General features: G+C 51.5%; 1 protein-coding gene and 1 long non-coding RNA gene across 2 annotated transcripts; one reads left to right on the top strand and one right to left on the bottom strand.

Moving 5' to 3' along the window:
• Nucleotides 1-9472: 9472 nt before the first annotated feature.
• LOC136383045 (uncharacterized) lies at nt 9473-13242 on the bottom strand. Its single transcript, XR_010747364.1, has 3 exons — nt 13157-13242; nt 9916-10048; nt 9473-9777 (listed from the first exon to the last, which is right to left on the bottom strand). It is a non-coding gene; the product is annotated as an uncharacterized lncRNA (long non-coding RNA).
• Nucleotides 12561-110061, top strand: PLPPR5 (phospholipid phosphatase related 5). Its single transcript, XM_066352543.1, has 6 exons — nt 12561-12837; nt 43398-43530; nt 47666-47916; nt 68268-68444; nt 84972-85106; nt 109284-110061. The coding sequence occupies exons 1-6, from the start codon at nt 12634-12636 to the stop codon at nt 109314-109316; spliced, it is 933 nt and encodes a 310-aa protein (XP_066208640.1). The 5' UTR covers nt 12561-12633; the 3' UTR covers nt 109317-110061.
• The last annotated feature ends 33102 nt before the right edge of the window (nt 110062-143163 follow it).

Raw genomic sequence — 143163 nt, forward strand, 5'->3', positions numbered from 1 at the left:
GATTTATCGATGACAGTCACTCTGACAGGTGTGAGGTGATCATTGTGGCTTTAATTTGCATTTCTCCGATGAGCATCTTTTCATATGTCTATTGGCCATCTGACTGCTCTCTTTGGAGAAGTGTTTATTCAGGTTCTCTGTCCATTCTTTAATTGGATTTTTTTTCCTTTTTGGTGTTGAGGTTTGTTAAGTTCTTTATAGATTTTGGATACAAACCCCTTCTCAGATGGATCATTAGCAAATGCGTTCTCCCCCATTCACGGGTTGGACAGAGCCAGACGCTGATGATACCCCAGCAGACGCTGGTGATGCCCCAGCAGCTACAGGCCTCCTCTGTTTGCAGCTTGGTTTTCCTTTGAGGGGCCTGCGGGGCCGCAGCTGTGTCACCTGTGACGTCCTCAGTGTCACCTGTGAATTCACAGAGGGGATGGGAGCTCTGCCTGAGAAAGTCACGGTGCAAATGGAACTCAGACCTTTCCCTCCTCCGCCAGGGAGAAGGCTTGAGTGTAACCTTGTCAGTATGCTTAACATTTTGACTTTTGTGATTACGTTATTTTAAAAAATGGTGTCTACTTCCTTATTTCCTGTCTGGGTCGCTCGCCGGGGAGTGTCTCTCTCTCCCTCTCTCTCTCTCTCTCCCTCCCTCTCTCTCTCTCCCCCCCTCTCCCTCTTTCTCTCTCCCTCTCTCTCTCTCCTCCTCTCTCTCTCTCCCTCTCTCCTTCCTTCCCTTTCTCTCTCTCCCTCTCTCTCTCTCTCTCTGTCCCCCCTCTCTCTGTCCCCCTCTCTCTCCCTCTCCCCCCCCTCTCTCTCTCCCCCTCTCTCCCTCTCTCTCGCCTCTCTCTCTCTCCCCCCCTCTCTCCCTCTCTCTCTCTACCTCTCTCTCTCTCCCCCCTCTCTCCCTCTCTCTCTCCCTCTCCCCCCTCTCTCTCCCTCTCTCCCCTCTCTCTCCCTCTCTCTCTCTCCCCCCTCTCTCTCTCCCTCTCTCTCTCTCCCTCTCTCTCTCCCTCTCCCCCCTCTCTCCCTCTCTCTCTCTCCCTCTCCCCCCTCTCTCTCCCTCTCTCTCTCTCTCTCTCTCTCTCCCCCCTCTCTCTCTCCCCCTCTCTCCTTCTCTCTCTCTCCTTCCCTCCCCCCCTCTCTCTCCCTCTCTCTTTCTTCCCCTCTCTCTCTCTCTCTTTCTCTCTCCCTCCCCCTCTCTCTCTCTCCCTCTCTCTGTCCTGGTGAATACATGTGAAGTGTGTGCAAACGCTTTCCTCCATTTCCTTCTGCTTTAGTTGTCAGAACACGAAACATCTGCTGCGGTCGGAGCTCAGCATCTCAGGAACCCTTCCTGCAGACTCCGAGTGTCATCAGTGCCATTCAGATGGAGATGCTGCAGGGAGGCAAGACTGCTGACAGATTGGACTTCCCTGAAAATCTGACCCCCAAATTTGATTTATTTAGCATATTTGCATTTTAATGAGGTTTTTATCGGAAAGGATAATCTCGTCACGATGGGCTGTTGTGGAACTGCCCCGGGGGATCCACGGTTTCGGCTCATTGATGTATGTCTTTGGGGGGCGCGGCGTGACCGTGTGCCAGCTGTGCGGGCGCATGTGGATTATGTCTACCTGACATGCACGTCTGCCCACACTGGCAGGACTGAGCCCTGGCACAGGCGTGAACCCTCCAGGTCAAAGTGTGCCTCGGAGTCAGCCTAGTGTCAGGTTAACAATCACCAAGGCAGCTGGGTAGCCCACAATGTACAGCCCTTTTCCACGGGAGGGCATTCCTTCATCGAGTCACACGCCTGAGGTCCGGGGGAAGCTCAGTGTCCCCGGAGCCACAGAAGAGCCACTTGGATGGCCAGCCCCACCTCCCCCCCCCTGTCCCCGGCCTGTCACTATTCTTCAGCGACGCCAGGCCCAAGCCAATCCCGATGGCACTGTTTGGATCCTGTGTGGCACGGGAGTGGGGTCAGTGGGCGGGGCCCGAGGGTGACACTACCTGACAGGACCAGATTCAATTCAGACACTCTCTCCTTCCAGCCTCCCGGCCTCCTTCCCAACTCCATTTTCTAGGCTCCGTGGGCTCAAATCTGGTTTCACTTTTCCCAAGATCTCTTTCTTGCCCTGGCCGGTTGGCTCAGTGGTAGAGCGTCGTCCTGGCGTGCAGAAGTCCTGGGTTCGATTCCCGGCCAGGGCACACAGGAGAAGTGCCCATCTGCTTCTCCACCCCTCCCCCTCTCCTTCCTCTCTGTCTCTCTCTTCCCCTCCCGCAGCCAAGGCTCCATTGGAGCAAAGATGGCCGGGTGCTGGGGATGGCTCCTTGGCCTCTGCCCCAGGCACTAGAGTGGCTCTGGTCGCGGCAGAGCGACGCCCCGGAGGGGCAGAGCATCGCCCCCTGGTGGGCAGAGCGTCGCCCCCTGGTGGGCGTGCCGGGTGGATCCCGGTCGGGCGCATGCGGGAGTCTGTCTGACTGTCTCTCCCCGTTTCCAGCTTCAGAGAAATACAAAAAAAAAAAAAAAAAAAGATCTCTTTCTTGGTTCCCTGGTTCTCTCAGGAACTGGTGCGCTTTCCCTTGACCAGGGCACACGGTGCCCGTTTCTGTGCCAGCCCTTTAGGGAGGGAGCTCTGGCAGCAGGGCCTTATCTACACCCTCCCCAGCGGCCGGAAGCGCGGGTCCTCTTCATACACTGACATGTTCACCGCTAGGATAAAAAAAACGTACATCCCAACTTCAAAAGACTGTTGCAGGTACAGAATCAGTCTCCATTATCCCCAAGAACACTACTTTATCGTCTTTCAGTCACAGGTTAAGTCAGAACTGACACCTTTCCGTGTGGGACCAAAACCTGTCACAAGTTCTATCACCTTCACGTGTCAAAAAACAAAACCAAACCCTAAAAATAATTGAAAGTCTTATTCCTATAGTGACAGCTTTGCTACAATCTTTCCAACCCTGCAAGTATTTCCTTTCTTTTAGAATTTTTCATTGATGTTTTGGTGTGGAGGTGTGTGGATTATAGGACAAGAATAGATTATTCCCACAAAGGTTAGGATGCAGACGGCCCATGTCAACCCAAAGAAGGCCCCTGTGCTATTTTTTAGGGTCACCCTACACGGCCGCTCCTCGGTCCTGGACTGTTCTCTATCCCCCTAGATGCGCCTTTTCAAGGATGACGTATGCATGGAGTCACAGAGGATGTCCTCTTTTGAGACTTGCACCTGTCACTCAGCATAACGCCTCTGAGATTCATCCGAGTTACAGAATTGCATTCCTTTCCATTATTGAGCAGTGTCCTCTCAGACGCATACATCCCAGCTTGTTTATTTAGATACGTAACTGATATATTGATGTTAAACATAATTGGTATTTGGAGAATTGGTACACTGGATTAAAATTCGTACATATGAATGATGCCATGAAGATTTCGTGGGAGCCAGCCAGCTCTGGATTCAAACACTAGTTCGGCTACTGAATTGTGGGCAGGTGGGAAAAGCCTCCCTGAGATTCGGGCATGGCAACGTGGAGGTCACAGGACCTATTTCATAGAATTCGAGAAGTAACTAAAATAGTACCAGAGCCCGTCAAGTGCCAGGCACGTCATAAACAGTTGAATGTGTCTGTCTTCCTTCCCATCTGCCGTCAAGTCAAGGTCAAATAGTACATATTTTTAGAAATGTTTATTCTCCTGATTTTCAGGCATAAAAACTCAAAATATCGACTCAATTCTCATTAGTTTTGTTAGCAGATGGGAGATATAATCTATTGTACTGTGCCTGGCATAGACAGATCTTTGTGGAGCATAAATTCTTTATCAATATATTTTTAAATACAGTACACAACACTAGTCTGCATTGCTTTTGCAATACAAAGTTACCCCCTGATGTGAGCTTCTAGAGGTGGAGAGTTCGGCCAACTTGCTTTTGAGTGGCACTGGCAGGACCAGGGTCCATGTAGTCTGAGGATGGCATGTGGAGGGTGCCTAGTGTATCTGCTCCTTGTTGTGTGGCCATGGCCAGCTGGAGAGGAGGACCCTCTGGGATACAAAAGAGGCTGGGGTCAGTCGGACTGCCCCCGGTGCCCCCCGACGGCACTGATGCCTAAGCATCCTCATCTCACTTGATCCTGGACTCCATTACTCATCCGTAATTGATTTGTTCCAAGTTCTAGAGCATAGCACCTGCCTTGTTTATCAGTCTAAGCAAGAAGAAGCAATTAAATTTCTGACCCAAAGATCAAAAAACAATCAAACAAACTCCCTGCATTTCATTTATTTTATACTTCTGGCTGCACAGCTGGGTGAGATGCCCTTCGGACACCAACCCTGAGTGTCGGAAGTCGCGTTGAGGAGGGTCTGAGTGCAGTTAACTGCCAAGTAAACCAGTCAAGTCACCTGCCGTTGAGTCGGTCTTAACTCACGTTTCCGACTTTTACAACGAGATCGTGCGAATTCACTTGGTCTCAAACTTCATGTTGCAGACTTCAAATGGAAATCTATCACACGTTCAGCAAATGCAATTTCTTATTCCCTAATGTTATAATTTATGAGATAAGGACCTGAATTTTCAGTCAGCAGGCAGATTGATACTGACCTTGTAGAGGGTGATCCTTTATTTATTTATTTATTTATTTATTTATTTATTTATATTTTTCTGAAGCTGGAAATGGGGAGAGACAGTCAGACAGACTCCCGCATGCGCCCGACCAGGATCCACCTGGCACGCCCACCAGGGGTGACGCTCTGCCCACCAGGGGGCGATGCTCTGCCCCTCCGGGGCGTCGCTCTGCCGAGACCAGAGCCACTCTAGCGCCTGGGGCAGAGGCCAAGGAGCCATCCCCAGCGCCCGGGCCATCTTTGCTCCAATGGAGCCTTGGCTGCGGGAGAGGAAGAGAGAGACAAAGAGGAAGGAGAGGGGGAGGGGTGGAGAAGCAGATGGGCACTTCTCCTGTGTGCACTGGCTGGGAATCAAACCCGGGACTTCCACACACTGGGCCGATGCTCCACCACTGAGCCAACCGGCCAGGACCTCATGTTCTATTTTTATTGGGGATCTATAAGAGCCAGAAAAAATTAAAGCAAGTCATCAGTGAGCAGAAAACAAACTTAAGAATTTTATTCTCACCTATTACATTAAGTTGAAGACAGTGTTGCACGTTGAAGCATTAATTATAACAATGACATGGTTGATATAATGAAATATGATTAGTCATACCCAGTTTGATAACAAATGGATAATCAGAAGTGTAAAAACAATATGCAGTGCTGTGTTTCTTTCCCCTAACTTCCTTCCACAGCGGCACAATATATGGATATAAGCCCTTATATAAAGGGTAAGGTGTTCCACTACTTAGTACCTTCTGACAGCAGTTAAGACAATACGTTCTTTCTCTGGTTAACAATTATTTTTCTTGCCTGTCAGGCAGTGGTTCAGTGAATAGAGCATTGGACTGGAACACAGAGGACCCAGGTTTGAAACCCCGAGGTCACTGGCTTGAACGTGGGTTCACCAGCTTGAGCGTGGGGTTGCTGGCTTGAGCGTGGGATCATAGACGTGACCTCATGGTTGCTGGCTTGAAGCCCAAGGCCGCTGGCTTGAGCAAAGGGTCACTCCCTCTGCTGTAGCTCCCTGGTCAAGGCACATATGAGAAGCCATCAATGAATAACTAAGGTGCCCCAACAAAGAAGTGACGCTTCTCATCTCTCTCTCTTCCTATCTGTCTGTCCTTATCTTTCCCTCTCTCTGTCTCTGTCAAAAAAAAAAAAAAAAAGAATTCTTTTCCTTGCTTGTAGTTGTAACCTTGTGGCAGGGTGAGGTGTGGCAGGGGGGACCCAGTCATTTAATAATCTATTTAAATATGATGAAATCTAGGGCAAGGGAACTCAGCCCTCACTACAAATCAGCATGCCGAAAATCATCTGATTCCAACCTAACGGTTGAAAATGGTCCATCTATGAACATGACCTGCCATGAGTGTCTAGTTTCTGCTCTGTCTCTGTTTCCATCCTTGCCCCGTTTGCTGAAGGACAACCAAGCAAATGCTGATCGGCATTCACAGTCTGTGTCGCTGACGAAGGACATGCCGCTGTCATCAGCCTGGTTTGTCCTGTGGGCTCCGTGCCACTGCTAACAGAACTGTTTCTCCGAGTGTGAGCGGGATTGTGACTTTGTTTAGGACGTTCCGCATTTACCACAGCACAGGCAATGACTTTGAGGTGTGTGAAGTTACAAAGCCAGTTCAGCAGGAGTGAGTCATCTACGGGGCGCTGAGGAGTAACGGTCACCATAACCAGCACGTACCGTTGTGAACGGTCCAGGCTTTGTCCCACGTCGCGGGGCGAGGTAGGCAATGTCACCCTCCTTTTATGACACTGCAGGAACAGAGGAGTTATACCGAGTTGGCCAAGATCCCGTAATTAGGAAGTCACAGAGCAAAGATAGAAACTTGAGTTCTGTTGAGTTTTACTTTTTGGGTTCAACCATCATCCTTCCTGACATATAACCCTACATCCTTTTCCTTAAGAATCACTTCAAGTTATTCTCAGGGAACTCGCATATTTTGAAACGTCCCCTGATGTTATGTACCCATGGGTTTATATGTTAGAAACATGTGAGTTTTTAATTTTTATTTTTTATGATTCATCGTATGGTAAAGAACTCAATAGTCACAGATGTGGAAACAGACCAGGCAGTGGTTAACCTGAGTCTTTGTGAGTTGGCACTCCATGGCTGGAGAGAAAACCCAGGACCCACCTAGGGTATTCCGTCCTCCTCATTATAATGTGTTTTATCGTGCAGATTTGCCCAATGCTTTAGCGTTGACCAAGCATTTTATACATGTAAGCCTTTCAGTGTCTTCGCAAAGATTTATGAACCCAGTTTCACAGATGTTCAAACTGAGAGTCGGAGAGCCCAAGTGACGTCTGTAGCCACAGAGTATTGTCAGCATGTCTCAAGTCACGTCCGCTAACTTAGTGATTAAAAATCTCTATTGTAAGAGAGGTGCATTCAGTTGATAACAAACTCGTTAAATTGCCCTGTTCTTTCCCAGGCTGACTTGGTCCCAGTAGCGTCACGCCTGTACCTTCAGCGAACTGTAACTAGGTTCTCGGATAAAGTATGTGCTTTGTAGTATGTGCTTTTTGGTGGCTGTTCTAGCTGGAGATGAGTCCCACTCATCCAGGTCAGAAGCATCTGGCATTTGAGGGAAACGTCCCTTTGCCGCTGCACCTGCGACCCAGATGTACAAATCACTCCACTAGCTGTTTTTCTTCCTGTTTTCCTGAGAAAACAGCTACCCCCCTAAATCAAGTCCTGAAGACCATTCTGAGGAGAGGCACTATGCTATGATGTCAGGACTAGGAGGCCAGAGGGGTGACCCTGGACACTCCCAGCAGTCTTTAGTTTGCCTGTGAAGATGCTGTGTTTTTGAATTTACTATGGACGTGTTTAAGCGCGACACTTCTTGAGTTATCCAGTCCCGTGTCTTATTTCTTATTCGAGTTTCAGGAGGGTTCTCTATATCAAATCGTTCATTCTCCAGATCTAATTCAATAAAAATATATTAAAGTAATGCCTTAAGAAGTTCAATAATTGTTAGAATGAGTTTCCAGATGCCTTTATTCTGAAGCCACAAGCAGTTACCTTGTCTTTTAAAACAAATAAATCTCTTTTTTCAAGTCTATTCCCATGAGATCCTCTACCAAACTATACGTTATTATTTCAAGTTCCTCATTTGGATAGAATCATGTAACTTGGAATTTCCTTAAACACCCCTAGCCCAGGCTTAGCGTTATGAATACAGATTGTTGTTGATTTTGAAAAGAAGTAGCTATTCTTTTGGAAGAGACTTCCCTTGTTTCTCTTACAGAAAGCCTTCCCAATTGTTCATACTTCACCATGTCAGCTATGCAGGAAAAAGACTGTGCTTTCTCTCTGTTTTTGCCTGTGGAGTTGAGAACATTTCAACAAAATGCCTGGGTTAACCTCTGAGTGGCCTGAAACACCTGGAAACCACTGTTTGCAATCCTGTATCTTCTTCGGTCCTTGGAAATGCTCAGCACCTTTGCCAGAGAGATTCTGTGTATACACTAAAGAAGGCCAACTCCTTGGGCCTTAGCAGTCCGTCTCCATCTGGCTCTCGCGATATTCACAGGTTCGGTGTATGCAACCCAACTGGTAATAATCTTGCGGATCCAGAGACATCTCCTATTCCCGTCTTGCAAGCACCTCATATTTTCAAACTTAAAGAAGAAAAATGCATTCACTTATCTTCCCATTTACAGATAGTCAATACTTGATCTTTGCACCTGTAACCAACACAAAGGTCCCCTCCAACCTGACGATTTTTTGTACAGTTGTCTTGTTTGTGGAAGAAAAAGCATAAACCGTATGGACGAGGACTCTTCGCATGCTGGGCCAGCACCTTACTAGCTTTTCCTGAAACATGAGTGTGTGTGTGTGTGTGGGGTGGGGAGATGGTAGGCATTGGACATTGGAATTAAATAATTCCCCCAAGAGGCCCTGGCCGGTTGGCTCAGCGGTAGAGCATCGACCTGGCGTGCGGGCGACCCGGGTTCGATTCCCGGCCAGGGCACATAGGAGAAGCGCCCATTTGCTTCTCCACCCCTCCCCCCTTCCTCTCTGTCTCTCTCTTCCCCTCCCGCAGCCAAGGCTCCATTGGAGCAAAGATGGCCCCGGGCGCTGGGTTGGCTCCTTGGCCGCTGCCCCAGGCGCTAGAGTGGCTCTGGTCGTGGCAGAGCGACGCCCCGGAGGGGCAGAGCATCGCCCCCTGGTGGGCAGAGCTTCGCCCCTGGTGGGCGTGCCGGATGGATCCCGGTCGGGCACATGCGGGAGTCTGTCTGACTGTCTCTCCCCGTTTCCAGCTTCAGAAAAATACAAAAAAAAAAATTAAAAAAATTAAAAAAATTCCCCCAAGATTTGTCTCAGAATTTACCATGGTCCATGCTTCCTGGGTGCAGACACAGGGTGGGATGGAGTGGTTGTTAAGTTGTGCACTTAAAACCATAATATGAATCACCGGAAATGGGAGAATAAAAGAGTTATAAAGGCCACAGTTTTTACCTAGATTATCCAGGGGCTAGGAGCCGAGATGGGCGGCGTTCTGTTGAGCAGCACGGCCGCTATAACCCATTGGAAAGCACAGCGATACACCTAGAATTAAATTGAGAATTTAAACAAGATTCCCACGGATTAAATACAGGTAGCGAGGTTTTTAATCTAGAAACAAAGTTAATTTAAGAATGGAAGCGGGATCCCAAAGGATTCTTTGAAGTTGAAAATACATATTTTGGCAAAGAGTTGGCTTAAATGACTTATAAGAAGATAAAATGGAGAAACACACTGATAAGCACCTTCTTTTCTTTTCTTTTTTTCTTTTTAATTTTTTAATTTTTTTTTTTTTTTTTTTACAGAGACAGAGAGAGAGTCAGAGAGAGGGATAGACAGGGACAGACAGACAGGAACGGAGAGATGAGAAGCATCAATCATTAGTTTCTCGTTGTGCATTGCGACAGTTTAGTTGTTCATTGATTGCTTTCTCATATTGCCTTGACCGCGGGCCTTCAGCAGACCAAGTGACCCCTTGCTTAAGCCAGCGACCTTGGGTCTAAGCTGCTGAGTTTTGCTCAAACCAAATGAGCCCACGCTCAAGCTGGCGACCTTGGGGTCTCCAACCTGGGTCCTTGGCATCCCAGTCCGACGCTCTATCCTCTGTGCCACCGCCTGGTCAGGCCTGATAAGCACCTTCTTTACCTCAGGAACTTATCATGTTCTCCTTCAATGGTCAATACAAGCCCAGAGATAAGAAGAATTAGTTCATTTTGTCCCCAAAGAAGTGCAGGCTCAGAAGGTTAAGGAACCCGCCCGAGGACACAAAGCTCATGCTCTCTCCTCCTTTCTACGAGTAACCAACCTGCTCAGCTCTTCACGGAAGCTTAATTCAATGTCGGCATCTCGATAAGGTGAGCTGAGAGTCAGCACCAACTTCCATTTCAGCGATGGCTCATTAGTCAGCCATGAATCATTCAACAACACTCTCCGGCCATCTGATATGAACAAGTGACAGGGACACTGAGAATTCTGAAGGAAAATAGTTCATCTTATTCCTGTCTTGGATAGCATGCAAAAGAGAAGTCAGAACGCACACAGGTCGACTGCACAATGTGTGCGCCCCCTCAAAACACGGGTGCCCCCAGAATCATTCTTGTAAGCAATCAAAGGAGCAGGAAGTGACTGGGGATGGATGTTAGAATGAGCTGAGTTAAGGCAGGAGAGGCCTATTTTTATATCCAGAAGTTAAATTTCATAGAACTTGAACACGCTCAAGGTGTTCGTTGCACGCCAGGCGTAATTAATCGAGTGTGATGAATCCTCACATCCGCCTTGTAAAGGCGACGACAACTCAAGCAGAGAGAGGTCAGGCACCTTGCCCAGGTTAGCGGAGCTGGCAAGTGGCAGAGGTGGGCTGTGACCTGAGGCAAGTGCCAGAGTGGCTGCCTCACACCGACCGACCTTGCACCTTCCACCTCAGTGCACCGTGTCTATCTAGGGGCGCAAAGTCTGTGATTCCCTAACCCTCGTGTGTGTGAAAAACCCAGCCCTGGTTGTTTCTGCAGGAGTTAAGTTCACTGATCTCTTCAACGGGTCCTTACTGAATACCTACAGTGTGCCATACAGGGCTCCCACTGGGGACAGAGCCATGAACAGGGGCGTCCGGGACCCTGCCCTTTTTTTTTTTTTTTAAGGGAACTGTGCTAGGTACTCAATGCACATTAACAGTGTGCATCACAACGCGCTTTAATCTGGAAAATTATGCATGGTTTCATTAGCTTGATTACATTACCTACATTAGACTCTCCTTATATCCAAAGGTATCCTTAGGAACTACACTTTAAAATTAATTTAAACTCCATTAAGTAGGAAGGTTTGGGGGACCCTGTTTAGAACCAGAGGAGCAGTTTAAACACAGTCTTTGAGTGATTTTCCGAATGGAGCAATAAACCATGTGTCTTTGTAGTAGTCATACCGTCTACACGGCATAGTATTACCACAAATACAGCCGCCCGCTCTGGTCCACGTAGGAACAGGTACTCTCACTGCCCCAAATTGCTTATTATATATGCCGTTCTGTGCCGCTGATCTGGCAAACGCTAAGTCACTGGTTATCTGATGATGTTTGTAATCATGTGGAGGGTAAATTATCCAACATTGAAAAAATTCACACTGTCATTAGAATAGCATCTCCAAACAACCAATCATTTGCCAAATCTAACTGGCCTTTTTATCCCAACAATGTTGCTTTTTCATGAGGACAAAAAGGCCCACTTCCAAAAACCATCAAGCTAAATCCCATTAAAATAAATGAACATTCCAGAAACCGGGAAGGCACTTCTACATTTTAAGAAGGGTAGGACCCCAGGAATATTTTCACACACACCCCCCACCCCTGCCTCACACACATTCACGCTTCCCTACCTGCTCTCTGGAGTGGGGGGGGGGGTGCACTATGTCAGTCTCTAGGACAACCTCCCTGGCCCCCCCACGTCTGCTGCTTAAACTTGTCACACAGGGCAGGGACTCACGGCCTCAGCAAGCCGGCTCTGCCCACAGGTGCGGTTCCACAGCGACTTCCCCGCCCGTGCACATGCGTGTCCACCCACGCAGGGTGCGTTCTGCATGCAGGCGGTGTGCGCCCGCCTTGTCTCCTCGCCCCTGGGGACTCAGGGAACAGCGAGATGAAACCAACAGCCGCCCCCCCCCACCCCCCCGCTGGTGGCTGTCCCCGCTGAGGCCCCAGAATCTGCAATGCTACGTATCACAAGCAGTTAATAACGGGAGACGGAGGGTGAGCAGGAGCATACAGGACCGAGGGAGGCCGGGGCCTCCGTACAAGCGACAGGAGCTGGGATCTCCGCGCTCTCACACACAAAGCCCGGGGCGCTGGAGGGCAGGCAGCCGCTCGGCGTCCCCAGTCCTCCGAGACGCTGTCCCTGCCTGCGCCCGGGAACCTCCGCCGGGCGCGCGTCCCGCGCGGGGCCACGGGGGTTCGGGGGGCGCCGGCTGCAGGGCACCGCGCGGCCGCCGGCAGCGTCTGCGCTCCGAAGACGCGTACACACACCGTCCTCCCCGCCGATGTGCGGGCTTCCTAACCCGCCCAGCGGCGGCCTGGGAGGGGTTTCCCAGCAGCTCCCTCTCTGGCGCCTTCCCTCCCCGCCTCCCGGGTTAGCACCCCCCGCGGGGGGCTCCTCGGGCCCCGCCCGCCCTCCGAGGGGCGCCGGTGTCGGTGCCGGTGCCGCTGTCCCGGCCGCGGCCGCCCGCCCGCTCCGCCGACGCCGCCTCCTCCGGGCGTTCCCGGGGGCCGGACCCCGCGCCGCGGCGCCGCGGCTGCTCTCGCGCCCGGGACTCCCCGCCCTCCCGCGCGACCCCGCGCGCCCGGGCAGGCGGCGCTTGAGGAGGGCAGGGGGCGAGCAGGGGAGCGCGGGGCCCGTCCGGGGGTGGCCGCCTCCGCCGCCGCCCGCGAGCCTCGCCGCGCGGCCCCGCCCGCCGCCCGCGCCCCGCCCGCCGCGCCCCGGCGGCTGCCTCGGCGACCGCAGGCTGCCTGCCCCCGCCGGCCGCGGCGCGCCCTAGCAGCATGCTCTATTTCCAGATGGTGATCATGGCAGGGACGGTGATGCTGGCATACTACTTCGAGTACACCGACACGTTCGCCGTGAACGTGCAGGGCTTCTTCTGCCACGACAGCGCCTACCGCAAGCCCTACCCGGGCCCGGAGGACAGCAGCGCCGTGCCGCCCGCGCTCCTCTACTCGCTGGCCGCCGGGGTCCCCGCGCTCGTGGTAAGCCCGGCGCCCGCGCCCCGCGCTCGGGGTGCAGGCCCCGCCGAGGGTCGGCCGCCGCCGCCCGCGCCTCCCGAGTTTCCTCCAAGTTGCGGGCAGCCCCTTCCCCAGAGGACATCTTCTAGGGCGCGTCAGGGTGGGTGCGGGGGAAGCCCCATCTCCCCCGCGCGCGCGCGCCGCCCCGCACCCCAGCCGCGGCTGCGGTGTCTGGTGACCGAACGGGGGAGGCGACCGGAGGAGGGGGCTGTCGGGGGTGCTGGGTGGGGGTCGGGAGCCTGCGGGGTGCAGGGTGGGCCAGTGGGGTGCCTCTTGACTTCACCTGCTCGGTGGCTTGGCTCCCAGATTGCCACGGGAAGACGAGCGCAGCGGGGCCGGCGCCAGGGACAGGGATCTGTTGCTGGGGTGTGGAGGGGACTCCCGCTTGCCCGGTCCTGACGCCTGTGACCCTGTGACCACCTCCTGCCCAGTCCCTGAAAGTGCTGACGGGACTAAGCTGACCGGGGAACGCGTCTCTAAGAGAATAGAGAACCGCTCCTACAGGAAGAGCCTCAGCTCTGGGCTTGCTGAGAAGCAGGGGCTGTCTCTCAGTTCCAACATGTATCAATATACAAGGGCCGCTCCCCTCCCTGGGCAGTGGGCAGCTAAGTCCCTTCCTCTAAGCCTCCCTGAGAATGCCTGTTGGGCTCATGCCCTGTGTGTGTGTGTGTGTGTGTGTGTGTGTCTCTATGGACACACATGTGCGTGCACAGACATATGTATTTACTGCGGTAATGATCATATTAATAATTTACATATCTGAATAGGATGCCGAGTTGTTAGTAGGAGGACTGATGGTGTTTCTTCAGAAAACATGGTTCCTGTCAGAGAGTTGGAGGTTCCCTTGCCTGCCATACACGGCCTCCCTGCCTCCCTCCCTCCACAGATAACAGATAACAAACAGGAAATTAAAAAATGAGGAGGGAAGTGTTATTTTCAGTGGCCCAGTCTGTAAATCCCGGTAATGAGGGTTGAGAACATCTGCTGTATCTATTAGGTTCGGATATTCACGTGTTCTTTGATGTTAGGGGAAATCATTCCGTCATTTGCGAAATAATGAAAAGTGCCTGACACGCATAATGGAATTCCAGAAACAAAGCCAGGAACTTCTTGCTCTCCTCAGAGTAACTTTGTCCCGGGCACCGTGACGGGCGCCTTCACGTCAGCTCCAGCCCGTGGGTTTGGGGGAGCGGCGGACCTTGCACCCCAAAACGTTTTGTTGCTGACCTGTGTCATCACCCCCAAATCCATGTTTCTGTCATCTCGCCTCCATTTGAAAAGCTGGAAGAGGGTAAAAAAAAAATAGGTTTGTTTTCCCCCCAGAGGCTGGTTCTGCAGATGTTGGGTTCTCAGGCATGTGTTTTCCAAGAGAATAAAGAGCTCAGGGGTTTTTCAAGGTTTTCCTTTATTGTTGTTGCTGTTTGTTTGTTATTTCACAACCCTAGTTTTGTTACCACCACGGTCACTAGCGTCTGTAACTCATCCCTTGGCCAATGCTGGTCCGTGCTCTATTTAAATGAGATAGCACTTTTTTTTTTTTTGTATTTCTCTGAAGCCAGAAATGGGGAGAGACAGTCAGACAGACTCCCGCATGCGCCCGACCTGGATCCACCCGGCACGCCCACCAGGGGGCGACGCTCTGCCCACCAGGGGGCGATGCTCTGCCGCGACCAGAGCCACTCTAGCGCCTGGGACAGAGGCCAAGGAGCCATCCCCAGCGCCCGGGCCATCTGTGCTCCAATGGAGCCTTGGCTGCGGGAGGGGAAGAGAGAGACAGAGAGGAAGGAGGGGGGGTTGGAGAAGCAAATGGGCGCTTCTCCTATGTGCCCTGGCCGGGAATCGAACCCGGACTTCTGCACGCCAGGCTGACGCTCTACCACTGAGCCAACCGGCCAGGGCCGAGATAGCACTTTTCAGACCCTAACTGCCCCTCGGTGATGGCAGGTGCCAGTTACAGGCACTGACAGACGGGACCGAGGATTTTGATTATCTGCCGCCTCGCGGGGACCAAGGAGGGAAAGGCGATCGGGTGGTCATTACCGAATGCCTTCTGTGCTGGGTGGGCTGTGCGTCACCTTTCCAAGAGAGACCCTCGCCAGTGGACATTGAGGACCCTGAGGACCAGGTAGGAAACTATATCGAAGCACCTGAAGATAAAGATGGCAGGCGGGGTGGTGGCGAGCCCACGAGGCTGGGGCCAGATGCCTCGAGGCGTCCACAGGAAGTCAGCCGGGCGGGCCCCAGGGGCGGAGGCGGCTCGCTTCACATGCTTGACTTCTGGGTCTTGTACCAGAGAAAGAATCGGGGAGTCAGCGTGCAGAGGGGGGAAGGCTGGGTTTTGGAGACTCTCTGTTCCCCTTCTGTTCTTGCAGAGAGGTCGGTCTCGCAGTGTGAAACGTTGGGGCCAGGGATGGCAGGCCCGCCTTTCTGTGCCTCTCAAGGGCGCTGGCTTTGCACGGTCACTTGCATGAAGATACTATTATTAATAATAACGGTAGTGCCCTGGCCGGTTGGCTCAGTGGTAGAGCATCGGCCTGGCGTGCGGAAGTCCCGGGTTCGATTCCCGGCCAGGGCACACAGGAGAAGCGCCCATCTGCTTCTCCACCCCTCCCCCTCTCCTTCCTCTCTGTCTCTCTCTTCCCCTCCCACAGCCAAGGCTCCATTGGAGCAAAGATGGCCCGGGCGCTGGGAATGGCTCTGTGGCCTCTGCCCCAGGCACTAGAGTGGCTCTGGTCGCAACATGGCGACGCCCCGGAGAGGCAGAGCATCGCCCCCTGGTGGGCAGAGCGTCTCCCCCTGGTGGGCGTGCCGGGTGGATCCCGGTCGGGCGCATGCGGGAGTCTGTCTGTCTCTCCCCGTTTCCAGCTTCAGAAAAATACAAAATAATAATAATAATAATAACGGTAGTAGCACCATCACTTGTTGAGCTATAGACCTTATACCCATCCAATATCTGCATTATCTCTGACAGCAATGAGTATTATTGTCACCCATCATTTGGGAACAATGAAACCTAGATTAAAGTACATTGACCCTGCCAAACTCCCAAGCCTTCTCCTTTCCTCTTACAACATGCAGATTCAAGTTTACTCATAAATCCCTCTCTCAGCAAGGGCCTCAAACAGCCTCTCTCTCCGTCTCTTACATTTCTTGGGCTCTAACGGTAAAGGTTCTTCATAATATATAGTTTTTAACCTTAACAACTCATTTGTAATGCTTTCATTTTGAAAAGTAGCTCTCCTCATGACTACGAGGTAGGATTTTGTTTCATATTTGCTAAACATATTCATCTAAAAATTGAAAGCAATATTTTTTTTTCAATTTTATCACTTTTATATGGAGGTGACTTGGGGAGCAAATTGGAGTCTAACAAATTTGGATACAGATCCAGGGTCCATCCTGCTGGGAACTCGACTTGCTGGGTAACCTTGAAGAAGCTACTTAAGCTCTTTGAAGCCTCAATTTCCTAAGTCATAGAGTTTTGAGTATTAGGTTAAGTTTACTATATAAACAACACTCTTGGTTCATACTTGATACTCCAGAAGAATCAGTATCTCATTGGCTTTATTAATAAAATAATAACCCGGTGTTTATTGAGTTCTTGTATTGTAAGCATCACATGAGGCAGAGTCGAGGTGAGAAGGACACTTTCAGAAGTAACCACACTGACTGACCCCAAGGACTTTGCAGCCTAATTAGAGAAACGAGCCAGAGGCCATAAAACATAGGTCATCAGAATAGGAGTGTTACTGTATACCCACATAAATATACATGTCTGTTTGTAACACAAAGACCGCTCTGCTGGCTCAGAAGACGGTGGGATCGTTTTTGTTTGGAGGGATGAGGAAAGGCTTCATGAAGAACGTGGTAGCGTTTCAGATGTGACTTGAAGGAGAGGCTGAAACTGGAGTTTGAGTCCAGGCTGTACTCTCGAAATGGCAATTGGTTTGTGCTGTTTGTAAGAGTCGTGTGCGGGGGACACAGCGGGTACATGGCTGACGGGGACAACCTTGGGTCTCGGTGACGAGTCCTGGGATGCCAGGCCGAGAGTTTTCCTCGGTCTGTGGGGAGTTGAGTCATGCAGGGACATTGTCTGATGCATGGTGTTTGAGGACATTTCGGGGACAGTAGCGTAGGACTCTTCTATCATTAAAATATTCATGAGATAATTTTAAAGTCTTTATTCCAAAGTCTATTTCGTCTTGTGTCTTCAGAAAACACCTGTACTGTTTGTCATTTGGGCTCATTTGTATAAAGGTGACAGGGTTCCTAAGTTCTTTGACAACTGGAACCATTCCGTTGGATCTGGGTAGCACTTGTCAAAGCATCACACACAGAACTTAGAGATGGAGATCAGTGGTCTTTGGTTTGCACTGACTTCAAGAACCAGGGTGGTGGGGAGGGAGAGAGTGGTTTCTGCTCTCCACATGGGGATATGGTGGCTCCGTAGATGTTCAAGCCGCCCGGGTGATCTGAAGGAGATCGAGCCAGACCATGCTTTCTCCTAGAGCCAGAACCGAGACCGAGAGCCAGCCCCGAGCAGGGCAGGGCTGGGTCCGAGGGACATCTCTGACGCTGGATGTCGATGTCCCCGGGGAAACTCCCACTGGACCCGGGGAGCTGAGGGATGGAGCTCTTGTCCCAAGGGTGTGGCGTCACCAGGTGTGGCGGAGGTTGGTGATGACAAAAGGGCAGCTTGTATCCAGAGTTCGTCTGGTTAGATCCACAAATCTCAGGCTTTCCCCGGGCCCCTCCCAGCCGAAGCCTTGCCTTGGGGGCTGGAGTATTAGATTAGGAACGTGCTCCTGGGCATGGGGCAGGACGAAAAGCACAGACAGGGGTGTCGGGCAAGCTCCTATCCTGGTTTCTCTCACCCTCTGTCATACGACCTTGGGCAAAACTTTCTTGTCCATACACCGGAGATAAAAAATCTGCCTCTCAAGCGGCAGTGCACATGGAGGGCAGAGTCACAGACTCTGGGGTCAGACTGCTTGGGGTGGAAGCCCAGGTCTGCCTCATTCCAGCCCTGTGAACTTGGGCCTGCCTCTCCGTGCCTCAGTTTCTCCAGATGTAAAATGGAGATCATCTGAGTGTAAGTGTGAAATGGGTTCACATGTCTAAGTGCCGAAGTGGTGCCAGCTGTGCTGTGTGTGTGGCCACTGTGAGTGCCCTCCACTGTGTCCACTAAGGAAGGGCAACCTGTTGAAAGCACCGAGCAAAGTGCTTTTGTTTGTTGGTGGTTTCCACGGCTGATAATATCGCAGGTGGACAGAGGTCACCGAATTCGGTCCACTCACCTACAAAACCGGGGCGATAGAATAGCGAGCCTAGGACAACGCAATCAGAACTCAGTTCCTGGACTCAGGTCTGGGACCCCCACCTTGGAGGATGCCTGCGTTTCTTCATGGGTCCTGCCACCGGCTAGAGCCTCCCAGGCACCCGACACTGCGCACTGTTCGCTGAATGCGTAACTTCATTTAATGACAGGACTTTCTTTAAACGCTGGTGCCGTCTTTCAACCCACTGTGTCAACGAGACACATGATGCTTAGTGAGATGATATGCCATCCGTCATAAAACTCTAAACTCCGTTAATAGAGTTAATTTTCCCAACATACTTACAGAGGAGACTTGAAGAGATTAGGTGACCAATTCTGAGTTCCGCGGTGACGTTGCCGGGGTTATCAACACCTGTGCACTTAGTACTTTTGTTCTATGTCTTTATCCTAACACATGAACGACTCTTTAGAGATTTTTAGCCACGGTGATTCAGTCCCAGGAGAGCCCAGATTTTCTCGAACCTTCTATCCTCAGATGTCAGCGTTCCTGGTTTGCTGGGAAGCTCTGTGTGTAGGTGATGGTACAGGGTGTAGTGGAGGGAATCGTGCTGTTTGTTTCCTGTTAAGCTGGGCATGCCGTGGAGAGGTGGGAGGCAGCAGAAGGGATTCTGGGATTTTTCTGTTCTGTAGCCATGGTCCTTGTCTCTTTGAGAACACACACCAGGCACCTGCACTTTCGGGAAGCCACCCTCGGGGTCCAGACCTGCGGATATGGGGCCCAGGGAGCTGAGGGCCTCTCATTCTGCCGCACGCGTCTTAAATGGGACCTAGGGATCGACGAGGGCACAGCGAACACACCACAGTTTCAGTCAACACTGCATGCATGCACGTATGTATGTATGTATATATGTATGTATGCATGCAGTTTCTCATCAAAGCCACCGGGGCTTTCTGATACTGGCAGAGGTGTCCAAAGTCCCCTAAAAGTTAAGAACTCCTCCTTGAGGGTCTGTGGATCTGTTTAATCTCCCCCTGTGCCTCTTAGGACGCTGCTTTACTTAGGGACTCTCATTCATAGCTCTTCATTCACGTTCTCCTTCCATCCCCCACCCTCGCCACATGTCTTCTTGTCTCTGTTTCCATTTTCCCCTTCCCCTTGGCAAACTGAGAAGGAGATGGTGATCAGAGGAGAGAGCAGAGGCCCAGGACTCTGAAAACCAACAAGCTTCCCCCTCCCTCCTCCTTCTCCTCGTCTCTCTCCCCTCCCTCTCTCTCTCTCTCCTCTCCCCCCACCTGCCCTTTCTTCCCCCTCTCTCCTCCTTCTCCTCATCTCTCTCCCCTCCCTCTCTCTCTCTCCTCTCCCCACACCCTCCCTTTCTTCTCCCTCCCTCCTCCTTCTCCTCGTCTCTCTCTCCCCTCTCTCTCTCTCTCCTCTCCCCCACCCTCCCTTTCTTCTCCCTCCCTCCTCCTTCTCCTCATCTCTCTCCCCTCCCTCTCTCTCTCTCCTCTCCCTCCACCCTCCCTTTCTTCCCCCTCCCTCCTCCTTCTCCTCATCTCTCTCCCCTCCCTCTCTCTCTCTCTCCTCTCCCCCCACCCTCCCTTTCTTCTCCCTCCCTCCTCCTTCTCCTCGTCTCTCTCCCCTCCCTCTCTCTCTCTCTTCTCCCCCCACCCTCCCTTTCTTCCCCCTCCCTCCTCCTTCTCCTCGTCTCTCTCCCCTCCCTCTCTCTCTCTCCTCTTCCCCCACCTGCCCTTTCTTCCCCCCTCTCCTCCTTCTCTTCATCTCTCTCCCCTCCCTCTCTCTCTCTCTCCTCTCCCCCCACCCTCCTTTTCTTCTCCCTCCCTCCTCCTTCTCCTTGTCTCTCTCCCCTCCCTCTCTCTCTCTCTCTCCTCTCCCCCACCCTCCCTTTCTTCTCCCTGTCTCCTCCTTCTCCTCATCTCTCTCCCCTCCCCCCCCCTCTCTCCTCTCCCCCACCCTCCCTTTCTTCTCCCTGTCTCTGGCCTCTCTCCCCACTGCTCAGCCCAAAACGTTGACTGACTTCGTCCTTCCTTTGCGAGCTGTTGTGAGAACCAGGTGGGTGAGAGGTGTGCTTTGGAGACAATCAATCACTTCGTACATCTGAGGATCACGCGGGTCCCCTGGGCGTCGGAGGTGGTCACGACTGTTTGTCGCATGGCTTTGCAAGTGTAACACACTTATTCTGTGGTGAAAAAAAAATGAGATTCTTCTACTTTTCTTTTTCAGAGTTTATTTTAGAAAGAATAGCAACAACCGATAAACTAAAATGTCAACAGTAAGAAATGATCTCCTAACTAATTAAGACAGAGTATTCCTCCAATACCCAATGCTGCTGTTCAAATTATTTCAATATGTTCGGAGTATTGTCAAGATTAGTATAAAGAACCACCCCATTCATTTGAGAGAAGTAATGTTTTTAGGGAACAGTGTTAATGCCATCGTTACATGCAGATTGTATCAGATTAAGTCTTAAATTTGTGCTATGCCTAAAAAGACATTACTTGTAAAAGTTTTGAGTGATGACAAGGAACCTTCGATGTGCTAGATACATACAGTGACCTGGGCTTGTATAATGAGTAAGCCCACTTACTGTCCCTCAGACGGTATGCATGAGGTTATATCTCCGAGAGCGTGATAATTAGCCCAACACCTCATAAGAATTCGATACAAGCATGCGTGAAGTACGCACTCAGTAAGCGAGGGCTATTCTTCTAGCATGGATGCCGGTACTATTTACTGGTTGCTCAGGGTGGAAGGACATTAGGTGTGTTGATCACATGTGTTGAACCAGTGAGAGGAGAACCGTTTCAGCGTTCACACCCACCCTCTCAGAGAGCCAGTGCGGTAACCCCTCTAGGAAACTCACGCCTCTCGCTCCAGTTGGTAAATGACACCGCTAAAATGTGAACCTATTACTTCAAGTCCAATGCTCTGCTGGCTACACAGTACAGTCGCCCACTCGGGTGACCCCTGGCGTGAATGGTGGCATTCCTAAAAGACGGGTGGGGTGGGGTGGGGGGGGGTAGGTGTTAAAGCAGTTGAAAATGTATCAGCACACTCTTTGTAGCATCCACAGGCTTGTTCATGTATAGATACCGTGATGATCAGACACCAGATGGGGAGTTTAAAAATCTGTGTCAGCAGGCGGAACGTCATTGGTCCCTCAGGCCAGCGGAGCAGCCAATAGAACTCGACTTTCCTGGCTCCGCCTCCCCGTCCATTCAGGTAGAGAAGGCGACTCCCGAAGAGAGTTGTGATCTTGACCCAGAGTGAGGACCTGCCCTTTTGACGGACTTCGGGACATCATAAGGCATGTCATTCTGACGGAAGAGAGTTTTAAAATACGTGAAATGAAGGTCTAAATTCAGTGCTCTTTAAGCTATTTCTGAGAATGCCAGTTTCCCCTCAGCAGGCTGGTTCCCTTTATAGTCATATTATGACAGCTGTAGTTTGAGAATCGCTGTCAGTCAACTCACTTTTTTTTTTTTTGTAAAAACAGGATCATAGAGATTTTTCCCCCCCGAGACCAGGTATCTTTAAAACTCTCACTGCAGCCTTTGATGGACATTTCTCAATGAGAGGACGTGTGAGTGAGAACCTGTGTGTCTAATAAATTTGTAATTTTTTGGTGAATACATTTTTCTCTCCTTTGCTTCTAACATCTAGAATGTTCTCTTTCTACCTCAAAAAGAAAAACAAAAAACAAAAAGCCCCCCCAAACCCACAACTTTCTAGAACATTCTTTTAGATCCTTCTAGATCTAGCATCAACTCCTCTGAGCAGATCCGCTCCCCCAGTGGGAACAACTTCGTTCTCCTCTCTGATTTCTTTGTTGTCTTTTCCACAAATTGTGGTTTTAAACCAACCTTGTGCTGTGCTTTATATGTATTTATTTCTATCCACATAACCACCGCCAGACTGGAGGATCTCAGAGGCAGGGTGTTGGAATCTGACTGAAGCCCATTTCAGTGGATACAATTCTTTGGTTATTTTGGGTAGATAAGGTATCCAGACACCAAACTGAAGGTTGGGATGAAAGATTATAGCGACCAAATTCGGCCGAGCCAACTGTTACTGAATAACCATTCATTAAAGTAGGCAAAGTAGTCTACACACCTTGGTTTGCTGCATAGCCAGTGGTTTCAGTGTAGGAAACCCTGTGTGAAAGCTACAGCCAGCTCCATGGGGTCCCCTGTCCTCAGGCTGACAAGCTTTCAGCTGAAATGCATGGCTATCCCCTGGGTCCTTCGAGAACAAGCCATCGGGGTGAAGGTGACTAGCCTCATGTGGTCTTACACCTTGTTCACTCGAGGGTGGAGAGTATCTCCCGACTCCGTGGGCAGCTTGAAAATCTTTTATTGCACCCAGCAGCAATAGTCCATTTTTAGCATCTATCATACTAATTAAAAGTCACTACTTTTATCAATAAAAAAAAAACTTTTTAATATTCACACGCTAATTAAATCAGTTGTTAATTAATATCCAGATAGTGAAGACTTGTAGCAGCCTCTTTGGAGTGGGACCTTTCTGATAAAATGCTAGTGCCTTCCGAGGAGTTTCTCCCTCCCTTTCTTCCTCACGTCTCCTTTCCTTGAGCAAGCACTGGTTGAACACCTGCCGTGTGTAGCTGACCTGGAAAACATAGGTCGAACAGGTTGCCTGACTTGCTCCAAATCCGCAAACCAGGATTGAAGCCAACCTCCCCTTTCTTCAAACCTTCCCAGGCAGGCCTGACCTGTGGTGGCGCAGTGGATAAAGCGTCAACCTGGAAACGCTGAGGTTGCCGGTTCAAAACCCTGGGCTTGCCTGGTCAAGGCACATATGGGAGTTGATGCTTCCTGCTCCTCCCTCTTCTCTCTCTCTCTCTCTCTCTCTCTCCCCTCTCTATAATGAATAAATAAAATCTAAAAAAAAAAAAAAAAAACCTTCCCAGGCAGTGTCAGGAGACAAGAGGCCTGTGAGGTCATCACAGGGCAGTTGAATAGGAACGCAGTCCTGGGGGCTCCTCCCATGGCCCCCATTGGGGCCATTTCCTCTTTAAGGGAGGCAGGACCCTGCTGATGTAACCAGCACCTCTAGCGAACTGTGTATTGTGCTTCTAGTGCGATGACTCCGCCCCCTAAGCGTGCTTTCGGTAGTGCAGCAGAAACTGTCCTTCAGCATAGAGGTTTTTTTTTTTTAAATTGAAATTTCCAAGTTAGCTTTGCCTCAGCCTGCGGTGCGCAGAGGCACTCTGCATGCTGAGAGGCGGCGGGTGACTCCAGGGGTCTCATCAGAGCAGAACGCCATGTTCTCCCCCCCCCCCCCCACACCCCGGGGCCGTCTTGGTTAGAGATAGTGCACCTGGGCCTCATCCGGGACCTCCAGACAGACTCCCAACATCGCCAGCTAAGGAAAAAAAACAATGTCTTTGGGTTGGTGACAATGACTTCTTCCTCCATGTGTGCCTCGGCTGTGTTGGGCTGGGTCAGTCACTAACACAAATGAAGAGACTTAGGCTAAACTACGTGACCTTGTTTGTTCTTTGACCAAGAGACAATTGTTGCCCTTCTCTCTGGCTCCTCGTCACGTGATGACTTGGAGACCCCCTCCGCTTCCCTTGGGCGAAGTCTGAAATACAGATACATGAAGCCCGTGGGCGCCGTATTCAAGCCACGCTGTCCCCTTTCCGGAAGAGAGTCCTGCGCGCACTGCGCGCGCGAGAGAGAACACGCCTCTTTGGAGCCTGGGCGGGTTCGACCTCTGCATTTTCAGAGGAAGGGCTGCAGAGATGACGTGACCTGCCCACGGCCATGCTAATGAGAAACTGTACAAAGAGTTGACATGCCTGGGGACATATATTAACGTATACACCTGGCATCTCGTAAGTGCTTTATATGTATTAATTAATTTAACCCTTACGGCCACTTGGGAGAGGGGCGCTATTGTTATCTCAATTTACAGATAGGAACCCTGAGCGCAGGGCCAGTGAGCAAGAGGGCAGCCGGCCTGGGCAGAAGGGGTCCCCTGTGCTCTTGACCCAGAGACAGTCCTCGTATCCAGGGCCGAGTGTCCTGCCAGCTCCCGGAGGCGGTAAGGCCACCCACAACGCGTCTCTCTGTGTAGCGGTATGAGTTAGGAGACAGCCGTGCAGAGGAGGGGACGGTGACGGTTATGAGTTGGGAGACAGCCACAGAGGAGGGGACGGTGAGAGTTCTTTCCTCGTGACGGTACACTGTTGACCGAAAGGACTTTACCGACTCTCGTAGGTACGGTGACATCTGTGATGGCGAACAGGCCGTATCTGGCAGGAAAGGCAGACGAGCATCTCCTTCCCGAGTCATTCGGTTCTGCGATGCCTCCTGGTTGTGCTTCTAACGTCAGATCCTTTCAGACCGGAAGGAGAATGGCTCGTGAAACTCGCTGTGAGCACTAAATCCGACCCATGTTTGTCGCACAGGTTTCAAAGGCTTACAGTGGGAGCTGAACATATGACAGAACACCATATATCACTAGCATAGAGCACATCTGCTCCGCTCAAGGTGTAAGTCATTCATTTTAGGGCTGCCAACTAGTTGGAAGCTTGAAAGACCGATTGATGGGTATATACGCACTTAAGAGAAAAGCGTGGAGGTTGATGTATCTATAATATAGTTACCGTATTTTCCTAGGTATAAGACGCTCCCATGTATAATACACACCTTAATTTTAGGGCCTGAATTTTGAAAAAAAAAATATGTGTGACATAAAGTTATTGAACTCAAGTTTTATTGATCATACAATTTGTACAAGTCCTCATCCCTGTCAAAACTCCCATCCATGAGCTTGTCCTTATCTGTGTCTGATAACGAATCAGTGTCTTCAACAATGAGTGCAAAAACAAGCACGAAAAAGTGGGAAATGCAAGTAAAAAAAAAAAAAAAATCTACAACCGCGGTAGAAGACGCACCCTGTTTTTAGACCCCAAAATTTTCGAAAAAGGGTGCATCTTATACCTGTGGAAATATGGTATATTGTGAGTATTTTGAAGTGGAAGTCGGGGTACTCTGCAATCCGCAGCAGAAGCTCTGGGGGCGACCCCGGGGGGGGGACCTTCCTGGGGGGGGTGGCGGAGGCTTGAGCGGGCTGCCCTGCTGGGTGTAACGCTCTCAGACGCTGCCCCTCTGTCCACGCGGGGCCCTCCACGCCCACCTGTCTCTCGAGACTCTTCCCATGGAGCTTTCCGTGTGATCGTCTTTCCTGCTTATCGTAGAGTCTCCCGCAGAAGAGCGGGGTGGCTTCAGGGGTGGGACGGGGAGCTGGAGAGAGAGCAAGACACAACAGAGGGAGCGGTGGGCGCGACACGTGCCGTCTTATGGAAACAGGGCGCGTAGAGGATCGGCGGTGCGTGTGGTGTGTTCGCCAGTCGGTCGTGACGATCTGAAATTCAAGTTAAATAAAGGAGCGGTGACTCACCGTCCGGACAGGCAGGCAGGTAGGTGGTGACCTCAGCTTCTCCCCCCCCGGGTCTGGGTTTGGAAGAGTTTGAGGACGCTGGCTCGTGGCTCCCGGCACCCCCTTCTCTCTGCTGGGACACTCTACCTTACAGTGACGTCAGGTCTCTCTCCGCAACTTTTTTTTTTTTTTAAAGACTTTATTTATTCATTTTAGAGAGGAGATAAGGAGGAGAGAGAGAGAGAAGGGGGAGGAGCAGGAAGCATCAACTCCCCTATATGCCTTGACCAGGCAAGCCTGGGGTTTTGAACCGGCAACCTCAGCATTCCAGGTCGACGCTTTATCCACTGTGCCACCACAGGTCAGGCTCTCTCCGCATCTTTGCTCGCTGGCCTGTCTCACTTTTCGCAGCCGTGATACGGACCCACCTGCATGGTTTCCCAACTGTACGGAGGTCTTTCTCAGTTCTCTGATTCTGCCGGTAAAGAGACCGAGAGTCCCCATCTTCGCTTGGCGGGGATTCGCTCCGGGCCACCGCGCGCTCCACACATCTGACTTCGTCGTCCGAGATGGTCTGACATTTTAGGTGTACCTCACCCGGGGCCTATAGAGCCGGAATTTTGCATACTGTATTTTTTTCCCTTCCCGCATCATCAACCTTGAGGTTGGTAGCAGAAAGCCACTTGGAGGTCATTCGTCTCCTCTGTGAAGGGAGCAGGTTAAATTTTTTTTCAGGTAGGCATAAATACTGCGCATGACCTAGAACAGTGGTCCCCAACCTTTTTTGGGGGCCACGGACCGGTTTAATGTCAGAAAATATTTTCACGGACCGGCCTTTAGGGTGGGACAGATAAATGTATCACGTGATCGAGACAAGTGTCAAGAGTGAGTCCTAGACAGATATAACAGAGGGAAATTGGTCATTTAAAAAAAAAATAAAACATTGTTCATACTTAAATATAAATAAAACGGAAATAATGTAAGTTATTTATTCTTTCTCTGCGGACCGGTACCGGTCCACGGCCCGGGTGTTGGGGACCACTGACCTAGAAGACATTGCTAAGAGATTGGGACGCTTTTCTTTCCAGCTGAGACTGCTAGGTGCCTTCAGTCCTTTGAGACAGCAGCTCTAAGCAGCCTCTTCCGGTTGGATTTACCGTGGAATCAGGTTATTGTTAGAAGCACTTCCAACTGTATGTAGCGTACACAATGTGCTGTGCCATGTGGTTATGCGTTATAGCTAATTGCATGCAAACACTTTGGGCTTTGAAATACTATAGTATCAATGCCTCTAGACTAGCAGCGGTGGCTCAAGTGTCCTGGCTTCCTGCTCACCACGTAGTGCCTAACAGACTGCCTTTCAGATGGTAGAAATAAGGAACTATTTGTGTATTTTTTTTCTTTTTTTTTTTTTTTGTATTTTTCTGAAGCTAGAAACGGGGAGAGACAGACAGACTCCCGCATGCACCCGACCGGGATCCACCCGGCACGCCCACCAGGGACGACGCTCTGCCCCTCCGGGGTGTCGCTCTGCCACGACCAGAGCCACTCTAGTGCCTCGGGCTGTGGCCAAGGAGCCATCCCCAGCGCCCGGGCCATCTTTGCTCCAATGGAGCCTTGGCTGCAGGAGGGGAAGAGAGAGAGAGAGAGGAAGGATGGGGGGGGGGTTGGAGAAGCAAATGGGCGCTTCTCCTATGTGCCCTGGCTGGGAATCAAACCCGGGTCCCCCGCACGCCAGGCCGACGCTCTACCGCTGAGCCAACCGGCCAGGGCCTATTTGTGTATTTTAAGAAAACGGAATTAGAGAAGCAGAAATTAACATGGTTTGGGCCAGTGGTCGGCAAACTCATTAGTCAACAGAGCCAAATATCAACAGTACAACGACTGAAATTTTTTTTGAGAGTCAGATTTTTTTAAACTTAAACTATATATATAGGTAGGTACATAATTAAGGGTACTCCTAAGCTGGCCTTTGCTAAAAATGTCCTCAATCTGGCTGAGCCGCGTGTGGCTCGCGAGCTGCGTTTTGCCGACCACTGGTGGGGTAGGTCCCTTTTTCTGTCTTCAACGGTATGATAGTTTCCTAGGCATATGAGTACATGTTAGTTTGCACAATGAAATACATGGAGGTGTACACTACCCGTTCATAGATTACTTGGGCTATAAAGTCCAAGTTATTTTCCCGAAACCCAAGTCTTGAAAGTTTTCCTTTAATTCCCCGTTATCCCTCATCTCAAATATTCTCCCCATGGGCACCCACTTTGTTTTTATATGTAAAGAAAATGTAGTTCCAAATAAACCTTGTATATGTCATACGGCGGCTATTTCAAACAGCTGTCTTTTTTTTTTTTAATTTATTCATTTTTAAAGAGGAGAGAGAGAGAGACAGAGAGGGAGAGAGAGAAGAGACAGAGAAAGAGAGAGAGAAGGGGGGGAGGAGCTGGAGGCATCAACTCCCATATATGTGCCTTGACCAGGCAAGCCCAGGGTTTCGAACTGGCGATCTCAGCATTTCCAGGTCGACACTTTATCCACTGCGCCACCACAGGTCAGGCAGGCCTGTCATTTTGTTTTAAAAATCTTTAAAACCATCATGCTTTCCCCTCTGTAACCACCGATTCATTTCCCCAGATATGTTCTGTATTTCAGTCCCATTTTTTTTCCCCAGTTCTTTTCCCCCTAAAAGAACACAGTGGTTGAGTTCAAGAGCACGCCATCTTCCTTTCTGTTCCGTCCATCAAAGCACCCCCTCCGTTTTACGCCTGCGCTCTTTGTCTGTGGTCATTTAGAACACTCCCCCCCCCCCCCATGTTCTGATACAGCATCTGGAGGGGTGGCCAGGTTTCCCGGTGAGATGAGTCACGCTTCTCTCGTCCCCCGGGGTCTCTGAATCACGCTCTGTGCCGTTCCGTTCGTTCGTAATCATAGGTTAGGAGTGGAAGCGTTTGACTCCATGCGTGGAGCTATTTTTGAGGAGGGCTCTTTTCTCAGGGAGCGATACATAATCAGCGGTGCCTGAGAGACGGGCCGTCCTGAGTCAAGCACAGAGTCAGCGCTGCCTGGGCAGGCGAGCCACGTAACGACTCCAGTTACCTCGGGGAGGAAACTGGGAAAAACGGAATCAGGATTCTATTGTTTACGGACGCTTTTCCTTGAAAGTCAGGATTTCCCAATTAGGGTGAAATATCGAACAGGTGCCCAGTGGCCCCTCTCCTTACCAAACGGGTGCAAGTGACATTGGCTCCCAGCAGTCTGAGGCGAGCACACCAGTCACGGTGTTCTCTCGGTCATTCCTTCACGGGCTCCTCACACGGTGTTTCCTCGGGCCCCCACCCTGCCCTCTGTGTGTGGGGTGGGTTCTGCGCATTCAGAGATGGAAGGAAGGGTTCCTCTCCTCCAGGGACAACAGCGCGCAGACCCGCTAGAGGGGCGCAGGGCTGTCGTGGGCACGGAGCGAGACAGGTTGAAGAAGGGACGGCGAGGAGGAGGCTCCCGAGAGCAGGAGGTGATGTCAGCCACTCAGGGGAGCGAGGGAGGGCGTTCCAGGCAGAGAGCGGAGGCCTTTCGGCTGGGGACCCCTTCCCAAGCGGACGGATCTCCGAGGATGTCTGCTGAGGGACGGTGGCCGGCACAGAGGTCACTGGGTTCGGAACACAGGGCTGCTGGGGGGTAGAACTCACGTCCCGGTGATGTTCAGAGATGGGAGTCAGAGTTCCCCTTCCGGCGTGTAGAGCTGAGCCCGCGACACACACTCTGGCTTCTGAGCCTCGCTTTCTCTTCTTCTCTGCATCTTGACTGAGGAAAGCGACGCTGTCTCTGTGACCAGTTTTAACTCAGCAGCCCGAAGGAAGCACATTAGAGAACTGTTTAGAGTCCTAAGGAACCCAGGGCGGTCGGCATCATGGGTCCAGGCTGCGACACTGTCTCTGTGACCAGTTTTAATTCAGCAGCCCGAAGGAAGCACATTAGAGAACTGTTTAGAGTCCTAAGGAACCCGGGGCGGTCGGCATCATGGGTCCAGGCTGCTCTGGTGTATTTCTGTTTTTTTAAAAATGAACACGTCACTGTGAAGCCAACGTTTATTGAGATAGTTAACTAAGAAGTGAATCCAGTGGCAAGCCTACTGGAGGACTTTAAACCCTCGTTTGCAACATGAGCAGTGCTGAAAGATCGGTATTTGTGCCGTCCTAAAAGTTCACGTAGGCACCATCGAAACTGGAGTTGGTACGGATGTGTCTGCTACGACTGCTGTTCTGCTTCTATAAATGAGGTCATCTTCGAAATAGCCTAACAGGTGCGCTCACCTGTGAGATGGATGTCTTCCGTCTCCTTGGTAGAAATGGGAGATTGAAGGGAAGGCCACCTGTGTGTTGCTCTGGAAACTTGGGGGCACGTGAAGTGGAGCAGGGCTGCACCTGGTCGGCGACACTCGGATGTTTTCCAGTTAATGGCATCAAGGATTAAAGGTGCTTGGTTTTCTTGCGAGATGCTCTATCCTTCTAAATTTAGTCGTCTCATTAAGACTTCCGTTTGTGGGAACGACTTTATAAAGAGTACGCAAGGCAGGCTTTTACACAAACAAGCTTTGATTGGATTAATTGGATTTGCGTGCGTTTCGCGATGTCAGTGTGCGAGCCTCTTGGCTTCATCCACGCGGAAGGGAGATCTGGAGAGTCCGAGGAAGGACACGCGTTACCAGGTGGCACAGGGAGGCGCGTGAGAGCCGTTGGGCTAATGGGCATGAGAGAAGGAAGCGCCGGGAGCCAGAGCGGTCAGAGCTTTGGCCGTATCTGAGCTGCCAGGTCGGGGAGAGCTGGGCTCGGAAGAGAGAGGCGGGAGCTTCAGACAGACCACAGAACGGGGGGTTCTGGGGTTCCCCGGATAATATAGAAGGAGAGCCGCCCTGGCACCTGCTGTGGGTTGGATCACGGAGGCTCAGGGAGCCGGCCGTACACGGAGGACCCAGCAGGCCAAGGCGAGGGTGGCGGCTGGGGGTGCGGGCTGGCTGGGCTCTAACAGACGGTCACTTGGCTGCCGGAGACCAGGGCTGAGCCGAGGTCACTGCAGAGATGACAGTCAGGAACTGGGACACTGAGAAGTAGGGCGGGGGGGGGGCAGTGGGGGTGGTGGATGGAAGAGCCGTCCCTGCACAGACACGACGGGCTGGCCGGGGTCAGCAAGGGCGGCAGGTGCGCCGTCCGCGTGGGGACCGTCCGCATGGGGATCACCAGCAGCCCAAACCGGGGCTCCTTCCCGGCAGGCATCCGGCAGGGGCTCAGCGACGGGTCAGGAGCAGAGCCCGGACAACAGATGGGAGGCAATTGGATTAAGCAAGCCTGGGTGCGGAACCAGACTCCCGACCTTCCGGCCGCCCGGGCGGGAGCCGTCTGGCTGAGGCTCGTTCTAGCGTCCGTGCGTCGACGATCAGGGACGTGACACCCACGACGAGCGCCCACACACTTGTGTAACTAACGCCCTGTCCGTCACGGCGCGGCCCACCGATCGGGTGACGCGGGCACTGTGATCGTTTGGACGCGATGAAACCCGGGCTCGGAGAAGTTAGGTTTGCTCACAGTCTGGCAGCCGGAACACCGGCAGAGCTCAGCTTCGAACCCGCGCCCGCCCGGTGTGGCGGACCTCCGCGCAGGCCTCTGCCGCTGGTGTAAAGGCCTGCGAGCGGCGGGGGGTTTACCGTCCCGTCAGGGGTCCGGACCCGTGCGGAAATAACCCTGCCGGCCCGAAGACACACCCCTGGGCTCGCAGGGTGCCTGGGACTTGGCCGGCAGCTGCACAGACAGGGGTGGCTGGATTCACGGGTGCCGAGAGGAATGCTGGGGTGACCCCCGAGAAGAAAACATCCAGGGTGGCCTCGGGCTTCAGAGAAGGCTTCGCTGGGCACATGGCTTTTCGGCTGCTCGGGGGGCCGGCCGGCATCCACGAGGGGCAGGTGCGTTCAGATTCGGTTGGAAAAGAAAGAGATGGATTGAGGTCGATTTGGATGGGGTCCCAAACCTACTACTGATTAGTGTGACATGGGGCCAGTTGCCTGACCTCTCTGACCCTCTCAGTTGCCTTGTAGTGAGTGCTGACTTGCAGAGACAGGGCAGGACTTTTGAACAAGCTGATCGGGGCACGGTGCTAATTCAGTTTTCACCACAGTCCTCCTGTCATTTGATATCATCATCACGCTTTTGCAAAAGGGACACACTGAGGCTCAGAAACTGGTTAGGGACTTGCATAAAGTTGAGTCATTTGAAACCGGAAGGTGTTCTGGGCTCCAGACCCCCATCCGTTCCCCACCACACTCCAGGGACAAGTAGGGCAGGGCTTCAAAGCGAGGGGGGGGGGCAGGTATGATGATCCAAACATACTCAACGAGTGAATCAAGACAGAACTGAGTTGAAATAACTAACTGGAAGACTTGATGTCCTGTGGGTGCTTCGAATTAGGGAGAAACAGCTGGACCGGCGGGAACATTCACCAGCACGGAGACAGAAGAACATCTCTGGCTCGGTGTCCTTTGCTGCACTGTGTGCCCACCCCCTCCTCACTGCAGGCGATCCCAGTATTGACCTATTTACCCGTCCGTCCGTCCGTCCGTCCACCTTTCTTCCCCTCTGCCCACCTCTCTCATTACTTGCAGGACCCCCTCTGCCTCCCCCCTGCCCCTGGCCCCTGGCGGAGGACCAGGGCAGCGGCTGCCTAGGGAGCTAGCTTCTCACCCCTCTCGCCGGCCTCCCTGCTTCCGGATTTGATTTCCCGACAGCGCGGGTCTGATCACACCTCTCCCCTGCCCAGAAATGTCATCGCCTCCCACTGTGAACGAGATTAAATTCCAGTGCGGTCTCACTTTGGAAAGGAAGGCATTCCCACCGGGGTCCCGAGGTCGCCTCCCACCGGGGCTCCCGTCCGGAGACTGCATTCCGGCCACCTGGGACCAGGGACCGCCGTTTCTCAAGGGCGTCCCACCCTTTTCCCTCCTCGGTGCCCTCCTTGTGCCCTGTCATGGTGGGACCCATGGGCGCCTGCATCAGTCCCATTTTGTTCCTGTTGTCATGATGGTATCAGGGTTACGACTGAGAAGCCTGGTAGCGTGGGTAGTGAATTACCTGGTCACCTTTCCTATAAAGCGCTTTTTTCTCTGCCCTCTCTCAGTCTTACCCTCCTCCCCGCCCCCACCCCCGCCCCCGCCCCCGTCTGCGCTGTTTATTGCTTGTGGAAAACAGCCCTGTTCTTTCAAGTCCTGTGCCGCCTGAGAAACATCAGCGTCCCTGAGATTTTTCCCTCTCCCTCCCCGCCCCACCGTCACCAGTGGGATGGATACCCTTCCTCCCCTCAACCCTCACACGGACCACATGCCACTGTAGCGATGTGTCCTTGCGCCTGGCCATTTCTGCATTTAAAAATGTTACCCTCCTGAGCACTTCACAAATTCAGGGACTTGTTCTGCATATCAGTTCAACGGCTTCATCTGCGAGCGACAGAAAGCTTCGACTTAACCATTAAACAAGAAGGAAACTGCTTTGTGTCACGCAGCAGCGAGTGCCCAGCCAGGAGGGCTCAGAACCGACGACGTCAGCATCTGAACCTCAGGTCACAGGTCTGGGTTTGTCTTCTCCTTCCCCTGGGCCGTCACGTGTGTCTGCTCTGCTCTGGGCTGGCCCCTCTCCTGACTGCACGGTGGCCACCCGGTCCCAGAAATCACAGGCCAACACGATGATGTCTTTAGAAGCAAGAACTCCCCATTTCAAAGCACCTACCCCAAGCAGAAGTGTCCTCATGCTTCCTTGGGTGGAAATTCATCACCTTCCCGGGCTCCCCTCTGCCGCAGATGGGGCCACCAGGACTGGAGACCTCCTTCCATTGTGTGAGGACCAGGCTGGCCCTGGCTCCTCTGCAGATCGAGGCCGTAAGGGAAGATGGATAACCGAGCAAAGCCGCGGCTCTGCGAGGAAGAGGGGTAGTTAACAACGACGAGGCGAACAGCGGTGTCTGCTACCTGGGGACGTTTGTTAAGTAGGGTGTTAATTTCATTCCAGGATGTGAAGAATTTTAATTCACTTGAGTCATCTGATGATGCCATGAATCATAAATACCGATATTAAAGAAACCTTCAAAATGATCAGGACCGCACGTAACAAGCTCATTTCAACTCTATCTTGCTTCAGTTCATAGGGGGAGAGTATAATGGAAGGTTTTGAAAGGAAACTTGATTGAGATTTTAACAGACGTCTAAAACTGCTGGCAAACTGTCCCTGGAAATGCTCCTTCAGTAGAACTGTGTCTTGTTGCTCTTGGAAGGAAAATCTCGCTCCAGGTGCTCGAGACCTGTATGCATCGGACGGACTCCCGGACCCGTCGGGTCACATAGTCCTAGGACTCGGATGTTCACGGGATTTCAGCGGTCTGTTACAGATTGACCTTTTGCTGCCACATTGCAGAATTCTCAGAAAGTGTCTGCCCGTTCTGCGCTACAATGAGCCATAGGTCAGAAAGTTGTGATTTTGAAATATATGCTTTAGCACCGAGGGGCTCTTGGAAAAAGAGACTGCTTCCTGGTGGGGACATGTGTGTCTCTTCTCCGGGGTCCATCAGAGGACCCACATCCTCCCCACCCAGTGTCTGGTCCGGCCCAGCGGCTCCCAAGACCCTCTGCGGGGAAGTCAGAGGCAGAAGCTGGGGCCTGTGGAGCAGTCGGTGCTTCTGGTCATGGCAGGGCTGTCGGCACACGGGGACTTGCTCTGCCTCCCTACGTGTTGTCTCCTGTTTGCAACACAAGGGCCCCCAGGGGGCCAGCACCCCAGCCCCAGGGCCAACATCTGTTAACATATAATAAAAGGAGCAGGAAGGCTCCCATTGTTTCTGAAAGAGACAGGGAGAACAGAGCCAAGGGCAGCGGCTTCTGACCGGGGCCAGCAGCTGGCCCTTCCTGTCTGCGGCGACAGGCCCGCTGACCGCTGAGATGCGTGAATGTAACTGTAACTGTTCTGACAGCCCACCGTCGGGTCCAGCCCAGAAGCAGAGGCTGTGAGCATGCAGGGGCTGGACATTCGAACGCGTTGGCCGGGGGGGATGCGATAAGAGTGAGTTCCGTCCAAGTAGAGAAGTCAAAGATTCTTCTCATCTGGAGGCAGCTTTGTACACACATGGTCGAGTACACGGAACGTGAATCCACATCACCTCGGCAGCTGGGCTAGGAAGATGGTGTAGACCAGGGGTCCCCAAACTTTTTACACAGGGGGCCAGCTCACTGTCCCTCAGATCGTTGGAGGGCCGCCACATACAGTGCTCCTCTCACTGACCACCAGTGAAAGAGGTGCCCCTTCCGGAAGTGCGGCGGGGGATGGGGGGTGGATAAATGGCCTCAGGGGGCTGCATGCGGCCCACGGGTCGTAGTTTGGGGACGCCTGGTGTAGACACTCTGAGAGTTACAGGTGGAAGCGATGGCAGGCTTCAGAGTCATTTTCTCTTTGTGCCCTTGGTAAGTCAGATCAATAGAAAGGCTCTTGCATCCGTTCCGTAGGCTTCTACTAGTCTAACTCAACGCAAGTAGATATTTAATCACTGTTATTTTTTTATTTTTTTTATTTTTTTTGTATTTTTCTGAAGCTGGAAACGGGGAGAGACAGTCAGACTCCCGCATGCGCCCAACCGGGATCCACCCGGCACGCCCACCAGGGGCGATGCTCTACCCTGACAAGAGCCACTCTAGCGCCTGGGGCAGAGGCCAAGGAGGCATCCCCAGCGCCCGGGCCATCCTTGCTCCAATGGAGTCTTGGCTGCGGGAGGGGAAGAGAGAGACAGAGAGGAAGGAGAGGGGGAGGGGTGGAGAAGCAGATGGGCGCTTCTCCTATGTGCCCTGGCCGGGAATCGAACCTGGGTCCCCCGCACGCCAGGCGGACGCTCTACCGTTGAGCCAACCAGCCAGGGCTTAATCACTGTTATTTTGAAAAAGAAAATGCATCTGTAACTTTTCTTCAGTTTCATTTTATTTATTTATTTATTTTAAAAAATGAACTTTTCATTTATCTTCACTGAAACTCCCGCCAAACTGCCCCATGACCAGCACTTCTAAAGGACGTATCAGGGCGCCAGGCTGATTCTAAAAATGAGAAGCGGAAGGCTGGGGCAGACACTGCAGACATTGATATGTCCGTCTGAAGGTGACCACTGCACTCTGCCCGCCCACCCAGACTCTGTCCTCTGCTGTTCCCTTGAATCGGAGTCACTGTGCGTTATAACATCTTGTCTGGGAGCCTTAGTTGTCTAGTTTTGTGCTTGTTTGTTTGTTTTTTAAATAAGAACAGATTCTCCTATCTCGGCTTTATGCCGGAAAGCTAATTGGGGGAAATTACACTGCTCACAAAAATTAGGGGATCAGGGGACGTGCAGACACTCCAGTCGTTTCCACCCTGTGTCTGGTGCATTTTCCACCAATGAGATCAAAGTTGGGTTTGCATCTCATTTGCATAATCGAACAACTTTCTTTGACTTGTCGTTTGCTTTTCTGATGTCCTTGTTTAATAATAATAAAAAAAATCAAATGCTTCTCTTTTTTTTAATCACTTCCTATTCATTTTGAAATATCCCCTCATTTTTTTGTGAATGGTCTGTACTCCGAAGTGCGGAAGTTCAGATGGAGAAGCTCTAACTGCTGGATGTTTCCTCCTAAAAGAAAGCAAGCCCTAGCCGGTTGGCTCAGTGGTAGAGCATTGGCCTGGCGTGCAGGGGTCCCGGGTTCGATTCCCGGCCAGGGCACACAGGAGAAGCGCCCATCTGCTTCTCCACCCCTCCCCCTCTTCTTTCTCTCTGTCTCTCTCTTCCCCTCCTGCAGCCGAGGCTCCACTGGAGCAAAGATGGCCCGGGTGCTGGGGATGGCTCCTTGGCCTCTGCCCCAGGCGCTAGAGTGGCTCTGGTCACAACAGAGCGACGCCCTGGAGGGGCAGAGCGTTGCCCCTGGTGGGCGTGCCGGATGGATCCCGGTCGGGCGCATGCGGGAGTCTGACTGTCTCTCCCTGTTTCCAGCTTCAGAAAAAAAAATACAAAAAAAAAAAAAAGAAAGCAAAATAATAAACTATTCTAATGCCCGGTTTGACAGAGTGACGGAATCAGTTGGTATACGTATTTTGTAAAATGCTCTGACTCCATTTCTGCAAAAGTCTTTGGCGATGAGTGAACACCGTGGGAAAAGTGGCATCGCGCCCCCGGGGCTGACTCTGAGGTCTGCCGTCCATTAGCCGGCCACCTTGGGAACGTGCCCTCTCTGGGCCTCGATGCCCCGACCCGTACCAGGAGGTCGGGATGCCCACCTCACGGGGTGGCTGAGGACCGAGTCACGTTAGTGCCCGCAGAGCGTTCAGCGGAGCAGCTGGCGCGCGCTGACCGGTGCACCACCCCGCTGACGAGGCCAGCCCAGGGGGCCTGTTTGTGAGTTTGTGTGATACATATGCATGTGTCGTGAGCTTTCCGGGAAGGGCGTCTGGGATAACACGTAATCGTTTCTCCAGAGTACATTTCCCGTTACCTACTGCGAACCCTTCGATTGGCTCGCTTAATCAGCTCTCTGAGTCAGAGCCGGGGCGCGCGGATGTGACCGCGGCACCTTCTCCTCATTACGCCGCTGGCACCCAGATGTAAATGAGTTCATGTCCCAAGACTGGGCTCATTCATTTATTTTTGGGTTTCAATCATGCTTGTCTTTGTACATACTCATCAGACAGTTGTTGCTTTTTCTTTTTTTTTTTTTTCCTAATGGCCTCAGTACAGTATAAGGATTTCTTTATGCAATCAGCATTTTACTCTTCCCGGGAATGTGTTTTTAAAAATAAAGTCCTTCAGCTGTCTCGTCTATTTATTTTATTTTATTTCTTCTGGAAAAAGAAATGGCCTTAAAAGACATTTGCCCTGGCAGCCTGTTTAAATGGAGAGAGAGAGGAGAGCGGAGGAGACCGGAGGAGGTGACCTCCGGGGAGAGATCTGTGTGTAGGACGTGAACCTGCAGGAGACCCCGTTGGTGCTTTGCCAGGCGGCGCTGTCACGCCGAAAGCTGAGCTTCCTGCCAAGGAGAGCGTCAGCCCCAGCCGCGTAGATTTTATTCTATAGCATGCACATTCCCTTGAGGCAGGCAGGGAGGGCACTGGCAGGGGACAGGAGTCCTTCCAGCCTCGGGGTACAATAGAATCTCACAAGGTGGGACAGAAGAAATCTCAAATCATACAGTGACACAGAAGAAAGATGGGGGGGGGGGGAGGAGGAAGAGAGATAAAATTACAGTCCAGCATGAGACAATAATGGTGAGATACCACACTGGGCAGGTGTCCTGGATAATTCACCTGAGACCATGGCCAGCAGACACCCCAGGGGTGGGGGTGGGGGTGGGGGGGAGTCAGGCTCCTCTATCCTGGAGAAGGGAATGTTATTCTTTCTTTGCCACTAATCAGAAAGGTCCAGCAAATCCCACTGGCCTTCCCTGGCCACGTCCTGCTGCCCAGATACATCTCGAAACTCGACTTAGATGCCCTTTTCTTTCTCCTTGGGGTCTTTTTTTTTTTTTTTCGGAGTAAGGGTTTTCTCTCTTGTTGTGTAAATGAATCCTTGTTTTCTCTCTTGATTGATTTTAGAGAGAGGAAAGGAGAGAGGGAGAGTCAGAAACATCAATCTGTTTGTGCTTTGACTGGGGTTTGAACCCTCAAACTTTGTGTTTGAGGACGACGCACCAACCAACCAAGCAAACCTTCTCTTCCTAAGAACCAGGGAAGGGGTGGAATGAGTTTGTCGTTTGTTTATCAAGTTAGCTTTCCCTGTTCTTTCTGAAGAGCCCTGGCTCTTTTATCGAATTATCACAAAGAACTCTTACTAGCTTGTCCTTCCCAAAGGAGGGCTTCTCTCCTCCTAAAAGGAAGAAGACTTTTGTTTTTTCCTTACTCTTCCTAGCGTTTCTGGGATACAAGCTCTACCAGATATTTAGGACGGTCCCCAGAACATAGATTCCTAAGGTCAAGTAAGTTTAGGAAATGTTGGCAGCAAAGGTAACAGTTTTCCTTAACAGACGGTCACGCTTTTGGTCACGCAGGCGAGCTCCCTGGGAGGAAATGTCACGCCCACGTTTAGAAGTTCACACAGGAAAGCTTTTTCACTGCCCGACTTTTTCTTCCTAAAATAAAGCAAAAGGATCAAACATTGCAATGGCAAGTTGAACGCGGGGGCTGGGCCACACAGAGTTGCGTCCTGGCTTTGTGACTTATTAGCAGAATGACCTTAGACAAACTATACAGTTCTCTGCTCCTTCGTGTACAGTGACATCAAATGCCCTATGGGGCAGCTAGAAATTGTGAATCTTCATGTGCTGATGTGACTCTCTGAGAAGGGCTAGAGTTTAAAACTTTTCCCAGTTTTTCTTTTTTTCCCTGAAGTTAGAAGCCGTGAAGCAGAGAGACAGACTCCCGCATGCACCTGACCATGATCCACCTGGCATGCCCACCAGGGGGCGATGCTCTGCCCATCTAGGGCGTTGCTCTGTTGCAACCAGAGCCATTCTAGCGCCTGAGGTGGAGGCCATGGAGCCATCCTCAGCGCCCGGGGCCAACTTTGCTCCCATGGAGCCTTGGCTGCGTGAGGGGAAGAGAGAGATAGAGAGAAAGGAGAGGGGGAAGGGTAGAGAAGCAGTTGGGTGCTTCTCCTGTGTGCCCTGGCTGGGAATCGAATCCAGGATTTCCAAATGCCGGGCCGACGCTCTACCACTGAGCCAACCAGCTAGGGCCTTTTTTTTTTTAATCCAGAACTCCCCCCCCCCCCCCAAACAACAACAACAACAACAACACTTATCCTGCTGAACACAGTTTTAGGGGCACAGACATAGGAACACTTAATTATTGCTTGTGCTTCAAAGACCCATTTCTAAAAACTCCACTATTTCAACGTCCCAAGGAGTGTTTGGATTTTATCACGTTGCACTTTGATTGTTGATCAAGAATTGGGGAACTTCATCTGAGCGTGTGTTTTAGAAGTGCCGGAAAGCCAGGTGATAGCCTGTCCACTCTTATTAATTCTTAAGCTTTCATTAATTATGAGTTAGTGCTTTGGAGGAATGACAGGTGTATTATCACAGCACTGGCCTACAGTAGATTGATGAACGTGGAGAATCTGACCTCACCTATTAAAATTAATAATAATAATAATAAAAAACCCCCGCAAGTATGCAAAATGCGTTTGTATTACCGCACCCTTTAAATCACGTCTCTTATAGCTTCTGCTCACCACATTCCTATGGATGGCTGGGCAAAGGATGAAAATCATACAAAGTTTAATGAGCAGCATTTATTTTAATTAGGAAAGCGGTTTTAAAATCGTTTTTCGAAAGCTGCTCGTCATTAAAAAGAAAGAATGCCCATAGCTTGTAAATCCACGCTTTGTTGTGAGACAGATAACCTTTCTTTTTTCTACGCCCCCCACCAAGATTAGTGTCGGGACTTCCACCCTATCTTAACGTATAAACCACTATATACCTCATCCCAGGTGGCCTGGATTCCCTCACCACACGGAGTAACCCATTGCCAAGCCGAGTTGGACCGAACCGTAAAGGTCATCCAGTAACAACGGCCAACATTCACACAGCGCAACTTAACTCTGTACGGCTCCTCTTCTGAGACTTGGATGACCGTCAACTCCTTTCATCCTGACAACATCCGGGGGTGGGGTTGTGTCTGCGATTGTTATTTTTTACAGAGGAGGGCACCGAGGTCAAGGGAAGTCACGTGCCTTCGCGAAGGTCAGTCAGCTAGGAAGAGGTAAAGCCACGACTCAACGCCACACCAGCCAGTTCCCGGAGCTCGCCCCCACTGTGCCACCTTGGACAGACCGGGGTGGCTTTCCTGTGCGTGGAGCAAACACGCCAGGTGGGACTGCTCCATCCCGCGCTCGCTCTCGGGCCTCGGGCCCTGGAGGCCTGAGCCGGGCCGCCCTGTGGAGCTGGGATTGAAGAGGATGGAGCCCTTTCTGCCCGAGTGTGGTTACGTGCACACTCAGTCCCCGGTCAGCCCTTCCTCCCAGCCTTTCCCCTCTTGATTCACTCGCTAGGATTATTTGTGCACGTGTCTGTCTTGGCAGAAGTTGGAAGTACCCTCAGTGGTCCCTGGCGTTTCGGTCGTGGGGGGGAAATGCAGTAAGACGCTGAGCCTGAAGACGGGTGAAGCCTGCCGGGTGCTGGGCCTGGGTGGGTGGCTGGTCAGGACCCTTCCTGTCTCGGGTCTCACTTAGAACATCTGGGTCATTCCGGAAGGGGGCTGTGTAGATACAGCCTGGTAGGCAAGCCAGGGCTCAGGGGGCTTCATCCTGTCAACGCTGAGTCCAGTAAAGCACAATGAAGTGAGACGGTGAGAAGAGGGGGTGTGGCAGGGCGCGTGGGGCTCCGGTTTGGGGGTGTGGGTGGGGTCTGTGGAAGCTGAGGCTTCCATTTGGGGGCTCAGCTCTTGCGCGGAGCACGTAGACTGCCTGGTCGCAGTTGGGAGGGAAGGAAGTGTGGCCCCAGGAACAACACAGCTGCTCGGACACAGCCCTGGCTGGGTGGGTGAGGCGCCCTCCCGAGCCCAGTTGGGAGGGAAATGTGGCCCCAGGAACAACGCAGTTGCTCGGACACAGCCCCGGCTGGGTGGGTGAGGCGCCCTCCCGAGCCCTCGGCGCGGTGGGGACTTCTCACCGCATTCCGCCTCCGCTTGTCGTGGATAATGAATGAGCAGACACCAACCGTCCACAGAGGCGGGGTTCGGGGGGTCGGGCAGGGGGCTCCCGGCTCCCCGGGGTGGAGAAAGGAAGAGTGGGCTGGATGAGGTCTGTGAGCCCAGAGGAAGGCCCTGGGGGGGTCAGATGCACGGAGTGACCGCGAGTTCACAGCTGGGGACGACCCCCTCCTAGTGGAGCCCTCCCCCCTTTTTCTTTCACGTCCCAGTGAATGGAGAGTTTCTGTCCTAGGGGGGGAGGAGGCACTCCCCCGAACAGCTGTGCCGGAGGAAGCGGGCTGAGTCTCCCCGTCGGTGCCACAGGTGTCCTTACCCCCCCCACCCCCCCACCCTCTGTCCGCACCTCGTGGACAGCGGGAGCCACACCACAGCGGGTGGGGGCAGCTCGTGTGGCAGTGCTCAGCACTCTGACTCTCCCCCTCGGGAAGCAGCTTTCATGGATTGGTTCTCAGAAAGGAATTGTATCGAGGACTACGGCGAAGTGACAAGGCCTTGCGCATCCCCGTCATCGCTGTTGGCCTCTGGGCGCAGTAATTCCGTTTCCAGGAAACCAGTTACCCGCGTCCCCCAAGGGTGGCTTTGGGGAGCTGAGGGAGATGGGGTCTGGGGACCACAAGGTGAAGAGCCTCTTCTTGATAATGGTGGGAACAGGACCAAACCACCAAGTCCTCGGCCCCACAGAAGAGCCAAGGTCTGCAGAGGGACGTGAAGAAATTTCATTGAAAACTGAATCTTGAAGACATAGCAGCAGAGTTAGGAGAGCGGTGAGAAGCTCTCCGGTCTTTGTTGGAAGGCTGGTGCGTGTCCAAGGATCGGGGCCATCTTCTTCCATACTCAGTTCCCTAAAACCTGGTGACCCCAGGACTTGTAAAGGTCCTTGTGAGGTGCTCTGTCCCCCAACACCTTCCCCTTAAGACGGCAGAAATGCTAGGCATGTGGCAAAGCCCCAGGCGGGTACCTGGGGACTCACCTGGCACAAGCTGGAAAAGTCAGAAGACCAGCTTGCAAATCCCCCGGCAGAAACTGTGGTCAGAAGAGCCCCGCACTGGAATTCAGATTCTGCTCCTCTAGAGAGCTGCTCCGATGTCTGTGGCAGAGTCAGAGGTAAACAAGATACAATCATTTGAAAATAAAACAAGGCAGGCGATTGCACATAACAATAAGTGAGTTGCTTCTTTCGAAAGCAAAGATCTTTGTTTAATTTTTAATGGTCTTTTACAAAGCAAAGGTGTGACTGTCCACTCGTCTTCATAAGGTATCAGCTTGCTACACCCTCGCATTGACAGAAATATGGGTTTTATATATATATATATATATATATATATATATATATATATGGATAAGGTTATAAAACGGGGTTTGGTTAGGCAGATATGGTTTGTTGTTATATTGAGATTGTTACTACTCAACAAAGCCCCTTTTAAAAACTTTCTATTTAAGCCCTGGCCAGTTGGCTCAGTGGTAGAGCATCAGCCTGGAGTGCAGGAATCCCAGGTTCGATTCCCGGCCAGAGCACACAGGAGAGGCGCCCATCTGCTTCTCCACCCCTCCCCCTCTCCTTCCTCTCTGTCTCTCTCTTCCCCTCCTGCAGCCAAGGCTCCATTGGAGCAAAGTTGGCCCAGGTACTGAGGATGGCTCTGTGTCCTCTGCCTCAGGCGCTAGAATGGCTCTGGTTGCAATGGAGCAACACCCCAGATGGGCAGAGCATCGCCCCCTGGTGGGCGTGCCGGGTGGATCCCGGTGGGGCGCATGCGGGAGTCTGTCTGCCTCCTCATTTCTAACTTCAGAAAAATACAAAACCAAAACCAAAACACTTTCTATTTATTGATTTGAGAGAGAGAGAGAGAGAGAGAGACATTGATTTGTTCCACTTATTTATGTCATTGGTTGATTCTTGTATGTGCCCTGACCAGGGATGGAACCTGCAACCTTGGCTTATCAGGATGATGCTCTAACCATCTGTGCTACCCAGCCAGACACTCCTTTCTTTACTTTTCTTTCTTTTTTTTTTTTTTTTAATAAAATGTTCTACCTTTATGCTGGTTACATTCTAATGTTCTTTAACCTTTTATTTTCTTGCAAGATAATAGTTGGAGAGACTGCTGTGTTTTGCCTACAACTAGCCACAAGGGATTTTGAAAACCAGGAGAAAACTATTTTAACCGGAGACTGTTGCTATATTAACCCACTGGTGCGGAGAACTGTGAGATTTCTTGGTACGTGCCCTCTGAACTGTTCCTGTTATTGCTGTCACAATGTTGATGTATAAGCTGACCTTTAGAATGACCAGCGTTTTAACAATATGCACATATCAGGTAATACATTCTTTGAAATGCTTCAATTTGGTTTAAAAAGAATTAACACAGCTTACTAGTTGTTGTTTTTTTAAATTGTTGGGCTCTCCCCCAGCTGTTGTTGCCATATTATTTTAAGGATAAAAAAAGCACCACGCTTAGATGTTCAATATTCTTGAAGAAACTGAAAATTACATTAAATTAAATGACTTACTGTGTTTAGGAAATGTCAGACACGGTGCTTGGGGAGAAATGATTATCTCCTTAGGTTGTTGAACATCCTGAAGAATAGAAAAAATAACCCGGCAAGTAAAAGAACGGTAGTAATTGTTAACTGCCACATGTCACACTCTGCACGCTACTTCTGTTTTTTTTAATTAGCAAAAAATATGTATTGATAATTTTATTAGAGGACAGGATTGACTGACACTTTACCTTTCAGTCTCAAATTCCTGCCCTAATACATATGAACATTGACGGATTATTGAAAATCATCTCCATTCAATAGCAACTTGACGGAGACCGTTTTTTTAACTGACACAATAAAGTGAATATAAATGATTATTTCCTGGATTTACCAGATTAAAAAAAGTGGCCCTGGCCGGTTGGTTCAGTGGTAGAGCGTTGGCCTGGCGTGCAGAGGTCCCGGGTTCGATTCCTGGCCAGGGCACACAGGAGAAGCGCCCATCTGCTTCTCCACCCCTCCCCCTCTCCTTCCTCTCTGTCTCTCTCTTCCCCTCCCGCAGCCAAGGCTCCACTGGAGCAAAGATGGCCCGGGCGCTGGGGATGGCTCCTTGGCCTCTGCCCCAGGCGCTAGAGTGGCTCTGGTCGCAACAGAGCAACGCCCCGGAGGGGCAGAGCATCACCCCCTGGTGGGCAGAGCTTCTCCCCTGGTGGGCGTGCCAGGTGGATCCTGGTCGGGCGCATGCGGGAGTCTGTCTGACTGTCTCTCCCCATTTCCAGCTTCAGAAAAAATACAAAAAAAAAAAAAAAGTATGTGTGTGTGTATACATTTCATATAAATTCTGTTCCGTATTAAGAGTAAGGACACTGTAACCCTTCAGTGTATTCCTCATACCGCTGAGATCAAGGTGGAGACTTTTACGTATTATGCATAGATCACCTAATTTATCTACAAACACACTTAAAGACTAATCAAATGTCATCGTGCCTTTAAATCTCTCTGAAGATGAAAGGTCTTCATATCCAGCGTTGTCATTTACACTGTTGAAGGGATAACTTTCATAGGAGACTTTAAAGGTCTTTTTCTTCCCCTCCCCTGCTGTGTCCTTGACTCACCTATCTTTGCACAAGTCATTTAATAACAAAAGAAACAGGAATCCCCTTCACACTAAAAATGATGAAATCCACACTTTGTGAAATACTGTCAAGTACATGATAGTATGCCTGTTTCGGTAAAATATGTTTTCCTGCATTTGCACACATATTTCTAAACCATAATTGGCACACAGAAAGCGTGCGTTTAATTCTCCCCATGTCCCTTACTTGTTAGATGATTGTATCATATGAAAATATGGAGGGTGCTTCATTTGTTCCTTGCTCCCTCGTCGATCGTGACTTCGATTCTCTAGCTTGCTGTAATAACTCAGGAAGCTCGCAAGCAGAGACGTGGGCCTGACACACAGACATTTTCATTCCATGGCATCTCGGGGAACTTTGCAGGTGTTCAGGGACACACCTCCATATCTTCATAAAAGCAAAAACAAAAACATATGACACCAGATAAAGAGAATGTTGGGTTCAGGAGGACGAGTGTGTCTGAGCCCCGAGGCCCAGGTGCAGAGACAGACGATGCGCTTCCTCGTGGGTTCTGGTCCCGGCCGCCACGGTGTTTGGGAGGAGAGGTGTGTCCGGGAGCACTTCCTTGGCCCCATTCTCCTTCGCTCCTCTGCTCCTGGCACACGTCTGCACCGGTTCCCGTTACTCGGACGGCTCACGGAATGCCCGTGAGCCTTTATTGTTTCCTTTTCCTTTTTTTTTTTTTTTTTTTTTTTTTACCTAAAGAGAGAGCTGAGGTCTTGGCTTCACTGCCATTTTGTACCTATAGTTTGGCTGCATGCAGGTTAGCGTGCGTGACCCTTTCAGACTCCTACGTAACATTCTGAAAGCGCAGAGGTAAGCCCGGCAGTCACGCCGGGAGAGCACTGGAGCCTGCACACCTGGCTGGGTGACTCCCTACACAACTGCCAATAACTGGTGTAACAGGCTGAGGAAACACGCCGTCCAAAGGAATATATGACTAAGAGGAAAAGCATCCAATTATTAAAATAGAATGATAGGACTTTTTAATAAGCCAGCTGCCCTAGAAGTATTGTGTTGGTATAGTTTTAAAGTGTCCCAATTCAGGGGTCGTCAAACTTTTTATAAAAACCGCCCACTTTTGCAGTGCTGGTCAACCTGGTCCCTACCACGCAACCAAACAGCGCCATGATTGGCCCACCATGAAAGCTGGAACGCCCACTAGTGGGCAGTAGGGACCAGGTCTACCAGCCCTGAAAAAGTGGGCAGTTTTTATAAAAAGTTTGACGACCCCTGCAATAGATTCTATTTTTCCCCAAATTAGAAAAGAATGGATTTCTTTATGACACGTTCTTGAAGGTTGTGTCTCTGAAGTTTAACTGAAAAGGATGACAAAAGAATTTATTCTGTCTCCACTCCCTAAGTAGAAAGATATGTTTTGACAACAATGACCAACGGCATTGAATTTAGAAAGCGTTATTCCCATTAGATTTTATTTTCTAAGTAAAATTTAAAAAAACAAAGAGAGAAAATATTTTTGATGTTTGACTAAACTGGCAAGTTCCTTAGGAAAGAGAGAGAGAGAAAAAATTCATGTGCTTAATTTTATACCTTTAGTTAACCAGAGAAAGTAAATTTGAATACTGTGAGGATAATTGAAACCATATTGATCGCTTGACTGTTTACTAAATTGCCTTATACTTGATAAATTAAAATTCAATTCATAAAAGATAAGGTGGGACCAAGCTACTTAGCTGTTATGTGACTTAAAAAAAAAAAACCGCACACAAAAACGTGTTTAGGAAAGCAAATGTTTTCCCTGATATTTAAATGAAGATGGATGGTATTGGGTTTAACTGCTAATTGGCAGCCCCAGCAGAGCTAATATCAGTCAGAATGCGTTTAGGAGGCCCCCATGGAAGGGAGACAGCCACTTCTCTTGATGTTAGGAAGATAAAAAAAAACAGAACAAAACATTTTCAAAATAGAAACACAGAAAGACGACTCACATTAGCAGAAGGTGATATAGACGGTGGCCTCTCTGGGCAACGTTGGCTTCATTAAAAAAAAAAAAAAAAAAAAAAAAAAATATCGCTCTGGCCGGTTGGCTCAGCGGTAGAGCGTCAGCCTGGCGTGCAGAAGTCCAGGGTTCGATTCCCGGCCAGGGCACACAGGGGAAGCGCCCATCTGCTTCTCCACCCCTCCCCCTCTCCTTCCTCTGTCTCTCTCTTCCCCTCCCGCAGCCAAGGCTCCATTGGAGCCAAGATGGCCCGGGCGCTGGGGATGGCTCCATGGCCTCTGCCCCAGGTGCTAGAGTGGCTCTGGTCGCAGCAGAGCGATGCCCCGGAGGGGTAGAGCATCGCCCCCTGGTGGGCAGAGCGTCGCCCCTGGTGGGCGTGCCGCGTGGATCCCGGTCGGGCGCATGCGGGAGTCTGTCTGACTGTCTCTCCCCGTTTCCAGCTTCAGAAAAATACAAAAACACACACACACACAAAAAAAAAATCTCAGCGCCCCAAACACAGGCTGAGAATAGATCTTCCTCTTTGATCTGGAGTCTCATCTCATCCACCTGCCGAGCACGGCCAGGTGGCCCGCAGTAGACAGCGCCGACGTGCTAACCAAACACCCCCACCGCTGGGAGAGCCCGGGGAGGACCCGGGAGGAGTGGCGGGGGAGGGGGGAACACCTGCGTGTGTCTGAATGACGGTTTCACAGTTCCTGACACACCCCCGCGTTGGCTCACCGGGAACGGCAGTCCCGAACACCCAGAGGGCTCACGTGGTGCGTTTCCTTCCAGGAATCTACACGTTCGGGCTGTTTGCCACGGACATCTTCGTCAACGCTGGGCAAGTGGTGACCGGGAACCTGGCCCCCCACTTCCTGGCCCTCTGCCAGCCCAACTACACGGCGCTGGGGTGCCAGCAGCTGACGCAGTTCATCAGCGGGGGGGAGGCGTGCACGGGCAACCCGGACCTCATCATGAGGGCGAGGAAGACATTCCCCTCCAAGGAGGCGGCCCTCAGCGTCTACGCCGCCATGTACCTGACGGTAAGTCAAGCCTGCTAGCCGGCCCTTCTCTCTCTGTCCCTCTCCCCCCCCCCCGGGGGGGGCAGCAGGGACCCCTTTCCGCCAGAAGGGAAGTCCCACCAGCAGCTTTCCCTCGGCCGCTGAAATGATGTTGAACAGTGGCTCTCGGTACCGTGAATGCAATGCAGTCGGTTGACGCTCGTGTGATTACGCCTAGGGCGTGGGTTGCCTTAAGGAATAATTCACTAGCATTTCTGTTGGGGATGTTTGAGTGAAAACGAGTGTGTCCTGTCGCAGTCCCCAGAACCGTGGAGTAGCACCGGGAAGAGGAGTAGCCAGCCTGTCGGCGGCTCGCGCAAGCGCTGATGCCCCTTGGCGGGGCTCAGAAAGGGGCCCTCTTTCCCTAGAAGGGTCTCTTCTGGTTGGTCACTGTGTCATCACCATACTGCAGCCAGTCTTTTCACATCTGCCTGCAGAACTGACCAAGATGTCCACGTCGGTTACAGTTGCTCCTTGGTTCTCCAGTAGTTGCTGTCGTTTTAGTGTAAGAGTCAGGCCCCAAGTGCCTGCGGCGGAACTTAGGACCCACGGGTGGAACTGAGGGGTCACAGCTGCGTGTCACGGTCCTGCAGTCTTGGAAGAGGGGCCTTGGCAGGCAGCTCTTGACCCCCTCATTTGTGTCTTCAGCCTGTCCCTCTGCCACCAGGACCTGTCTGCCTTGCCAGTCTGGGGTTGGACCCCATGCCTGGGCACTGTAGGCTTTTCCAAAGCTGCAGTGAGATGTTCAGGGAATTTAACTGTCTTTGGGGTCCTCCTTGCCCCTGGTGCCAAGGGAGCCTTCTGCCTCAGCCCACTGGCAAGAGAGCTCAGGACTGACTGGACCCCAAGTTTGATCATATCGAATGACTTCAGGAAACTCAGAATTATTTTCACCCTCCGAAAGCCATTAGGATGATGGAAGTGTTTCCTCCGTTCCTAACTCATTCGTGTCAGATTACTGTAGTTCCCGGTGTATAAGAAGCATATTTTTTTCAAAAACATCTGTGGTCTAAAAATGGGGTGTATCTTATACCGCGGTTGTAGATTTTTTTTTCTACTTGAACTTCCTTCCTGCTTTTTCGCGCTCGTTTTTGCGTTCATTGTCGAAGACAGTGATTCATCATCAGACAATGATGAGGACAAGCTAATGGATGGGAGTTTTGACAGAGATGAGGAGGTGTGTGAGTTTTATGATGAACACAACTTGAGTTCAATAACTTTATGTAATATAGTTTTTCCCCCAAATTTCGGGCCCCCAAATTAAGGTGCGTCTTATACCTGGGGAAACACTGCATGTCTCAGAGTGGAAAGACTATTCGGTGATACCCTGTGACACCCACTTGAGGCTGGAAGTAAAGATTTCTAAGTAAAGGACCATTTAGGAGGGTATATATACCATGACACATCACGTTCATAATGGCGGGAGACTTTTGGAGGTCAGAAGTTTATGCATTTTACCATTCTAAAAGTTTTTAAGCCAAGCTAATTCTATGCCTCACTGCCTAGACTTAAAAATAAAAAATCCCAACAAGGAAGGGGGTCGGGGGAGGTGGAGGAGGCAGAGGGGGACAGATGGTGATGGAGGGAGACTGGACATGGGGTGGGGATCACACAGTGCAGTAGACAGATGATGGGTTACAGAATTGTAGACCCAAACCTATATGATGTTATCAAGCAATGGCACCTCAAGACATTTCTAAAACTGAGAAAAGAGCAGACTGTCTAAAAGTAAGAAAACAAGAATCCCATCCAGAAGAGGTTTAGCGATTGAGGGATCGAACCACACCCTGCCCACGCTCTCTTCCGCTGGGCCCTGCCTTGTGTGTGGTTTGTGGGTGACATCTGCCCTCTCTCCGTCTCTCCTGGGCTCCCTCCTCTTCTCCTCAAATCCCTCTCATCCTCTAGCCCAGGTGTAGTCCACCTTTTTATACCTCCCGCCCACTTCTGTATCTCTGTTAGTAGTAACATTTTCTAACTGCCCACCGGTTCCACAGTCATGGTGATTTATAAAATAGGGAAGACACTTTACTTTATAAAATTTATAAAGCAGAATCACAGCAAGTGAAAGCATATAATAATCTTTACTTACCAAGTACTTTATGTCGGATTTTTGCTAAGTTTGGCAGAATAAATCTTTATAAAAACAACTTACTATAGTTAAATCTATCTCTTTATTTATACTTTGGTTGCTCCGCTACCACCCATCATGAAAACTGGAGCACCCCCTAGTGGGCGGGAGGGACCCGGTTGACCACCACTAGGGGGTGGTAGGGACCAGGCTGACCACCACTAGTGGGCGGGAGGGACCGGGTTGACCACCACTGCTCTGGCCCGTCAGCTCCACGTGCTGCTTCCCAGTCTTAAGACCAGATGTGAACTTGGGAACCCAAGCGTAGTCTTTCCCTGTTCACCCAACAGCTGGACTCTGTGTTCCACCTCCCCGGGAAACGGCGAGAAGCATCCAGCCTTCTAGTGCCGAGTTACGGCTGGAGCGAGTCAGAGGTCATAAAATACTTCTCATTCCTTGTCATCCCGTCGAAACCTCACGTTCACATCTGTTACAGTATCTGGGTAGGAAGTGCCGAGATGCCTCCATCCGTACACCTGTGCGATCCAGGCTACTCTCTGACCCCGGTTCCATGCTTGTCTTAGCTCGAAGAGGTGATCCATTTCACCGTGTGACCAAGGTTCGTCCGTGGTGGCGAGTGCGCTCGTGTGGGCAACTACTCGCTCGGTCTTGTCATTCTGCCAACACAGTGCTCTCAAAGGCTTTGCCAACGGTGAGGGCACTGGAAACGTCTTAACACCTCCCCTCTCCCCTGGTCTGCTGGCATTTGTTGTAGCACCTTCTCACCTGCTTTGCCTCTTAGTGATAAACCGCACTGCACTAGTCTGTAGTGTAGGTTTGGAGATGCTTGTAGTAACAACAGTGTTTATGGAGCATTGACTATGTGTCAGGCACTATGTGCTACACTGTTGCTAATATATATATCATATATATATATATTACTAATATTTCTTTGTGTTTTATTAAACTTTAGTCTCTATTTATTATCCTTAATAATCTGTACTAATTTATTGGGTTCTCACGATAGCTCCTTGAAGGACGTCTCTATTATTATGCCCATTGTACAGATGAGGACAAGGTGAATGAACTAGCTGGCCCACACCCATAGACGCCCAGATTGCCGCTAGCACAGTGGTTTCGCATCACGCCCCTGAGAGGGAATCGTTAGGTCAGTCAGCCCCGATGGGTGGGTGGCCAGGTGACTTCCCTCCTGCACCCTACACAGTCTCAGCATCCATCGAGCTTAAAGTCCAGGGTTCAGGAGGCAGATGTGCTCAGAGAAGAAACACGTAACAACACCCCAACACGCAGGCATCTTCTATCAGTGAACAGCGCTGAGACTCCCAGTCAGGAGCCTGTGTGCAATGAGCCTGAAGGGAACCGCTGTCTTTGGAACAATAGATTCTGTTCTGTACTCACGGCTTCCCTCGCTCCTTGGCCAGCCCAGTGTCTGTGTGTGTGTGTGTGTGTGTGTGTGTGTGTGAGAGAGAGAGAGAGAGAGAGAGAGAGAGAGAGAGAGAGAGGGAGTGGGTGGCTGCCATGGCAACTCCGTGGAACTCCTGCTGCGAATGTGGGCACTACAGGCAGGTCGGGCTGTTATATTTGAACCTGTAGGCATATATATCTTTTTCCCGGCTCCACTGGAGACACCTTGGGAAAACTTTGTAAGAGAAACTGCCGGGGTATTTCAGAGTAATGCAATCTCCTGAAATGCTTGGCGGAATTTTGATAAGTAGGTGAACAGGGGGAAGTACCATATACTCAGTAGCCTCTGTGGAAACAGATGTGTTGCCGTATTTGGGTAGAGAGGTGTTTGCTGAATGTGGCGTGGATGTTCTGAGCATACGTCAACAAATAAGAATAAACGAGCGACAGTGTATTCGCACACGTGTGAATAAGAGGTCGGGGATATTTTCTGATGCTTCTCTTTGTGGGTTAGTAAGTAAAATGAAGGAACTTGAACTCTCTCACTGGATCCATAGTTCACTACCACGACCCTCTTTCCCTCCCCTCCCAGGCCCGCGTGACCTCTGTGTATTTAAATCTTTTATCTGACACATTAATGCTTTCCCATGCCAACTCAGGCCCTGGTGTTAAACAATGGCCCATAATAATAACACTATGCCAACACTGCTTTGAAACTGCACACACACCACTTGTTAACCTTGCGCACACGCAGCTGTTACCTAGTAAGCAGTCAATGATTAAAGACACAAGGGTCCCCTGAATCGTTCCTGTAATTTTGCCTGTCTTCTGTCAACGACCCTCATGTTTATAATGGCATCTGCTCTCCAGTCACGTGACAGAAGTCTCTGTGTTGTCCACATGTCTGAGAACCACTGAGCAGCACGAGAGGTCACCACAGGGCCAACGGACTTAACATCCTTCCAGCCAAAAGCCAGAGGCTCCCTCCCCAGTCAGTGCACGTGGGCTCCTTGTGGGTAGGAATGCTATTCCGTCAGGTCCTCCGAAATGCTGGGAGATGTGTCACAGTGTCGCAGTGATGTGTCAGCAAACTCCATCTCGGGGATGGCTGGAGACACCTTGCGCATGCTAACTGGGAGACAGGACTCACTGTTACAGGGCCAAAACGATGCTTGGACCCACATGATGGCCATGGTAGGCCCTCGCCACTTCCACGCCTTCACGGTCCCCTTCTGCTGTTGTAAAATACATATACAGCTAGTGTTCAACTTATGACCACGATTGGTTCCGACACACCGGTCGTAACACGATTTGATCATAAGCTCAGTAGGCTATATGTACAGTACTGTGAAATGATGTTATAAAAATCTTTAAGTCATATTTTATCATAATTTTCTTTCATTATTATCATAATTTTCTTTGTTCATTTTATGCCATTTGTATCATCTCTACACCATTTTGTTTTTTATTTTTACATTCGTCAGGTTTAAGTAAAACACTGCATTACCAGTACAACTGGTTTAATATTTGCAAAAACAATTTCCTCTTGGTAGACATCTTGGGAGGGGTTTGATGAAAAATATCCAAGACACAAAACACAAATTGCTGTACTGAGTCTGGGATAACAGTTGAAATGGTACACGCGGAGACGGTAGTGCTGCCGTTAGCTGGTCCGCACTGTTGTACGCCCAGCTGGGCAATGCTTGCGCTGCCAGACGCGGAGCAGTCGTGGCTAACGATTGTGGTCATAAAGTCGAATGGTCGTAAGTTGCATAGGTCATAAGTCAATCAATATTTGTATATATATTTACGACCTCACTGCTATGAAAACACATTTTGTAAATAACATAGTAAACATCCTCTTTAAGCTAAATATTCATTTTTCTCTTCCTTCTGATTTTAAAATAAATTTAGACAGTGTCGCGGGTCCCTAGAAGTCCCTCGGCTCCTAGATTACATGTTTACGGGGTCACTTTGCCCTGAGGATAGGTCCTCATAAAGTTCGAGGTGGAATGTGGTTGTTCGTGTACCTGGTAACGACAGTCGGGGCCACTCTGTGTCGGGAGGGAGGAGGTCACTGTCGGAAGGCTCCACGGAGTTTGCTGACACAGAGCAGAAGCAAGTGGCGCTGAGGGCGGGTCTCGGAAGATGAACGTGCTTTGAACAGTAAGGAAGAGGCAGGTGAGGGGACAGCCAGGGCGGGCACAACTAGGAACGAGGGGTGGTGGGGGGACCACAGGCAGGGAGTGTATGAGGAATTGCGGGATTTAAGGATTAGCAAGAATAAATCAGAAAGACCTTGTAAACCAACCTGGGGCTTCCTGCTGGGGTTAATCAGCAACACGGAACTGAAAGATGACACGACAGTCCCCGTGCTTCAGAATGAGTTAATCCCGCGTGTGCCTACTCAATACCTGGAAGGCATCAAGCCTGTGCAGAGCGATGTAACTCCTGCTGAAACTTAACAGTGGTCCTACGGAGAGTAAAGAGGGCATGCCAGACGAAGGAACCGAAAAAGTAAAGGGGACATTTTCAGGACATGGCCAGGGGATCTCAGACATGAAATGTTAAGGAGCGGAATTGGTGAATTCAGCTGGTTTCCTGGAGATCGGGAGTCCTCGTGCTGATGAGACCCGGGTCCAGAGAGGTGAGAGGCAGTTCCCAGCCCCTGAGGCGTGGATGGCGTGTGGGCTCCGTTAGCTGCCATGGGCCCCAAGCCACAGCGGAGGGGGTGGCATAGGCTCGAGCCTTTTCTCCTAGAGCCCAAGCAGGGATGTTAGCCCCGGCCCACCGAGGGCTCACACGGCATCTCCACTTCCCTAGGTGCTGTGGCCACACAGCCCACTGCCTGGGCCCGAGGTTCCTCTGTGCTATTATTCCTCCAGTCCAGCCCTGTCCGCCGGCTTCCACTGATTGAAAAGCAGCTGTCTGCCTAGAACCCCCCTCGGTCCCTGCAGTGAATGCCGCGGCCTTTGCAGGGGCTGGAGTGGAACTGGCTGGCTGTCTCCGTTTCCCAGGTAGCAAAACTGAGGATGTGAGAGGCTCGCTCACCGACGCTCGCCCGCGCGCGGTTAGTCAGCCAGTGTCGGTCACCGTCGGGGACGGGCCCCTGGTTGGCGTGGCTCTGCCGTCTGTCACACTGCGTCTCCCGTGAGCGGAGGCAGCCGTCGTTGCAGTTCCCTCTCGAACGCGGTGCCTTACGCCCAGGGCGTGAAGGAAACGAGTCGGTCGGTTTGAACCGCACGCTGCACAAGGCGCATCAGGAGGGTTGTGGGAGAAATGCGTGCTCCAGGCGTTCCCGTCTCGTGTCCTGTTTCCTAGGCGGCCACGTAGCTCCAACACTAACGGCAGTCAGTGCACACGGTCGTGATTATTGGGTTTTAGCTGGACGTCGACCTGAAGTGAGCGCAGGCTGGACACCACGACTCTCCCTTTCTATTCTTACGTCCGGGGCACACCTTACGTTGGAGATATGAAAAGAACTTCAGTTGCTTTTTACAAGGACACCTTCTAACTTGATTGCTAATGTCCTGACAGTGTAACGGTCATTGGGGACATCGTAACCCAGCTAGTCCTGGCTGGCAGGGTGTGCTTAAAGGCCCCGCCGTGGAAGGAGATGTCACTTTGACGGGGTCCAGCAGAACCCAGATTGGAACGGGCAGCTCTGAATAGTGTGGTCATTTGATACCCCGGGGTCCGATAGGCCATCTCTGCCAGGCCCAATAATGTGCCCAAGTCCATGTTTCCAAAGACAGGTCATTCTGTGGTGCCGACGGCCTGGCCGTGTCCCTCCGTCCTGGGGGCCGACAGGGGGCACTCACTCCAGGCTTCCAGCCCTCAAGCTCCGTAGCGGCTGCTGGACCACACGGGGTGCCGAGTCGTGTGATCCGACCCAGAGAGCCGACACCACGGATGGCGTGGGGCGCCGGGCTGTTCTATTGAGACTGGTGCCACCAGGAGCCGGGAGAGCTGACGCTCCCAGTTCCTGGAGGGCAGAACCAGGAAACGTGGCGGGCGGGTCAGGGACTCCGAGTTGTGCTGGGAGCCAGCTGGCCGGAGGGGAGACAGGAGGATGTCTCCCAGCACGGGGAGCGCCCCGTGAGCCCAGATCTTCACTCACATCCAGCCAGACGTCCCCAGACCTTGCGTCACGGTCTTAGAGCTTCCTCACCGCGGCCCTGACCTTGGCACACTGGACTCACCTCACCTGAGCACGCACTCGGGGTTCACGGAAGGTCTCCCGACTCTCAGCTAGCAAGTCACCCTAGTGGGGGAGGAACTCCCTCAGCAGGTCAGCGATGGTGGCGGCCAAGAAGTCCACCTAGAGTAAGAATGAAACAGGCTGACTCTCACTAAGCTGGGCGGTGCCCCACGGGGGGGGGGTGGAGTGAGGGTAATTACCCCATTACCCCACCAACGAGAACCGAGTGTGAAGGTGGGGGCGGGGCCCTCTTCCGTAGCTTAAACGGGGACTTGAGTCCTGCTGCATGAGAAGGCTGTGAAGCCCGGACTTCTGACTTGCTAGCTGACCTGCTGAGGGAGTTCTTCCCCCACTCGGGTGACTTCAGTCTTCCGGTGCTGAAATTAGGGAAATTTTAGAGGTTGCCAGGGTACTGCAGACATTCTGAAATTAGGGAGGTTTTGTGTAAGCCAGGATGAGCTGTTCCTCCTGTCCCCACCAGAATGTCGTCGTAGAGATCGGATGGCTACCCGGTGGGCTGACTCGGGCTCACATGTGACACAGGATGGGGTTCTCACTTCCGGCCAGGAAAATGTCCCCGTCCCCATCGTACCACCCGCCCTCTTAGCCCACTCGCCGGAGTCAGCTGTCAGGATCCTCCGGGAAGCAGAAGCTGAGATAGAATCAGGAGGGGAAGAGATTTATCGGAGCATCGGAGGGGCGTGGCACCGACGGCAGCGGCAAGGAGCAGGATTGGACAGGGTCAGTGACAGACCGCGACGTGGGTCAGTGACAGACAGAGCCTCAGCCAGTCGTGAGCACAGATTGTCCATTAGATGAGCCCCGTGTTGGGCGTAAATGGCCCAACCTTTGCAAGCCTCCTACGGTCAGTTCCTGGCCGGGGGCTGGCTAGGAGGACAGTGGCCTCGGCTCAGACAGTACAGACAGCCTGAGAGGTGGACACTCAGCTCCCCACACCCATCATGGCAGAATGGCTCCGCCTTTCTCAGAAGGGAGAGCAGCGGAGCACCTGTGCTCTGTGGCCCCCACGGCACCCCCCCCCCCCCCCCCGTTCTAACTCAAGATCTAACAAGTGAGCGCACAGCCAGGGGTAATGGTGCTATGCGTGATCTCCCTCGGGAGCCTCCTCGTGTCAAATGTCTTTGTATATTAAATGCCTTGACCTGTAGCAGAAAAATTATAGCACTCGTCAACCAAGCCTTCCTAAATTGAGGCCATAGTTCAAACACAAGGTGAGTTTGACAAGTGGTTCCCTTCTCCTGTGGACTCAGTCTGCCTGGAGCCGTTTGTTTCTGTGCTGTTTGAAGAGAATCTTGGAAGGGGAACTAACAAGTAGAAATCCCTCCATCGTCACGCAGAAATTCAGAGCCTGCAGATAATCACTCTTCTCACTGAGTGCCTCCTGTGCGGAGTACTTTACCTCGAGAGTTATCTGTTTGCTTTCTTCTCTTTGCCAAACTTATTAATCAGGCATCTCCCTATGTAGAGACAGGTGTGCCCTTAGCGTGTGCACACGTGGAGAAACACGGTTTCCTCGGACATGCTAAGATTTCCATGGTCAAAAACCAAAGCCAAGAACCACGCAAACATCTTCCATTAGTGAGCTACTACTACCCTGTTCTGGAAGAACTTACGCAAAGACGAGTTTATATACTTCCCTACCTTGTGAACTAGTCACAGCGTGGGTTTCACAAGGAAGCGAGGAGCTGGGGGGACTGTGGCAGCCATCTCTGAGAAAGGCAACAGGCTGCAGCCCACAGAGGATTCCGGGGGCGGGAACACGTTCTCGCTGACACGGTTTGGAGTTGTCGGAGCCCGGGCACGGTGGAGAGCAGAGAGACCCTGAAGAGAGATTTTTATTGCACGCTTCTCTCCTGCAGCGTGGGTGGGCCCCCTGCCCGTGCTCCGATCTGGGAAGAGTACAGATTAGCCTTGTTGTCTTATCATATGTACGTTCCTGCCTGCAGTAGATTGTACGTTCACTGAGGTGAGACCCCCTTCCTTGAGAGCCAACACCACGCCAGCAAGGGCGCCCGTGGGGCACAGCCTTAGATGAGTCCGTTGGCTGGTACGCACGACAGCCACATCTTACCCGCTCCTTGTTTGTAACTGGGAGGTGCAGAGAGACGCCTCTTCCCGGCCTCCTGGTGAACCTGCCATCTCCAGTGGTGCCGGGCGGACGGGGGTACTTGAAGGCTGTGCCCACACACAGCCCGGGATTGAGTGCTCTGTGCCACCAGGTCTCAATCCTTAAACACAGCTCACAAAAATGAGGGGATATTTCAAAACGAATAGGAAGCGATAAAGAAAAGAGAAGCATTTGATTTTTATTTTTTTACTAAACAAGAACGTCAGAAAAGCCAACGACAAGTCAAGGAACGTTGTTCCTTATGCAAACGAGATGCAAAACCAACTCTTATTGCATGGGTGAAAATGCGCCAGACACACGGCTGAGAGTACTAAGAGTATCGCTTCACACTCATTTTGAAACATCCCCTAATTTTTATGAACATGTAAATTAAGCATTTGCATTTTCCATGGCAACTCATTAGAGCCAAGAGAAGTCATGGGGATCTGCTTTGGTATATATATAAAGTCCCTTGGGCCCTCCCTCCGTCACCGTCACCGGGCTAAACCCAACTGGGAAAAGTGTTCATCAGTCTGGTGATTGCAGAAGGGGACCCACGCACATACCGAGGGCGGGGAGGTCTGAGTCCTTCCTTCCGGCCACTGTACACCCCCCCCCCCCCGGTTACCCATAATGCCTGTGGACCTGGGGGCGGCCGAGTTGGAGTCACTGCAGGGCTGGGGTAGGTAGGGTACCTGTCGCTAGCTCAGTCTACGGCTGCTCATGGCCACGTCCTCAGCACCCTGGACACTGCCACTTTGGACCGTCCAGCAGTCAGATCAGAAAACTCGTCTATGCTCTAAAAAGCCCTGAAATGTCAGACCCTCCTGACTCTTCTATTACCCTGAAATGGGTCCACGGTATTTGTGTGAACTGCAGACTAGTAAGAAAGGGCCTTGTCCTGTGCGTGCCCGCACCCCGCTACGTGCTAGATGTAGATAGAGGATCTCATCCAGGCCTCACCCGGGTGCCGCAGGGGCTCTTATAATTTGCAGATGAAAGGTGTGAAAACAGAGGCTCAGAGAAATCTAGGAACTTGCCCCGAGTCACACAGCCGGCGTGTGCTGGAGTCAGGATCCGGATCCAGAAGGTGCCCACGTTCTCTGAAACGCCTCCTGCACTGCAGAGCCCGGGCTGTGTAATTCCAGGCCCCCAAGCATGTCCCTGGGCTCTGCCCCCCGGGGCTCACGCTGCTGTCGTGGAGTTTGACTCCTATGCTGCTCACGTGGCCACAGCGGGATGTGCGGGTCTAGCACCGTTGACTCCTTAGCACCAGCCGGCAGTCACGGCATGCTCTCTGGGCAGGACCACTAAACGAGGGCGCTGCACACCAATCGGGCCTATTTCTTATGTGGACACGTTCTGAGAGGCCCCGGTGAGGTCATGGCTTCATCGCTATGAAGTCTAACGTACTTACCATGACACCCTGCAATTTAGCCGGGCCGTTCCTGCCCTAGAAATCACAGGGTCTTTTTTAACTCCTTCTGCAATGGGCTGATGTATAGAATAATCCATAAAGCACTCCTCCTGGGCACTGTGACTTCACAGAGCTCTTGTGGTGTTAAGATGAAGAGCTTTGGGGTTATGTTCAAGTCTAATTAAAATAGGGAAGGTTAACTAGGGACGTTGGAGGTCACAGGAGATGCTATTTTAGGATGACGAGCTGTCATTCTTTCTGGCACCAACTGTGGTTCCGGCCCTGGGCGGCACCTGCCTCGGGGTTGCCGACACCCTGTCCCCGTCCCTCAGGGGCCCCTCCTCCTGCTCATCGTGGTCCATTCATAATTCATGCTGCTGCCAAGTCTGTTTCTGTCGCGGTGTGTAACCTGTGCGGGCCCCGGGGTCCCAGGCCCTGGAGGTCCCATGGGGGTTACTGTGCTCAGCCCGAAGCACCCTGACGTTCCTGATGATTTCTGAACGAGGCGCCTCCTGTTTCCAGTTTGCACTGGACCCTGTGAGTGAGTTAGCTGGTCCTGGTGACATAGAGTCTTGTCACCCACCCTCCCCACCCCTCCCTCCTCTCTACGGATCTCCCGGGAGTATGGTTTAGAACAGGGGTCCCCAAACTACGGCCCGCTGAGGCCATTTATCCGCCCCCACCGCACTTCCAGAAGAGGCACCTCTTTCATTGGTGGTCAGTGAGAGGAGCATAGTCCCCATTGAAATACTGGTCAGTTTGTTGATTTAAATTTACTTGTTCTTTATTTTAAATATTGTATTTGTTCCCGTTTTGTTTTTTTACTTTAAAATAATATATGTGCAGTGTGCAGAGGGATTTGTTCATAGTTTTTTTTTATAGTCCGGCCCTCCAATGGTCTGAGTGACAGTGAACTGGCCCCCGGTGTAAAAAGTTTGGGGACCCCTGGTTTAGAAGCTTCAGGATTTTCTGTAAACTTCCTTCTTCTAAGTTCTGTGATTCCGAATTCCATAATTCTAAATTCTGTCATTCTGTCATTCCATCATCCCAGGTTCTGTAATCCCACGACCATGAAGTGCTTGACAAGCATGGTTATTAAGGGACGTCACAGACCTGATACTGACGCAGACAGCTCAGAACCGACGCTGGTGCCGGCAGACCGGGGATGGTGGTGGCGCTGGGTGTCGTTGGGTCTGGACTCTGTGCTGGTCGCTTGATCAGACGCCTCGCACGGTGCACTTGAGTTGACCTGGTGCGCGCACACCGTTCCCAAAAGGTTTCTTTGGCCGTGACCCTTGTCTTCTCCTGGAAATTCACTGGTCTGGCGGTGAGGTGACTCAGCAGTTTCTCATGGCCTCGCTTCTCCTCGCTTCCACAGGAACCGTCCAGAGGGGCTCGAACCAGAGCCCTCAGGAGCCGCTCTATGTTGATTCCCCCTGACAGCAGCACTTGTGCCACGTTTTAAAGAAGAAATGTGGATTAAAAAAAAAAACCCGTTCTAGCCGTTGGCTTAATTCCAAAATACGGAGCATAATAATTGATGTGATTATTTATTGGTCACTTTAATAAGCCATTATGGAGCAGCGATGATGTTCTGAGGTCAAAGGCAAAGTTACTCAGCCCCCTGAGCTTAGGGCCCTTAACACTCAGAGGTGGCTGGGAGAGGCGGGCGGCGTGGGGGAGGGGCGGCGTGGGGGAGGGGCAGCGGGCGGCGTGGGGGAGGGGCAGCGTGGGGGAGGGGCAGCGTGGGGGAGGGGAGGCGGGCGGCGTGGGGGAGGGGCGGCGTGGGGGAGGGGCGGCGTGGGGGAGGGGCGGCGTGGAAGCCAGCTCGCCCCAGACCAGGCGGCTGAGACAACAGAAACTTGTTTTCTTCTTCTTCAGGAGTCTGCACGTCCGAGGTCGGGGTGCTGGCAGGGCTGCCGTCTGGGGAGCCCCCTCTCCTTGGGTGGCAGACGGTCACCTCCTCACTGTGTCCTCCCGTGGCCATCCAAACACAATCGCGCTGAGATCTGTTTTTCCCGGTTCACCACTAACTTGTCCCTGGCGGTCAACTTAAATGTTTCCTTTGCGTCTTCGAGTAGTTTTGCAGTTCTGCCCTCTTCGTTTGCCTTGCGATTAAACTGGAACTAATTCCCGAATTCATTCCACAGTCTCGGACACCTTTCTGTCGGATCTGAAGGCTCCCGGACTGGTTTCCTACCTGTTTGTTTTAGTCCCTGACTCGCTAAGGCAGCGAACTCTCCGTCTTTGGGGTGATGGCGTCTTGACGTCACGGGCATCAAGTATCTCTTCCTTGCATCTTCTTCTCCTTGTGTCACAGTCGGAAGTGAGACGGCCTTATTCACCTGAACAGCTTCTTGCTTCTTACTTTTTATCCGGTGTGTGCAAAACGAATGTCAAATGGTGCACATGTGTGTTTTTCAATTTTATAGATGACCAGAAACATCAAGTCAAAGTGTTTTTTGCTCTGCTAGGGGCTGGACAAAGTGGCCCGTGGACGGTCTCTTTATGGGGGGGGGGTCGGACTGGACGGAAGTGGCGCCTTCGTGGGACCAGCCGTGGCTGCGGTTTGGGGATAAGGTGACCGTGTCGTGACAAAGGGGCTCTTATTCACAGCTGGGCCATTAATCGGTCGTTGTCCCAGGGACAGCTGAGTCACTGAGCTCATTCTGATCTTAACTGCATGTACCAGCTGGTCCTGAACACTGAGGTGCTTGTCCTTAGCCTCCCATTTGTGACTCCCTGGTGTCTGCCGCCCATTCAAGGGACAGCGGCCACACGATCAATCCTGTGTTTGTGATGATGTCACCTCTTGTGCGGTGCCCTCTCAGGATATTGAAAAGGAAATGGACGGTTGCTTTGATCCTCAGATACGATATGCTGGAGGACCTTCAGCCCCGTGCCCGTAGTCGGGCCATTGAATTTATTAATCCTCCCGGCAAATGTGTAGTTTCAGTCCAGACAGATGACTTTTTTTTTTTTTTTTTTGTATTTTTCTGAAGCTGGAAACGGGGAGAGACAGTCAGATAGACTCCCGCATGCACCCGACCGGGATCCACCTGGCATGCCCACCAGGGGTGACGCTCTGCCCACCAGGGGCGATGCTCTGCCCCTCCGGGGCGTCGCTCTGCTGCGACCAGAGCCACTCTAGCACCTGGGGCAGAGGCCAAGGAGCCATCCCCAGCGCCCAGGCCATCTTTGCTCCAATGGAGCCTTGGCTGCGGGAGGGGAAGAGAGAGACAGAGAGGAAGGAGGGGGGGTGGAGAAGCAAATGGGCGCTTCTCCTATGTGCCCTGGCCGGGAATCGAACCCGGGTCCCCCACACGCCCGGCCGACGCTCTACCGCTGAGCCAACCGGCCAGGGCCGACAGATGACTTTTTAATGCGTTCGGTTCACTCTCGTCACAAAGCAAACAAACACCTTCCCAGTCAGGACCCACGGCACCCTGGGACAGTAATCAAACGTACATTCCTTGTGTGACTCCGGAGCTAAGTCCTACAGCCACTCCTGTCACTTTCGTTCACAAATGATATGAAGTGAGACTCCCTAGAAGTGAAGTAATTGGTCTGAGGTCCCAACACTAATCAGTGGTAGGTTGACATTGTAACCCAGATTACTAAACTCCTCAGTCTGAGCTTCTCCTCCTGGCCCACACTGACTAAGTGTGGAATCTCTCAAGTATCTAAAGCAGGGGTCCCCAAACTTTTTACACAGGGGGCCAGTTCACTGTCCCTCAGACCGTTGGAGGGCCGGACTATAAAAAAAACTATGAACAAATCCCTATGCACATTGCACATATCTTATTTTAAAATAAAAAAACAAAACGAGAACAAATACAATATTTAAAACAAAGAACAAGTAAATTTAAATCAACAAACTGACCAGTATTTCAATGGGAACTATGGGCCTGCTTTTAATGAGATGGTCAATGTGCTCCTCTCACTGACCACCAATGAAAGAGGTGCCCCTTCTGGAAGTGTGGCGGGGCCAGATAAATGGCTTCAGGGAGCCGCATGCGGCCCGTGGGCCATAGTTTGGGGACCCCTGATCTAAATGGTATGCATTTAAAAAAAAGTAATCATTTGATTAACTTTAATGAAGCAAAGTATAAAAAAAGCAGCTGCTATGATAACCAGAACCTAAAAAAAGTAGACTAACTCTGATAAACTCCGAAAATTCAAAATACTTTCATAGGTAGTGCATGCTGGTTGAAACAGTAATACATTAATGGATATATCAGATAAAAATGGAAAAAAGATACAGATCAGTATTGTTTGACAAGCACAAATGTCCCAGAAATTGTTGCAGTAATCAAACAGCAATAAATGCTGAGATGAGTACAATCCTTTCTGAATATTAGTTGATACATTTTCCTTTCCGTTGTGACGATGCCCTTAGCCTCGTCCAAGAATTAGAAGGTTCACCATCCAACAGAACTATAAAATGAACCACATCTGTGATTTTGAATTTTCCAGTATTCCCATTAAAAATAAAGTTTCAAAAAGGTGAAATTAATTTTCAGACTTTATTTCATTGAACCGAGTATATGTAGAATATTACCCATTTCACCATATATCAGTATAAATTATTAATGAGATGTTTTTGCATTTCTTTTCTTTACCGAGTTCTCTACCTTTGCAGCATGTCTGGGCCTAGGAAGTGGGAGGGCTGGAGAAAAGGCCACAATGTCATCGCGATGCCACAGTTAACCTCCCCACTGGGGTCATTTTTACAAATCCCAGTCCCCTGGCCAGGAACCCTGGTAGGCATCCTTCTGTATCTAACATTAGATATCTCCTCTTTGCAGAAAGAATTTCAGGAGTATCGCATGTGCTTTACCAACACCAACGTTTGTGTATTTTTGTTGTTATTTATTTAAGGCATGGTATTGTTTTAAAATTATACAGTACTTTCTCAACTTACCCAGCCAGTGGATGTCTGTTATCACAAGTGAGTTGATTCACCTTGTTGAATAATATGGGCCACTGTGATTACATTTTAGTCAAAGCATACCAGTAAGCAAAAACCTGTTTTATATGTATCAATTATTGTATCTATTTGGGTTATCGTATCTACCTGGATTATTGTATCTATTTGGAAGCCAGGGTTAAAGTGTAGAAGAATACACTCCAGGCTGTTAGCAGGAGCCAATGATCAACTTGGGCTTTCTGAACCTTGGTGCTTAAACAGAGGTCGTGGAAGGAGTACATGAGGACAGCTCACAGTGGGTAAGTGGGTGGGCCTGATGGGTGGTGAGCACCTGCTGCCTCTGGAGGACTGAGCAGCGACCATCCCACTCAAATCAGACACCCTTCTGTTTGTGTTTTGTTTCAGCAACATTTTGACATCTGGTTGACCTAGATGGTTTCGTAAATGAATTAAAAGCCAAGAGAGCATACATAATCAATTCCTGTCCCGTGTCCAGCTCGCTTAATAGATTCTTATGCTGCAATTTCCTCTCCTGCAAATTAGGAATAAACAGGCGTTCTGTAAGGGTAACACAATTAGACTGGTTAAAAGGTGCTTAAGGAAGTACCAGAGAGCTGCCCAGCAGAAGGGGAAACCGGAGTTTCTCTTTTGTGACATCCATGCCAACTGATTATGCACCAGAAAAAAAAAAAATCTATACATTATAATGAAGCACGGCTATGATCCTCCTTAAAGTCAAATTATTTGACTACAGGTCACCCTTCTCCCATAACCTGTAGAAATAGGGTCTTCCTCCAACCTGGGTCTGAACGTTACGTGGGGCCTGGTGGGGGGAGTCAGTCCCAGGCTGTTCCTAGCACAGGAACTTTTTCCTGAGTGTGCACAGGGGCCAGCCTGAGTCTGTGGATCCGGGTAAACAACGCCTGAGTCCTGAGACCAGTTTAGGAACGAATTCAGCATTCAAGAGGAACTTCGGAAGGTGGTAGCCAAGCTCACTGATGACGACAGCCTGTTCAAGGTCACAAGGAAGGGCTGGGCTGTGTCTGAGATGGCCTCGGGGGTGAAGGGAGAGGCGGATGTTTCCAGAGACACAGACTGTCCACACAACATAGACCACACGTAACCTCAGCCCCGTGACACCACGGCAGCCTTCCTTCTCCTGTCTTACATGTCCACTCTGCTGCATTTGTACACCCAGCGGATGTCCACTAGCCATTTCCTCCAGGCAAGAAATCAGGGAAGAACAAAGACAGGGAGACCGAGGAGCACACTGCTTCTCCTACTGCCCTTTTTTGCCTCCCCCCCCCCGCCTTTTTTGTATTTTCCTGAAGTGAGAAGCAGGGAGGCAGACAGACAGACTCCCGCATGCGCCCGACCAGGATCCATCCGGCATGCCCACAGGGGGCGATGCTCTGCCCATCTGGGGCGTTGCTCCATTGCAGCTGGAGCCATTCTAGCACCTGAGGTGGAGGCCATGGAGCCGTCCTCAGCACCCCGGCCAACTTTGCTCCAGTGGAGCCTTGGCTGCAGGAGGGGGAGAGAGAGAGAGAGAGAAAGGAGAGGGGGAGGGGTGGAGAAGCAGATGGGCACTTTTCCTGTGTGCCCTGGCTGGGAATCGAATCCGGGACTTCAACATGCCGGGCCAATACTCTAACCACTGAGCAAGCTGGCCAGGGCTGCTCCTACGGCCCTTTGACATCCCTCCTTCCTCAACAACGCAGCCCCAAGAGTCAACTTGTGTATTCTTCCTCGTATGCTCCACCTCTGATTCCCTTCTCCGTCTCTACAGTGAAGGCAGTGACGGCATCTGGCACGGCAGGATAACGAATGTAAAATGCTCAGAACACGGCCTTGAACAGCAGTCACTCAGCCGCAGCCATGAGGAACATGAGCAGCATTCACAGTACCCAGTTATCAGCTCCTATTTCCTTTATCTTGACCACGATGTCAAGGATGTCTTTAGAGAGCACTGACAGGCATGAAGAAAGGCAGAGGTCAGACGTTGTTAGGCCTCACAGTTGCGTTAAAAGAAAATTTCACCAGCAGCCCGTGTTTGATGCTGATGCATCACCAGAAACCTGAAGGGGTGTAGCATCCTGGCCTGGTTCTCCGTGTGGGCGGAGCTCTTAGCACCTCCCTCAGAAGGGGTGTGGCATCCTGGCCTGGTTCTCCATGTGGGCGGAGCTCTTAGCACCTCCCTCAGAAGGGGTGTGGCATCCTGGCCTGGTTCTCTGTGTGGGCGGAGCTCTTAGCACCTCCCTCAGAAGGGGTGTGGCATCCTGGCCTGGTTCTCTGTGTGGGCGGAGCTCTTAGCAGCTCCCTCAGAAGGGGTGTGGCATCCTGGCCTGGTTCTCCGTGTGGGCGGAGCTCTTAGCACCTCCCTCAGAAGGGGTGTGGCATCCTGGCCTGGTTCTCTGTGTGGGCGGAGCTCTTAGCACCGCCCTCAGAAGGGGTGTGGCATCCTGGCCTGGTTCTCCGTGTGGGCGGAGCTCTTAGCACCTCCCTCAGAAGGCCAAGCACCCTCTTCTGTCTTCGCCTTCTCACCTCTTCCAGTGCCTCCCTTCTGTGCCCTCATTCTCCATAACTGAAAGTACTCTGCGCTTCCCAGCCAACGAGGGAGAACACAGACCTATTCCAGGGTCACAGGCCTACCATGGACACAGTCTAGCTTTTTTTGTTGTTGTTGTTTCTAGAGTATTGGGACCCAGGATAGATTGGCTCGGCTGAAACTTGGCTAGGTGGAAGCTTGGCATCACGTGGGGTCTTTCCATACTCACACAGCCTCTTCTGGCAGCGAACAGGGCTGCAAACTTTGCCCAGGAAAAAAAAAGAAAGGCAGTAAAACCCAACCATGACAGAGAAACGATCGTGACTGAATTTCCTACCCTTTGAAAATGGCTGCTGTGATCTGAAAACCGTAAGCACTGACTTTGGTTTACCTCCTCAGGCAAATGTAACTTTTTTATCCAACTCAGGATTATAGGCAAGTGGTTATATGCGTCCCCCGGGGCATTTTCCGAGTGTATGTGATCAGTATCAGGTACCACTGATGTGAATAGCACACAGACACATTGTGTGGTCAAAGCCATCTCTTGCCAAAGGCTTTACTTGCCGTAAACCGATTTGCTTATATATCACAACATGATTTCAGTGATAAACAATTGAGTTGTAGCATCAGTCAGATGAGGGGAAGGGGACCAGGCTTTTCTTGAGCACAGTGGTCACCACTTGAAGACATTTCATTCATTGCAGTCCAGCAACACTTTCTGTGTTCTTTTGGCGTATTTTGTGAACATGTCAAAAACGTAGGTAATCTGTTCGTTGTTCTGTTTCATGTTTAGCTGACGTTTCCTGTTTGTATTTAAGGGTTTATGCCATCCGAATTCTGGCTGATAAGATACTCTCACAATTTCAGATAGCAACATAAAAACAAACCCTGGCGCGGCACGGGAGTCCTAAATTCCTCCAATAACGTAATATTTCCTTAGTAAAAATGGACTCTGTTTTATTTCTTATGGCTATATTCACAAGTTCTGGTTTTATCAAGAATGCATCCTCTCCAAATGGCCGAGGAAAAAGAAACATTTAGAACATATCTTGTTCTAAATCTCAGTATTCCCTGGCTAACGCTATCAATCTAAAATGTAAATTCCTATAAAGCAAGAACACTGGATGTTTAAAAAGAAGGTCATTTGGAATGGCTAATGCTCAGTGTTCCTAAATAATAACATATTACACAAGAATGAAGCATTGGTAGATTTCAGGTAAGTAAAATGAATCACTATTAAATCCTACTTTTAAGAAACGTCCTTCAAAAAAATCAATAAAATGTAGTTAACTATTGAACCCTGTAGGCGCATCTATATCTATCTATATCTATATCATTTATATCTGTATCTATATCTATATCTATCTATATAATTTATATCTGTATCTATATCTATATCATCTATATCTATATCTATATCATCTATATCTATATCTATATCATTTATATCTGTATCTATATCTATATATAGCTATATCATTTATATCTGTATCTATATCATTTATATCTGTATCTATATTTATATATCTATAAACATATGCGTACATACACATCTCTAGAGTACATATCAAGGAAATGCCTTTGTGAAAAGTTGTGTCTTTCATTTGCTGTTTCAGATGTACATTACCAACACGATCAAAGCCAAAGGAACAAGACTCGCTAAGCCTGTTCTGTGCTTGGGCTTAATGTGTTTGGCCTTCCTTACCGGACTCAACAGAGTAGCGGAGTATCGAAATCATTGGTCAGACGTGATAGCAGGCTTCTTGGTGGGAATATCTATAGCAGTCTTTCTGGTAAGTACACATTCACTGAGAAAGCACTGGGTTTTGAATCAACTTGCATAGCCACCTGTAAAAAAACAACAACGGTGTGTGACCTGCCAGGTTTGTCTAAATGCGGTATGTCACGTGACCATATACATATTCTAGGTCAGTGGTCTTCAAACTCATTAGTCAACAGAGCCAAATATCAACAGTACAACGATTGAAATTTCTTTTAAGAGCCAGATTTTTTAAACTTAAACTATACAGGTAGGTACACTGTTATTAACTTAATTAGAGTACTCCTCAGCTGGCCTTTGCTAAAAACGTCTTCAATCTGACTGAGCCGCGGTTGGCCGACCACTGTTCTGGGTCACCTTATTTCTTTCTCTTCCCCCGTTTGTTCTGCCCGAAGTCAGGAGTGGGGATGCAAAGGTGAACAGAGTATTTTCATACAAAATGGAGCAGGGCTCAGAACACTCATTTTCCCTGGAATAGTTCTTACATAGGACTGGGGTGCTTGGCTATTTTTAAAATTTCCTCGGGGCACTGTGCACCGCAGAGCAGGAGCACCCGACTGCCCCCGCACAGCGCCCTCTGCGGGTCAGTCACAGCCACAGTGCTCGCCAGCAGGTGGACCCCACTGGTGACATGACCCGGTGCCGTCCAGTAACTAAAAAGCCAGTGTTCCCGAGACAGCACCTTCTCCCCGCAGATCTGGCCCAGTGGCGGTGCGCACGGGATGTGACTTATGCCGGAGGGAGCTTGTCACCTCTACTCTTCTCTTAAAATCTCCTTCAAACACTTCCATAGCTTTGGGTTGTTGGAAAATATACTGAAACCCGGTTTTAGAATTCATCGGTCCATTCTAAGTATGAGTGTACACACCATTTTACCCAGAAGAAAAACTAGGTAGACTAGAAATCAAAATGTGTTTTTGCATTGATACAGTATAAGACACACTGTAGTTTCCTTTTGGTTACATTGAAATTGCTTCTCACCTGTTAACTTCCCTGCCTGCACTGTTTAATACCTGGCAAGCAAAGCCTTACACAAAGCTTTGCAGCTACTGCAGGTTTGTGCACCATGCACGGGCCAGCATGCTAACTAGTTTTTTCTTCTAGAACCTCTTGTGTGAAGAGGTGACGGTGTCCTTGTCCCCAGTGTATGCCCTGTGCTGCTTGTCTTCCCGACCCGATGTCACTCCCTCTGATACCCAAGGTCCCTGGGACACTTGCCCCCAGCCTGAGATATCCTGCATCCTCATGAAAACTGGGGATAAAGCCTTTTTCTGCTTCCCTCTCCAGAGCTGAGGTTCACATTTAACACAACGAAACAAAAGATGCCTTACAGAAATCCTGAGACAATCATCATAGGCGAGGCAAAGAGAGAAGACCACGGTCAAAACCTTAAAAGCAAAAGAAACAAACAAAGAAACCCCAAAACCTCGAAGCGTCAGGGCGGATGGAACTGCTGTCAGCCCCGAGGGCTCGGGGCATCTTCCCTGGCATCCCTGCCTACCTCGCTGTGGCTGCAGCCATCTCCCTCTGCCTCCGGGGGCCGCCTTGACACCTTGCAACGCCAGACCCAGAGCCTCAGTCTTCCCAGTCGCCTCCCTGTCTGCAAACCTTGAGGTGAAAGGCGGGCTGGCGCCCCCGGGTCAGCACACTCCCCGTGCGCATGCGTACTCAGAGCATTCCGTCACCGCCCTCGCACAGTCCCACCTCCCCGCGAAAGTGACCTCACGGACAGGTCGTGGGACAGGAATGTTGTTTTTTTTTGACAGAGACAGTCATAGAGAGGGACAGATAGGGACAGACAGACAGGAAGGGAGAGAGATGAAAGGCATCAGTTCTTCGTTGCAGCCCCTTAGTTGTTCATTGATTGCTTTCTCATATGTGCCTTGACCAGGGGCTACAGCAGAGCCAGTGACCCCTTTCTCAAGCCAGCGACCTTGGGCCCAAGCCAGTGACCATGGGGTCATGTCTATGATCTCATGCTCAAGCCAGTGACCCCTTGCTCAAGCTGGTGAGCCCGCACTCAAGCTGACAACCTCAGGGTTTCCAACCTGGGTCCTCCACATCCCAGCCCGACATTCTGTCCACTGAGCCACCACCTGGTCAGGCAGTAAGGCTTTACAATAACTAAGCAAGCATTGGTGCATTCATTTACAACCATCTATGAGTGTGAGTGCCTGCAGGTGCCACGTGCAGAGCCTGGTAGGGGGGCCAGGAGGCTCCAATAAATATGGTCCAATTCCGCTGGGAGCTACAGCCGGTTTGAAGGTCCGACCATGATACAGGAGTCAGGCCGTTCACCCAAACGTTCCCTCTCTCTCTTCATGAGATAAACACGTACTGAGCCCTACTATAATTGAGGCACAGTGCCTGGAGCTGAGAATAAACTCGTGAGAAACGTCATTCCATAGAGCCCCGTCTGGTGGGACACGCTTCCCAGGCCAGTTCCCATGTGAATCCAGTGGGGGCAGCTTCTCCACCCCACAGTCCTTCTCAGACAGCAGCAGGTGTCCAGGAATTCCACGCAGCTCTGACACGAGCAGCACCGGACTCTCATAGGGTCAGTCCCACGGGACGTCCCCCCCTCAGGAGGTCGTCTCCAGCCCAGTGATCCCCCACGTGTCTGATGGACCGGCCGCAGGTGGGAGGTTTCAGGGACCCCTGGCTGGACTTCAGACCCCGTCTCAAGTCTGGTTGCTAGCTGCACGTCTGACGGACTGACTGTACGCCAGAGGTTCCCAGCAGCCCGTGAACTTGCTAGAACGGCTCAGGAAACCCTCCCGCTCACTCGATGACCAGTTCAGTATGACAGGAAGCCAGCGCCTGAGAGATGGGAGGCACCACCAGAGAGAGGCGGGGGAGGGGCGCTCCCGTTCTCTCCAGGGGTGCACCGTGCTCCCCTGTTCTCTCCAGGGGTGCACCGACCCGGAAGCTCGGCGAACCCTCTCCTTTGGGTTTTTATTCTCCTTTTGGGTTTTCACGGAGCCCCCGCTGCACAGGCAGGGTTGACAGGATCGCCAGCCGTGGGCTGTGGACTCGCTCCCCAGCCTCTTCCTCCCCTTCGGGTCTAACCTCATCCCAGTGCGGGGCCTCCCGCCCCTTATTAGCATAACGGGACACGCCTTCACTGCTGTCCTCACGGGAATCCAAGGGTCTCGGGAGCCCTGTGGCAGCGGCAGCGGGGATGGAGACCAGATAAATGTCAGAAATCTGCTTTTGACCCAAAAGACCCACTATATATATATATATATATATATATATATATATATATATATATATATATATATATATATATATATATAAATCACAGTACTGCAGCCAGATAGACAGACACAGGGGTCTCAAAGAGGGTTCAGTGTAATGACAGGGACGGACACTCACGAGACCCACCCCGTGGGGATGAAGGGAAAGTCAGACAGCGATGTAGGAACTGGAGGTCCAGGCGGGGACGTGGACGGCCTGAGCGGGGAGAGAGCACAGGGCCCAGAGGGCACATGCAGGACTTCCTGAGAGGCACGGAGGAAGTCCCCACGGTGTTCTGGACACACGGGGTGCACACAGTGTGCCTGAGAGGGGGCGGGGAGTCCAGGAAGGGTCCCTGTTGTCCCGCACCAGTGACAACAGGGGACGTGGAAAACACATGGGGGGGGGCAGTCCACGGCCCCCAGTCGCCCAGACCCAGTGTCTGGCCTTGGTGTTTGACTCATTCTGGTCCCTCTCCCAGACCCGGTGACTCAGCTAATCTCAGCCCATGCCCACGATGAAAATACTTCTCCCATGTCTCATTCCTTTGCCTCTGTGACTATCACCCATCCAGGTGGATCAGTGCTTCTTCCCTCGGTCAGACCGGCAGGTTCTCAGCCGCCTCTTCCCTCCTGCCTGTCCTCCAAACACCTCCATCCTCCTCCTCTTCCCTCCTGCCTGTCCTCCAAACACCTCCATCCTCCTCCTCCCTCCTGCCTGTCCTCCAAACACCTCCATCCTCCTCCTCTTCCCTCCTGCCTGTCCTCCAAACACCTCCATCCTCCTCTTCCCTCCTGCCTGTCCTCCAAACACCTCCTTCCTCCTCTTCCCTCCTGCCTGTCCTCCAAACACCTCCATCCTCCTCCTCTTCCCTCCTGCCTGTCCTCCAAACACCTCCATCCTCCTCTTCCCTCCTGCCTGTCCTCCAAACACGTCCATCCTCCTCTTCCCTCCTGCCTGTCCTCCAAACACCTCCATCCTCCTCCTCTTCCCTCCTGCCTGTCCTCCAAACACCTCCATCCTCCTCTTCCCTCCTGCCTGTCCTCCAAACACCTCCTTCCTCCTCCTCCCTCCTGCCTGTCCTCCAAACACCTCAATCCTCCTCCTCTTCCCTCCTGTCTGTCCTCCAAACACCTCCATCCACCTCCTCTTCCCTCCTGTCTGTCCTCCAAACACCTCCATCCTCCTCCTCTTCCCTCCTGCCTGTCCTCCAAACACCTCCATCCTCCTCCTCTTCCCTCCTGTCTGTCCTCCAAACACCTCCATCCTCCTCCTCTTCCCTCCTGTCTGTCCTCCAAACACCTCCATCCTCCTCTTCCCTCCTGCCTGTCCTCCAAACACCTCCGTCCTCCTCCTCTTCCCTCCTGCCTGTCCTCCAAACACCTCCATCCTCCTCCTCTTCCCTCCTGCCTGTCCTCCAAACACCTCCATCCTCCTCCTCTTCCCTCCTGCCTGTCCTCCAAACACCTCCATCCTCCTCTTCCCTCCTGCCTGTCCTCCAAACACCTCCATCCTCCTCTTCCCTCCTGCCTGTCCTCCAAACACCTCCATCCTCCTCCTCCCTCCTGCCTGTCCTCCAAACACCTCCTCCTCCTCCCTCCTGCCTGTCCTCCAAACACCTCCATCCTCCTCCTCTTCCCTCCTGCCTGTCCTCCAAACACCTCCATCCTCCTCCTCTTCCCTCCTGCCTGTCCTCCAAACACCTCCTTCCTCCTCCTCCCTCCTGCCTGTCCTCCAAACACCTCCTTCCTCCTCCTCCTCCCTCCTGCCTGTCCTCCAAACACCTCCATCCTCCTCCTCTTCCCTCCTGCCTGTCCTCCAAACACCTCCATCCTCCTCTTCCCTCCTGCCTGTCCTCCAAACACCTCCGTCCTCCTCCTCCTCCCTCCTGCCTGTCCTCCAAACACCTCCATCCTCCTCCTCTTCCCTCCTGCCTGTCCTCCAAACACCTCCATCCTCCTCTTCCCTCCTGCCTGTCCTCCAAACACCTCCTTCCTCCTCCTCTTCCCTCCTGTCCTCCAAACACCTCCATCCTCCTCTTCCCTCCTGCCTGTCCTCCAAACACCTCCATCCTCCTCTTCCCTCCTGCCTGTCCTCCAAACACCTCCATCCTCCTCCTCTTCCCTCCTGCCTGTCCTCCAAACACCTCCATCCTCCTCCTCTTCCCTCCTGCCTGTCCTCCAAACACCTCCATCCTCCTCCTCTTCCCTCCTGCCTGTCCTCCAAACACCTCCATCCTCCTCCTCTTCCCTCCTGCCTGTCCTCCAAACACCTCCATCCTCCTCCTCTTCCCTCCTGCCTGTCCTCCAAACACCTCCGTCCTCCTCTTCCCTCCTGCCTGTCCTCCAAACACCTCCATCCTCCTCCTCTTCCCTCCTGCCTGTCCTCCAAACACCTCCATCCTCCTCCTCTTCCCTCCTGCCTGTCCTCCAAACACCTCCATCCTCCTCTTCCCTCCTGCCTGTCCTCCAAACACCTCCATCCTCCTCCTCTTCCCTCCTGCCTGTCCTCCAAACACCTCCTTCCTCCTCCTCTTCCCTCCTGCCTGTCCTCCAAACACCTCCTTCCTCCTCTTCCCTCCTGCCTGCCCTCCAAACACCTCCATCCTCCTCCTCCCTCCTGCCTGTCCTCCAAAGACCTCCATCCTCCTCCTCCTCCCTCCTGCCTGTCCTCCAAACACCTCCATCCTCCTCCTCCTCCCTCCTGCCTGTCCTCCAAACACCTCCATCCTCCTCCTCTTCCCTCCTGCCTGTCCTCCAAACACCTCCATCCTCCTCTTCCCTCCTGCCTGTCCTCCAAACACCTCCATCCTCCTCTTCCCTCCTGCCTGTCCTCCAAACACCTCCGTCCTCCTCCTCCCTCCTGCCTGTCCTCCAAACACCTCCATCCTCCTCCTCTTCCCTCCTGCCTGTCCTCCAAACACCTCCATCCTCCTCCTCCTCCCTCCTGCCTGTCCTCCAAACACCTCCATCCTCCTCCTCTTCCCTCCTGCCTGTCCTCCAAACACCTCCATCCTCCTCCTCTTCCCTCCTGCCTGTCCTCCAAACACCTCCATCCTCCTCCTCCTCCCTCCTGCCTGTCCTCCAAACACCTCCTTCCTCCTCCTCTTCCCTCCTGCCTGTCCTCCAAACACCTCCGTCCTCCTCTTCCCTCCTGCCTGTCCTCCAAACACCTCCATCCTCCTCCTCCTCCCTCCTGCCTGTCCTCCAAACACCTCCATCCTCCTCTTCCCTCCTGCCTGTCCTCCAAACACCTCCATCCTCCTCCTCCCTCCTGCCTGTCCTCCAAACACCTCCATCCTCCTCCTCCTCCCTCCTGCCTGTCCTCCAAACACCTCCTTCCTCCTCCTCTTCCCTCCTGTCCTCCAAACACCTCCATCCTCCTCTTCCCTCCTGCCTGTCCTCCAAACACCTCCATCCTCCTCTTCCCTCCTGCCTGTCCTCCAAACACCTCCATCCTCCTCCTCCTCCCTCCTGCCTGTCCTCCAAACACCTCCATCCTCCTCCTCCTCCCTCCTGCCTGTCCTCCAAACACCTCCTTCCTCCTCCTCTTCCCTCCTGCCTGTCCTCCAAACACCTCCTTCCTCCTCCTCCTCCCTCCTGCCTGTCCTCCAAACACCTCCTTCCTCCTCTTCCCTCCTGCCTGTCCTCCAAACACCTCCTTCCTCCTCCTCCTCCCTCCTGCCTGTCCTCCAAACACCTCCTTCCTCCTCCTCTTCCCTCCTGCCTGTCCTCCAAACACCTCCATCCTCCTCTTCCCTCCTGCCTGTCCTCCAAACACCTCCTTCCTCCTCCTCTTCCCTCCTGCCTGTCCTCCAAACACCTCCATCCTCCTCTTCCCTCCTGCCTGTCCTCCAAACACCTCCATCCTCCTCCTCCTCCCTCCTGTCTGTCCTCCAAACACCTCCATCCTCCTCCTCTTCCCTCCTGTCCTCCAAACACCTCCATCCTCCTCCTCTTCCCTCCTGCCTGTCCTCCAAACACCTCCTTCCTCCTCCTCCTCCCTCCTGCCTGTCCTCCAAACACCTCCATCCTCCTCCTCCTCCCTCCTGTCTGTCCTCCAAACACCTCCATCCTCCTCCTCTTCCCTCCTGTCCTCCAAACACCTCCATCCTCCTCCTCTTCCCTCCTGCCTGTCCTCCAAACACCTCCATCCTCCTCTTCCCTCCTGCCTGTCCTCCAAACACCTCCATCCTCCTCCTCTTCCCTCCTGTCCTCCAAACACCTCCTTCCTCCTCCTCTTCCCTCCTGCCTGTCCTCCAAACACCTCCATCCTCCTCCTCCTCCCTCCTGCCTGTCCTCCAAACACCTCCATCCTCCTCCTCTTCCCTCCTGTCCTCCAAACACCTCCATCCTCCTCCTCTTCCCTCCTGTCCTCCAAACACCTCCATCCTCCTCCTCTTCCCTCCTGCCTGTCCTCCAAACACCTCCATCCTCCTCCTCTTCCCTCCTGTCCTCCAAACACCTCCTTCCTCCTCCTCTTCCCTCCTGCCTGTCCTCCAAACACCTCCATCCTCCTCCTCTTCCCTCCTGCCTGTCCTCCAAACACCTCCATCCTCCTCCTCCTCCCTCCTGCCTGTCCTCCAAACACCTCCATCCTCCTCTTCCCTCCTGCCTGTCCTCCAAACACCTCCATCCTCCTCCTCCTCCCTCTTGCCTGTCCTCCAAACACCTCCTTCCTCCTCCTCTTCCCTCCTGCCTGTCCTCCAAACACCTCCATCCTCCTCCTCCTCCCTCCTGCCTGTCCTCCAAACACCTCCGTCCTCCTCTTCCCTCCTGCCTGTCCTCCAAACACCTCCATCCTCCTCTTCCCTCCTGCCTGTCCTCCAAACACCTCCATCCTCCTCCTCTTCCCTCCTGCCTGTCCTCCAAACACCTCCATCCTCCTCCTCTTCCCTCCTGCCTGTCCTCCAAACACCTCCTTCCTCCTCCTCTTCCCTCCTGCCTGTCCTCCAAACACCTCCATCCTCCTCCTCCTCCCTCCTGCCTGTCCTCCAAACACCTCTGTCCTCCTCCTCCTCCCTCCTGCCTGTCCTCCAAACACCTCCATCCTCCTCCTCCTCCTCCCTCCTGCCTGTCCTCCAAACACCTCCATCCTCCTCCTCTTCCCTCCTGCCTGTCCTCCAAACACCTCCATCCTCCTCTTCCCTCCTGCCTGTCCTCCAAACACCTCCATCCTCCTCTTCCCTCCTGCCTGTCCTCCAAACACCTCCGTCCTCCTCCTCCCTCCTGCCTGTCCTCCAAACACCTCCATCCTCCTCCTCTTCCTTCCTGCCTGTCCTCCAAACACCTCCATCCTCCTCCTCCCTCCTGCCTGTCCTCCAAACACCTCCATCCTCCTCCTCTTCCCTCCTGCCTGTCCTCCAAACACCTCCATCCTCCTCTTCCCTCCTGCCTGTCCTCCAAACACCTCCGTCCTCCTCCTCCCTCCTGCCTGTCCTCCAAACACCTCCATCCTCCTCCTCTTCCCTCCTGCCTGTCCTCCAAACACCTCCATCCTCCTCCTCTTCCCTCCTGCCTGTCCTCCAAACACCTCCTTCCTCCTCCTCCTCCCTCCTGCCTGTCCTCCAAACACCTCCTTCCTCCTCTTCCCTCCTGCCTGTCCTCCAAACACCTCCATCCTCCTCCTCTTCCCTCCTGCCTGTCCTCCAAACACCTCCATCCTCCTCCTCTTCCCTCCTGCCTGTCCTCCAAACACCTCCTTCCTCCTCTTCCCTCCTGCCTGTCCTCCAAACACCTCCATCCTCCTCTTCCCTCCTGCCTGTCCTCCAAACACCTCCATCCTCCTCTTCCCTCCTGCCTGTCCTCCAAACACCTCCGTCCTCCTCCTCTTCCCTCCTGCCTGTCCTCCAAACACCTCCGTCCTCCTCCTCTTCCCTCCTGCCTGTCCTCCAAACACCTCCTTCCTCCTCCTCTTCCCTCCTGCCTGTCCTCCAAACACCTCCATCCTCCTCTTCCCTCCTGCCTGTCCTCCAAACACCTCCATCCTCCTCCTCTTCCCTCCTGCCTGTCCTCCAAACACCTCCATCCTCCTCCTCTTCCCTCCTGCCTGTCCTCCAAACACCTCCATCCTCCTCCTCCCTCCTGCCTGTCCTCCAAACACCTCCATCCTCCTCCTCTTCCCTCCTGCCTGTCCTCCAAACACCTCCATCCTCCTCTTCCCTCCTGCCTGTCCTCCAAACACCTCCTTCCTCCTCTTCCCTCCTGCCTGTCCTCCAAACACCTCCATCCTCCTCTTCCCTCCTGCCTGTCCTCCAAACACCTCCATCCTCCTCTTCCCTCCTGCCTGTCCTCCAAACACCTCCGTCCTCCTCCTCTTCCCTCCTGCCTGTCCTCCAAACACCTCCGTCCTCCTCCTCTTCCCTCCTGCCTGTCCTCCAAACACCTCCTTCCTCCTCCTCTTCCCTCCTGCCTGTCCTCCAAACACCTCCATCCTCCTCTTCCCTCCTGCCTGTCCTCCAAACACCTCCATCCTCCTCCTCTTCCCTCCTGCCTGTCCTCCAAACACCTCCATCCTCCTCCTCTTCCCTCCTGCCTGTCCTCCAAACACCTCCTTCCTCCTCCTCCTCCCTCCTGCCTGTCCTCCAAACACCTCCTTCCTCCTCTTCCCTCCTGCCTGTCCTCCAAACACCTCCATCCTCCTCCTCTTCCCTCCTGCCTGTCCTCCAAACACCTCCATCCTCCTCCTCTTCCCTCCTGCCTGTCCTCCAAACACCTCCATCCTCCTCTTCCCTCCTGCCTGTCCTCCAAACACCTCCATCCTCCTCCTCCCTCCTGCCTGTCCTCCAAACACCTCCGTCCTCCTCTTCCCTCCTGCCTGTCCTCCAAACACCTCCATCCTCCTCCTCTTCCCTCCTGCCTGTCCTCCAAACACCTCCTTCCTCCTCCTCCTCCCTCCTGCCTGTCCTCCAAACACCTCCGTCCTCCTCCTCTTCCCTCCTGTCTGTCCTCCAAACACCTCCTTCCTCCTCCTCTTCCCTCCTGCCTGTCCTCCAAACACATCCATCCTCCTCCTCTTCCCTCCTGCCTGTCCTCCAAACACCTCCATCCTCCTCCTCTTCCCTCCTGCCTGTCCTCCAAACACCTCCGTCCTCCTCTTCCCTCCTGCCTGTCCTCCAAACACCTCCATCCTCCTCCTCTTCCCTCCTGCCTGTCCTCCAAACACCTCCATCCTCCTCCTCCTCCCTCCTGCCTGTCCTCCAAACACCTCCATCCTCCTCCTCTTCCCTCCTGCCTGTCCTCCAAACACCTCCATCCTCCTCTTCCCTCCTGCCTGTCCTCCAAACACCTCCATCCTCCTCCTCTTCCCTCCTGCCTGTCCTCCAAACACCTCCTTCCTCCTCCTCCCTCCTGCCTTTCCTCCAAACACCTCCATCCTCCTCCTCCTCCCTCCTGCCTGTCCTCCAAACACCTCCATCCTCCTCCTCTTCCCTCCTGCCTGTCCTCCAAACACCTCCATCCTCCTCCTCTTCCCTCCTGCCTGTCCTCCAAACACCTCCGTCCTCCTCCTCTTCCCTCCTGCCTGTCCTCCAAACACCTCCATCCTCCTCCTCTTCCCTCCTGCCTGTCCTCCAAACACCTCCTTCCTCCTCTTCCCTCCTGCCTGTCCTCCAAACACCTCCATCCTCCTCCTCCTCCTCCCTCCTGCCTATCCTCCAAACACCTCCGTCCTCCTCTTCCCTCCTGCCTGTCCTCCAAACACCTCCATCCTCCTCCTCCTCCCTCCTGCCTGTCCTCCAAACACCTCCATCCTCCTCCTCTTCCCTCCTGCCTGTCCTCCAAACACCTCCATCCTCCTCCTCTTCCCTCCTGCCTGTCCTCCAAACACCTCCGTCCTCCTCCTCTTCCCTCCTGCCTGTCCTCCAAACACCTCCATCCTCCTCCTCTTCCCTCCTGCCTGTCCTCCAAACACCTCCTTCCTCCTCTTCCCTCCTGCCTGTCCTCCAAACACCTCCATCCTCCTCCTCCTCCTCCCTCCTGCCTGTCCTCCAAACACCTCCGTCCTCCTCTTCCCTCCTGCCTGTCCTCCAAACACCTCCGTCCTCCTCTTCCCTCCTGCCTGTCCTCCAAACACCTCCATCCTCCTCCTCTTCCCTCCTGCCTGTCCTCCAAACACCTCCGTCCTCCTCCTCTTCCCTCCTGCCTGTCCTCCAAACACCTCCATCCTCCTCCTCTTCCCTCCTGCCTGTCCTCCAAACACCTCCTTCCTCCTCTTCCCTCCTGCCTGTCCTCCAAACACCTCCATCCTCCTCCTCCTCCTCCCTCCTGCCTGTCCTCCAAACACCTCCGTCCTCCTCTTCCCTCCTGCCTGTCCTCCAAACACCTCCATCCTCCTCCTCTTCCCTCCTGCCTGTCCTCCAAACACCTCCATCCTCCTCCTCTTCCCTCCTGTCCTCCAAACACCTCCTTCCTCCTCCTCTTCCCTCCTGCCTGTCCTCCAAACACCTCCATCCTCCTCCTCCTCCCTCTTGCCTGTCCTCCAAACACCTCCTTCCTCCTCCTCTTCCCTCCTGCCTGTCCTCCAAACACCTCCATCCTCCTCCTCCTCCCTCCTGCCTGTCCTCCAAACACCTCCGTCCTCCTCTTCCCTCCTGCCTGTCCTCCAAACACCTCCATCCTCCTCTTCCCTCCTGCCTGTCCTCCAAACACCTCCATCCTCCTCCTCTTCCCTCCTGCCTGTCCTCCAAACACCTCCATCCTCCTCCTCTTCCCTCCTGCCTGTCCTCCAAACACCTCCTTCCTCCTCCTCTTCCCTCCTGCCTGTCCTCCAAACACCTCCATCCTCCTCCTCCTCCCTCCTGCCTGTCCTCCAAACACCTCCATCCTCCTCCTCTTCCCTCCTGCCTGTCCTCCAAACACCTCCATCCTCCTGCTCTTCCCTCCTGCCTGTCCTCCAAACACCTCTGTCCTCCTCCTCCTCCCTCCTGCCTGTCCTCCAAACACCTCCATCCTCCTCCTCCTCTTCCCTCCTGCCTGTCCTCCAAACACCTCTGTCCTCCTCCTCCTCCCTCCTGCCTGTCCTCCAAACACCTCCATCCTCCTCCTCCTCCTCCCTCCTGCCTGTCCTCCAAACACCTCCATCCTCCTCCTCTTCCCTCCTGCCTGTCCTCCAAACACCTCCATCCTCCTCCTCCTCCCTCCTGCCTGTCCTCCAAACACCTCTGTCCTCCTCCTCCTCCCTCCTGCCTGTCCTCCAAACACCTCCATCCTCCTCCTCCTCCTCCCTCCTGCCTGTCCTCCAAACACCTCTGTCCTCCTCCTCCTCCCTCCTGCCTGTCCTCCAAACACCTCCATCCTCCTCTTCCCTCCTGCCTGCCCTCCAAACACCTCTGTCCTCCTCTTCCCTCCTGCCTGCCCTCCAAACACCTCCATCCTCCTCCATACACCTGGGAACGTTCTCTGCTGATAACAAAGCGAACAGGAGAAGTCGTCCTTGCTGCGGCAGGACCTCCAGACACTTCCTTCCGTTGTGCTCCTTGGTCACTGGGCTGTGCCCTTCCTCACCGGGTTCTAGTTTCTCTCTTCTCCGTGGAAGCCCTGCACTTCCAACCCAGTCAGCCAGGGTCCTTTCTCCCAAACAGGCTTGTCCAGCCCCCGCACCTGCCTCGGCGGAAGCCTCTTCCTCTGTAAGTCCCAGAGAGCAGGACGGGGCCCTGGAGCCGACAGACCGGACTTGGATCCTGCTTTAGCCACGTGGTGGATGCGTGACCTTGAACAGGTCACTTACCCATCATGGTCCCCCCACAGGGAGGCCATCCCTGGACTGGATTTCAGATGACTGTCCCCACCCAGGACACCTGCTCCCCCAGGACACCTGCCCCCCCAGGACACCTGCCCCCCAGGACACCTGCCCTCCCCCAGGACACCTGCCCCCCAGGACACCTGCCCCCCCAGGACACCTGCCCCCCCCAGGACACCTGCCCCCCAGGACACCTGCCCCCCCCAGGACACCTGCCCTCCCCCAGGACACCTGCCCCCCCAGGACACCTGCCCCCCCAGGACACCTGTCCCCCAGGACACCTGCCCCCCCCAGGACACCTGCCCTCCCCCAGACACCTGCCCCCCCAGGACACCTGCCCCCCCCAGGACACCTGCCCTCCCCCAGGACACCTGCCCTCCCCCAGGACACCTGCCCCCCAAGACACCTGCCCTCCCCCAGGACACCTGCCCCCCCAGGACACCTGCCCTCCCCCAGGACACCTGCCCTCCCCCAGGACACCTGCCCCCCCAGGACACCTGTTCTCCTTCCCTGCTCACTTTCTGCACAGCACGCTTCACTGACCTTCTCATGCGCTGCGTGTGACATTGTGCACGTGGGTCTGCTGCCACACTCACTGGCATGCACGCTGCTTGTGGAGAAGGCATTTCCTTGTTTTCTTCACTGTGTATTCCCAGTACCCAGTGCGGGTCTGTACATAGAGGGTCGTCAGGAAATATTTGGTGGACAGATGGACAGATGGATGGAGGGATGGATGGAGGGATGGATGGAAGGAAATATGGATGGAAGAATGGATGAGGAACTGTTTTATTTACTTCAGTGGGATCAGGTATGTCACGAGTGCAGCTGAGTGTGTGTTGTTAGGGAGGACACCAGCTATCATGGTCCTCACTCCTCACCTTGGATGACAGTATTCAAATCCTTCATGCACTTGACATTTTTTTCAGAGAAGTCCCAACTTTCCCAGGAAGTGCCCCTGGTTTTTTTCATTTCCTGGCTCTTCCATTTTTCCTGAATTTCCACTGAGCTTGAAGCCCAGCCTGTTACAATCTAACAAGGAATTATATTTTGCAACTAACTCTTAACTCGCTTATCTCACGCACTCTGCCATTGAACTTGGAGAACAGAGTTCCCATGTTAAATAAATATATATAGTATCTGAACAACAGTTGTAGATCGATTAATATTATTTTATACAAATGCATTTCTTTTTTTCTTTAAGAGTCTACTTATTGATTTTAGAGAGAGGAGAGAGAGAGAGAAAGGGGGAGGGGAGAGCAGGAAGCATCAACCTGTACCGGTTGCTTGTTCTATGTGCTTCACCGGGCAAGCCCAGGGTTTTGAGCCAGCGACCCCGGCCTTCCTGGAGGATGCTCTGTGCACTGTGCCACCCGAGGTCAGGCTACACAAAGGCATTTCAAGGCACTTCCGGAAAGGATGTCTGTTAGTGTTCAAGGTTACTGAGCCAAAGCAGTAGCTTGTCATATTACCATATGTAAATCTAATGGGTTACTCAAGTACTCTTTACTACATTAGTGCAATTAATGCTGACAAGAGCACAGTGTGCTGTAGCTGCTGTCTTCATTTTGCACATAAAAAGAAACAGGTCTCGCTGAATTAAGGAGCGCTCGTGTGGTCAGTAAACAAAGAGAGCCCAGCATTCAGGTCCAGGGATCCTTGACCCCAAAGCCCATGCATTGGATCCCATCCAACAGAGATTTAGTTTTCTTACTTGTCACAAGGAAGGAGGGAGGGTATTGTCACAAATGGATGAGTTTACTTTATCATCCCTTTTGGAAGAAGTACACAGAGCTCTGTGTCATTGCAACGGCATAATCTTTGTGGGAGCGGGTGTCATCGCACACACGGAAGTCACAGATGGAAACGTAGAACGTGTCGAAGGAAAGTCACTTTGAGTTAGATCGGCTCGTCAGAGAATTTAGAACCCAGCCCGCATGCGTGCACGCTCAGCCTGTCCCCAGGTCATCACTCACCAGAGCCCTGAGCACCCGGACGTCACCGAGAAAGAGAGGCGGTGTCCCCTGTCGCGGGGCTAACCGTCTCAGAAGAGACTCGCGTCAACCTCAGTAGCATCATCCTACAGAAGTGCTTTGAGGACAAGAATCTCAGGCTCACACAAGCAGAAACTAATCAACAAATGAAAAGGAAACAAGCGGCTGACCCTGCTCCAGGACCAACAGTGTCTGTCCTCTGTAGAGTTGTCCTTGAACAGTTTTCCAAGTGTCTGTCTGCAAGCCACCCCCCCACCCCTGTCTTTATCGATCTGGGTGGCAATGACAGAGGTGACGTATAAATTACCACGCTTTGAGCTATGCTTCGATCTGTCATTCTTCAAGGAAGTACAAGCAGAATAAATACACAGCCATTTGCAAGGAAATGTTTTTTCCCCCTGTGATAACATCTCACAGTATGTGTTATTATTCTGTAGATTTGCACATTTTATTTAAAAACTGGGAGAGTAGCCCAGATCTCTAATTGGCCTTTGAGAAGATTCAGGGATAAGACCCACTGAAGATAAAACTCTCCGATGGAGCATTTGTGAAAATACACAGTGTCAATGTATAATTATATATTAAGCATTTATTTTAAGAAAACCCAAATGTTAGATTTTTAACTGCAAGTGAATTCTGTATTTTGATTAGAATATAAACCCCAGAAAAAGAAGGCTCAGGCATCTCCCCCCCCCCCCCATTAATATAAGCAAATAATGACAAGTAATTTTCCTGCGCTGTTTAATTCACTGTTTCTCAGAGCGTGATCCACCTGCTTCGGACGCTTCTAGAACACACATTCAACATGCCAACTCCGAGGCCCCATCCAATCAGCTACAAAATTACAGTCTTTAGGGGAGGGCTTAGGAACGTGCATTAGTAACAGTGCCAGGGCTTTATTTTTGTGTGCTCTGGGGAAGGAGAGAAGGGGCACTTCCGTTTCGTTTGAGGTCTGTCACCTCTGGGGTATCATCAGTTGGAACAGGGTCAGTTCCCTTTTTTCCAAAGGTCTCCTATTTCAGCAGCGTCCCCAGGAAGCTGCTGTCGGAATGCCAAGGATCTAGGGGATACACTACGAGACAATAACCGGGGTTAATTAAAAGGATGCTATTTAATTAGAGTGTGTCGTTGTGGAGGGTATATTAGGAATGTTATGATGACCTTGGAGCAACGGGAAAGAATTAGCATTTAAATTAAATTGTAGGTTAGCCACGTCGGGGAAAGGTGAACTTGTTATGAATTTTTATTAGGTTATGAGGTCGTTTCTGGATTTATGTGAGCACTGATTATTACCTAATTTAATGGACATTTGGGAATGATGAGATTGTCATTCATCACTGAGCTTCATCTTAACTGATGAATTTTCTTGAACACAGGTATGCACTGGTGTAGCCACTTCGAGTGGACACAAGGTAAATCTGGGTGTGACGTGACCTACATTGAACGTTTAAGTAAATTTTAACACGTTATGGTTATGATTAGATTTACTGAGCTGCTCCTAGAGGTCGTTGTCCTGAAGAGCACGGCTCTGCTTTACGTCGTAATGATTTTTCCCCCCGCTGGAATTCCAGGTCGTGTGCGTGGTAAATAACTTCAGAGGAAGACAGCCCGAGAACGAGCACCTGCCCGTGGACGGCCTGGCGCGGACGCAGATGATCAGCATCCCCCGCGTGGAGAGTCCCCTGGAGAAGCTAACATCTGTACAGGTGACGCCCCATTTAGATTCTCAGATGCGAACGTTACCTGCGGCCGATGAGGCATTGCTCCTGCGCGTGCCCGCGCCGCTGGTTTCCGTGTGCCGAGGTGAGCTCAGAGTCTCCCGCTGTGTGTAGCGTGAATGTAGTCCCTGACGACCTCTTCCTAGAGGTAAAAGGTCTCTGACACTTAAAATGTTTCTTTGAATCCCGCGCGCCAAAGTCTGAGTCGTGCTGCGCCTGGAGCATGTCCTACGCTTCGACGGACCTTCTAGAAGAAGAACCCCTCCTAGCAGGGGTCGGATGCAAAGGCCAGAGAAGGAGAGAGTTTAGCCGGAGATGATTTGTGTTCTTTTCATAAAACGGGTTCCCTTTCTTCCTTGCTCTACGTACAGCTGACCCTTCAACAAGACGGGTTTGAACTGCATGGATCCACTTACATGCAGATTTCTTCTTCCCAATAAATATATTGATAGTAAATGTCTTTTCTTTTTCTATGGTTTTCTTAACATCACTTTCTTTCCTCTTGCTTCCTGTCTTGTAAGAAAACAGTGTACAATACAGAACAAATGAAAGATGTGTCTGTCCATCGACTGTTAGGTGATCGGGAAGGCTTCCGGTCAACAGGAGGCTATTAGTCGTTAAGTACCTGGGGAGTGTGACATTATCCGTGGATGTTTGACTGCACCGGCGTTGGTGGTCCTCGCCCCCACATAGTTCAAGGGTCAACTGGGTATGAGAAATTGCTTAGTTTGACACCTGGCCCATAATCGGGGCTCAATAAATATCTGTTGAACCTCAATGTGTCAAGGTCCAGCAGCAGACATACGCCAGCTCTAGCCAGGGAGGTCCCGAGGGTTGGGTGGGGCTGAATGGGCCAGACGGGGTAGCACTTGGAAGGTCACGGCCTTCCTGGGCATGGCGATGCGCACAGAGACCATGTGTTTATAAACAAAAACTTTTTTTGAGATTTTGTGAACTGCATATTTCTTGAACAATGTGTCAGTTAAGCACATCTGGAGCTGGGTGAATGCTTGCTCAGGGGTCGCTGAAGGCTGCCCCTCAGCCCTGGCCGGGTCCACATTGTGATCAACAGCTTAGGTGAACAGGTTCCATTCCCAGCTCTCCAGGGTGCTCTAGTATGTGAATCTGTGAGGGATAAGTAATACATTGGATGAAAGAATAAAAAGTTCTTGAGAGACTACTATAAGATTATGATTAACTAAAAATAAAGGAAACAGTGTGTATTTGGATTTTTTGAAAAGTTCATGCAGCGGAGGGGACTGCTAGGTGAGCTTCACAGACGAAAATGGCTCAGAGGTGCAGCAGGACCAGTCAGCGTGTGTCAACGGGCGGTATGGCCCCTGGGCGTTCATGTGAGGTTAAATCCCACTTGGGGAAGTGAGGGTGTTGATGGTGTCCTCTGCTCAGACCAACATGGAACACTGTGTGCTGCCTTTGGTGACATGTTATGAAGGTGGACATAGGTAAAGTAGAATAGTCTGCCGTCAATAAATAAGTGTTTAAACGAGCAAGTGGATGTGTTCAGGGTGATGGGTGGACTCCATGGGTTGTGAGAGACTGTGGGAGGGACAAGCAATGATCAGAGAGAAAGAAAAGTCACTGAAGCCGCAGTGACTTTCCATCAGTGTCTGAGGGAGTTGGCAGAGGGGGTGCGCCTTGTCCTGCAGGGCCTCAGAGAACACAGTGGGGGCAAAAGCAAAGGCAGCGTAAGAAGATTACTGACATCTGGAAAGAGGTGAAAACTTGCTGAAAATGGAGGGGCTGCCGTAGAGCAGTGTGATTTCCTTTTAGTGTAGAGATTCAAGAACAGCTAAATAATCACTACTGGTGATCCTGAGGAGGGAATTCAAGCCTTCGGGTGAGGACAGAGATACTAGATGGGGGTGAGGAAGAGGAGGGGATCATGATGGTGATGATGATGATAGTGATGATGGTGATGGTGACGATGATTATGATGATGATGATGATAATGGTGATAGTGGTGATGGTGATGGTGACGATGGTGATGATGATGATAGTGATGACAATGATGATGATGACAATGGTGATAGTGGTGATGGTGATGGTGACGATGGTGATGATGATAATGGTGATGATGTTGATGACGATGATAGTGATGATGATGATGGTGGTAATGATAGACTATAGTGATGGTGATGATGATGGTGATGATAATAGTGATGGTGATGATGGTGATGACAATGATGATGATAGCTATGGTGATGATGGTGATGATGACAATGATGATGGTGGTGATGATAGTAATGATGATAATGATGATGGTGATGATGGTGATGATGACAATGATGATGGTGGTGATGATGATGATGATGGTGATGATGGTGATGATGGTAATGATGACGATGATGATGGTGATGATGACAATGATGATGGTGGTGATGATAGTGATGATGATGATGATGATAGTGATAGTGATGATGAGGAGGGTGATGATGGTAATGATGACGATGATGATGATGATGATGGTGATGACGATGATGATGATGGTGATGATGGTAATGATGACGATGATGATGATGATGACAATGATGATGGTGATGACGATGATGATGGTGATGGTAATGATGACAGTGATGATGGTGATGATGATGATGATGGTGATGACGATGATGATGATGGTGATGATGGTAATGACGATGATGATGGTGATGATGACAATGATGATGGTGGTGATGATAGTGATGATGACAATGGTGATGATGGTGATGATGATAATGATGATGATGATGATGATGATAGTGATAACGATGATGAGGAGGGTGATGATGATAACCACCATTTAATGATCAATACTACTCTGATTGCTTCCGAAATTCCACAAAAACACTTCTATGCTCTATGAGTATAGTTTCTTACAATTTTTAAAGCTGGGTATCATCAGAGTGACAAAGACTGCTAACAGTCGACCAATCTCCCTCTCCTCACTTTTAGCAGCCAAATCCCCTCGTCCACCATTAGCCACCCCCACGCCTGCCCAGCGGCAGTCTCTACCCCCAGCTTCTGCTGCAGTCAGATGGGACTGGGCACCCATGTGTAGACTAGTCACTGTAAGCAGGGGGGCTCATCTCCTTGTAGGTTCTCATCCTAGGTGTTCTCTGCCCCTTCTCACCATGCAGAGAAGATAATAACCGGAGTGATCTGTAATGTGTCGAGGCGGCCGGTGCACCGGACGGCTGGGGCTCTTAGATGAGCTCTGGAGCAGCGCACATATGACATGGTTCTGAGAAAGAAATAAACCCTTCCTCTCTGAGCCACGGGTGCTTTCTTCTCCTTCCTACCGGGGCTTAGCTGACACCCTGTCACAGCACGTTTCCCACTGCGCAGTCAGGAAATCCAAACCTCCAAGTGGTTCAGCAGTTTGCAGAAGTCTATAGCGTTGCTCAACAGCGAAGAAAATGCCAGCTTAATATCTCAAGATACGTGCTGATGTGATAAACATATTGTTTAAGAATGAATGCTATGTATAAAGTCAGATCTTGCTGAACTTTAAAAAGACGACGGAAAGCAGTAGAACTTAGGAAGAGATCATAAACAGTAATTGGAAGGAAATGACCGGGGTAAGCAGTGAGAGTCTTCATGTTATGTATCTCTGAAATTACCGTATTCCTCCATGTATAAGATGCTCCCATGTATAAGACGCACCTTAATTTTGGGGCCCAAATTTTGAAAAAAATATGTATTACATAAAGTTATTGAACTCAAGTTGTATTCATCATAAAATTCATACAACTCCTCATCCCTGTCAAAACTCCCCTCCATTAGCTTGTCCTCATCTGTGTCTGATGATGAATCACTGTCTTCATATATTGCCTTGTCCTCAGTTCTATCTATGGCATTTGAAATGCCATAACCACTGTATAAGATGTATCCAGTTTTTAGACCCCAAATTTTTCAAAAAATGTGCATCTTATACATGGGGAAATACAGTAACTTGAACAGTAATCACAGTCTTCCTCTCTTTAACATATTTTTCTGGCATAAGGGCTCTTTAGTAGCCTCCTAGCATTGCCAAATATTTATATGCAATTTGATCATTTTATATATTAAGTGATTGAACAACTCCTGTTGTTGAATTTGTTAGTTCATCTTTGTTTACAGTGAGTTTTAAAACAGTAGATGGTGGGAGCAAAAATATTCTATTAGAATCTATAGATTGCAAGAGATGGGTGTTTGTTAACTTCTTATCGTCAGTTTCTTTGTTTATGAGAAAACCGTGTGCTTTTCCAGTCTGGTGGCTGGGAAACGAGGATTGAGTCCGACTGGATTCTCGGCTCTCCTACTGAGCGCCCTGGCATCCCTGCTGAGTCCGACTCTGACCTCCGCTCTTGTCCTGCCTGGGTCCAGGCAGAGCGCTGTCTGCACAGCACGTGGCCCGCTGCCCGCACTCACGCAGACCACGGGCCCCTCCCGAGTCGTGCTGGGCACACGGCCCAGGCTTCCCTGTGGAGCTCTGCGGGGAAGCGGACACGTGTCTGTGCTCACCAGTCAGGAAGGGGGAAGGTCCTCCCCTAAGGGAAGCCCACAGTGGCTTTCTCTCCCTGTGGCAATAAGGAGTATTTGCAGCAGATAGATTGCTTCTCATCACAGTTCACGGTGGGAAACAAGTGAATGTGAGAATCTTCCTGTAGTTTGATCTTCGTAACTGATGACTGGAGATGCCTGCAGCTGGTCTTCTGAGGAGGGGAAGGGAGCTTGGGGCTGCAGCGTGGTGTGTGGGCATGCATGGCCGGTCCCTTCCGCATTCACGTGCCCGAGGATCATCTTCTGGGTGTCGGCTTCCTGCGGGAGAAGCCGGCGGGTTTCTGTGAGGAGTTATGTACTTACGTAACTGCGTATGTTCAACGTGCACGTTGGGTAAACTGTGAGATACAGAGAGATTCCAGCAGGCAGGCGCTCTTTCTGTGTACACCAGCAATTTACCCCTTAACTATGGGGAGTTGGTCACAGACTTGATTGCCGTCATATACGTGGAAGACTCGTGACTTCTCTGAAAGCCAATTCTGAACGTTTCACTGCGTTTGGTTCTGAGAAGAGTCATCTGTGGAAATCAGCCCATCATATCTTATTGTCCACTAAATATTTAAGTTTCTGGAAACTGCATCGCAGCTGTTTGTGGTTCATCTTGCTAAGGGTCTCATGTATCGGCAGCAAATTATGAACTCCGTCATGGGACCCAGTACATTATAGTGCAGTCATTCTGCCCCTGGATGGGCGAGGAAAATTGCTGGGGCTTTTTCCTGACTTCGGGAAGCTGACTTACATGCTCCGTGACTCAGTTTTCTCATTCAAAGAATGATTCCTAGAATGGTAGTCATGAAAGGTCGGTAAGAGATAGAACATGTTTCTGAAGAAAAAGGATCAATGGCAAGAAATTCATTTAAGTTTGTGGAGGATAGCAGTTCTTCCCACTGCTTGAGGAAGTTAGAGAACATATGTGAGATGAAAGACAAGACAGACAGCTGGCATGATGGCACATGAGATGAGAGACAAGACAGACAGCTGGCATGATGGCACTTGAGATGAGAGACAAGACAGACAGCTGGCATGACGGCTCATGAGATGAGAGACAAGACAGACAGCTGGCATGACGGCTCATGGGAAAACTGCTGGAGGAAATCAGTGATGTCACGGCAGGACTGAAACTGATACCGGAAACCACAAAGGACAGAACCCACACTGGAGAAAGTCAGAGCAGTTCTATGAAGGACAGGCTTTAGCATGTGTTGTAAAAGAGCCAGAAAATGAAACTGACCTGAGAAAAGAGAATAGACATGGAGGACAGATCAGAAATCTTTTCTTTTTTTTTATGTGAGAGGAGGGGAAACAGAGAGACAGACTCCTGCATGAGCCCTGACCAGGATCCACCTGGCAAGCCCCCTATTGGGGGGTGCTCTGTCCATCTAGGAATGTTGCTCAGCAACCGAGCTATTTTTAGTGCCTGAGGAAGAGACTCCATGGAGCCACCTTCAGTGCCCAGGGCCAACTTGCTTGAACCAATCGAGCCATGGCTTCGGGAGGGGAAGAAAGAGAGAGAAAGAGAAGAGGGAGAGGGAGGGGTGGAGAAGCAGATGGTCGCTTTCCCTGTGTACCCTGCCTGGGAATCAGACCTGGGACATCCACATGCCGGGTGGATGCTCTACCACTGAGCCAACCGGCCAGGGCCACATATCAGAAATCAACATCTGAATCTTTGAAGATCCTAAAGACAATCACAGGTGGAGCTATAGAAATATTCCGAAATATACTCTAAGGAAACTCTTCATCTGAATAAATACCTGAGACTTTAAGCTGCAAGGGTTAACGGCATGCAAGGTAAAATTAAAATATATTCCAAAACTTAGGTATGTGTCTGTGAAGTTTCTGAGTTTCACTGCAGAAGAAAGACTCCTGCCAGCATTGTGGCAGATGGTGTCATGGTGCTCAGTCACTAGCCACCTCCTCCTTCCTTGTGCTGAGTGTCCCTCCAGTCATTCTGGACCTGCTCGGTGGAACATGCGAGCACATCCGCTCTGTACCCCGTCAATCAGACAGTTGTAGAGCCACTGTGACTTTCTGCCAACCTTAATGCTCCTGGGCCCTCTTCCGAGGGAGGGCCGAGCTCCAGGCAGGCAGCGGGCGGCCCCTCAGCGTGAGCCCCCACGGGGGAGGACACGGGGGCAGACCAGCCCCCACCCTGCGGCTGCAGCAGGCGCACAGAACCCGGCCGCCCACAGGCAGGGCGAGGGAGACACGTCTTCGTTGTCGGGAGCTGCTGGGCTTCTGAGGTAGGAACAGGGTGCACCTCACGGAAACGAACCCGTGGCCTGAGGCTGAGGGTGGACTGGCCTCCAGCGACCCCCTCCACAGAGGTCAATGCCAGAACGGAACGGAATAATAATATCTTCAAGGCTTTCACATGTGTGTGACGTAGGAATTCTGTTTCCACCTACAAGGTCATTAAGTATTACGACAATAATAATAAAATACCAGATAGATAAGAGAAATCAGGAATTAGACCACTTCGGAAAGGTGTCAGAAGACGTTTACCAGCTCACTGAGCTGGTAATCTAGAGCTCTCGAATCGGGACAAGTCACGAGATGAAGGAATTGGCACATAGAATGGAAACCACTGAACTACAGAATTAATTAGAGCTGACTGTGGCAAACACGGAACAGGGTGAAATTGTACCATTCATTTAAAAAGATTTGTAACAAAAGAAAATCATAGAGCAATGACAAAATGAGACAAATCGCAGCTGATACTCAGAGGCAGATTTAATGGCGAGTGCACTGGGCACGCTCGGGGCCCCGACTTCTGAAGGACCCTGCAAAACCCCAACTTTACATTTTTTTCTAATGACACCAAGTTTGGTTTCATATGTGCAATTTTAACATTAATAGTATATCATATTTTTTATTTAAAAATATGGTTAACTTGTATTTTTATTTTTTCTCTCTCTCTTTTTTTATTTGTATTTTTCTGAAGTTAGAATTAGAAGCAGGGAGGCAATCAGACAGACTCCTGCATGCGCCCGACCGGGATCCACCCGGCATGCCCACCAGGGGGCGATGCTCTGCCCATCTGGGGTGTTGCTTTGCTGCAACCAGAGCCATTCTAGCGCCTGAGGCAGAGGCCACAGAGCCATCCTCAGCACCCGGGCCAACTTTGCTCCAATGGAGCCTTGGCTGTGGGAGGGGAAGAGAGAGGGAGAGAGGAAGGAGAGGGGGAAGGGTGGAGAAGCAGATGGGCGCTTCTCCTGTGTGCCCTGACCAGGAGTTGAACCTGGGACTTCCACACGCTGGGCCAACGCTTTACCACTGAGCCAACCAGCCAGGGCCCTCCTGTCTCTTTTTTTAAAGGGGCCCAGTATTTTCTTCTGCACCTGGGGCCTCAACTGACCTTAACCTGCTTCTGCTGATTCCCACAAAAGTGTAACCGCATGATAATTTCCAGACTTCATACAGGGAGGGCTCAGTATCACCAGCTCATTCCGGGCGCAACTAACCACAAAAACACAGGTGCAAGGCTTTCTAAAAATAGAAGTCACCGTAAGTCATTTAGAACGATTTATAAGCGGCCAATGACAATGTGCGAAATACAAACAACACGGTTTTCAAAGGGCATGATGTCCTGTCATATATAAAATATCCTAATTGAGAAAAAAAGCGCCAAGTTTATGAATGGGCAAGACCCTCGAGGCCAGATGCGAAGGGAAACTAAGTTATGGAGGAGATGCTGTCACTGCTCACGCGTTCACGAAAGGCCTCTCTGTGGCGGTGGAGGTGGTGCTTACCCTGTCGGCCGTCGTGCGGAGCCACTGAACACAGAGAGAAACGGGGACTGAGTGAAGAGTAGGAGCGCGCAGCAAACATGAGGCCAAACCCCAGAAAACGGGCGAGGTCGGCGCAGACCCCATCTCGGGACAGCTGTGTCCTGCCGTCTTGACAGGCCAGCCATCGTTTGTCCAGGTCTGTCCGCAGTCAGGCGCTGCTTCTGATCAGAGGAAGCTGTCTCAGTCCACCCGGCGGCCGTCATAACAGACCGGAGGCCAGGCAGCTTCTACACAACAGCCCAGGGGTTTCTCGCAGGTCTGGAGGCTGCCAAGTCCAAGGTCAGGGTGCTGGCGCCTTCAGGGTCTGGGGAGGGTCCGTTTCCTGGTCCAAGTCCAAGGTCAGGGTGCTGGTGCCTTCAGTGTCTGGGGAGGGCCCGTTTCCTGGTCCAAGTCCAAGGTCAGGGTGCTGGCGCCTTCAGGGTCTGGGAAGGTCCGTTTCCTGGTCCAAGTCCAAGGTCAGGGTGCTGGCGCCTTCAGGGTCTGGGGAGGGCCCGTTTCCTGGTCCAAGTCCAAGGTCAGGGTGCTGGCGCCTTCAGGGTCTGGGGAGGGCCCGTTTCCTGGTCCAAGTCCAAGGTCAGGGTGCTGGCGCCTTCAGGGTCTGGGGAGGGCCCGTTTCCTGGTCCACACAGGGCCACCTTGTGGCTGTGTCGTCACGGGGCAGAGCAGAGGGAGTTCCCTGGGGTCTGCTCTATAAGGGCACTAATCCCATTCAGGAAGGCTCCATCCATCCTCATGACCTAATAGCCTCACCTTTAGGCCCCACCTCCTGACGCCATCACATTGGGCATTAGGTTTCAACATGTGAATTTTGGGGGCGGGGTACATGAGCATTCAGTCTACAGCAGGGGTTCTCTCAACCATTTCGGTCCGTTTCCATGGAAACGGGCCAGCTGCTAGCCAGGGTGTCTGTCCCTAGGAAGACGACCCCGATGGCCACACAGGCTGACTTCCGTCTGCTGCATTTTCCTGTCTTCCCTTCAGAGAGTGCGTTTTCTTGCCCGTAACTAGCAGACAAGGAGCACGTGCCCTGCCTCCCCGGGACCCTCCTCGGGTCAGGCTCTGTTCCCGGCAGCAGCAGAGCACTGGGCACTCTTGTTCTGTCCCCCTTGCCCCTGTCCATCCTCAGTGGAGGCTGACGAACAGGTGTGCATAGGTGAATGCACGCCAATGATGTGGGCATGAGCAGTACTGACTGTAACTAATGCCCCAGGGAAGGACCCGAGGGCCGCTATCTCGTCAGGGAGCAGAACTCTATATTTAAAAATAAATACAGGCATGGGCGGCATTTGCTAGAAAATGGAACATTTCCAGTTGATCTAAGAGGAATTAATAGCTACCTAGTTTTATTAGGCAGGCAGAATGGGCCCCTGCCATCAGCTATGGCTACTTTGGGATAACTCTGAGAGCTAAATTAGTGGTATAAAAAAAAATGCTTTTTGAGAAAGTAATTTCCTTCCGTCAAAATCTAGGCATTATTTATTTTCCCTTAGGTTTCTGTGGTCGGTCTGATTAGCGGAAGCAAAGGGAAGTCCCTCTGGCCAGTGACGAGAAAGGGGGGTGATGCCAGGAACAGTCCGCAGATGCAGCTGTGCACTTCCGGGCGGGGCGGGGCGCCCGGCTGCCCAGGAAGCTCTGCGCACGCGCGAGAGCCCTCTGAGGAAGAGCACCTCACCTGAGTGGCGGGGATGAGCCGTGACAACGGCCCCCCGAACCTGGAAATGTCAGTGAGGATGGACAGTTACAGACGGAGATGGCCCTGCTTAATTCCCATGACAACCGTGAAGGAAAATTATTCGGATAGGAAAATTCGAAGGGAACTCACCACGGCTCAGAGAAGCAAATGCAACCGCTATTTTGCAGATTATAAAGTCACAGGGGTCAAGGAGAAGTCTGGGCTGAAGGTTAGGTGGGGAGGGGGAGGGGGAGGGAGAGGGGGAAGGGTTGGGGTGGGGTGGGGAGGAGAGTTGGGTGGTGGGCGGAGCTAGGCTTGTGCAGCTGCCCACAGTCCTAGGTTTGAAGCCAGTTTGGCTACATATGACCTGGTAGGATTCTGCAAATTCCCCCTCTTCTCCTCCCCTGAAAAACTGATACAATTATGGCCCCTTTAGAGGGTGGTCTGTTTGGGGGAACAGATCACAGATAAACTTCTCAGCACAGGCACACAGTAGGTGCTTCTCGCTCAAGGGCGTTCCCTCCTGCAAGACGAATGATTCCCTTAATAGGATTTTCATTCTACTGTATTTCAGACTAGGATACCCCTATAGAAGTAGTCCACGGGCTTAACAGTGTGTGCCGCTTGTCTGTGTCATACACAGTGTGTATGGCAGAAGGCATTATAGCGTGCAGTGTCGCATACATGGGCGTCGTAGCAACCGCGAGACAATCCCGTGGGTTCTTGCTGAGACAAACACAGTGGCACATCGCGGCGCTCTCTGCGATTAGCTCCTCTGAGGGTTCAGAACGTGGACATGAATAAGTATGGCGCGCTGAGGATCGTTTGCTTTTCTGTCATGCACAGTTTTGTCTTCCCGAGCTGCTGAACTGTGGCACGGCTGTTACATAGGACCTTGTCAGAACAACTCTATCAGTGATCAGGTATCAGAGTCAGTGGGGCTAAATATAGTCCTGTTCTAGGCATTTTCCCTCGATCTCAGCCTGGAGCACTTACGATACGTATTTGAAGTAAATCAGTGTTCACATGCTGTACTCTGTTCTCATTTGTCTTAATTTAATTTCATTTAAAAGAGAGTCAGCTGAAAACGGAAGCTTACAAATCAACCTTTTCGGTTAGAAACTGGAGCATGTGTCGCTTTATTGGCTGTGTGTCACTCTCCCTGTCTGCACTCCCCGTATATTCAGTATTTATTTCTCCATGCCACCTATAAATTATGATATTCCACCCAAAACACAAAAGCCAGATTTTTCTCTGTGATCCAACAAGCCCTTTTAGGAAGGCATCCTTTTTTCTCAGTAAATTACCTCTGACTATAAACAAGCTTTCTCATCTCATTTGAGCAAATAAATAGAGAGCTGATGACTGCATCTTGAAGTTCTATGATGCCTGCAGTCATTAGTTAAGGAGACAATAAAACAATAATGGATTAAAAAATCATTTCCAATGCACACACAGTTAGTTCCACATGGAGACCTCTCACCATCCCTCCCCCTCTGCACTCAGACCCTTGTTCCGCACTTGGGATCGTACCCTGGGAGCCCTTCACAATCAATCCAGAGCGTCTGACCACAACAAGGAAAGTAACGACCTACCCACCATCTTATGAAACAACTACATTGTTGTTGTTTTTCTTGTGTGTTGTTTCCGTTAAAGTATAACAAGTAATTCATGTCTAGCATTTAAAATTTGAAAAGCCGGGTAAGCGAAACAGAAAGGGGTCCATGTTTCTGTCTCCTCCCATCCCACTCAGTCCCTGGAAACCATCCTGGCCCCATGAGGGTTTAAGTCGGGTCCTGTATGTCCAGGGTCTCCCGAGTTCTTTCCGGAGCCTGTTCTTGCTCACATCAGAGTGTGTCACAGGTGTGGTCGCAGATAATACATATAATCACCACGTCATGCCGAGCAGTAAAAGCTAATCTCCCGTGGGAGCTTAACATGTGCCCAGAACTACGCAAAGGACTTCACACGTTAAGGACCACGTAGGAATTATCTGAGCGTGTTGTCTTAGTTCTGCTTTCCAGAGAAGGCAATACGGAATACGGTCAGGCTGAGGGTCTTGCCCGAGGTCACTCCGCTGGTCTGCGTTCTGACCACAGAGCGCAGAACCGAACCTTTCGTTTCCCAAGCATGGTCCATATTTATCAGTCCAGAGATCAAACTCACAATCAGTGTGCTGTCCAATATTAGACATTCCATGGGAAAAGCTCCAGTTGATGTAAATTCACCATCACCTTGGTTAGGAAAAGAGATGGTGTTCACTCCAATTTTCCGCAATTAAAAACAATACTAGGGTAAACGTCTCCAAAGTATATCTTTGAAATTTGAACTGATAATTGGAATGATAAATAACTGAATGAAAAATATAAATGAAAAATAGTTGAACTGGACAGGCTGAAAAGAAAAAAGATAGTAAATACTTGAGGCTTTGGGTTTAGTTTTATATCCTTATGGGAAACATATGATTCTCAATAACCTTCACCAATCTTGGAAAAAATAAATGAAGGACTCCATTTTAATTTGAGTTTTCTGAATGCCTTTCCGTAGATTTATTTTGTACTTTTCTTTTATGAATTGAAACAATTCAGTGTTGAAGCAGTAATTCAATAAGTGACAAACAAGATTCTAGATATCACTGGACTTTTAGCTTCGTTCATATCATGGCTAATGGTCCTAATTCTTTTTCTCTTTTTTTTAAAAAATTAAATGAGAGACACGGAGGCAGAGAGACAGACTCCTGCATGCACCCCAAACGGGATCCACCCAGCAAGTCCCCTAGGGGGGCGATGCTCTGCTCATTTGGCGCCATTACTCCGTTGCTTGGCAACTGAGCTATTTTAGGGCCTGAGGGGAGGCCTTGGAACCATCCTCAGCATTGGGGACCAACTCACTCAAACCAATCAATTGAGCCATGGCTGTGGGAGGTGGGAAAGAGAGAAAAGGGGGAGAAGGTGAGGGAGGGGTGAAGAAGCATGTGGTTGCTTCTCCTGTGTGCCCTGACCTGGAATCGAACCTGAGACAGCCACACACTGGGCTGGTGCTCTACCACTGAGCCAGCCAACCAGGGCCAGATTTTTTTTTACATGGGGTTTATCAAAGCGTAACTTATATTCTGTAAGATTCCCCCTCTTCAGCATACAGTTGTATGAGCTTTCACAAGTGCATACCCTCATGCAAGGCTCCCCACAGGAAGTGATAGAACAGTCTGCACCCTGTCAAGTTCCCTCCTCCCCTTGGGGTTCAGCCCCCCGTTCAACCTCCAGCCTCTGGCTCCCGCTGGTCTGTTTTCTGTTCCTGCAGTTTTGCCTTTCATATAAAAAAGACTTGTTAGGTGTGATGTCATCTAAATAGACTCCAACAGTACGTAACCTTTTGAGTCTGACCTTTCACTTAACAGAATGCATTTTGAGATTTATTCATGGTATTACCTGAATCAGTTTTTTTTGCCTTTGTGTGTGTGTGTGTGTATTTTTCTGAAGTGAGAAGGAGGGAGGCAGTCCGTCAGACTCCTGCTTGTGCCTGACCAGGATCCACCCAGCATGCCCACCAGGGGGCGATGCTCTGCCCATCTGGGGCCTTGTTCCCTTACTGCTGGAGCCATTCTAGCACCTGAGGCGGAGGCCATGGAGCCGTCCTCAGCGCCCATGCCAACTTTGCTCCAATGGAGCCTTGGCTGCGGGAGGGGGAGAGACAGAGAGAAGGGAGAGGGGAAGGGTGGAGAAGCACATGGGTGCTTCTCCTGTGTGTCCTGGCCGGGAATTGAACCCAGGAAATCCACACACTGGACTGACACTCTACCACTGAGCCAACTGGCTAGGGCCTGAATCAGTAGTTTTTTGTGTTTTTTTTAAATTTTATTGCTGGCTAGTATTCCAATATATGGATATGCCACAGTTTTTTTTTTTTATTATTCACTCACAAATTGAATAACAATTGGGTTATTTCTAGTCCTTCACAATTACAAATAAAGCGAATATAAAATTTGTGTCCGGGTTTTTGTGTGAATATACATTTTCTGTTTCTTGGATAAATACTTAGGAATGGAATTGCTGGGCTGTGTGGTAAATGTATGTTTACCTTTACAAAAATTTCCCCAAGTATCTAATGGCCCTTATGGTGTTGAATGGTTCTGAAAGGAATCTTGTGTTGGCCCATCCAAATTTTTACTGTTTCTAAAATAGTAAAGTGTTTAAATAAGAGGTGTAGAGTAGAGCTCCTGGTTAAGCAAGAACTCACCATGCACTTCACCCATGAGCCACATCCTCTGAGTTGCTGATGTAGCCGATCTAAAGTATTTAGAAAAAAGTCAGAGAAATGAAATAAATAAGAAGCCACTTACTGTATTTTTCGCTCCATAAGATGCACATTTCCCCCTCAACAGTGGAGGGGAAAATGCCCGTGCGTCTTATGGAGCAAAAAATATGGTGTTTTATTAGATATCTTAACACATCATTTGGTTCAGAATATTTTTTTTTTCCTTATTTTCCTCCTTAAAACCCTAGGTTGTGTCTTATGGTCAGGGGGTCTTATGAAGCGAAGAATACAGAGAGATTAAACTACTAATAGTATAAAACAAGGAGTGGGTACAATTTATGAATGAGTTGCTTTCTTGTCATTATGTGTCATGTACAGTAACATTTTACTTGTCATCGGATTTATAACACGTGAACCACGTAACAAGTAGAAATGAAGACGCACTAGGGAACATTTGCCAGGACTCCTGAGCTTACAGTCTAGTGAGGAGGTGGACAGTTTTATAAGCCAGGACAGGACAGAGCAAGGGGACAAAGGCTGTGCTACAGGAACACGTAAGAGGTTCTGTCTAAACTTGGCGATGCTGGTCACACGCGCACCAGGGAGATCGGAAGGACCGTTAGCCGCGTGAGGAGGCGAGGAAGGAATGTCCAGATGGAGGAACCGGCTTGCACAAAGATTTCTGTCTGGCAGGTGAGGTGAGAGCATGCGGGCAGGACTTGAGGATGTCCTTGAGGAATGTTCCGGTGGGGTCCAGACGGGTATAACAGAAACAGACTTCAGCAGGACCGGGACGCACCAGAGGAGAGGGACAGGTGAGCCGCAGCGTAGAAGCAGGCAGACCTCTCCGGAGCGATAGGCGGCTGTCTTAGAAAGCAAGGGAACTTCCTGACCAGGCTGGACCCGGGTGGGCAGCTACAAAGATGAGTAGATTTTCACAAGTACCCTGCGGGAAGTTTATACAGAGACCTTCACTGGGGTCAGCCATGGACGCCATCCCCAGGCTGGGCCCTGGAAATGATGGCCTAGGGTGAGGACAGTGGGCAGGACACACATTCCAAGGACAAGGGAGGGGGTGAGAAGCCTCCACTTGACCGGGGTCCAGCTCAAGGGTCAGCCCCTGGTCACGTGCTCTCCAAGACCTCCTGGGACAGATCCCCCATGTCCACCAAGTACCGCAGACATGTTCGTATCGACAGACTCGCGTGTCGATGCACTGGGAGGCGTTCCATTCGAGCGGAAGACAGGTCTCTCCAAACCCTCCGCCCGGGAAGCTCTCAGCCGGAACACGGTGGGCACTTCCCAGAAGTTTCTGAACACAAAGACTCTAGTCTGTGGCGACACATGCTGGATTGCTGCTTTTTTTTTTCTTTTTCCTTTTTGGCAATGCCCTTTTTACCAGGAAAATGATAGAATGTGAAAGAACCGCTTTGCCGTGCAGACCAGACAGCGCTCCCACCGCCGAGCAATCACTCCTCACACCGTCAGGCAGTGGTTCGCAGGCTGTGTAAGGGGAAGGACTCCATCGCTTGTGAAAAGGGGAAGGTTCTGGGTGCACACCCAGCAGTTCTGATCCAGTGGGCTTGGGCGTGGGCCCGGGGGTCGCGTTGCCCCAGGCCCCTCTGGTGACTTGGGTACCGAGCCGGCACTTGGCCTGGACCGCGCAGGGCCTACGGGCCCACTGGAACCGCGGGTTTTTGTCTCGGCCGCACATTAGAGCCGTCCGGAGAGCCTCTGCAGGTCCCGCGGACTGGATCACGCTTCGGCCCACTTAGATCCCAGTCTGAGGAACCGCATCAGCCTTTCCTGATCCCCCCCCCCCCCCCCCCCCGTGATCCCAGCGCGCAGCCAAGATGCGGAGCCGGGGCCCCTAAAGACTCACCGGGTGGAGGGGTGGAAAGCCGTCAGGTCCTCCAGCTGGACGGGACTTGGAGCCACTCCCTAGGGTCACTGCAGATGCTCGCTGACCAGCCAGGCTGGCGGCCTCCCGTGTAACTAGGTCATTAGAGAGAGCCGCCCCGAGAGTTCACCTTTCTCTAGGGCAGGGGCCGGGAACCTTTTTGGCTGAGAGAGCCATGAACGCCACATATTTTAAAATGTAATTCCGTGAGAGCCATACAATGACCTGTGTGCGTTATGCATTATCCAATAAAAATTTGGTGTTGTCCCGGAGGACAGCTGTGATTGACTCCAGCCATCCGCAATCATGAACATGAGCGGTAGGAAATGGATTGTAAGACATGAGAATGTTTTATATATATATTTTTTTATAAATAAATTTTTATTTTAATGGGGTGACATCAATAAATCAGGGTACATATATTCAAAGAAAACATTTCCAGGTTATCTTGTCATTTAGTTCTGTTGCATACCCATCACCCAAAGAGAGATCGTCCTCCGTCACCCTCTATCCAGTTTTCTTTGTACGCCTCCCCCTCCCCCTCTCCCTCCTTCCCTCCCCCCACCTCCCGTAACCACCACACTCCTGTCCATGTCTCTTAGTCTCGTTTTTATGTCCCACCAATGTATGGAATCCTGCAGTTCTTGTTTTTTTCTGATTCACTTATTTCACTCCGCATAATGTTATCAAGATTCCACCATTCTGCTGTAAGTGATCCGATGTCATCATTTCTTCTAGCTGAATAGTATACCATGGTGTATATGTGCCCCATCTTCTTTATCCAGTCTTCTATTTTTTTTACAGTGATTAAAAGCCTTTAAGCAAACTCTTGGCCAATACAGCAAGAATCCATAAAAGAGTAGTGTCCTTAACATGTTCACCAAGTCCAAGTTGGCCCCATCACCATGCCAAATCCCTGAAAAATGCAACCCAACCACAGTTCAGTCTGTTAGGATCTGTCACAGGGAGCAGGAGTCCAGAAAAGTCCACATCCAGGAAAAGTCCGCATGGCACTGGAGTTGTCACCATTCTATACTTTGCAGCTCATGTCCAAGTCCCAATGACTGCTGCTTCTAGCTGGTAATGATTCAGGTAGACTGAAAAAGCCATTTGCAGCATATGTGGATATGGAGCTTCTGTTCTCCTCTGCCTGGAGAGATGAGACCAGGTTGCTTTTCCCTGGAGCTCTGTGACTGTGGCATGGTAAAGAGAACCTTGGGATTCACTAAGCTGGGTGGCAAAGGTAGATTCTTAATAGAAGTTGGCAAAAGGGGGAAAGAGAGCTCTAAATTAGGAGTAGGTCCCACCTTAAATATGAGTGGGGCATTGAGGTAGGAGGAATAAAGGAAACACTATATATTAAGCAAAGCAGCAGAAAATAGGACTATCAACACCCACAACAGAGATCTTTGAGGGAAGAATAAAAAACCTGACTATTCAGGCAAAACATAGTTAAGTGGCCCTTGTGCAAATGAGATCAGTTTACCTGCTTCTTGGAAGAAATACCCTAGGCTTGTCCACAGTGTCATAGATGGGGCTGACAGCCCTGGGCACCTTCAGCCTTCAGTGGCAAACCCCAGCATTCTGGGCAAGGTTAGGTCATAGGTGGCTGGAGCAGGGCTGGAAGAGACTGAACCCTCCCTTAGAGGAGCGAGGGGGAAGCCTACTTTCCAGTGTCCCTGTTTCCTCACAGCAGAGGTGTGTAAGCCTGGCAGGCTTTAGCTCAATGGCCTTCCTTTCCACTATTGAAGCAGGACCCAGATGGCATCCTATGAGACCCCTTTGGGGCATTGGAGCCTTTAAGGGTGTATCCTAAAAGCTGGTAGTTCCCCTGATCTCTATTGGGCTTTTTCTGCCTCTAGGTATCTTAAAAGCCATGCTCAGAAGATCTCACTGAGGGGTTTGAGGATCCCCATCCGCCTATATAAATCTTTTCCATATATCTGGAGCTATTTGGGAAAAGACAAAACAGTGTTATTAGCTGGATCTAATAAAGAAGGTAGTAGTTTGCAGGTGAAAAAGATTTGGTGTCTCCTGTTCATCAGCATTCAAAAGAAATGTAAATTTTTTTTTTTAAGTAAAAAGTATGATATGGTAGACCCGTAGGAGTTCCAGGATATGACTACCCCCTTTAAAAAAAAATTTTTTTTTTAAATTGACCTTAAAATGTTTGCTGAGTACACTTTAATAATACCTTAACTTTAAAGACTGTAAGCATGACAAAATACAGTGAATGCTTTTGCTCCATATGCAGGAACATTTTCAGTTTAGCCAGTTTAGGAAATCCAATAATAGAACAATGCATACAGACAATGAGCTATAACATGCTTAGCAGCCTCTCCTGTTCTGACAGAGGTTACTATAGATCCGGAATATGTATCCACTGTAGTGTGGACATACGACTGTTTGCCAAATGAAGGTATATGAGTATGTTTTATATTTTTAACATTATTTCTTTTATTAAAGATTTGTCTGCGAGCCGGATGCAGCCATCAAAAGAGCCACATCTGGCTCACGAGCCATAGGTTCCCGACCCCTGGGCTAAGGAGAAACGGTTGTCCCCGAAAGTAGTTTTTAGCCCCTTTCTCCAAGCAATGCCATTCAAAGTCCTTAATGCAACAAAACCCCGAGGGAAAATAAAAGTCTGAACTGAAACAGACGCCCTGGGGAGAAAGCAGTGGTACCCCAAGTAGTCTTTCCTAAAAAGAATGCTGGCCGATCACCTTCAAGCTCAGAGGATGTCATACCTCCTGCTGTCATCAGTGAATTTAATTATAGGACTGTGCCTCCCATCCCTGTCCTTAGTGCTGACAGAATTGTAAAATTCCAATCAATTATTTTTTTTAAAAAAATACTCATGGTTTCTTTTATTTATTTATTTATTTATTTTACTTTTTGTGTCCGTGGCTTTTATAGACAACTATATGGATATGTCAGAGTAGACAAGGACCTTGGTGTCTACCTAATTTCATTTGGTTTTAATAGAAACCCAGGTAAATAGTCCTATTTCCATTTCACAGGTGAGAGAGCTGGGTCTTTGAAAGGCTCACTTGCTCGTGAGAGTTTCTATTGTTGTGCGGTGGGCCCACATTCAAACACCTGACCTCAGCGTCCCCTGGACCCCAGGGCGTCCTTACCAGTTGCGCTGAGGACCACACCGTTGGATTAAAGACAAAGTGACCTACAGATCCGTTATGTGTTTAGGCTGAAACCCTAAGCTGATTGCCGACAGCCTCCTGTTACAATACACACGCTGCTTATAATCGTTCAGAAAGAAAGGAAGCTGGAACACGGTCTAACCTGAGCAGTCACTCTAAGACTGTCACAACGTAGAACTTGAAACAGACGCATCCTTGGTCCCACCCGCTGAGTCAGTATTGAAAGGGACGCAGAGATAACATATCATCAAATACATCTTGCAGGTGTCCCGAGCCCAGCCAGTGGACAGTGGCCAGGAAGAGCATGCGCAGGGAGGCTCCTTCAAAGACTGTCTTGCCAGGCTCTTCGGCTGGATGATGGGAATGAGCCCCTGTGGACACCTCCGATTAAGGCAATAAACATATGTGCGCTGCCGCACACTGGTGTTGGAGTGGGTTTGCAGAGCGGAGCCTAATACCAAAAACAGTGTCCTTCTCGGCAGCGTTCCACTAGTCCCCAAAGGGGTCCGGGTGCTAGATTACTTACCTTTCAAATATCTTTCTTCTTTCTTTTCTTTTCTTTCTTCCTTCCTTCCTTTCTTCTTTCTTTCTTTCTTTTTCTTTCTTTCTCTTTCCTTCCTTCCTCCCTTCCCTTTTTCTCTCCTTCTTTCCTTCCTTCCTTCCTTCCTTCCTTCCTTCCTTCCTTCCTTCCTTCCTTCCTTTTCTTTCTTTTTCTCTCTCCCCTCCCTCCCTCCCTCCCTCCCTCTCTTCCTTTCTTTCCTTCCTCCCTCCCTTTTTTTCCTTCCTCCCTCCCTCCCTCCCTCCTTCCCTCCCTTCTCTTTCTTTCTCTTTCTCTCTCCTTACTCTTTTCTTTCTTTCTTTCTTTCTTTCTTTCTTTCTTTCTTTCTTTCTTTCTTTCTTTCTTTCTTTCTTTCTTTCTTTCTTCTTTTTCTTTCATTTTAATGAGTTCTCACTTGTGAATGGGAATGCAGCCTTCCTCATCCCAAAAGCCCTTTAGATAACATGGCTTTTCTTACTGTCCTCTGAGAAGTTCCCTTTTCTGCATTCCCCCTCCTACTTTTTTCAAAGGGACATTGCTCGGGGCACATCTTGCCTGGGGGCAGGTCACTGCCCGATGTTCACGCCATCATCCAATGACAGCTTTGTCTTAAATCACTTCTAAAAAACATTACAGAATATAATTTCTGGTAAACAGACCTTAGGACTTCAGCAGTTGGCATGCTGTTGACTAGGGGATTTACCAAATTTAAGAATCGGAAAGTACTTCTCAGGACAGAGTTGCTTGTTTTGCTTGGGAACTCTGCCTTCAAGGACCGGCTTCGGTAGCAGTGTGCTCCCTGACCTGCCGTGGACTTGAGTGAACGCTTTCTCACGGGTCTGACCTTCCGCTCTGGGCTCCAGTCTGCCACCTGCAGTCCTCCGAGCCAGGCACTGCCGAAGGCCCTGGTGATGGTACTGATAACTGATCTGTGCGACCAGTGTGTCGGGGACTCCGGGGTGTGCTTTGATGCATGAGTTTGGGGTTTGCCTGCTGCGTGTTGGCACTGTGACCTAGTTATCGGATTTATTGTTAAATGCAGAATTCGACAGGATGAAAAGGGGAGAAACCCCTTGTCGTCCAGTTTGCCGGAGGGGGGGGGCGGGGAGTCCATTCCTCAACACAGGTGATCTGAAAACAGGACGTGCATTCTGGGTTTTAATTTTATATCATACGAAGAAAAATGCTGATGGGGAAAATGAGCAATCGCGTCGATCTCCTGCACAGGAGCGACGCCTCCCAGTTATTCCAGAGGATGTACCGCAAACCTGGCTGATGTAATTGGCGAGGGACAGTAAGGAATTAGCTTGTCCCTCCTCCCGATGATCCCTTCAGGGAAGGCCACCTCCATCCAGGCTGGAAGGGAATTAATCTCATTTTATTTTTTTAAAGCTGACTGAGATAAACAACCCGTCTCTTCCGTCCTGCGGCGTGGCCTCACTGGCTCTTCGCAGGGAAGTTAATGGACGGAGGGCCGCGGGGCTGTGTCGTGTATCCCTCCGCGCACGTGGACACGGTCACTCACGCTCCTCCTCATTTCCTCTTCCCTACGCACAGCCGCCTCGACACACTGTAGGTTCAGCGGTTTTTTTCTCTCTGCCGAGGACCACCTTTAAATGACAAGCCGCGAGCCGGAAGAGTCACCTCAGAGGCTCTGACTTAAGTGTGACAGGAAACGGAAACAGGGCCGATGGCAAAGACGCAGGCGTCTTCCCAGGGCCCTGGGATCTAAAGACGCGGTCACTCTGGAAGCAAACTGCCCCCTCTCTCCCCCTCCCCCCGGTTTAACTTGGTAATGACTCAGCATCAGGGAAATGGTGATGGGCAGGGAGAGGAAGCCTTCCTGGTCAGCGAAACGGGGTTTTTTTTTTTTTCTGAAGCTGGAAACAGGGAGAGACAGTCAGACAGACTCCCGCATGCGCCCGACCGGGATCCACCCGGCACGCCCACCAGGGGCGATGCTCTGCCCACCAGGGGGCGATGCTCTGCCCATCCTGGGCGTCGCTCTGTTGCGACCAGAGCCACTCTAGCGCCTGGGGCAGAGGCCAAGGAACCATCCCCAGCGCCCGGGCCATCTTTGCTCCAATGGAGCCTTGGCTGCGGGAGGGGAAGAGAGAGACAGAGAGGAAAGCGCAGCGGAGGGGTGGAGAAGCAAATGGGCGCTTCTCCTGTGTGCCCTAGCCGGGAATCGAACCCGGGTCCTCCACACGCTAGGCCGACGCTCTACTGCTGAGCCAACCGGCCAGGGCCCAACGAAACGGGGTTTTAAACGCCATGACTGATCAGCGTTTCACCGGCCTCAACAGCGCACGAGGTTACCCTATGCGTTCAATGCCTTCTTTCTAAGGCCACCTGATGTCCCTATTTGGGACGGCCTGAGTTTAAGCCTGTTGTCCCTGTGAATTGCTGGCGTCCATTTCTCCCCTCAATATGAACAGGTGTAGATGATCATTCATACGGTCACATTGCACATCCTCTGTGGCGTCCTTATCTGTTGCTTTCCCCTCTGCCCTGCCGCGCTCGGACTATCAGTGATGGGTTCCCGATACTGTCCCTGCTCCAGACGGTCTGTGACTATCTCTGTCCCACCTTCCCAGGTGACGGCGGTCCCTTCCACACAGGATCATCTTCAGCACAATTAAGCAGCCTTGTGGACACTTCATTATCTCGGTCAAGGACCGCTGATACCTGTGCCTTCCAAACACCCTCCGTTTTTTTTTTTTCTTCTTTAAATCTCCCTTCCCTTCTTTCTATTGACACTTCTTCACCCTGCCCCCTCCCCACCAGCTGCTACAGACCGATTGATCTCCAGTTCACATCTTCACATCTCTCCAGCGGTTCCCGCCCGCGAGGTCCTGCCCAGACGTGCGAGCCCCTGGTCAGTTCTGCGCTGAGACCCCGGGCATCGAATTTATTTTCTCAGCTCACCGACGGGAGGTCCTCACGCGGCCAGGAGAAATAAAACCGTGATGCACCGTTTCCGCTGCTCTCGGGGCTTTTATTCAACCGCAGTGCGTTACGCAGCTCCGACAAGTCTTGTCTGTTCCAGACTCCCTCCCGCCCGTCTGTAAGGAAAGCGGGAGAGAACTCAGAGGAGCCGCCGAATTCCCCAGCGTTTCCACCGGGCGTTTTCGAACGGGGAGTTAAGAGTTTCTAAGGGTCTGGCAGGAAGCTGAGGGGGAAAAAAAGGCACGCTCCCCGCTCACGACCGATTTTCACCGATACTGTTTTTCTCAGGGTATAGCGGGGTCAAACCTAGAAAGTAATGCCTTCAGCAGTTGTTTCCTCGTTGTGATTTAATGTCCCGACATGCAGCGGAAATGAATTTTAATTTCTTCACACACATTTTTTTTTTTTAAATGTTTTAGGCTGTTAAACATTTTGCACTTTATTTGGGAAGCGCTCACACCCACCGGAGAAGCCGCACGGTGTGTCTACATTGCCTAGAATTCCGCGTCGGACGGCGCTGGACGTACGGTCCGTAGAAACGCTCCCAAGACAAGCACGCAGACGGGCAGGCAGGACGATGGCCAGGCCCTCCTGCAGTGCCGCGGTGATGCGGTGGGGCTGTCACTTCGGTTAGATCTTGGCATCGCCCCGTGTGTGACATGATTCATCCATCACGTCCCATCAGTTACCTGCTGCGGTATTTCCGCTGCTGCGGTGGGGCCTGCGGCGTGTCTGACGCCATCGAGATATGACCCATTCCACAGGGTTTCTTTGTCCTCAGTTCTGTGGCTTGAAAGAAAAAATAAATAAAAAGAAGGGAAATAAAAGACTTTGTGGAGAATTCTGCGGTTGAGGTAAACAACACAGACGGCCGTCGGGGTCTGGCTGCCTGCGTCAGAAAGGAAGGGTTTCTTTAGGTCGGTCTTTGTCAACCGGCAAAGGCCACTGATGGGAGCACATCGCCACCACGTCTGGGCCACCCGTCCCCCCGGGGCACAGGGACGCCAAAGCTACAACGTGTGAACGCCGAGCGGCGTGTTCGGCGTGTCTGGCTTTGCCGTTCTCCTCCTTCCAAGTGTCAGAGCTCAGGCCGAAGGAAGCAGGTACCGTGGGCTGCGCCTGTTGGATTCATGTAAGAGCATCACAGGACACGTGTGATGAGCAGCCACGTGAGCCACGTGGACGTCCTGCGACGCAGAACTAGCTGCCCAGTGCTGTGTGTGCCAGCGAAGCCGGTCCGGGCTGCACGGCTCTGTGAGGCTAAGGGCTGTTGGTAGAAGTGTTAAGTACCTGGCGAGGCCGGTGTCCCCCTCCCCCCACCCCGGCCGGACCCTGACCTTGTCGTTCCTCTCTCTTTGCAGAACCACATCACCGCCTTCGCAGAGGTCACATGATACGGAAGCCACCGGGGGTTCCCTGCACTGGGCCTCGTCCCTGTTCGCCGCCCACTCATAACACCCAAAGTCTGTCTGATTCCGAGAGAAGTTTCTACAGCCATCTATACTAGTTTTTTATCATTTTAGAATCCGTGTCAATGTATCTGTCGCCCTCCCCCCCACTAGACTGTGAGCTCCTCCTCCAAGGCAGGGCCCCGTCTCTCTCCTCCGTGTCCCCAGTGACCTTCGGCAAAGCCTCGCTTCGGAGCAGGTGTCCAATTCAACAACGGGATGACCGGATGAGACCCAATTCATTCATCAGATCAAACACCCACTTCAGCGGCGTCTGACGGAATCGCCGACACTCCTGCGGAAAGAAACCTCCCCCACGCGTCACGTTTGTACAAGAAATCCCTCCATTTGGGGCCGGTTCGGGTTTTCATCGCATCTCTCCGGCAGGACACCGTATTTGATTTGAGGTTGGACGTGTTGAAAGTCATGGGGGGTGGTGTTTCCCTTTATTATTCAGCATGACGTTCTCGCCATCCTAACAGACTTCCGTGTGTGGAGTGACTTTCTTTTTTAGGAAGTGTGTTCTATCCTAAAACGATGTTTGCACATACTCTTCTGCCGTCTCCCCTGACAACCACCATTCATCCTCTCGACCTTCCAAGACTGGTGCTTCTGCTTTCGAAGGGGGAAAAAATATGCCAATTTTTACTGTAACGAGTAATGTATCATAATTAAAGATTATTTATTTGGACATCTGTGTCTGACGATTGTGGTCTCGCTGTTGCCGTGTCGTTTCTGAATGCGGGCGCGTCTTGGAAGGCCATTGGGTGACTGCCTCCAGCGACGGTACCTACTTCCCGAGCCATGTTCCACCCGTGACCGAGTCTCAGAGGTGGACAGAGGCTCCAGTCCTCAGCTTTTCCACCAGCCACGTTTCCACATAGTTTAAGTGGGAGAGAACCACTCCCCGACAGCCTAGTTTCAATCATACACACGCAAGAAAAACGTGGTGGACATGTTCGCCTTAGCATACGTGAGGTCCTCTACCGTCTGCAAAGTCCATTTTCATTTATTCCAGCCAGTTAACCCCCACAGTAGCCCCAGGTGACCGTGAAGAGTATGGCTTCCGTATGAGAGATGAGAACAGGGAAACAAAGGCCGGTAATGGATGTGCCCAATTCCACAGGACAGGTAAGAGGCGGTTACAACTTAAATTCAGGCTTTCTAATCCTGGACTAGTAACTTTTTCCATAGGTCACAGCTGCAGTATCAGTCAGGACACACTGAGGCCTTTCCGTAGTCAGTGGTGTCCTGGGAAACTACATATATATATATATATATATATATATATATATATATATACATTTTTTTTAATGAAGAAATGCCAAAATAGAGGTACAGAAGCTATACGGTATTTTAGATCTTTAGGAATGAACATTTTCAGCCTGACCAGGCAGTGGTACAATAGATAGAGCATCGAACTAGGATGCAGAGGACCCAGGTTTGGAACTCCAAGGTCGTCACCAGGCTTGAGCACGGGGTTGCTGGCTTGAGCATGGGACACAGACATGACCCCATGGTCACTGGCTTGAAGCCCAAGGTAGCTGGCTTGAACTCAAGGTCTCTGATTTAAACAAGGGATCACTTGCTCTGCTGTAGCCCCACCACCACCACCACCCCAGTCAAGGCAGATATGAGAAAGCAATCAATGAACAACTAAGGAGCTGCAATGAAGAATTGATGCTTCTGATCTCTCCCTTCCTGTCTGTCTGTCCCTCTCTCTGTCTCTGTCATAAAAAAATAAAAAGAACATTTTCATATACTCAGCAATCTAGTAACTCAGTTATTTTCCTATTGAGAAGTCACATCAAGAGTAAGATGCGAGGTCTTTGGTGAAGTCGACAGCGAAATCAGACATCTCCCTCTTCACCCTCACCCCCTGCCCTGACCCCCACCCTTCAGAAGTGGCTCGAGGGACACACTCTTCACTCAGCACATGGAACCAAGGGTGAAAAGCATAAGGAAGGTGAACCAGACTACGTGAAAATCGCTCAGTGTACTTCTAAACGAGGATCTGGCAATCTTGACAAAGCTACCCTAAGTAGCTCCGCCTTTTAAGAGCTGTTGTTAATTGACCGAAATGATACTTTCGGATCTTGACAGAGCTGAGGAAAATAAATGTTTATTTCTTTTCCCCCATCCATTCAACAGAAATCAAACATAAATACCACCAAAGGCTTTTCCATTACTTCCAAAATCAACGTTACATTGTCTTTTCCATCACCGTGGGAGCTCAAAACACGTTCGGTGGGGCCAACACGGGAAATTTTGTATCACAGCCAGTGTCAGACTTCCGGAGAAAATTCAATTCCAGTGGAAATTTCTACCACAGGAAGCTCGGAATGCCTCGACCCTCTTTAAAGACTCTTGCAATGACAGTAACGGGGAATTCGCCTCCGGGGACGCTCTGGACAGGGGCGACGACATGATGTGTGAGGAGGCAGCGTGCCCAGTCAGACTTCCGGGGCTGGACGAGGTCTGTCGGTTCTGGTATCAGCTTCCCGAGGAGCCCAGCAGGGGGCTTTCCTGTCGGACGCTTCGGCTGCATGTCCGTATGGACGTTGTACCTTCGCACCTCGCAAAAGCCTGGCCTCTCGACGCAGGAGTTCTGAAGTCCTCTGAGAACCCAGGTGCAGCACCACGTCACAGGAAGGTCCTCTCTCATAGTTAAATATTTGTCACGGGCCCAAGATTGTGCAATGACTGACCCTCCCGTCAAGGGATTTCAGAAGCACAAGAAGGTCCGCATGCAGAAGGCAAAAAGCCTGCCAAGAAGAACTCTTCTTCTGTATTCCAAGAATAATGGGGAAAAAAAGATAAAAACAAACGGAAGAACGTACTAATTTGTATATCTATATGTACATAGGGAGTCTAGTCAACACAGGCAGACACGTGATCTTTCTGATGAAAGACATCTTTTTATTTTACTTAACTAGGGGCCCAGGTCCGTGTCAGCTGGGGTCAGCCTGAAAATGTCAGCCTCTCTCTCCGCACGGCAGAAATTCCGCACGTTTCATCTGCTCCTTGAGATGATTTGAAAGGCTCTTTTATGTTAAGAGAGAGGTTACGTTCAAAGCACCTTCTCTGATGGCCTTCGTCTCTCCCACTTCCAACGGGGCCTCTCTCTCTCTCTTCTCAGGATCTCTCCCAGCTGAGTACCCCCCCCACCCTTACTGTCGCCCCGGGTTACGGTCGCCCCGGTTACCGCCGCCCGGTTCCTCTGTGACAGAGCAGTGGGGAGGGAACATTCTCTGCTGTGCATTGTATTTTGCCAATAAAATGTTAAAAATTCCATTTGAAAAATTAAGTGTGAGGGCGTATGAATCCGGTCTTGGGGGAGAGAGGGATAAAGATTGCTTGGTTAACGTGATGAAAGACTGTTGGAGTGACCAGAGGATGCTGGGGAAGGGAGCACAGTGGTCAGAGGAGACCAGCTGTTCGGGCAGGAAGTGACCCATGCATCCCGCGGGCCATCTCCTTATCGACCAGTCACAACCCCCTGCAAACCCCCTGGGACACTGAGCAGGCGGGTGGCCGGCTACATCCTCTGCCTCCCGTGCAGGCCAGGGGCCAGCGCACAGCTGTAAGTGACCTTGCCCCTGCCTCGGAAACGGTGCCCCGGGGGCTGGTGCACAGCTGTAAGGGACCTTGTTCCTGCCTCGGAAACGGTGCCCCAGGGGCCAGGGCACAGCTGGAAGTGACCCTGTCCCTGCCTCAGAAACGGTGCCCCGGGGGCTGGTGCACAGCTGTAAGTGACCTTGTTCCCGCCTCAGAAACGGTGCCCCGGGGGCTAGGACACAGCTGTAAGTGACCTTGTTCCTGCCTCGGAAACGGTGCCCCGGGGGCTAGGACACAGCTGTAAGTGACCCTGTTCCTGCCTCGGAAACGGTGCCCCGGGAGCCAGGGCAGAGCTGTAAGTGACCCTGTCCCTGCCTCGGAAACGGTGCCCCGGGAGCCAGGGCACAGCTGTAAGTGACCTTGTTCCTGCCTCGGAAACGGTGCCCCGGGGGCCAGGGCACAGCTGTAAGTGACCTTGTCCCTGCCTCGGAAACGGTGCCCCGGGGGCCAGGGCACAGCTGTAAGTGACCTTGTTCCTGCCTCGGAAACGGTGCCCCGGGGGCCAGGGCACAGCTGTAAGTGACCCTGTTCCTGCCTCGGAAACGGTGCCCTGGGGGCCAGGGCACAGCTGGAAGTGACCCTGTTCCTGCCTCGGAAACGGTGCCCCGGGGGCCAGGGCACAGCTGTAAGTGACCCTGCTCCTGCCTCGGAAACGGTGCCCCGGGGGCCAGGGCACAGCTGTAAGTGACCTTGTCCCTGCCTCGGAAACGGTGCCCCGGGGGCCAGGGCACAGCTGGAAGTGACCCTGTTCCTGCCTCGGAAACGGTGCCCCGGGGGCCAGGGCACAGCTGTAAGTGACCCTGTTCCTGCCTCGGAAACGGTGCCCCGGGGGCCAGGGCACAGCTGTAAGTGACCCTGTTCCTGCCTCGGAAACGGTGCCCCGGGGGCCAGGGCACAGCTGGAAGTGACCCTGTCCCTGCCTCAGAAACGGTGCCCCGGGGGCCAGGGCACAGCTGTAAGTGACCTTGTTCCTGCCTCGGAAACGGTGCCCCGGGGGCCAGGGCACAGCTGTAAGTGACCTTGTTCCTGCCTCAGAAACGGTGCCCCGGGGGCTAGGGCATAGCTGTAAGTGACCTTGCTCCTGCCTCGGAAACGGTGCCCCGGGGGCCAGGGCACAGCTGTAAGTGACCTCGCTCCTGCCTCGGAAACGGTGCCCCGGGGGCCAGGGCACAGCTGTAAGTGACCCTGTTCCTGCCTCGGAAACGGTGCCCCAGGGGCTAGAGCACAGCTGGAAGTGACCCTGTCCCTGCCTCAGAAACGGTGCCCCGGGGGCTAGGGCACAGCTGTAAGTGACCCTGTCCCTGCCTCAGAAACGGTGCCCCAGGGGCTAGAGCACAGCTGGAAGTGACCCTGTCCCTGCCTCAGAAACGGTGCCCCGGGGGCTAGGGCACAGCTGTAAGTGACCCTGTTCCTGCCTCGGAAACGGTGCCCCGGGCACACGCCGGAGGGTCCCGAGTCCACTCCGCAACCACGGATCTTCCCACACGTCGCCAGGCCCAGGTTTTCTCGTGGATTTTGTGTTACGATGCTTCTTAAGATATCAATTAAGAAAATTTCTTCCCTATAGTAAGTGAATGGTTCTCTTCTCCGACAGGGAAAGTGTTAGCATTTAAACTCCCCTTCCCTGCCCCTTTTCACGGTCGCTTACAGCTGGTCCTCAGGCTGAGGGAGCCTCAGGACGCGGTTGAGGTATAATGAAATAATAATAATAATAAACCTGCTGCCCCACCCTGAGATGTGTGAGCCCTGGATGGAAGGTAGGGTCCCCGTTCTAAGTTGACTGCCATCTTCCAATCTGTGTCCGTCAACCACAAGGACCCCCAGGTCAGAACTCAGGATGAGTGGACACGCAGCCACCACCCGCATTCGGACGGAAACCCCAAGTGCACGTGACAGGAACGCCCTTCTGAACTCGGGGTGTCCTGGCAGACGCCACCCCCGGCCCGTTGTTCTTGTACGATAGCATTTATAAATGCGTTCCCATTTTCACTTCGTGCTGAAACACTCTTCTTTTCTAGAAAAAAAATTAAAGAAGCATGATTTTCTTTCAAGGAGAGGGGGGGTAGGGGCAGGATGCTGTATTTTTAAATTGCTATTTAAAAAAAAGAAAAAAAAAAACTTGTCCAAAATATTGAGACATTTTTGGTCTCCGTCAGGGCTCTGTGGAGCAGTTCCTCCTCGGTAAGGCACCTTCATCCATCCAGCAAATAAGTCTTCGTCAAGGGGTCCTGTGCAGCCGCCATGTGGCCATGTGCCGACTACATGGTGGCTACAGGGACAGACGGGTCCCTACGCTTCAGCTCGGGTGGTTCAGCAGCTGCCACCCTGACAGCGCCCAGGACTGCAGGGGGCTGCGCTGTCCTGTCCTGAAATAAAACGCGTGGGCCTGTGAGCGACGTCGGTCCTGCCGTGGCTCCGACCCGCTTGCTGCTCTGGGACGGACTCAGATGGAGCTCCGGGTTCACATCAAAGTCACCTGACCCTCAAAAGCGGGTTCACGATGATGGATCTGTTGTAGGTCTATCTTGACATAAGATATTTTCTTTTTTCTTCTCATGACTAAACGTAGGAAAGTGCAACAGGCAATTTCCAGGTGTTAATCTTAAGGCAGAATCTGCAAAAACTCAGATGTCAAAAAATCGGAGAACAGTTTAATGTGAATAAGGTCTTATCATAAATACCATGGGAAGCTTTGAGATCGTGGATGGCACTGAGTGACAGCGCGACCCCAGTGCAGGGACAGGGTCAGGCTCCCTGGGCCAGCGCGCCTTGGTCGTCATGGGGGACTCTGTGTGACAGGAGTCCCCGTGCCTGTCACAGCACAGAAGCCAGCTGACACAGACCTGGTACTTTTTTAAGTGGGTGATCTCATAAGACATACAGTGATAGCATCTGGGACCGTATCGATGCCATTTTGAGTGCCTTTATATTTATTCTGGATACTCGGTCCTAATCTCCAAACGCTGAAGGCATATGGGCCTAGCAGCTGGGCCTGTCCCATCCAGTGAGACCGACCCTGTTCACTTTAACAATAGAGCTTTTACAAAAGATAAGGTAGACGTTCTTCAACCCCGTTTTTCTTTCATCATGGATGCTCTTTCTAATGCAACAGGTTTTCAGGACTGTTGCAAGAATTACAGAAGCAATGGTAAGCTCAGGTCTACTCGGGCTAATCCAGACATAGTCACAGAATTGTTTATGTCCTGATACAAACTTACGGTACTCATATACAGTGTGTCCGTAAAGTCATGGTGCACTTTTGACAGGTCACAGGAAAGCAACAAAAGACGATAGAAATGTGAAATCTGCACCAAATAAAAGGAAAACCCTCCCAGTTTCTGTAGGATGATGTGGCAGCATGTGCGCATGCGCAGATGATGACGTAACACCGTGTATACAGTGGAGCAGCCCACGGCCATGCCAGTCGAGATGTGGACGGTACAGAGGAAAGTTTAGTGTGTTCTGTGGCTCGCTAAATTAGAATCTGTGACCAAAGTGCAACATAAATATCGGCACGTTTATAACGAAGCGCCACCACATAGGAATAACATTACTCAGTGGGATAAGCAGTTGAAGGAAACCGGCAGTTTGGTGGAGAAACCCCGTTCTGGTAGGCCATCAGTCAGCGATGAGTCTGTAGAGGCTATACGGGATAGCTACCTAAGGAGCCCTAAAAAATCTGTGCGTGAGCCCACATCAAACTGCACTGAATAGGTATGAAACTGGGAGAGCTTTCCTTTTATTTGGTGCAGATTTCACATTTCTATCGTCTTTTGTTGCTTTCCTGTGACCGGTCAAAAGTGCACCATGACTTTACGGACACACTGTATATATATGATACATAAATGTATACTTCATATATATAGAAGTGCTTGCTTTGGTCTTATCATCCAAAATTAAATTATATATATGTATATAATAAATATCAAATATAATTACATACATAATTTCATTTTGGGTGATAAGACCAAAGCAAGCACTTCTATTCCCATTGTTATGAGTTCAGTTGTATCTGTCCCCCTAAAACGGAACAGGCCGGAGCCCTAACCCCACGTATCTCAGCGTGTGACCTTATTGGAAGGCGAGCAGCAGCACATAGAATTCGTGACGATGAGCTCAGACTGGAGTAGAGTGGGCGCCCAGTCCCACCTGACGGTGGCCTCACAGACAAACACGCAGGGGGTGAACACCACGAAGGTGGAGGCAGAGGTCAGGGGGAGGCTTCTACATGCCAGGGACTCCGAAATCGCCCGTGACCTAACAAAACATGGGCGAGAGGCCCGGAACAAATCCCACCTCGCGGTGTTCAGAAGGAACCCGCACCCTGACTGCAGATGCTAGCCCCTGGGCCTGGGCAACAATACTCTTGTATTACTGATGCCACCTGTATGCACAGCCCTAACTAACCAGTACACCTGTTTACTGCCCAGTCCTCCAGAGCGGTGGGAAGGCACATGCAGTCGTGGCTTCCCTGCTGCTGTTCTGAGATGTCGACCACTTAATTGAGACCCCCTAATCCCCACATCACTCGGGGTCCCCAAGATCCGCTGCAGTGACAGCTGACCCTCCACCTCAGCCCCAAGCACTTCCTGTTCCTTTGTGGCTCACACACCGTGTCCACCAAGAGGCACTTGCTGGCTCTGATTTATCAAGAACTGTCCCAAACCGAGACACAGGCTGGCAGGGGAGACCCTGGGACTCGAGCATTAAACCCGGGCAGAGGGAACGGGGCCCACGTGAGGGCGCCCAGCTCTCAGTCTGCAGAAGAGAGGCTCACGGCACCTCTCCCACTGCCCACTGCCCACTGCCCACTGCCCAGGGGAAGCTGACTTGGTGGCGGAGTACTCAGCAAACAGGAGACAGCAGCAAGTATCCACAAACGGTCCCAAAGGCCATAGGTCAGGGCTGATACGATCATAAACAGAAATCCCTTCGTTAGATCATTCAACAGTGTGTATCTGAGTCCTACCGCAAATGCCAAGTTCTCTCCCGGACAAGACAAGGCCCCTGCGTCCAGCCAGCCTTCCTCTCATTGGAGGAGTTAGTGAAATAAAGAAGAACGTCAATGTGTGAGGAAGAAAAATGACGTGGGACAAGGATGCTGAGAAAGTCCGCGTGGGGACAATGGGTCCTTCCGGCACTGGGCGCACGGTCCTAGCGTGCTGACAGAAGGAGAGACACCCCAGAAATGTTTCTTTCCTTTCCGCCGACACCTGAGGCCATTAGCATCCACAACAGAAGACTCCGGGAGAACCTTGTGACTATTAAATTAGAAAACGTAGGAAAAAAGGTGAAAATGCCCCAAGCTGGCAAGGGTGCGTGCGACACAGCCCAAACAGCCCTACGTTCCTGCTGGCTGGGCGATTTGGAACCCCGTTTTGTGATCCAGTAACTTCCTTCCTGTGACTCTGTCTCCAAAAGTATGACAATATACTTTAATAATCGCAGAGGCAACTGTTGCGCTGTGGTTTGTGTGGTACCAAACACCACGTGAATATACAGCAACAGGGGACGGGAGGGGGCGTGGTTTGTGTGGCACCAAACACCACGTGAATATACAGCAACGCCTGGGGGGGGCGTGGTTTGTGTGGCACCAAACACCACGGGAATATACAGCAACAGGGGCCTGAGGGGGGCGTGGTTTGTGTGGCACCAAACACCACGGGAATATACAGCAACAGGGGACTGAGGGGGGCGTGGTTTGTGTGGCACCAAACACCACGGGAATATACAGCAACAGGGGCCTGAGGGGGGCGTGGTTTGTGTGGCACCAAACACCACGTGAATATACAGCAACAGGGGCCTGGAGGGGGGCGTGGTTTGTGTGGTACCAAACACCACGTGAATATACAGCCACAGGGGACTGAGGGGGGCGTGGTTTGTGTGGTACCAAACACCACGTGAATATACAGCCACAGGGGACTGAGGGGGGCGTGGTTTGTGTGGTACCAAACACCACGTGAATATACAGCCACAGGGGACGGGAGGGGGGCGTACCAAGGACATCGAGTATCGTGTGTCATCAAAATGGTAGTTATGCACGTTATGAAGCAACAGGGAAAAACGTCTGTGCTATGATTTCCAGTTTAAAAAGGATGCCAGTGGTACCCTCTCATTGCTATGATGTAAAAAAGTCATCTCTGTAGACGCGTCAGATTAAGGGAGGACGTGGAGACGTGGGATCCGGCATGTGCGAATTGGTAGTAATTAAAAATAGGTTTTGGTGGATTTCATTACCTTTCTCAAACGTTTAAGCACCCACAGTACTGTCTAAGGAATTCAAAACGATAATTCAGAGGAGAACAATGCCTCCCCGCGCCCCGGGCTCGGTCTTGAGCCGAAATCCTAATATCCTTGTACTCTAATCCGACCAGACCATATCCTAGCCTAATGTATAGCTATCAGATTAGCATTTTTAATGAATGACATAATCAGCCAGGACTTATTTCTAATACATGACAATAAAATGTGGATTTTAAATTTTAAGATAGTTGATACCTTAATTGCTGAAAATTTTTTTTTTTGGGGGGGGGACAAGTATCCGTGCCTTCATTACATAAAAGCAGAGTGAGCTAAGGCCAGCAGTTTTCTCACAGGGGCTCAATTCTGTCCCCCCCTGGGGACACGTGGTGATGTCTGGAGACACTGTCACAATGTGAGAGAGGGGAGTGGCCAGGGATGTGGCTGAACCCCCTACAGTGCACAGGACAGCCCCCACCACAGAGAATGCTCCGGTCCCAAATGCCAGTAGCACCAAGATGAGAAACCCTGGTCAAGAAACCCAACCTTTTTTTTTTTTGACAGTAAAGAAACCTCAGTTTTGGTTCTATTTCCCTACTGAAAGGATGTTGAGCTAGCCCCTTAATTCTCTCAATTTATTTGTAAAATGGAGGTAAATGCATTGTGCCCCACCTCCTGGGATGGTGCTGAGGGTAGATAATATGAGAGGACTCCTAGAAGCTACACCGTGCCACGTGAATGTTATCATCAACATCTATTTGAAAAATCTCTTCAAGCCGATTACAAAGAAATGAAGGTAGGATTACTAAATAGCTTCTGAAGAACTGCTTCTGACATTTAAATATTTTTCATGTTCCCTGGAGAATATGAATGAAAATTACAGCACAAACATTGCCACCATGCTGATATGTCCCAGATAACATAATCTAGCTTCCATAAGCAACTGCCCGCCCCCATCCCGTGCTTTGAGAATTTCTCCATCGTCATTGGACCCTTTGTCCTCAGCTGCAAACAGGCTCATGATTCTCGCAATGGAAATCAGAAAGCATGTCGACTCCCTCTGAGTGCCGCGTAAGGACAGACAAGGGGAGGAAGACAGGGCAGAAACGAGGTGGCTGCTGGGTGGCGGTCACGTGCATCCAGCTTGAGAGAAGGTGGCATGGATGACGGTGGTGTCACCCAGAGACCCGGTCGAGTTCAGGATACGTGTGATGGTTGGGGCGGTAGGATAAATACGAGTTTGAGAGCAGCAGAAACATCCAGGGGCGACTTGAGGTTTGAGGCTGCACACTCACCAAGATGGAGCTGTCACAACTGCAATGAGCAAGATGAAAAGAGAAACAGATTTTGGGGGGTGGGGGATGGCAGGGGATAGCGTGAGCTGAGTTTTGATCACAGGTGCTATTTTCAAAGGCTTACTGTCCATTTCAGAGATGTCCAATAGACAGTGGACATGAGTCTGTTATTCAAGGGAGAGATTGGGGCTAGATCATAAATTATATCTATAATATCTATCTAGCTATATATATGCATTTATATATACTTCTATGTATAATTTTTACCGGAAATAAATTGAATCGTATGCTGAGATGGTTAATAAGACTTATCCCTGTATCTCTGGAAGCCCAGGGCGAGGGCTTTCGGGGGAGAGTCATCAACTGTCTGGGTCAGATGAGATAAGATCTGGGAACTGACCTGGGATTTAGAACCTGGGGGTGGGGGTGGGGGTGAAGGCCCAGCTTAGTGAATTCAGAGAAAACAGAGCATCCCCGTGGGCAGAGGCAGCCCTTTCCAGTGGGGTGGTTCCCCAGAGACCAAAGGAAATGGGGGTGTCACTGAGCAGGGAAGGAATCTTTAAGATGGGAGAAGGGAGTGTTTTGTGTGCTTGGGAAGCAAACCTAACAGAGAGACAGTTTCTACCAGGGGTGATGCTGGAGAGACAGTACGCCAGCATCCGGCATCTCCCAGGACCACGAGGGTGTCGGTAGGCAGATGCCTCTGGGTGTGATCTGCCGGCGTAGAAAGGAAAGAAAGGGGTCTAGAAGGGACAGGGGGTGCGAAGGGGGCGTCCCAGCTCACCTCTCGCACCTGCCCGTACCACCAGCGCCAGGCGGGGAAACGGCCGCCCTGAAAGGGGCTCACGGGAAACCCTGTCCTCCCAGGAGAATCTGGTTTACACTTTGTTCTTAATGACAGAACCAGCCTGGTCTCCAGAAATAGCCCGGGGTGGGTGGGGAGGCTGTCGCTAGATCCGCTTTCCTGGCGGCTGCTCCGAATCCACACTTCCTCTGGTGCCAGAACAAAGTGTTACCTCCGCATTGCTGGCTGTGGCCACCACCCAACCCCGAGCCACTGACAGCGCTGAGGATCTCACACCTCCTGATGGCAAAACTAGCTTCCACGTGAAGAAACAGAGGTCCTCTCTCTCCTCTCCGTCTCTCTCTCTCTCTTTCTCTCTCTCTCTCCCTGTCCTTCCCGTCCTCCCCGTCCTTTGGAGGGGAGGGTACACAAAGAGAGGAGGGGAGGGTGTAAGGAGAGCACTTTGGAATCCTGGTAGAAAGAAGCGGAAGGTTGGGAACCCAGACGGTCAGAAAACACTAACTAGAAACCCGAAGTATGAGACCTGTCGACACGCTGCACACCCCACACGGGACGCGCTGGTTCCCCGAGGGGAGTGGAGGGTTCTGAAAGGTGACGCTCCACGCTGGGAAAGGGCAGCAGACTAAATTACAGAAGAAGAAGAAGAAGAAGAAGAAGAAGAAAAGACAAAAACGATCCATGGCCAGAGGCTTGCCTTTCTCAATTCTTCACACGTCTTCTTTTGAAGTTGTTTTTCCAGCAGCGGGACGCTGTTCTCAGGGGCGCACCGGCGCGAGTGTCAGACTACCGTCAGAGATCAGCACCCCCCCCCCCCCCCGGGTTATCTGACGCCGGGAAGCGCCGTCAGTTGCAGAGGGCCACGCGGCCGTTTGCACACCGAAACCCGGCTTGGATGAGGCACCATCGGTGGATTTCGAGGCAGGATATCGAAGCTGCAACATGAATCCCACTCGTGCGGCGACCTTGGTCGGCCTCATGTCTGAGAAAAATGTTCCTGATGGCCGTCCCTCAATTCATCATCGCGGACTGTGGCCGACTTCCCAACGATGACTTCCGCAGCAGCGGCTCCTTCGGTCCCGCGGGCGGCGAACCCTCGATCACACCAGGACACCCACTCCCGTCCGCCTGCGTAGCAGCCATGCTCCCGGCTGGCGTCCGAAGGTTCTGCGCGCCCAGTCGTCCTGTTCCTCTACGGTCCCCACCACGGTGACTCGTGGCTGGCCTGGGTGGCCAGCGGATACGGTGGCACTTACAGCAGTAAGCTGGGGCATCGTGCTAAACAGAGTAACGGAACGGTCTTCCCAAAGAGCTCGTCAAGATCCAAAGAGATCCACGCCCCCAGGACCTGGGGGTTTGTTACCTTACGCGATGAAAGGGAGTGGGGCTGTGATTAAAATAAGGATCTAGACAGGGGAGATTAGCCACGCGGGCCCCAGGTCATCACAGGGCCTCTGTGACAGAGAGGAGAAGGCGTCAGAGGAGACGCAGGAGGTGTGACCGCAGAAACCAGAGGTTGGCGTGATGCCAGAAACAGGCCACAACCCACGGGGTGAGGTGGCTCCCGGGCCAGAAAGCACAGGGCACCGGTTCCCCAGGGACGCCCCCAGGAGAAATACACCCCTGAGGACCCCTGGATTTTACTCTCCTGTCCTCCAGGTCCGCAGAAGAACCAATGCGTTGTCTGAAGCCACTAAACACGTGGGCGTTCCTAGCGGCAGCCGTGAGAGCAAACACGCGTTGCCCCACGAGGGAAGAGAGACGCACAGGAAGTCCCCGCGGTGGCTGATTTCACAACCTGATCTCACAAAAGCCTCCCCTGAGCCGGGGGGGGGGGGCAGCACGCCTCCCAGCCTCTCCCGAGAACAAACGCCCCGAAGGGCGCACGCAACCCACGGAAGGAAGAGATTTAAACGGCTCTCGCCATGTAATTAAGAAACGCCTCCGGCGGTGCCCCACGATGCAAGATGGAAGAAATGCCGCTTCCAGCTCGAGCCCCATCCGCCCGGTGGGCGATGACTCAAAGCAACATTTACCGACAGTATTTGGGGGGGGCAGTAGATGCTGCCAGAACGACTTGGGGATCTCTGGGTCCTTGTTCTTTCCACAAGTGAATTTTGTGTCATCTGACTTACTGCACCAATTCTATTTTTTTTTTTTTTTGAATGATAATAACAAACCTAATAGCCACGTAGCCTTTTACACAATGTTCTGCATGCACGTCTCACAGGAGCTTCACAGCAGCCCTGGGAGGTTGGGGGATGGGTGAGACGAGTGTGATTTACTCTCTGTTATTCGTGAGAAGCCTAAGACTCAGCAAGGTTGACTTCCGAAAAACCATCCAACTCTAAGTGACAGAGCCACGACAGAAAAATCCCTTCTTTAACTGCACATACGGGACAGCCTTTCATTTTTATACTGTGCTTTTCTCTAAGTGCAAATTCAAGGAAATGATGTGCTTTCAGAAAAAAAAAATAACTGGACAAAATGTGTATTGGTCTAACTCTTCCTTCTGGCAGATCTGTGTGCCCGCACAAAGGCAGGCCAACAGCCACGGGCGAGATGGGGACCCCCTCCCTCAAGTTCACTGTCGGAGAGAGACTGACGGGGAGGCTGGCATTTACTCTGATGGCCGGTGGAGGCGGCGACGGGGCTCAGGACTGTGTCAGAGAAGCAGACAGCAGGGGATACTAATGTGGAGGTAGGGGGCATCTGGGAGGACTTCTCAGAAGCAGTGACTCAGGTTTGTCAACTGTAGCTGAGAAAACTTGCCCAGAAAATGGGGGAGATGAGGGTGGGGAAAGAGGGTCCGGGAAGATGAAATAGAAGGGCTGAGAACAAGTTTTCAAAACCATTTCAATTCAGTACCACTGCTCCCTTTACCCCCGCCCCCAATACACACACGAGTAACCCCCTACTACCCAACAGATGCTATCTAGAGGCCAACAGCACAGTCCTGTGGCTCACTGGTCCAGGAGGGCACCTGCATAGAACGATGCTTCTTCCCTTTTGGAGTTTTCCTCTCTCGGTGGCTCTCCCTTACCCTGCGATTCAGAGAACCCGATTCCTTCTGCCGTGGCTGTGGATTCCCTGAGGGCGCCCTGTGTTTTCTGCCTCTGGCCAGCAGGAGGGGAGAAGTAGAGAGCGCAACAGCTCTTGGAGAACTGCAACTACTCTTTCAGATCCCAGGTCCAGAGGTGACCATCTGACTTCAGTGCCGGCTCCACTGATGAAAACCGCTCAGCCCGGAGGCAAGGAGTCTAGGCAGTGCCCGCCCTGGCTCGGCCGGAAACCCGGCAACGACCCACATTATGAGAGCGGGAGTCACGGTCCGGCTGCACTGACCACGGAGACGTATCTGTGCTCAACGACACGATGGAGTGGGCCCAGGATGGGGACAAAGGACAGAGCGCAGACTGCGTGTGGAGACAGCCACTCTCCAGGCACCAAACTGGAGCTCGGGGATGCTGGGCCCCCTCCAAACCCGCTCTCTGTTGTTCAATCAACAGCAGCAACTACTACTTGACCCCAGAGGCAGGAGAGCCACAGGGTGAGGGGAAAGGCTGCCAAACCCTACGTCGAGAACTGACTGATGTGACAGGACCCCAGAGTGGCACTCAGGCGAGAGGGTTTAAGCTTCGGATTAGAGAGTTTTGATGCCGTTTGATTGCCACCCTTTCCCGATAGTTTGAGGCCGCGGGAGACAGATTATAATTACTTGCTGCAATGACCCTTCCGCAGTACATAGGAATCCCTGTGTGTGCTGGTCTGATCCAACGGGGTATGACTCAGTTTTCTGATTTATTTTATTTTTTTGTTATTTTGCTCTAATAGAAGCCCATCAAAAGAAACACAGTGCTCAGTGAGCAGCACTCGGCTTTCTGGAAGGCCTCTGTCCGCAGACCGGCCAGGTCAGCAGCACGGCAGCTTGCTGTCACAGGATGAGATTTCAGACTCCACGGCGGAGACGGCTGCTCGCTGAGAAGCACGGCACACGTGTGTGTGTGGAACCCGGCTGCTCCTGAAAGCGTTTTTCTAAGAACGAATAAACCCAGCCAAATGCCTTCTGCCTGGTTCCAGGCAGGGGGGAAAAATATATAAACGCTCTCCGAAGGGGAAGTGCAATGACAGCATGAATTTATCTGTGAGCCAACTGGTCCATGGTGAAAGGGAGTCAGTCCATCAGAGACGCTGGGTTAAGGGACTGAGACTTGGATGTAATGGGAATAGAACTCATTGTATTCATTTCTTATTAAAAGTTATCTCACAACAGAAGGGCTGAGTTGACTCTTGGATCATGGGTAACTTTTTAAATGACCCAGTTGAACAAGGCAGAGTGGCTTCTTTACAGACATCCTAAAATAAGGGATGACATCCCAGCACAGCAAACCCTTGCTTGTGGCTGAATCATTTCCTCACTTCTTGTCATCTTTAAAGTGTTACTTTGTGAGTAAAGATTGAAAAAGGGCCCCTGTAATTGTATCAGCCAATATAAAGGCTTGGGGGTGGAAGGTCAGATGATACTCCCCAGCAACCTCAAATGTCTACGTGCTACTTTGGCTTTAGAAGACATTTTCTTACTCCGTGGGAGGCCCTCCTGTAAGTGGGCAGCGTTCATGCAAGTTCTAAAGGGATCGAGCTCTCCCACTGAAGTCCTTAAGGTAGAGCACAGGCACTCGAGTTCCGCAGAGAAAGGTCACGAGTAAAACATGCGAACTGGGGGATTAAAAATAAGGGTGGTGAGACAGGTGCTTATCGGAGAGAACGATCCAGACGGCACAACATCCCGTTCTCCTCTGACGTCAAATGAAAGGAGTGCTCCGTTCATGTCACGCTGCTCGTCTCTCATTCGACAAACGGCGTAACTGCTCAGGAAGACACAGGTTCAGGTCACGGGGCTGGGACAGCTCGTGGAAGGCTATTGTTTCCACGGGAGAGAAAAGAAACCCTTTTACTGACAGGACGAGTCCACTAGAAATAAATGACAAGAAAGAAAATGTCAGTTCTAGGAATGAGCCCTCGGTCCAGCAGCAAGAGGGGAAACAAAATAAACAAACAAGCCTGACTGGGCGGTGGCGCAGTGGATAGAGCGTCAGACGAGGATGTGGAGGACCCAGGTTCGAGATCCCGAGGTCTCCAGCTTAAGCATGGGCCCATCTGGTTTGAGCAAGGCTCACCAGCTTGAGCCCAAGGTCACTGGCCTGAGTAAAGGGTCACTCGGTCTGCTGTAGCCCCATGGTCAAGGCACATGTGAGAAAGCAATCAATGAACAACTAAGGTTTCGCAACAAAGAATTGATGTTTCTCATCTCTCATCTCTCTCCCTTCCTGTCTGTCTGTCTGTCCCTATCTGCCCCGCTCTCTCTCTGTCTCTATTACAAACAAACAAAAATGATTATTACTGTCCAGAGAGGTTTAAACAGGAATTTATCCCGAGCGCCCCAAATATTTAAAACAGTCAGCTTCTAGGGATGAGGAACTAACAGTAACACTGAAATGGGTAAAATTGTTTTATAGTCATCACATTTCAGAGTGCTGACTTTCCAAACTGCTCTCATTTTGCGTATCACAAAAGCTCAATGGGAGGGGGTTGTGTGCCGAGTCTAGGGACATTTGATTGTGACTTCGGGAATATCGTGCCTGTGCTCTGGGCATCCCTGAGCTCGGAGACGTACCACAGGGGCTTATGCTGCATGCCTCTGGTCTCTCTTCTGTCCCGGGGTTCTGAGCCTCCCTGCAGCAGTCTGGCACTGGGGCGTCCAGCCCAAGGACCTGAAGAGCAATGCGGCGCCTCTGACAAGTTAGGGTTGGTCCAGCCATCGGAGCTTTCCCCAATACTCCACACTCAGGGCCCAGAAATGAGAGGAGAAAGATTTGCCTTCCCTGAAGCAGGGCCCTTGGAAAGCACGCGGCCCCCCAAACTGAACTTCAGGTGCAGACAGAGCAGCAGCAAGAGGACACTCTTGTCAGTGGCTGCCGGTACACTCGATCACTCTGCAGTTCAGAGTCAAGAGAGGCGTCTTCGATCACGGCCAGAAAAATGAGCCAAGTGTGGAGAGAAAACCGCTCGTCACCGAGAACGGACAGCGCTGACCGAGCTGAGTGACTACGCAGGTGACGTCTCACTGACGTCGCCACCGTCATGAGGTGAGCTTGCCTAGACAGCACCAGCGTGTGAGCCGTTCGTTTACGGTGAAACCAGGAGACCTGTTTGAAAAATGAACCTGGGAAGAACCCTTGCAGGCGGTATCAGTATTTTTCTGGCACAATCGAGGGATAGAGCCCCATATTCACCAAATGCACGACCACGTCAGAGCCAAGAGGGCTAAACAAACAAATGGTTCTTCTACCACAAAATCCATCTGGAACGCAGGAGCCCAGGCGGTGATGAATAGGCATTTCCCACGGCTTCATCCCAAAGTCGACTGTGAGGTTCAGGATGAGGACAGAGCTGAGAGATAGGCCTCCCCCCACCATTTCCATGTTTCTAGAGGTGGAGGCCAGTCGACCTGGGAGAGAACTCTGCACCTGTGGCCTTCGCTGCCTGGGCGCAGAGAACACACTGAGGGTCGCCAGGTGGGAGGGGCGGGGGGGGGGTAGGTGAGAAGGGGGAGGGGGTGGAGGTGTGCAAACGTCCAGGTATGAAATAAACAAGTCACAAGGATGTCACGTGGAGCAGAGGGAACAATATCATAACCACTCTGTAAGGTGACAGATGGGACTCGATTCATCAGTCATCCCTTCATAAACGACATAAATGCCTAAGCATTACATTGTGCCCCTGAAACTAATAAAATAATGTATGTTAACTGTAATTAAATATATATACATACATATATATATATATACACACATATATATAATATTTATTGAAACAAAATAATGATTTCGAAACAACTTTATACGGGGTGACCGGGAGTTCGTTACCAGACTTAGATCACCATGTTGTATACCTGAAACTAACATGATAATATATGTCAACTGTAATTTAAAAAATAGTTACTTTTAATAAAGGAACAAATGCCCCCTGAGCACCTATATGAATGAAATATAAAAGAAAGCCCTCTGACCTTAAGAATCTTCAACTAGGTGTGCTTACCTGACCCTGTGCCCACGCAGATACACCAACAACTGCCTGGGGACCCCACCCGTGCGAAGAAGGTGGCTGATCCAAAAACACGGGTTTGTATCCATTCTTCCTGAATCCTGACCACCCACCCCAACTCCTCCTTTGACAGGGAAGCTCATCAGGGGAAACGATCGAGAGAGATGAATGGAGTATAATGACGGCACTGATCTCGACTTCTGGATGAAATCCCACCTCTCTCAAAAATAGGGTCCACGCAGCCTAGACTAGGGCGATCCTCAACTCTTCAGGTCAGAACAACAGCAACAAAATAGGAATTTCTTTTGTTCGTTTATGTTCTTTTCGTCTGCGGCAGTTTAAACCCAACGAATGGAAATCCACTGCCACCGGTCCCGTGGACACCGAGCTCCATGTCCCCTCCGCTTGCACCTGGGTAAGCTTGTGACTCGTTTGCAACAAGCTGAACGTGACTGAGGAAGGTCACACGGCTCCTGCCTGGTTCACTGGTCCTCTTGTGCGGGAGCTTTGAGCGGCCATGGACGGAGACCAGTTGCTCTTAGACCACGACGTTGAAGGGGCCACCAGTGATGTCCCTGCAAACAACTCAGCATTTCACACGTCACACGTGTGAGCCACACCGGACATCCAGCCCCGTGGGTCCCTCAGGCGACAGCAGTCCCAGCCGACTTCTGATGGCAACCACCCTCGGACACCCCGAGCAAGAACCAACCGGACGAGTCCTCCTCAAATTCCTGACCCACAAGATTACAAAGCAAAATAAAAGAAAGTTGTCTAATCACAGGGTGGCGCAGTTAGTGGGCACCCCTCCTGCTTTCAGAGTTGTATCAGCATTTTCTCTAGAGAGAGGCCCCAATCCTCCAAGACTAAATTTGGTTCGCAATCAAGGCCCCACGGAGGGCTCTGTTGTGGCCTTATTATTACATTAGTGCCCCGTACGGTCACCGCAATTGTCCTCGTCCGAAAGTAAGCATCACGCATGCTGTGAGGGCAGGGGTCTCGCTCAGGGCTGCCTGCCCACTTATTATCTATCATTCAGATGCTAAGTACCTACCTCAGGGTCAGAAATGTCGGTTTCTACTTGCTCCATGGGGTATGCTGGCTGTTACTTTTATGTAAAAAAAATGTTTGATGAGAGGAGAATGAAAAAGCAACCAATGGGAGGTATTAAAAGAACCGAGAGAAAGTAGAGAAAAAGAAAGAGGACTTTCTAGTTTGCAATGCTTTTGGCACTAGGTACACTCACTCACCGGCCTCAGGATGACGGTGTCTTAAAAACAGATCTCCCAGCTGGAACGGGAATAAGGACGTTCCCAACAGGCTGCCCGTTCGCTGGGCAGCCCATCCGTGCCCGCGACCACGCTGGGCACGGTCTCCCCGCCGGGTGACCTGGGAAGCCCCGACAGGCTGTGTTGGACACTCTGGGAAAGTCATTTCTGACAGGCAGTCGTAGTTCATTTTCTGATGTCTAGCCCTTGCCTTTTCATTTTTTCTAAATTCGGATGATGATTCTCTGTGTAGGCTGGTTTCCCACTCATTAGCGCCTCCAGGACAGCCAGGGAGGTCCGCCGCCCGCCTCTTGAGTGACAGCGTCTCGGCACTCTCTCCAGCGCATTACGGAGCTGGAAGCTGGGCGTTTGGAAGGCGGGTTATGTTCTCGGCAGGGAGCGCAGCCCCCAGCTCGTTAGGCTTCCTGTCTGTCGGGGAAGATCTACCCTGCACGGCTGAAGACTGTCATACAGAAAGGAAGTGGTTTGGGTCTAATTCCCAGGGGAGGAAAGACCATGGCTCCTTTTTGATCTCTGAATTCCAAAGTAAGCCTTCTACAGCTGTCACATTATTAACTGCTCAGGCCAGAGCTGGGCTTCTCCTTCCGTCTAAACCTTTTACGCTCAGCGTGTTATTTTCGTGCTTGGTACACATGAGCAGACTTGGCACCTTGTGTGTATTTAATAACATCAACATTTCCTCCTGACTCTGTGTGTGTGTGTGTGCGTGTGTGTGTGTGTGTGTGTGTCTCCAGGTTTAACAGTCATACATCAAACTCAGCTGTCTTTTCTCTCTCGTCTTCTCTAACCCCAAAGTTCCCATGTCCCTCATCTGATCACCGACATAGAAATGAGAAGGTATGATAGTCTTTCGGCGGTGTGGGCGGGAGGGAGGGAGCACCTGTCGCTTTGGGTGTAGAGGTGACCCTTCCCAATGTCCTCAAGAAAGCATGGTTGGGGCACGCCCGTGCTCTGCCCGATGAAGGGACAGTGCTGTTGCCGCAAGTCAGACATCTGCCTCCGGAGAGGAACACAGAGGAAACGACCGGGTCACTGCTCTCGTGAAGACTTCATTTACGTTCCGTTGATCACTATTGTGTATCGTTCTAGAAAAATGTCACTTTGATAAACATTGTTTCGTTCCACTCAGGAACTAAATCACCTAGCCATTATTTGTTTTAACTCTGTTGCAGAAAATCAGTAGGTAGGCATCGCATACCACAGTGCATGAGTGCAAGGTTTATAATCGTGAAACATTACCGATATCCATACCAAAAGGTAATAAGTATATCATGAGTGATAACACTTTAAAACGTAAAATGAAAAGGACAGTGAAGGGAAGATTTTTAAAAATAACTTCAAACCACAAGTTAGCATTTACTTGAGCTAATCAATCTGAGTGTAACTATTTGATTTTCTTTTTTCACCAGCAAGTGAAGACTGGCTTTGAATGTTGTAGCATTATTTAAAATGTATCCAAATGTAAAAAAAAGTATAGGTATTTTTTGTGTGTGTGAGTGACTTTATTACTGTTTCAAAATTAAACTAATTGCTTGTATTCTATTGATTATGAAACATAAATGTTGGCTTGGCTTTATAAACCTTGTCCTAAACTAGAAGGAACGAATCTTTAGGGACAGTGGTGTCTAGGAAACAATAAAATAAAGTCCACGTAACCATCCATTCCTATTTCCACTCCACAAATATTGAGCACACCGTTTCTTTGTATGCGAAAAGGCGATAAGGGAAGACCAAACTTTCTAAATCCTTGCCCTCATGGAGTGTAAACAGTCAACGTGAAACTCTGGAAGCCGAAGCCGTTAGGAATATTAGCAACCCCCCTCCCCTGCTCTTTTCTCTATGACACGACTTTGGTGGAAAAAGAGAAAAGGATGTAATACATATTCCATTTCCTTATTCCCTTGCACAAAGCAGTCCTTCCTCTGAAGGCCTGTCTGGAAAATTAAGAGCTCGGGGTATGAATATGTAAATGGATTATCCTGCTCCCTGGGGCTGCATAACCCTTGATTTAACAAGAATTTCAGCTCCGTGGCTGCCTTGGCTCCTGCTGAGACATGTGTGTCTCTGCCAGGGCAGCCGGCTCTGACCCTGTGACCACGAGGCAGCTCCTTCTGGGGCAGATGGCGACTATAGCCGGTTGGCAGGTGCGTGTGCAGGGGGGCTGCCTTGCTAACGAGCCACGTGGACTCTTGGCCGGTTTAAGGAAGAATTCTCCTGCCTGTGTACCCACCCCAGGGACACTCCAGCTGTGACCGAGGAAGCTCCGCCCCTACACCAATGGCGGAGGCAATGACATCTTCTCTTTGGATGCGGGCACCTTACTCCTTGAGGTCTGGGGACCCAAATGCACCGTGGTTCCCTTTCCCTACGCAGGTCAAAAAAGGACAACGCTTCTGTTTGCTGCGTTTCCTACGACAAATGTGCTTCGCCCCTCCTTCAAAGGAGGGACCTAATTATTTTCAATACTTTTCCTTGCCAGGTGAGTAAGCTTAAAGAGACAATCACATGAAAGTCTTCCCCTGAGGAAATCGATGTTGGGGGGCCCCCTCATCCTCTTCACCCACGTTTTTGTTATTTTTCCTCCTGCCGGTACGTCAAGACCTTCAGCTCGAGGGGTATTGCCAAGCAGCTTTGTTATACTAACAAATTCTTTTTCTTTCTTCTTTTTAGTTTATACGTATGCCGTCCCTGGCTTTTTAATGATAGGATTTGCTGCACATCTAGAACTCCAGGCAGAAATAAAAGGAAGTATAAAAATGCAGTTCCCCCCAAGCAAGCTGAAATCTCAGCTGAGACAAGGATCCACACACCTCGACCCAGGCGTCCTACTTAAAAACCAAACCAGAAGTCTGGTTATTTGCATATTCGGTGGGTTGGAAACACCTAGGAGGACGTGGTGCCTTTGTCTGACTTGGGGAGACAAGGTCCAGGGCAGGTGAGACACACCTGGGAGGCCCAGCCTCCAGGACCCCGCCCCACATCCCGTGTCCCTGGCTCCGCCCACTCACCAGCGCTCTGCACTCCTCTGTGCTAGCACCACGGCCTCTCACAGCTCTTTCTGCCTGGAGTTCACCCCTGCCAGGCTGACCTCACCTCTCCACCTGGAGGCCAAAACGACCGTCCTAAGATATGTCTGATTCTCCCCTGTGGCATCGCCCACCCCTGACCCTGCTTAAAAGTGTCAATAAGTACCCACTGCTTTTACAATAAAGCCAAAGCCATGGGCGTGGGCTCCAGGCCCCTGGTGACCTGACAGGGTCTGCATCTCAGCGCATCCCTGCCTGGTCCCCCTTAGCATTCCACCCTCCCAGGGAAAGGGAGTCCTGGCCCTTGCGGTTCTTTGAATGTTTCGTCACGCCCCCTCCGCCACCGTCCCACCTGGCTGGCTCCATTAATCCCTCAGACCTCAGGTGAGGCGTCTCTCCACCCAGAAGGATTGGGTGGGTTTTCCTTTGGGGTGGGGCTGTCTCGTCTGTACCAACATCAACGTTACATGTCTAGCTTCAACTCCCTATTACCTGCCCAGCCAGTCTGTCTGCGGGGAGAGGTGCCTGACTGCCACGGTGGACGGGGAACAATGACCACATAGGAAGGGTCGTACGGTTCATGACCTCTCTGACAAACGTTAGAGGTTTGGGGTGATGAGGGCACTTGGAATTCTATCCTATAAGACATAATCGAAAGGAATGGAACAAAGAGAAATTCAGCCAGTCGAAAAAAATGAAAAGTCGCGTGCAGCAGGCAACACCGTTAGAGGTGACCACATATCCGGGGGCTTGCCTATATTTCCTTGAGTCCCTTGCAGCTAGGTTAGGGCATGTGATTAATCCTGGCCAGTGGATTGACTGAAGTGTGTCACTTCAAGGACAAAGCGATTAACAAGTGATTTTGGCCACTTGTTCCAGCAGGCGCAGCTGCAACCCTCAGAAACCCACTCTGGCTCACTAAGAAAGAACAAGACTGTGTCCAGCCAGGGAGCTTCCGGGTTCAGCTGCTACGGTCACCAGAGTTAATGCCCGCCCAGTGCAGGGCACCATGACCGCCTTCCCGTATGCTGAGAACCGGCTCACGTGAAAAAGTATCAAGTCCCTAAGAAGTAGAATCATAACCAGGAGATGAAACACACAGAAACAAGTCATCTTCAAACCCACACAAGCCATTTGGTGACAGGGCTATACTACAGGACGAATCTGGCTGTCTTTCACAACGAGCCCGGCCGGCGTTCAGACCCTGTGAGAACATCTCAGAAGGGACGAGAGCATTTCACAGATGACGGGACCAGCACGACCACAAGGCTCTGCTTGTAAGAAGAGGAACGAAACCCAGTCGGGCTGCCTGGCAAGGCTGGTGACGTCAGCTGGAATCGCAGGAATGCACATACTAGCCGCCTCCCTGGGAGGCTGCTGTGACCCAGCAGTTTAACTCTCACCTCACTGTGAATGTCCCCCTTAGCTGAGAAACGTCCCCAGGGTCCCCAGGAACCCTCCAGCGGGCCCCTCGCCAGCACTCCCAGCTCCTAGACTGGCCTTTCTAATCTATATCATTTCTCTATTTGCATTGCTGCCCTCGCACCTGCTTGGCTACCTTGGGGAGTCCCTGACCCACTATCCTGGGTGTCCCGCTCACAATGCTGGGACCTGAAGTCAAGTAACCCTTACTACGTCCCAGCCTCAGACTCAGGTCGACTAGACGCTCCTGCCGGAAACGGGAAATGAGACTGTTCAGTGCTCCCGAGTTGGTCATTTGACTCTTACTCATTTTATTGGTTCTTAATACTCTTTTCTTTTTGTATTTTTCCATATTTAGAACTAAGGAGGCAGAGAGACTGACTCTCGCATGCACCCGACCAAGATCCACCCGGCATGCCCACCAGGGGGCGATGCTCTGCCCATCTGGGGTGTTGCTCTGTTGCGACCAGAGCCATTCTAGCTCCTGAGGCAGAGGCCATAGAGCCATCCTCAGCGCCCGGGCCAACTTTGCTCCAATGGAGCCTTGGCTGCGGGAGGAGAAGAGAGAGACAGAGAGGAAGGAGAGGGGGAGGGGTGGAGAAGCAGATGGGCGCTTCTCCTGTGTGCCCTGGCCGGGGATCGAACCTGGGACTTCCACATGACTGGCCGACGCTCTACCGCCAAGACAACCAGCCAAGGCCCCTAATACTCTTTGAAATGGATGGGCCCAATAAGCACAAGGTGACGTTCACTCAGTTGTTTCAGTTGTCTTTCTGGAGCGCCTACCGTGTCCCAGGTACACGGGAAGTCTACCCACCCCGAAGAAAGGCAGAGTCCCTGCCTCCTCATGGCTCGCATCCTCCCGGGACAACGGAAGGTAAGTCGGTGGGGAAATCCCTCACCATCGTGGGTGGGCAGTGAGAAGGGCTGTCCCCGGTGCTGGAACAGAATCTGGCCGAATCCATTCTGGGCAGGTGATTCCTGGGACCCCAGGCCAGGCAGATCGATCCAGGAAGATTAATAATCAAACTCTTCACATCCTCCACAATCCACCCTACGAGCTGCCGCGTGTCACCAGACATTTTCCACCACAACCACAAACAGCGGCGCCTACTCTTGGCTCCAGCAGCAAGCCTGGTGGTCCGGGACAGCAGAGAAGAGGCGGCATCTCCCGCCAAAGAGAGAAGCGAGACCCGTACCCACGCTGCGGCCGAGATTCAAAATGCAAGAAACCTTCAGAAACGGGAAGGAAAAGACAAAGCTGGTGGGCCATGTGGCTTATGGCAGAGAAGGACACAGATGGACGAGAGATCACCGCCACATGCAGCCCCAGTGCCACCAGCGCCAGGCCAGAGCTCAGCAGTGCCTGGACCCAGCATGCAGGACATCTCCTCGCCACTCACGCCGGAGGCAGCCTCGTGCATGCCCGGTGGGTGGCCCCAGGGGGCGGGGGCGGTCTCTTCTCTTTTTTTAAAACTGGCATTTAAAATCTCTCTGGCAGATGGAAGAAAAGTATGCAATCAAAGCTGACATTTGCTTCACTCGGCGTGCTTGTTAATTCTATCCCCACTCAGCGGGAGACGGGCAGGGAATGGCGGCCAGACGGTGACAGCGTGCGGCCCCGGGGAAGAGGACCCGGTTTCTAGGGGCCAGAGACAGGCCGACGACAGGCAGCAACTCACCAGAAGTGTGTCAGGTCCTGAAGAGGTTCAGGAGGACATAAAAGGGAAAGGTGTTATGCGTGGAATCTACTGAACAACAAAGAACCAGACTCACGGATACAGAGGACAGACAGACCGCCGTCACAGGGGAGAGGGTGGGTGAGAAGAGGTGAAGGGACTCAGCAAAAACAAAGACAAACACAACAAGGAACACAATCCACAGACTCAGGCAGCAGCGTGGTGACTGCCAAGGCAGAGGGGCGGAGGGGACAGGGGGTGGTGGGAGCCGTGACCCGGGCTGGTGAACACACAGTGACAATCCACAGACTCAGGCAGCAGCGAGGTGACTGCCAAGGTGGAGGGGGCAGAGGGGACAGGGGGTGGTGGAGGGGACGGGTGGTGGTGGAGGGAGATGTGACCCGGGCTGGTGAACACACAGTGACAATCCACAGACTCAGGCAGCAGCGAGGTGACTGCCAAGGCAGAGGGGCGGAGGGGACAGGGGGTGGTGGGAGCCGTGACCCGGGCTGGTGAACACACAGTAACAACACACAGACGACGTAGCGTAGAACTGTGCACCTGGAACCTGCATGATTTTACTAGCCAACGTTACGCCAATCAATTCAGTTTATAAAAGGTACAGGCGAACGTATGGAAGGCTCAGTCTACGTCTGCTCACGGGTAGTTCTGAACAACATTCTCAGAGTTGTGTATTCAACGGAAGAAAGGGAGGGATGGGGAGAGGAAGAGGGAGAGAGAGAGAGAGAGAGAGAGAGAGAATTTCTGTTCCATGCTGCTCCCTCATTTCGTCAGAATCCTCACCTCTCTGTTTTTGGAGTAAGCCAGCATTTTCTTCCCCGTACCCACCCTTCTCTGTTTCAACCCAAAAGGCAGCTTTGAAGCAGAAAACTCTCAGCCAAAGTCTGGCTCCGACATGGACCAACTCTCACACTCATCCCAGATAGTGAAATAATGGAACGGACTTAATGTTCTCAGTCATATTGTACTGCTCACAAAAATTCAGAGCTATTTCAAAATGAATATGAAGCGATAAAAATAAGAAGCGTTTGCTTTTGGTGTTTTTTTTGTTTTTTTTTTTGTATTTCTCTGAAGCTAGAAACGGGGAGAGACAGTCAGACAGACTCCCGCATGCGCCCAACCGGGATCCACCCAGCACGCCCACCAGGGGGCGATGCTCTACCCCTCCGGGGCGTCGCTCTATTGCAACCAGAGCCACTCTAGCGCCTGGGGCAGAGGCCAAGGAGCCATCCCCAGCGCCCGCGCCATCTTTGCTCCAATGGAGCCTCAGCTGCGGGAGGGGAAGAGAGAGACAGAGAGGAAGGAGAGGGGGAGGGGTGGAGAAGCAGATGGGCGCTTCTGTGTGCCCTGGCCGGGAATCGAACCCGGGACTTCTGCACGCCAGGCCGATGCTCTACTACTGAGCCAACCGGCCAGGGTTGCTTTTGTTTTTTTATTAAACAAGAACATCAGAAAAGCAAACGACAAGTCAAAAAAAGTTGTTCAGTTATGCAAATGAGATGCAAACCCAACTTTGATCTCATTGGTGGAAAATGCACGAGACACAAGGCGGAAAGTCCTGGAGTGTCTGCACCTTCCCTGATCCTCTGATTTTTGTGAGCAAGTTAGTTGAGAAGTAAAGCTTTAGTAAACGCAGTTTACTCTTAGGAAATTTGAGATACGCACTCAGGACGCTGCCTGGGACGTGAAAGTGTTCAGTACAGCTCTGCTGGTAAAAAAGAGACTTAAACCCTCTCTCATGTTTCTAAACATACTGAACATTCGCCTTTAGCATTCTGATTCTGAGAGTTCTCATACTGGTCGGTCATCCTCGGGCCGTCGGCTCTGCAGACCTGAGCCCCTGCCGTCTCCCAGTTATAGGGGCTGGTTCCCTGTGCACTTGGGGGAACTCAGAGCAACAGGGACCATACCTGGAGGCCTCCCTGTGCCGGGAACATGTGTGTTTACCTGGGGTAGGTACTGAGGCATCGCCCACCGCGGCCCCTTCAGGATGGTCCCCTGGCGTGATCGTTGGGAGCCACACAAGAGAGCGACCTCAGGGGAAACATCTTTTCCAGTACACCAAGGGCTCAAGCCCACTCCGCCTCCAGGACACGGGACCGCCGCGTCCTCTGTCCTACACGCTCACGTGCACGGCCTTCCATATCCGCATCCCGGCTCAGGGGTCAGCCCCGCCCCCCCCCCCGCCCCCCCGACGGAACGCACACAGTTACCCACGCCAGTCACTCTACGAACCCACGGATGCACACGGCGTCGCTACTCAGAACACACCTGTGTACTTGATTAACTGAACCCCAGACGGAAAAGAAGGCACCTGCCTGTGACCACGTCCCTCCAAACAGAGCCGGGGATGTCCACCAGATTTGGAGAGTACGAACCGACCTTTACGGCAGGTGACGCGAACGAGGTGAACCTGGTGCAGGGCCCCGCCGTCCACATCTTCTCTTCATCCCTCCTCTCCTCTCGTCCAAGGTGATCTGCCAGCATCTGTGATACTGGACACCTCGACTACCGTACGTCCCCAGGTATAAGACGCCCCTGTGCATAAGACGCACCTTAATTTTGGGGCTTGAAATTTGAAAAAAAAACAAAAGTATTACCTAAAGTCACTGAACTCAAGGTTTATTCATTTACAACAATGAGCAAAAAAACAAGTGTGAAAAAGCAGGAAATGCAAGTAAAAAAAAAATCTACAGTCACTGTATAAGACGCACCCAGTTTTTAGACCCCAACTTTTCGAGAAAGGTGCGTCTTATATATGGGGGCGGGGGATATGGTACTTTATTTCTTCTCAAAGTCCAGAACAAAAGCAAAGGCTTGTACCTACCTCCACAACCCGGAACACCTGGACCACGCCTGGACAGGGTGATAAACTGGGCTGCTGCGCACTTCACACACACTTACTCCAACAGTTCCAAAAAAAGAAAAACCTGCCCAATCGTTATGTATGGAAGAGAGGAGGAGCACCTTTTATACCTCTCGCGACAGTGAAGACAAGTCAGCCACCTGCACTGAGTGCAGTGTAACGTCCTGACCTCACCTGGAACCTTCTGTCATTCTTCTAATTCACAGCTCACAGGCACGAACACAGAAGCCACTTAGAAGGACATGTTACCAAGTCCTGCTCAAAATATCACTGATGGTTATTCTTCTTTTACAGCCCTTCGTGTCTGCAAAATTACTTTTTGCCTTCTCAATAGTACTATCTCTCTTTCTCTCTCTTTTTTTAGTTTGTTTTTGCAATTTTCTAATTCAGGAAAGGCCTTGGCAGGTACATCAAAGGGCTTAGGATATATTAGGATATATTTAGGGGGGAAACATCTAAGTCCTCACTGAGCGGCACCATCGGCTCTACCTGCTGACGTCGGGCAGCTGACCGCCCACTGTTCTCGGGGTGCTGTACCCCGCGGAGAGAATGCCCCACTGAGGCCTGTCGGTGGGGGACAAGGGGGTTTTGTTTTGTTTTCCTATTTACTCCCAGGTTACTCCGAGCTGGCAGCAGCGGAACCAGCTATGAAAAGGCGCCAGCTATGAGAAGGACTGTGTGCGGAAGCCTGACTTAAAGGTAATGTCCTGTGTCATGAACCCCCCAGGCATCTTTCTACCTGGCCCTTGCCCCTCCCCTGGGGCTCACGGGAGGCCCTCCTAGCTCAACCCTCCCCAGACTCTAAGCAACGTGTTCAGCCATTGTTGACTCATCCTCATCAGCAATGAGGATGTCAACGCGTTAGTGCCCAACCTAGGGACAGACAGCACCTCGCATTCTCGCACTTAACGGCTGGTAGACTGGGAGGCCGGGTCTCGTGGCCTGAAATCAAATAAACATGACTGGACGAAGGAGAACAGGTCTAGGGCAGAGAAAGGGAGAAAAAGAGTCCTGTTCAGGGGCAAGTTTGGGAGCTACCCTCTGACAGACGAGGTAAGTGCCGGGTCCTGGAGCGCAGAGAGTCTGACGCCCTCTGCCCAACACCCCACCTCCTCCGGCAGGCTGGCTCCCTGACCGAGGGCCCGCCTGGTGCCACGCACGGCGCTCTATCTGCAGAAGATTATTCTAAAACACAGTGCCTGGATCTAGATATTTTTTATTCCTATTTTAGGGATCAGGAAATATCACATCTAACTGGCCTTTGAATCCAGGTGCGTGTAGCTAAATGAATGAGGCATCTCAGACGAAGGGAATGAAGACCATACATTTTGAACCAAAGTCGATGAATCTTACAATGATCCAGGGCTTCAAATGACCACGTGGAACTTCTTTGGGAAGGGGCACCGGTGACAGAGGCCCAGGTGAACTGAGTCATCGTCTACCTTAGCCGGAACCGAGCACCCACAGAAGGGGGTTCCAAAGACATAGCGAACACCCAAGGGACCAAACATTACTTCAGAAATAAATAAAATTTGGACCTGGCTGGTTGACTCCATGATAGAGCATCAGCCCAGCATGTGGAAATCCCAGGTTCGATTCTAAGTCAAGACACACAGGAGAAGTGCCCATTTGCTTCTTCACCCCTCCCTCTCTGCTTTCTCTCTCTCTCTCTCTCTCTCTCTCTGTCTCTCTCCCTCTCTCTGTTTCTCTCTCTCTCTCTCTCTCCCTCACTCTCTCTTCCCCTCCCACAGCCATGGCTCCATTAGTTCGAGAGCACCAGCCCCAGGCACTGAAGATGGCCCTGTGAAGCCTCCACCTCTGGTGATAAAAATAGCTTGGTTGTGAGCATGGCCCCAGGTGGACAGAGCATCGGCCCGACACAGGGTTTGTTGGGTGGATTCTGGTCGGGGCACATGTGGAAGTCCATCTCTCTATCTCCTCTCCCCTCCTCTCTCTTGGAAAAGAAGAAAAATAAATAAATAAAAATAAATAAATGAATAAATAACATTTATGGAGCAGCGTATTAGCACTGTACAGCAAATTAAGCTCAATGCTTTATCTGGATGACTTCGTTTCTTGGTCCCAACACATCGAAGGGCCCGGGACGACCAGCATCCTTCTAATATTAAAGCTGAGGAAACAGAGAAAAGCAGGCTTTGGCTAGGACTGAACGCCCAGGCTCTAGGAATCATACACTGTTTATCGTTTTACTTCTAGTTATAGCTCTATAAGGGTGAGATCTTTAGTTCCATCTTCCGAGACACGAACTCTTTTAGGACCCTTGTACTTGAAGTCTTCGGCTCTTTTAACATGTGACCAGTGCTCTGCGTGAAGATGAGCAGAGTGGATGGAGTAGCCTGCAGCTCCTCCTAGTGGCCGGAGCGGCCACTAACATGCACTGCCCGGTTGAAGAACCATGAAACCAGGTGACGCCAGCTCTGTGGCTTTGTCTGAAGGTCCGGTCCAGTGGGCGCTGGCAGGTGTGGAATCGGCAGTCAAACCCACCCTGAGCTCCAAGACCTCATGAAATGTCCGACACCTCGTACACACGGGGACACGTTAGCAGCTGGGGGAAGAGCGTCACGCAGATTAAAACGATAAAAACCACCCCCAAATCCCTTTGACAGACGGGGAGCAGAGACACCAGGAGCTTTCCCCACCCCCTTCAGTTTCTTCCTCGCCTTGCACTGCATAAATGCCAATGCCTGTTCTCCCCGCTAATTACACAGTGGTCCGGCACCAAAGGAACTCATTTCCCTTTCATTCCTGACACACTGCATTTAGATGCAACCCCTGGAATCAGGGGGCCTCCCCCTCCTTCGAGACCAGAGTGCTCTAGCCAGGCAGCTAGGGATTCAAAATAGAAAGCTGCTCCATCCCCCCAAACCCCGACGCCATTCAGGGTTAATGCGGGAGGCATACCCTAATTACAGGCATTTGCCGTCTTGACAAAGGGGCTATTTTCAGACCTGTTTGCAAGACTGCAATCTCGAACAGCCATCAAAGCCCAGTCCGGGCTGATTGCACCCTTCTCTGGAACAGGACATCTACTGGCAGAATGTCCGTTTGTAGCTGGTCCGTCCAATCCTATCATTAACTCTGCCTTGCAGCCCTGCTTCAGACTTATTTCTGCAGGAGGTCAGCCGAGGGGTGTCAGAGGACGGGCCACCAGAGTGGCATCCAACTTGCCGGTGAACCTCATCAGAGACAAGGCAGGGCTGAACAGAAAGCGCCAGAAATGTTGGCGGTTCAGCGGCCCATCCTGGGGCAGCGTGTGTAAAGGCAGCAGCGACCGTCTTGCTGTGCTGGCCCCTGGACACACTCTTCCCGAGACCCGCACAAAGCTCAGCGAAGGAACTGCATGGCTGTTGAGTGTTTCAGAAATGACTCATGTATGAACATCCACTCTGCATTGTGCGCTTTCAAATCGGTAGGAAGCAACCTTTCAAAACTGCAAGTCATGTTTAAGCATGAGTTCATCCTCCTGTTTTTAAAATGCACATTTCATCTCGGGTGGAGGATGTCACATGAAAAACAAGACATCCATTTGAGGGATCAGCGGGTCAAAGAGGAGGACAGTGTGGCCCGGAGGAGGCAGCGCCTCCTCTCAGATCGAGGGGGAAAAATCTGAAACTGAGTGTGTCACTGTCAGGGCTGGACCCTGAAAGCATTAATTTTCTTCCTAAAGCAGGTTCCATGAAAACAAGAGCAGCGAGTGTTTCCAGGGGCTGGTGCATTTATATTATGCAAACCATGTATTGCTAATATGTCCTTACATGGGTGTTTTTTTCTCCAAAAGAACAATTAAACAGATCCAAAGAATGACCTGGACCAGAGGATGGAGACTAGAACATCACACTGCTGACTACTTATCAAGACGGTACTGGGTGCAGAGCGCCACTCTGCTCGGAGGGGCCCAGTGGGTCAGGACCTTGACACCGCCGCCTGCACCTCCCCCCGCCTGTCCGTGTGCAGGAAGTCCTCCGGTGACCGTGGTGCTCTGCTCTCCCCTCGCTGACGGCCTGGCACCCCGCCTGCACCTCCCCGCCTGTCCGTGTGCAGGAAGTCCTCCGGTGACCGTGGTGCTCTGCTCCCCCTCGCTGATGGCCTGGCACCCCGCCTGCACCTCCCCGCCTGTCCGTGTGCAGGAAGTCCTCCGGTGACCGTGGTGCCTTGCTCTCCCCTCGCTGACAGCCTGGCACCCCGCCTGCACCTCCCTGCCTGTCCGTGTGCAGGAAGTCCTCCGGTGACCGTGGTGCCTTGCTCTCCCCTCGCTGACAGCCTGGCACCCCGCCTGCACCTCCCCCCGCCTGTCCGTGTGCAGGAAGTCCTCCGGTGACCGTGGTGCTCTGCTCCCCCTCGCTGATGGCCTGGCACCCCACCTGCACCTCCCTGCCTGTCCGTGTGCAGGAAGTCCTCCGGTGACCGTGG

This window comes from Saccopteryx leptura, chromosome 11, assembly GCF_036850995.1.
Source record: "Saccopteryx leptura isolate mSacLep1 chromosome 11, mSacLep1_pri_phased_curated, whole genome shotgun sequence".
NCBI lineage: Eukaryota > Metazoa > Chordata > Mammalia > Chiroptera > Emballonuridae > Saccopteryx > Saccopteryx leptura.

Bases quoted from the DNA above. Each gene is read 5' to 3' on its own strand.
- PLPPR5 (XM_066352543.1), top strand. From the start codon at position 12,634: ATGCTCTATTTCCAGATGGTGATCATGGCAGGGACGGTGATGCTGGCA. The intron at 43,531-47,665 runs GTACGTGCCCTC...GTTTCCTTCCAG, and splicing joins GAGAACTGTGAGATTTCTTG to GAATCTACACGTTCGGGCTG. The intron at 68,445-84,971 runs GTAAGTACACAT...CTGGAATTCCAG, and splicing joins TATCTATAGCAGTCTTTCTG to GTCGTGTGCGTGGTAAATAA.